General features: G+C 35.4%; 2 protein-coding genes and 2 long non-coding RNA genes across 4 annotated transcripts; 2 read left to right on the plus strand and 2 right to left on the minus strand.

The window, feature by feature from the left end:
* Window positions 1–21,205: 21,205 nt before the first annotated feature.
* Window positions 21,206–94,986, plus strand: LOC146729981 (uncharacterized). Its single transcript, XR_014927813.1, has 2 exons — window positions 21,206–21,294; window positions 94,738–94,986. It is a non-coding gene; the product is annotated as an uncharacterized LOC146729981 (long non-coding RNA).
* LOC146729982 (uncharacterized) lies at window positions 59,455–62,722 on the minus strand. The gene has a single exon (XM_085494679.1). The coding sequence runs from the start codon at window positions 62,720–62,722 to the stop codon at window positions 61,118–61,120; it is 1,605 nt and encodes a 534-aa protein (XP_085350805.1). The 3' UTR covers window positions 59,455–61,117.
* Window positions 82,728–85,216, plus strand: LOC146729983 (uncharacterized). The gene is made up of 4 exons (XM_085494680.1): window positions 82,728–83,001; window positions 83,046–83,090; window positions 83,358–83,453; window positions 84,117–85,216. Exons 1-4 carry the CDS (start codon window positions 82,728–82,730, stop codon window positions 84,314–84,316), a joined length of 615 nt encoding a protein of 204 aa, XP_085350806.1. The 3' UTR covers window positions 84,317–85,216.
* Window positions 94,987–104,072: 9,086 nt separating the features above from the next.
* On the minus strand, window positions 104,073–104,898 carry LOC146729984 (uncharacterized). Its single transcript, XR_014927771.1, has 2 exons — window positions 104,792–104,898; window positions 104,073–104,253 (listed from the first exon to the last, which is right to left on the minus strand). It is a non-coding gene; the product is annotated as an uncharacterized LOC146729984 (long non-coding RNA).
* Between the last annotated feature and the right edge of the window lie 24,805 nt (window positions 104,899–129,703).

The raw sequence follows: 129,703 nt of genomic DNA on the forward strand, positions 1-129,703 counted from the left end.
AATTTTAATATAGTTGCGATATGAACTCGATTAGAACATGTTCCTATATAGGGTTGCGTTTTAATTGGGTTTAATTAAACTCAATTACAATGCAATTCAATGTTTTAATTAAGTTTAATTAATTAAAAGTTGAATATCCCGAGACTGAACATAGAGATGTTTGCGAAGCTTAGGTTTCGTAAAGGGGAAGGTATGGTTCAATTATATTAATATTAATATTAACTGTAACATACATAAAAAACGTATTAATAATCGAATTAACTATTGATATAAATTATGTTTTCCGAGGACTATGAAAAAGGTCATCGGAAGGTGTTTATGTCCTCGGAAGATGGTATATATTAAAAACAAAGTCCAGAGTTGACACATTTCACAGCCAGACACACACGTACAATATAACGCTCATCATTGAAGTCTACAGACAGATGGACTCAGTACTGCATCACATAAACTTGTCCAATACAACAACTCAAAATGACGTGCAATGAGTACGGATCTTACAGCGACTAGGTGCTAAAGTGGCAATCGCAAACAACATGCATCTGCAACCGCACACTTATGATGTGAGCCATGCACTCAAAATGTATATCTATACAGTTGGTATTATCCTTGGAAACAATGTAGCAGATATGATCACTATAGAATCCTCGTAATTGCAGGCAGACGGACGCACATGTATTAGGTCTAACCAGACCATCATTGGAAACCTCAGTGCTTTAGCATTGGTACAGCTAAAAATGAAAATACTGCAGTATGTATAAACATTAAAAGACGTATAGAACTAATTTATACCAGGAATGAACGATGCAGATTCGATTTTATTCGATTCTATTAGAAAATAGAATAAAAGACACTCATTATTCTTCAAAAACGGGCGAGTTGTATCGAGTCAATTATTTAAACGAACAATTCGAGAACGTTTTCGTTAAAGTTACTTGTGAAACGTTCACTAATTGGCTACTTGTGCTAACACTTGGCAGATGTGTAATGAGTTTCATTTACCACCACGTGATCCCGTACTGTCTAACCAACGTGACGATCCCGGGCATAATGTATAATAAGCATATTATATGCATTAGAAACACCACCAACAAAATGAAGAGTTACGACTTTAGAGAAATCTTTTGCAATTAATTAGAGCCATTGGCAAATGGTGAAGAAACAGTAGAAAAGTTATTGCTGTGAAAAAACAATGCAAAAAAAATAAAGTAAAAAAATAAATATCCAAGAGATCACCACAAACTCAACCATACAGTAATCCCGAATAACCAAATTTATATATGTTCCAATTCATAAATAATCTTGTTACACAAAAAAAGTTTCAATAACTAGCCCAAAGTAAGTTTTCAAAGAGATTTCGAACATTATTTCACCGTCATTGTGTCATTCTCCAAGCATAGACTGATTTCTGCCGTTGGTGGCGTAGTTAAGGGTAGAGATTCTGTCGTCGACACAGGCGACATTTTACATTTCAATCTAAGGGATTACGCGAGTTTTTCAAATACGTTATATGACTCATAGTTTTGTTTGTTGTTATAATAAAAGGCGGCGGAACGATTTTTTGCATGGGGGTCGGAGAGAGATGTGCTCACCAACCCTCGCGCCAAATGCGCGATCTTACTTAGGCGTTTGGGGCATGCCCCTTTTAAAGAGATGAAATATAGACCCTCTAAAAATTTCTGCCTTTTTGAGAGGCAATTTTTGCTGATACAAAGCTGCTTGATTTTGGAGGGACGACGCCCACCAACATTTTTGTTGCTCCCTTTCGCTTAAAGCGGGAGGGTCGTCACCTGAATTGAGTTCCAAGCGACGATAATAACACACGCTAAAACGCAAAGGCTCATGGGTAGACTATTGTTTGTAAACAGTGACACGCTACGGCCATCTGACGCATGCACAGGTGACGACTCCACTGCTTTAATATACATTGTTTGTGATGAATGAGATTTCAGCTTTTGAATTTATTTACCATCTAGTCGCTGTAGGGCGATGTTTACTTAACGTAATTGTAATTACGTTGTTTTGGTGTAGTGCGTTTCGTGGTAGTTAGCGCGTCTGCATGCAGTAGTGAGTCGAATGTCGTGATTGTGAGATCGGATCCTATGTTTCATGTAACATTTGTCTGTTTGTTTACATGTACAATATATTGATTCAATTTAGGGGTTGATTCTGCTGGCCTCCGAGATCAAACGTAACTAAGAAATGATATATTGAAGATAATATTTGGTAATCGTAGTCCTAAATAACTATTTTTAATAGTTATTTAGGACTACGATTACCAAATATTATCTTCAATATATCATACTTATCAGTCCGAGCAGCGTTTATTTATTTAGTAACTAAGAAATGTTTATTCGAACCTTGAATACATAGCTATATTCGCTATATTCGCCTGGCATTCGACAGTGTTCACTGCACGTCATTTCGAACTGCATTCGTTTGAAACAGTGAGTGTGGCGTGTCTGTTATCGCGTCTGCCTATTGTGGCGAGCCGAAATTTCGTGATGGTGATTTTGAATCCTATGTTTCATGTTGTATTGTTAAATTGCATGTGCAATTTATTAGTATCAATACTTGTCATATTCCGGCGCAATTTTAAACACCACAATCACTCTTTTTAGTCATTGTTTTCATAAATTAAAACAGGGTATCGACAAATCACAATAATGTATTTATGACACTGATGCACTGATATAATATACTAAAGCATTGGTCATTCGTAGCTTAGAGTAAATCTCTATTGTGAGCATTCGCGTATCTGAAGATCGTTCATGTGAGTTAATCTTGTGGAAAAATATATTACAGTGTATGTAATAACAGCTACAATAAAAGTAATACCGTATAAATCAATGGTATCATAATATTATATAATATTAAATGACGACAGATAATCTTTTAACCATGCTTCGTTATTTAAAGACGGGAGTAATGAACTCTGCTGCAATAATATACGCTTGTTTTACTGTGAATATATATGTGTTAAATCGAGGGGGGGTCGTCACCTGCGCATGCGTCAGATGGCCATAGCGTGTCATTGTTTACAAACAAGCGTCTACCCATGAGCCTTTGCATTTTTAGCGTGTGTTGTTATCGTCGCTTGGGACGCAATTCCCATGCGTGCGCGGATGACGACCCTGCCGCATTAAATATACGGCGATTCACTGTTTCTCTTATACATTGTTCAGTAAGAAACTAAGTTTTCGAAGTGCATATCACGTGGGTTATGTTTTCTTCTACGCATTTGTTTTGAGTATGATTTTGATGTGTCACATATTATGTTGTAAACTAACGGCATGCATATTAGGAGACCCCACGTGAACATCACACGTGGCATGGACCATAGTACATTTTTGATGACTATGGTGTTTTATTTGTTGTTTGTTTACGTCATATGCTATATTTTCAACATCATCAAATTGTGACATTGCTATGGATTTTGTAGAAGGTCAGGGAACGTCGTTATGTATATAAACATTGTCTCGTGCTTACAGACAATTTATCCCGTGTAAAGTTTAGACATAATGATTGAAATGATGAATACACTGATTATTATTATTTTCGTGCTTATTTGCATTCTATCCTAGGAAGTACAGCGGCGTTAAGGACCCAACACAGATCGTATCAAAATAATAATCGTAATCTAGTTTGCGATCAGTAAGTGATTTAACAAATATTTGAATATTGGTAAGGCATATGGGAAGAAGGCAAACGGGTTCAAACAATCAAACAATCATTCACACTGGTGGCGCTCTTCACTCGGTTCCACTTTCACGACTATAATTTGCATTTCAAGGCATTAAATATGATCAAAGAAATTTTGAATTTTCTTTGATTTGTGCACTAATTTTGAAATCATTTGTTTTTGAATATGAACTCTGAATAATAGTTTTCATTCGCATTTCCCTGTTCCCTCGCCCTCACGTATACATTCTATTTTGGTCAAAAGCTTGATTTTTATTGGCTGATAGAGCCATGAGGTATTATTAGATAACGTCATCACAACAAACATGATCCCAGTGAATATTACATTCTTTTCTTCCATCATCGAGTCATTTATAATTGCCGAATAATCTATGTGTTACACAATAATATGATTGCAGTTCTTTATTATTTATTCATAATGTTAAATAATATTTGGCTCTACATCGTTGCTACCCGGGAACACATGAAGTTAGATTGTACTGTGACAAAACGACTGTTACATATAAATTGGTTGTACTTTCCCGTACTTTCAGGATTAGTCTGGAATATAAAGCGTATTAAATTCCCATATTAACATAATAGCACATTACTAGTTATATAAACGCGGAAAATGATGACGTAACATGACAGTAAAATCTGCTGTGTACAGCTCCTGTCCACTAAATTGACGTGGTTAAAAAAACAACTCATTTTAATGGATCTAATTTCAAAGAATTTTATCTAGCAACTAGCACGTTTTAATTAATAGCAGCAACAGCGAATTTTAAAAGACGATGATGGGAGAGAATAATTCCTGTGTTGCTATGTACAGGTAAATAAACGTAAACAAATAGCGCCATCTATGGCACATACCAGTATATAGATGCTAATGGCCCCATACCATGGTATGAGTCGTGGTCCACTGACCTACCTTAAGAACTGTTTTGCGGAGAAAACATATCAGTTGGCACCAGTGCTCATATGAATATACTAAGTTTGTGTCACTCGCTTGCTTGCTCACTAACTCACTCACGGATTTGGAAATGTAAAATCTCTACCACCTGTACAACTACCCATACGGAGCAATACGGTTTTCAATGTCACTTGACACATATACCTAAATAATTTCCGACGAGCTTCCTTCCCCAAGTCGAGGTAAAATTTTCCCTTCTTTGTTTATCCACAATAAGCATCACACACCCCAGTGTAAATACGTCAAGACTTTCCGCGTCAGTGACTTCAAAACAAATGGTTGTGCACATGTGATCTGTTTTTGCTAGAGGCGGCATTCATTAAGGGGTTATTCACACCATGCACAAACTGATTTTAGATGTTAAGCTTGAATGATCTTTCTTAAAGAAGAAACACTTTGTACATTTTTATAAGTAGGTTACTTCACAGGTACTTCATAACAGCTGAAAATAGATTCTGCAGAGAAGCCATACAAATCCACACTAAATCCCTGCTTAAACTTGTATACATGCTTATTTAAACAAAATATTCTTGATGTATTGTACAGAACATCAAACAAATCAGAAAAATATTTTATTATTTTTTACATGTGCGGGGCAAGTCATAAGTTGTTTAAATATATTTCTTCCTTTAAATATCACCAATGGTAAATAACTTATTGTCGTAATAGGACTACACGATATGTCTTAAATCACTTGGAATATTATTCAGAGTCTTTTTTTTTTCATTCCGGGTTGGAACGTTTCTCGGGTCACATTCAATTATGGGTGACAGGTTGTTGTTGTAAACACTGGCGTTGTGCCAGGGGTCAGGGAACTTTGTCTCGCTTGGCTGATTCGACCCAAATGAATACACATAAGTTCGTTACAGATAGTTCAGCTTTATTCTCCCAATCAATCAGTCGAGGTAACCCCTCGCTGCACCGTTCTCTCCAGCTTCTCATCGTCTCTCTTACAAAAGTTTACAAACTCTATATTAAAAGTGAAATCTCTAAGGCGTGACATGCGACCAGCAAATCGTTGCAGTCGTTGGCGCGATCACGTGATTGTCAGGGATGTGTCTCACGGTTAAAGCCTTGCGAAATCTCCCCACTATTTAATATATAATATATATACTGTAATAGTGCCAGTCAAATCAATAAATTTAAACTCGCAAAATATAGGAACTAGTCTAAATACAACACGTTAATCGACAACTCTGAAAATCTTATAGAATCACGTGTGCAACATTCTTCCCATCATTTTCCGTACTCATAAACTTCGTAAACACTCAGTAAAACCTTAAACAATTTCAAAATTGTGTGTTGCAAATACTACTGAGAAACGTTACCATCATAAAGAACCTTAAAATGTTATTAAATATCAGTTCAAAATGTATATTCTGGGCGTTCACATTAAACATAATTCAACATCACAAAAAAACGTTCAAAAATTCGACAATAGGAAGCATGCATTATGTAACACAAACTAAACAATAGTCCTACGATTTTGAAAAAAGTTTATCGTCATTGATTCTGATATGTATTTCCATATCGAGAGCATTCGTTATACGGTGTTACCTATGTGATACACGGTGTTTGTTAGCGAGCGTTTTTCTGCATAATATACTAATAGTTTATAGCTCTCATTATGGTTCCTGTGTAGCGTAGCTTCTTTCATCTGCTTTTGTTCAGTCTCTACAATGCATCAGTTGAAAGCGTTTTTCTTGTGTTTCTGATGGATATACTTGATTTCTCTTTCTTATGCTAGGTTGTCGCAGGTGCTGTTAACTTCAAACTGATCATCCAGTCCTATTCAATATTCATCCTGCTTGAGGTTTTCTAGCGTCATCATCTTGTCATCTTACAAAAGTTTACAAACTCTATATTAAAATTGAAATCTTAAAGGCGAGGCAGAGTAACCATGCGACCAGCCATTCGCCACAGTCGTTGGCAAGATCACGTGATTACCAGGGATGTGTCTCACGGTTAAAGCCTTGTGAAGTCGCCACTACTAAATACAATAAGTAAGCAATCTATTTATAAAATTCCTGTAATATATGTTTTTAATCTTCACCCTAAACAAATTGTTGATTCTAAACAATAGTCTAACAGCGTGCGAACCAAATGTGCGAACGTCGCTATCATAACATTGTCAACTTCAATATGGGTTCACGTATGAGGTAATGCTAAAACCTTAATTAAAGTGCATTTTTCGTGCAAATACCACAGGAGTACGACCATATCGTGTCCTGTGAATGATGGTCATTCAGGCCAAGCTGATATTGATAGTGTAAGTTTGTCTGTTTTTATATGGGCTAGTCTTGAAACAAAGTTAATAATAATAATAAATAATGCAATCGATAAAAAGCAGTATAATACCGAGCAAGCTCATTGTTGATGTCATGACATTCCTCTCAGTACCACACATTTCGGTACACATATTTGGCGAAATCCAACATAACAATGTTTGGTGTATCGCCACTCCTAGCCACGTGCACCATTGTTACAAAACTATCCTTTAATTAACACCAGTTGATGGTGTATCTTTTCCCTATTACATATTTATTCCATTTAGTTAACATTACAATTTTATGAATATTCTTAAATAACATATGAACACTATTGTAAAATTGACTAATTTGAATATAATTTTATTAATTTGCATATAAAAATAGAAAAAAGCATCGTGCAAATGAAAAACATATGTAAGTGGTTTTGCGCAAAATGCATATGTATGTCAATATGTTCAATTCAAATTCGGAAACTCAAAACAACGTATGTCTTCATTTCAAATTTAAATTTCAAATATAAATTACATCTGTCAGTATTTTTCCTATTTGGTTATTCTCCATATCAATTATGTATTTCTTTTATTCCATTTTGAATATTTGAGAACATATACCTATTGTTATGCGTTTCATTCCATGTACAACGTGAACTGAAAAGTTTAGAAAGTAATTATCATCGTTAGATCAAACGTCGATGATTTAACCTTAAGATCAACTAAGATTTCCACACTGGTGACACTATAGCAACAGAAAAATACTTTTTGCAGGAAAGCCACACTTAATTTCTGGTAAAGATAATTGTTACAGTATAACTGTATCTACACAAATACGGCATGCACTACTGTCGTTCTCAAAGTGGAAAGATTTATGTTAACACAGCTAATACAGTTGCATAACTAAAGGTCTGCCCCTCCTTAAAAGTTGTTTTCATCTGGTTGACCTTATGACTCGATTTAAACAATAAGACACCCAGTTTGGCGGTTACGAGCTTAGAACCTTTCAAAGTACGCACGTAGTAACTTCGCATGCGTGTGTGTCGCTGGCTGGCTTATTTACAGGACCATACGTGAAACTATGTACAGCAACTGTAGCCTTTGTGCGGCATTGATACTGACGTTTACTCTTTTCCACGCATTAAAAGCGCACTGTTATAATTATGATTATTACTATTATGGTTATGATTATTCTTGGTATGACGACGAGTATTTAAGCGAAGGACAGGCACTGAATTACAATGACAAAGGTCTGTATAAAAAATACTGGCGTTGTGGTGGTTCGATACCTACAGATGGTGTTATACACTGGTTGAAGAATGGCATAGTAATTTCGGTAAATGAAAATATAAGTACAACAGTTGATGATATAGACATCGATCGGTATACTGTATGTTTCTATAGACATCATTCGTTGGACAGTGTTTTACGCATATCAGATATATCTACACAAACAGCAGCATTTGATAGTGGATATTATCAGTATGTTACATATGATAGCCGCGGAATAGAATACTATTCTTCTGGCATTTTCCCCTTATTAATATATGTAACACCATCTACATATACTCCTGTATGTAAAGTGAATACAGACACTACTGTTGCAGTTGGTCAAGAAGTTGTTGTCATGTGTGAGAGCGAGTCACTTGGATATCCTCCAATATTCCACCAATGGTTTATGAATGGAAGCAATAATGAAATTGAAATGAGCGTAATGAACACAACACCATCAGCACTGGAACCACCCAACTTTCCCGATCTACTTGACATTACAGACAACGGAACAGTGTCAACAAAACTGACATGGGATGTGAGGAAAACTGACGATGGGGTTACGTTCACCTGTGTAGCCTCTAATCCTCGCTGGTCAGACACGTACTCTTGTGACCTCGGTCCATTCACCGTGGTATGGAAACCTACAGTCACGGTTACACCGGTACATTACATCGTGAGTTCATCCAATCAGTCTGCAACATTTACATGTAATGCATTGGGGTATCCTGATACTTATACATGGCGATATGACGGTGACGTAATTGAAAGTGACGACACATTCATCATCACTAATAACAGCAGGAATCTACGCTTCACGAATTTCAATAACACAAGCAATGGCCTGCATGAATTAGTATGTGAAGCGGGAAACATTGCTGGTACTGGAAGCATGACGGCACACCTCGCTGTATTTATTGAGATCCCTACTACCACAAGCATTGAATTACAAAATACTCCAGCATATAAACATCTACCTGTTAGCATAACCATCATTTCGACCATCTTGGCGACCATTGTAGGTTCTATAGCTACAGCAGTGTGCTTGCTACTAATTGTGAAATTCAGAAAACTACGTCGTACTGCACAAGCGGCTCAAACACCGATTACAAGTAACGAAACTTATGAAGTTGTCCAGAAAAACGGTGCATCATGTGAAACTGAAAACACGGCCGAATACATAAACATGGGCGAGGTAGACAACGAGTATCAACATATTGATAGAGTTAAGGACGACGAATATATGACATTAAATGCATAAATCTTTGCATTGTTTTGTCTATGGCAATGTCAATGTTATAATCAGAGATTAAGAATGTGTGTTTTTCATTTTAAAGTGATGGCTATTTAAACTGTCTGTACAATACCAAGGCGGTGTACATAGTGACTTCTTATATATACATAAACAAGATATTCACCGTGACTTTTATGTAAAAATGATGTATTACTAATGATTATTTACAAAGGACTTTTCTATACTCTGTCTTCAAATCAAGGGCATATATGCATGTAATTTGGCATTCTGGTTCCAATCTCCCAAACGCGATTAGTAATTAACTTTGTTTTTATTCCATTAGATAGTTCAAGCAAAAAATTAAATGAGGCATATATAGCTGATATACATGTGATTTATACATTACAAGAACTTTCATATTTGTTGGAGTTTACGGAGTCTACTGAAGTAACTAGCCATGAACAGTTCATTAACTTTAAAATTGTTCTTAGTAAAGCTGCAACAGTAATATATAGAGATATGTACAAATAGACCACATTTCATTGCGTGCTCTGAGTTGAACCTCAGAATATTTGTATATGATATTATTTGTTTTTCGAACTTGTTAAGTCAACGTTACGCTTATTGAGCAACTACAAATACAGTATTTAACCAAGCAAGGTTGATTCTTTCATTTTGTTTGATTTTATTAGTTTTATATATATTTTATAATTACATATTTTTTTACTTATCCTTTTCTATATGCAATTAATGATAAACAATATACTCCAAGTGTACTCAGAGACATTCTCAAATGTATTAAAAGACATATCCGAAAAGTCTTACTCAAGTTTGAATAAACCGTCAGACTGTTTTCAGTACAAATTGAATACTAAGTATTTAAGATGAGACGAATTATTGTAGTCACGCCAAAGCAGATGAGTAGGACAACCGTACATAACCCACAACGTTCAACAAGTAGAAATGTCAAACAAGAAGTCCAATAATTCGCAAGGGATACATACACTCTACATCATTTATGAATCAAATAACAATCGTAAAAGCATTCAACAGTGAACATGTCTGTTTGTGTTGCTTCTTAAAAGCTTATGAACATAATAGGACTGCACGATATGACTTAAAGTCTTGGGTATATTCCTCAGAGTGTATTTTTTCATAATGCAGTCAGCAAAAAGAAGTTCAGTTGTTGATGTCTTGACATTATACCCAGTTTCACACATTTCGGTTTACATATTTTTCCGGAGATCAACAAAACAATGTCTGGTTTATAAGCTGAATGAAACAACAACACGAGTCGAAAAAACGTTCCATAAATGGGCGTGTACTTCAGAAACTGTATATTCACCAGCCTGACATCCAGTCAAAATAGAATGAGTGACAAGCATTTATATTCATATATATATATATATAACATGACACCACTCAGTAACGCACGTCGTGACTTTCTGCTTCAGTGACTCTAAAGAATGTGTTTTGTTTACATGTTTTCTGTTATGGCTTGAGCCAGCGTTTATTGCACAATGCACAATACAGACAAAGCGGCCATCGATGATGTCGTGACGTTAAGCTCCGATGAATTCACTTAAAAAGGGATGTATTGATACACATCACATCGTATTAGGTCACTTCACATGTGACTCCACAGTTAAAAGTAAAAAAAAATATCCCTATATATTGTATTGCTAATAGGATCCTATGTACAATTTACTTCATACTACATGACGCCCACTATATATTAAATACAAATACTATTGATTTGTAGTTTTTATTGATATAAATTCCCCGTGCCCGTGGTTGGCCTAATGCAGGGCTTGGTGGTTGCAGAACATTATATCATACTCACTGTCTGAAAGCATTGGTTCTCATATGTCACTTTCATTGGATCATTGCCAGTATACATACTCAATGGTTGTTCACTGTACTGTACATGCTGTTTATTCAAATGCAAACCAGTGTCTATTGTAATGCTTTCAACACATGCACAACGCGAAGTGAACACTTGGCAAAGTAGTTATTATCGCGAGGTTTTAGTTGGCCCATTGCTCATAGCAATATACTAAGTGTGTGTTGATCGTCCGACCACGAGTTTAGAAATGTGAAATCACTACCACCTGTACAATTACCTAAACTGTTTTCAATGCCATTTGACACATATACCTAAATAATTTCCAACGAGCACCGCCTCCTCATGTCGAGGGATAATTTCCCCTCACTTGTTATTTACAATAAGTATTACACACCCCAGAGATTAAACGTCATGACTTTCTGTTTCAGTGTTTTCGAAAAAAAATAGTTGGTTACGTATGATCTGTTTTTGCTACAGACAGTATGCATGAGAGGTTATTTACGCCATCCCCCAAAAGACTGAAGTATTTAGAAAGTTACATTTGGCGAAGTTAAGCTTGAATGATTTTGCTTAAAAAAGAGACAATCCATACATTTGTATATCTAGGTTACTTCCCGGGTACTTCATAACAGCTGAAAATAGATTCTGCAGAGAAGCCAAAACAATCCACACTAAATATGTGCTTAAATCATTTGTATACATGCTTCTTTAAACACAATTCTTGATGTATTCTATAGAACATCAAACAAATCAGAAAAATATTTTTAAATTTTTTACATGTGCGGGGAAAGTCATAAGTTGCTTAAATATATTTCTTCCTGTAAATATCACCAATGCTAACTAACTTATTGTCGTAATAGGACTACACGACATGTCTTAAATCACTTGGAATATTATTCAGAGTGTTTTTTATTTCATTCCAGGCTGGAACGCTTCTCTTGTCGCATTAAAATTATGGGTGACAGGTTGTTGTTATAAACACTCGTGTTGTGTCAGGAATCAGAGAACTTTGTCTCGCGTGGCTGATGTCACTCACACGTAGAGGTGCCAGATTCGGTCCAAATGAATACACATAAGTCCATTACAGATCGTCCAGCTTTATTCCCCAAATCAATCAGCCGAGGTAACCCCTCGCTGCACCGTTCTCTCCAACTTCTCCTCTCACTTATACAATTGTACATGTATATTAAAAGTGAAATCTCTAAGGCGTGGCTTGCGACCAGACAATTGCTGCAGTCGTTGGCACGGTCACGTGATTACCAGGGATGTGCCGTGCCTTGCGAAGTCGCCACTATATAAAATTCCTGTAATATATTTTTATAATCTCCACCATGGACATGCAAATTGTTGATTATAATCAATAGTCTAACAGCGTGTGAACCGAATGTGAGAACGTGAAGTCGCTATGATAACACATTCCTCCTCAGAAAGTGATCAATCCCGTAGGGTTTCAACATTCTAGGCTCAACAATGGGGTTTAGAATGGCGAAACTACAAGAACCCGTAGAATTATCCACCGTTACGCCACTCATAGCCACGTGTACCATTGTTACAAAACTTTCCTTTATTACTATAACACCTGTTGTTTTTGTGCAAAAGGGTAACTCTCCCTATTACATATTTATTCCATTCAGTTTAGTTTATCCAATACAATTTTATGAATATTCTTAATTCACATATGAATACTATTGTAAAATTTATTAATTTGAATATAATTTTGCTAATTTGCATATGAAAATAGATGAACGCATTGTGCAAATGCAAAACATACGTAAGTGGTTTCGCGCAAAATGCATCTGTATGTTAATATGTTCATTTAAAATTCAGAAATTCAAAACAACTTATGTCTTCATTTCAAATTTCAATTTTGATTGATTTGAAGTACATCTGTCAGAAGTCTTCCTATTTGGTCGTTTTCCATAGCAATTATGTATTTTTTTATTCCAATGTGAATATTTGAGAACCAATATCCTAATTCGTTTATTTAAAGTCAGTTTGAAATACCTAACCAAATGCTAATATCACTGACTACTAAAAATTACATCAAACAAAAGCAAAAATTACAAACATCCAACACAGAGAAAAACAACAGTAAGACTTCACAAATAATTAATTATTTAAGTAATTAAAATATCCTAAAATTATGGTAGCCACAATGAAGCATTTTGTTAAAAGAATACAAATCATTGCACTCCTTCATCCAGTTAGAAAGCGAGTTCCACATTTTAGCACCATAATAAGACAATGACTCCAGTCCATAGCGTTTTGTCCGTGGTCGCTTTAACTGTAATTGATCTAAATTTCTTAAATTGTACGTTAATTTTTCTCCTTGTATAAATCCCACATGAAAGATGGGGAGAGTTTGTTCACACTTTTATAAACTTCAACAAGTATCTCACAATTCCTGGACATCTCTAGTGTTTGTAGTCCAGCACATTCCAACAAAATTTGATAGCTGGACTGAAAATCATTGTACACAAATTTCAGAGCTCTGTATTGAATACGCTCCATGTTAGCAATGTTTACTTTACCACAACAAATTCAAACTGAAAAACAATAAGTAAAATGTGATGAAATAAAACATCTAAATATACGTAGACTTGAGGCTTGATCTAAATAACCAGACATCCTTTGTAAAACTTTCAATTGGGCACCTGCCCTTTTACACAGAACACTAACATGATGATGACAATTTAAAATTCTGATCAATATTAGTCCCAATTGAACACTAGTTTCAGTTTTAATAGCAACAACCCAATACTAAAAGTGGTATTGTCAGATTGGTCATTTAATATAATTGCTTGAAATTTATTTATATTAGCTTCCATCATGTTATCTTTGAACCATTTGACAGCTATTTTTGACTTTTTTGAGTTAAGTTGTTTATCAGCTCATTTTTATTTGCACCAGTAGCTGATATATTATTGTCATCAGCATAAGTGATATATTTCTAGATATTGCAAAAAGGTCATTTACAAAAGTATTAAAAATTACTGGTCCTAAAACAGACCCCTGTGGGACCCACTTACATAAACTTCACTAACATGCCCTGATAATTTGACTCTCTGCTTTCTAGATGTAAGATAAGACCAGATCAAAGCACATCCCTCTACTGACATGTCATAGGCTCTCAGCTTGGCAATTATCAGCTGGAACAGTCAAATGCTTCACTAAGGATGGCTCCTACTTGTTGCTTGTTTTCTAAAGCACGTTTCCAGTCACAAGACGTAAAAGGACATGTTGACAGCTATATCCCTTTCTATAGGCTGCAATTTTAGAATTCTAGATATGATCCAGGGAAACTGTCATCATTTTATGAATAATAGTATTTATTTATTGTAATCTATTCTCATGCGTTTCATCCCATGCACAACGTGAACTGAAAAGTTTGGAAAGTAATTATTATTGTAAGGTCAAACGTCGATGATTTAAGCTTAAGATCAACTAAGATTACTTCACTGGTGACACTATAGCAAGAGAAAACACACATTTTGCAGGAACGCCACACTTAATCTCTGGTAAAGATAATTGTATAATTGTATCTACAAAAATACTCTTGGTTATCTACACGACACGTTGTACCACACAGAAGATAGTCAACAGGTTAAATTGACAAACAAGTCCGACAAATATATGCATCTAGTCCCAACATATATTGGGCATGTCATGTGTAGTTTAATTAGAGCTATATTGCTTGATGTATCTCACTTCCAATATAGAGACGATAAAAAACCGTAACCATGTTTGAAAACATTTTTTAATCGAGTGTACTAATAATTACAAATATATTAAACTTTCAACATATGTAATATAACACAATGTAAACAGAAAAGTAGCAGAGAAACTTAACACAAAAAACCCACAATTTATAAATAGCAAACAGGTGATTTGTCAAGAACTAGACAGCACAATCGCGGATACATATACTATTCTAAATAGAAAACATTTCACTTCCGTCGTTCACAAAGTGGAATGATTTATGTAAACACAGCTTATACATATGCATATTTTCTGCAACAACTCAGTCCTACATTAATAGTTTCATTGTGCCATTTCTGTCATGATCAAGTGATTGACTTTATGACTAAGTTAAATATTGCCACGCCTAGTTTGGCTGAGAGACGAGGCTTAGAACCTTCCAACGTTCGTATGCAGGAAATCGCCAAGCGTATTTATCACTGGCTGGATTACACACACGACAGTACATCAAAATATGAACAGCAACTGCAGCTGTTGTCTGGTGGTGTTACTTGCTTTAGCTCTATTCCACCAGCTGCATGCGCAATGTAGGCATGGAATGTATGATATTTCGTATGATAATTATGAATATTCTTGGGATGAGAACTATTTCCGAGAGGGAGAAGCACTGAATTACGATGATATTGATCGGTATAAAAAATCATGGCCTTGTAGAGGTTCTGGTGTTATACACTGGTTGAAGAATGGCATAGTAATTTCGGTCAATGAAAATGTAAGTACAACAGTTGACAATATAGACATCGATAGTTACACTGCGTGTGTACGTGTACCTCGTCAGTGGTACTGTTCGTTCCTCATATCAAGTATATCACCCAAACAGCAGCATTTGATAGTGGATATTATCAGTATAAGGTATATGATAGCCACGGAGTAGAATACTATTCTTCGCGCATGTTTCCTTTATTAATATATGTAACACCATCTACATATACTCCTGTATGTGAGGTGCATAACAATACAGTTGCAGTTGGTCAACGGGTTGTTGTTACGTGCGTGAGTGAGTCATTGGGATACCCACCTGTATTCCACCAATGGTTTATGAACGGAGGCAATAATGACATGAGCGTAATGAACACATCACCACCATCATTGGAACCACCCAATTTTCCAGATCTACTTGACATTACAAACAATAGAATAGTGTAAACAGAACTGACATGGGATGTAAGAAAAACCGACGACGGAGTCAGGTTCATCTGTGTAGCCTCTAATCCTCGATGGTCATACACATACTCTTGTGATCTCGGTCCATTCACTGTAGTATGGAAACCTGAAGTCACGGTAACACCGGTACATTACATCGTGAGTTCATCTAATCAGTCTGCAACATTTACATGTAATGCACTAGGTTATACTGATTCTTATAAATGGCGTTATGATAGTGATGTAATTGAAACAGAAGACGCGTTCATACTGACAAATAGCAACAAGAATCTTAAAATCACTCAGTTTAGTTATATGACAAACGGACTGCATGAAGTAGTATGCAAAGCTGAGTATATTGCTGGAGTGAGCAGTGCGACGGTACAAGTCGCTGTGTTCATTGACGTACCTAGTACCTAGTACCACTACTGCCTTTCAAGACCAATCCATCACTCCTAGTCAATCCTTCACTCCTAGTTTATCTACTAGTAGGAAAAGTACAACACACATTAGAGAGATTACATTGGTAGCGTTTACTGTAGGTGTAATTATCTCTATAATATGTGTAATAATAGTTCTGAATGCAAGGAAACAATGCCTCAAACAACACCCAAATTTAGTAAACACAGAGGTGACTAAAGATTGCCTTGGTGATTCTAAGAATGAAAACACGTTTGAGAACATACATATGGATGCAGTGAGCACTAACATGAAAGAGATTAAAATATATTAAATGTCCATATAGCATGTTCTGAAAAGATTCCATACCGAGATTACTTTAATCATTTTGCTATCTATAGAATCACATTTCATCATAATTACTTAATTGTAAATCAACATATTTATTGGCTCAGATGGCTATACATAAATGACTGTAATTATTTAATTTAATAATTTATGACTAAATTGGATTGTTAATAGGTTTAAAATTTAGCGTGATTAAGTATTTGTTTTATTTAGCTATGACTGGTACACATAACGTCGTAAAATATATACATTGTTTTAAGTGTCGTCAGTGTATTTGCTCATAAATATTGCAATGACAATAGTTGTTTAAGTGCACATTGTGTAATTTACATCGAATGTCAAGAAATTTTGATTCAGTTTATGACAATATTATTAACATGTATGTAAATGTTTCTAATCTCATTTACCACAGCCACAGTATGCCTTAATAATGGCACCAATGTATAGTTTTAGGTAGTTTGCTACCATGATAAAATTCTCGAATTCCAGAAAAAGGGCTTGGGTTACTGTAATGTTCAAATTTATGAAATAAAAATATATGGTCACCAAAGTAAATTATTTTCAATAAAATGGATCCCATAGCAGAAATATCCCATCAAAATGTTGTAATTTGTTCGGTGACCTATGCTAAAAAATTTTAAACTTCATTAAAACAAATTTTTTTCAATGATTTACTCTGATCATTTTCTTATATTTTAAGGATAGTGACCAAACTTGAGACCAAATTACACACGTTTATAAGTCCAATATGATCGAATACCAGTATTATGTTATTTCGCTGTGACTTGCACATGCAAATAACGTTGTAAAATTCACAGATTAAACACAAACCGATTACATAAATATGGGTGTGGCAGAAAACGAATATTAACATATTGATAAAGTTAAGGGTGTTGTCTATATGATATTGAATACATAGTCCCATATATTGTTTTGTCCATGGTTATGACAATGTTCAAATCAAATATGAATTTGGGATATTTAAATAGACTTCGTGAAGAAGGGTTGAATATTCTGCGGGAGTAATCGACCAAGTATAGTGCATTAACTTTAATTGTGTTTAATGATGTAACCAGTAGTCGTTAATTAATAATTTGGGTCTCATTTAAGCCATTAATGTATAAAAAATACTGATCAGATTTGTTACAACAATAATAATAAATATATGCACAAATAATTCATAATTTGTTTTGAGTTGCAAGTGAAGGTCAAATAGAATATGTGGTTTATATTTATGCTTAGATCATATTTGGCATTCATAGCCATGAATTGTTGGGTTTTGTGTCATATGTGATGTGTTTTCTGGCCTTACAATTAGCATATGATATTGTGTGTTTTCGCTACTTTTTAAGCCAATATGTCACTCTTTGTACGTCAACTACAAATATGGTAATCAGCGTAATATGTTTTGCATTTTGTGTGATGTTATTAGTTTTATGTACATTTTTATTATTTCATGGAATGTATTTATTCTCCTGTATAAATGTTTGTAGATGCTATTAATGACAATCAATATACTCACAAATAAAAAATGCACAACATACTCAGAGACATCCTTAAATGTAATAGCAGATACAGCCGAATATCGTACTCAAATTAGATGAAACATGTTTTCAGTACGCATTGAATATTTAAGGCGAATTATTGTAGTAAGACAACCGTACTGAATCCATAACATTTGTCAAGAGGAAATGTCATACTAGAAGTCAACTGATTCTCAAGGGAAATACTCAATGTAGTTGTATTGAATGAAAGCTTCAAAGTGAAATCAAATAACACCCTTAAAAACAGTGTACACGCTCCTAAAAGTTTATTGACATCACATGACTGCACTATATGTCTTAAAGCATTGAGTTTGCTATCAGAATTTGTTTCTCATATTGCCGTCGATTAAAGCAGTATAATACCAAGCAAGCTTATTGTCGTGGCATTCTGTTCTTTTCGGAGTTCAACTCAAAAAATGAGTCGACAGAATTTGTCTAAAATGAGAATATATTTCAAGAACAGTATATTTGCTTGTCTGACTAAACTAGAATGAGTGACAACATACATTTATATTCCTGTATATATCATCAACCACCATCACAACAATGTCGTACGTACGTCGTGACTATCTGCTTCTGTGACTTCAGAGAATGTCTTTTGTTCACATGTGAGCTATTATGGCTAGGGCCAGCGTTTATTGTAAGGTCTTTTATCTCATGCACAATGCAGACAAAGTGGCTATTGATGAAGTCTAGTTCCAATGAATTTATTTATGGGTTCTATTTATAGGTAGCACATCTAATTAGGTTACTCCAAAGGTGATCCCATGACCCGGACATTAAAGATATTCACTTGTCAATTTAATCTTTTCACACCAGCTACCTCTTTTCATCACATATTCAAAAATAGTCTTGTTTATAGTCTGCACTTTCCTTCAGAAGATTGAGGCAAACATAGCTAAATGTTTTGAGTAAAAACTGAAAGTTGAATTGAAAGCAGAATATGAAATGTAAAAAGGACAATCTGTAAAACAAACAAGTTGTTCTCTGATTGGCCTGAATGTTATATATTAGAATTGGATGGCCAACCATGCATAAGTATGTAAAGGGAAACAAATCATTGCTAAGTTTTGGATGGGGAAATTAAAAACGTGAAGTCCACATAATCCAAAACGCACTCTGAAACCATCGCTATATTGAGATATTATCATATTTAAAACGATTTTATTGTCTGGTCAAAAATCAAGCCAATGTTTTGACATCATAGGTCATGTCAGTCGATGACATAACCGTATCATATTGCGTGCAAGGACCAATTAAATTAAAAAAAGTGAGCGATACAATAAAAATAGTATATGGTTTATTTCATGGAATTTGCTTGACACATTTGATATATATAGATCAAACACATTTCTGGACGTTTTATCGCTTATTACAGAAATGAGGGTCTCACTTTCACAGTTTCGAATGTTTAACTATGCGTCCTGTAAATATAATATCATGGGTCAAATTCCCAAATGAATCTACCAACTTTGCATCGCTTTTCGCAACTTTGTAAGCGGTTTGTCGTCATTTTTTTGGTTCACTGATAAGATAATCTGCTTATATATGGGCAATTTTCTATACATTTAATTAAGGTTTTCGCAATTCAACTGCGGGGTTGGCATGACAATGACTTAGGTCAAATATACAAGCAAATTATTTTCAATCGCAATGTGTTTTATCATTTTACAGGCAGCTCATGTGACAATGTGGTAATATAGGCTTTCATCTGGCTTTTAGTCTTTTTTTCGACTTTACAAGTGGGGTGTTTTATATATCAACAACTCAGGTCAACTATACAAAAAAATATCTACCAACTTTGCAATCACTTTGCACAACTTTGCTCAACTTTGCGCGGTGTGTTAAATAAATAAATAAATAAAATTGAATAACAAAGTAAATAATTTCTGAGTTCCAATAGGTATAGCAGGTGTGCGCTTGAATCTCCTGTTATTCATTTTATTTCTTGTTTTCACCCTCACAGTTATTGTATTAGTCATGTTATTCGTTTGTTGCTCTCCTCAGTTTCATCTGATGGATTGGAATAGCTTATCACTTGCTCACTTATCACTTCTAATTCTTTTTGGAAATAGTCATTATCTCAGGCCTCCTAGACATTATGTGGGATTTGTGCTAAGGCAGTGAGAAATAATCAATTCTGGATACTTACTAGGTTTAAAACACCAGGCTCTAATCTATCAAGACTATGTGCAGCAACTCCAAAGAAGCATAAAATCGGGCAATTAAGAAGTTGAAAACCAACAATACCTAACAGAAAGTTCGGAATTCACCATTGATGTGGGAACAATTTATACAGCTATTAATTAACGTCTACAGCCTAAATGAGTTGGCCTATACCTACTGATCTGAACAAAATGTAGGCAGATCCCCACTTTATTGTATGTTAAACGTAGAATGAAACCTAAAGTTATATATATTGGCCTCCGTAAGCCATATGTGTATTAGCCCCCATGGTTGGAGTCTAAGAAGATGATGCCTGGGCCCAGTATGTTGACAGCCTACGTGATGCACCATGCAGGTGGTGAGACCGTTAGAAAAAAATCATTCTCTCTCAACGATTCCTTCAGAAAACATCACCAATCTGAATAGAAATGATCCAGCAATTAATGAAAAAATCGGCAATTGAAGGAAATGCAGTAGATCCCACCCACTCAGAAGCGAAGTTTTAAACAGCGCCAGCACTGAAAGTGTGAGAGAAAAACAACCACGTGACATTAACAGAGTGTTTTTATAACTGCCAGGTTAGGAGCTATGTGCATCCCTTGCTACATCAGCGCAACAAGCATATCATAACGTCCAGGACAAACGCAAAGTGGATCGACATCGATTCAGGTAAAAACCCAACAAAGGAGGAATTTTGTAATTGTAATTGACACCTATTATGCCTGAATCAACTTTGTCCGAATCGTTGAGAGTTCGATGTTGATTAACAGACATTTCAGTTTTGTTGTATCTACAACGGATACACGTGTTTTCTGGGGTTTTAGTGGGGGGGGGGTCTATGCCAAGACTGGGAATATTTTTTTATTCTGTGGAGTTCATAGGTGTGCATGTGAGTCGGGAATGAGAGTGGGGACGTTTGGCAAATTGTTGAATCAAAATATGTATTAATGAAAATTGCCAGCCCACATTATCATTTGAACAAAAGAAAAACAGCCCACATTATAATAGGGAAAATAAACTGACAACTCTTCAATTAGAAAAATCGCTATGTCTGGCATTTCATTTTAAGCATTTTAAATTACTCCTCTATTTTGTGTAGTCTGAATTAATCTTTCATTACTACAAAATATTCCCCCATTTTGAAGAAATTATTTGCATATTACTGTGTTGCTGCTTCATTCAAATAATTGCATACTGTTCTATGTGAGTGATTTTAATTTCACCTGAAATACAGATAATAAATGTGGTTGGATGTGTGTGTGGCTGTCGGGGATGGAGTGTGTGTAATTGTTAAAACTTTCATAACATCACAGTTCCCTCAAAATGACTAAAAGTTTTCAATTGATGATTCTCATTTCCATGATATTTTAGTTTAATATTGAATTGCATTTTCAAAAATATAAACTTTTAGAAATTAAGTTTCGGGTTTGTTGAATTCAAGAAATTTTAGTTTTTTTTTTACCTTATTTCACTCTCATTAGCTCTAATTAAATTGAACTCTTTTATACTAATGTAAATTGGAGAAACACACATTACGACAGGATGGGCATATATCCCTTGTTTTATCGTGATATTTGGACAAAACAACTGTACAGTCCATACAATACAACTAGTAAAACAGATTCATAACGCCATAGTGTAGATAAGTAATATGACACGATGCTTCGTCGTGCAGGATAGAGACAGCGTGGTGATCGTTTCTTCTATCCTAATATTCTAATAACACGGACACAAAATACAAATCAGTTATACTAAATTAGTAATATTTTGCTTCACATTGGTAATATTGTTTGATGGTTGGACAGATTGGACATTTTTAAGGAACTGTCCAGAAAAAAATATCAATTGAAACATGGATCGGTTGAACATTGATTACAGCTGTTCAAAGTGAACTCTAAAAAAGCAAACATAAGAATTTAAAATAAAATTAATTATATCTGCCAGAACCTTGTGAAACAGATTGGAATTTTGATTTATTTCACACCACCTAGGATTGCTTTGAATCTGTAATACTATAGCTGTTATATGTAATAAAATAAAATAAATAGCACTTTATAAGAAATTCAAATCGAATAACAATCAGCTGCCCTGCTTTATAGAATACATTTATTAATGAGATTAACGATTAACGGTATTAACCGGTAATCAAGATATAGGATTGGAGAGAAATAACTCTTTACATAGGCGTTAGCATAATATGAGAGAACATGGTTGTCAGGTGGTTTGGGTCAGTTGCTCTGGTATTCTAACATATAGTTTGTAAGTAGATTGTAAACCTTTTTATTTTGCACTCACAAGTTTGTTATGCAGGTTACTAGTTATATGCCTCGGTGGTATACATGGATATTAATAATAGCCCCTGGTGACTGGGGTAATAATATGTACCCAGGTAACAACCAGGGTTATACTTATATGCCCTAGTGACTTACAGGGGGATTAATTATATGCCTTGGCTATTTCATGGCATTAGTTGTATGCCATAGTGACTTATATTGGTACTTGTTTTATGGCCTGATGATTTTCAGTGGAACTAATTCCAATTCCATGCCCTGGTGACAGGGGTACTATTTTATGCTCTGGGACATATAGAGGTTTAAAATATACGTCCTGGGTACTTTCAGCGTAATAATTGTTTTTCTGGGTCTTCAAAGTGTACCAATTACATGCCCTGGTGATTTTCAGTGGTACTAAAATATGCTTCGATGACTTCACAGAGTATTAACTATATGTTATGGTGATTTTTAGAATTCTAAATATTTGCCCTGATGGCATACAGGGATATTAATAATAGCCCCTGGTGACTATCAAAAGTAATACTTATATGCCCTAGTGACTGACTTCCTTGTATGGGTAGAAATGTGTATGCCCTTGTGACTTTCAGGGTTCTGACTTTCAGGGTACTGACTTTCAGGGTACTGACTTTCAGGCATACAAACTATATGCCCTGGTGATTATCAGGCTACTAATTATTTGCCATTGTGACTACGAGGAAAACTAATTGTATGCCCCTGTGTCTCACAGGAGTTTTAATTATATGACCTAGTGATATTCAGGGTACTAATTACATACCTTGGTGCTTTTAGGGGTACTAATTATTTATTGTTGTCACTTCCAGGAGTACTAATTACGTGCCCTGGTGTTTTAAGAGGTACCAATCATATGCCCTGGTGACTTTCAGGGGTACTAATTATTAGCCAATCTGACTGTCAGCATAATATTTATTTGTCCCTGTGCTTTTAAGGGGTACCAAATATCTGTAATGGTGACGTCCAGGCGTAATGATTTTTTGCCATAGTGACTTTCATAGTACAAATCATTTTCCCTGGCGGGTAGTCTTGGAACTAATTATATGGCCTGGTGGCACCCATCGTGTACCAACGATATGCTCTTGTGACTTTCATTGTAATATTTATATGACCTGGAGGCTTCTATTTATTTATTATATGCCCTTGTGACTTTAAGAGGTACAAACTATACGCTAATGGTACTAATTATTTGTCCTGGGAATTTTCAGGGTACTAATTGTATGTCCTGGTTACTTTCAATGTTACTTATTATATGTCCTGGTGACTTTCAATGGTACTCATTATATGTCCTGGTGGCTTTCAATGTTACTTATTGTATGTCCTTGTTTCTTTCAAGGTACTAACTATATGTCCTGGTGACTTTCAATATTACTTATTGTATGTCCTGGTTTCTTTCAAGGTACTAATTATATGTCCTGGTGACTTTCAATGGTACTTATTATATGTCCTGGTGACTTTCAATGGTACTCATTATATGTCCTGGTGGATTTCAATGTTACTTATTGTATGTCCTGGTTTCTTTCAAGGTACTCATTATATGTCCTGGTGACTTTCAATGTTACTTATTATATGTCATGGTGACTTTCAATGGTACTCATTATATATCCTGGTGACTTTCAATGTTACTTATTATATGTCCTGGTGACTTTCAATGTTACTTATTATATGTCCTGGTGACTTTCAATGTTACTTATTATATGTCCTGGTGACTTTCAATGTTACTAATTATATGTCCTGGTGACTTTCAATGTTACTTATTGTATGTCCTGGTTTCTTTCAAGCTACTCATTATATGCCCTGGTGGCTTTCTGTGGCACTAGTTATATGTACTGGTGACTTTCAATGTTACTTATTATATGTCCTGGTGATTTTCGAACCTACTAATTATATGCTCTGGTTATTTCAGGGTATCAGTTATACGCCCTTGTGAATTAAAAGGTTACACATTGTATATATCCTTTGTCGCTTCCAGTGATCTTATGCCCCTGTGACTTTCAGAGTACTAATTGTTTGTCCTAGCGAGTAATAGTGAAACTAATTATATGACATGGTGACTTTCGGGTACTAATTATTTGTTCTGGCGGTTCATTCAAATAATTACATACTGTTCCCCTGTAGATGATTCAAATTTCATTTGGAATGCAGAAATAAATTGAGGATGGATGGGTGTGTGTGACGCCAGGCTGGAAGTGGTGCGACTGTATTGGTTAGAATATCCATTACACCACAGTCCTCACAAAATTAGTGACGACCCTCATTTTTCTAATATTTTAGTATAATATCGAATTACATTTTAAAACATCCACAGCCAGAAATTAGGTTTAAGTTTTGTTGGCTCTAATTGTCTTAATATTGAATTGCATTTTCATAAAATACAAATCTAGAAATTAGGTTTAGGGTTTGTTTAACTTATTTTCACTCTAATTGGTTCTAATTAAATTGCATTCTTTTATAATAATGCAATTCAATTTAAAATAATAGGGGAAATGAGTCAGTTGGGATGCAAATTGGAAAACCACAGATTACGACTGAATATGCCCATCTCCATCTCTTGTGTTTTTCTGCTATTTGAACAAAACATATATATACAGCCCATACTATATTTGGTAGAACAGAATAACACTATAGCTGTGTTCAGTAATACAAACTGACTGACTGACTGACTGACTGACTGACTGACTGACTGACTGACTGACTGAATGACTGAATGAATGAATGAAGTTTATTTCACTATAAAACATATATACAGCTAATAATATACAAATGAAGTTGATATATAAACAAATGAGTAAATAAAAGTAAGTAAATAAGTGTATAATTTGAATTTTAAATATATATATTTTTAGATATTTATATAAATTGCTTATAGTGAGGATCACGGAAATAGTTCCCAAGAACTAGTATAGTCCCTGACCCTTTGTAAAGAATGAACAAAATAAATAGTAAATAATAATATTAATAAGTTATATACAAGTACATAGTTTTATAAATAATTGAATAGACTGAAGTCTTAAATCAACAAAAGAGATGAAAGAAAATAAATTGAGTTTGAGAAAAAAACACATAATCTTACAAAGTCAGAACAGTAACAATAAACTTAGAAAATAATATACATAATCTGTGGGGATATAACAACTAACAGCCATTGCTATTGTAATTGTGGGATATTTGGTCTAGATAATGATTTATTGTATGTGCAAAACGACTATTTTTTTGGTCAAAAACAAATGTTTGAAGCTTACATAACTTGTAAACATCTAATATTCCAAGTTTTTCAAACAAGGAGGTAGTGTGAGCATGAATGTCGGAGAATGTGATGAGACGTACGACTTTTTTCTGGAGGCGCAAGAATGGTTCAAGGAAAGACGAGTATGTGTTTCCACAAATCTCTAAACAGTAAGAAATATGGGGAAGTATTAAGGAATTATACAGAAGAAGGAAAATTGAACATAATGTCGAATCTGTGAGATAATACCCACTTTCCTGGAAATTAATTTAGTTAGTAAATCTATATGAGGTTTCCACGTTAAATTACAGTCAATTGTCACGCTTAAACACTGTGTGGAACAAACACCCTCTATTGGTGATCCATTAATGACCAAACTGCCCTCTTTAGTAACTGTTCTTTGTGGTGACTTTATAATCATATAGTTTGTTCTCTGTGTGTTAATAGTAAGTTGTTTGGCATTACACCATTCACAGATTTTCTTGAATTCGTCCTTAATGTCAGAGAAATAAATTTGTGTTATTTTTGACTGATTTTAACAGAGTTGCAACGTCTGCAAAAAGACGGAAATCGAAAACATTGCTGGAATTCATAATATCATTGATATAAACTAGAAATAAAATAGGGCCTAAAATCAATCCTTGTGAAACACCACACTTTATTTCTTTGAAAGAAGATAGTGTGTTATCAATATTGATGATTGGAAAGGTAGTTTTCAAACCATTGTAACGGAAGACCTCTGATACCATAATACCATACAGTTTGTGGAGAAAGATTTTGTGATTAATTGTATCGAATGCTTTTTTCAGATCAATACAAATTCCGAAAGTAATGCAGCCAGTGTCCATGTTATCGGCGATGTTGGTGATCAGGTCAGCTAGGGCGAGTTTAGTGTTATGTTTTTTGCGGAAGCCAAATTGCGTGTTTGAAAGTATGTGAATTTTTTCAAGAAAATTTATAAATTTCTTATTCACAATCGATTCAAATATTCTGCTAAGTTTGGTAGGATTGAAACAGGACGATAGTTACTGGCCTCTGCTGCAGTACTTTTTTTGTAAATGGGTGTAATCTTAGCAATTTTTAAGTCATCAGGAAAAACACCTCGGCTCAACAAACAATTGATAATGTGAGCAATGGGTCGGGCAATAATGTTAGCTGAATGAATTTATGTTTTAGGGTATATTTTGTCATGTCCTGCCGATTTATTGTGATTAAGAGATTTGATTTGATTGAAAACTTCGGACTCACTTACAGGGTAAAAAAATAACGAGTTAATTTGACCCGTATATATATGCTTCCGTGTTCGTTATACTAGCGGCAAGGCTCGGACCAATATTTGTGAAATATTCATTAAATTCCTCGCCTATATCAGAACTCTTTGTTAAGGTTTTGTTGTTGGATGCATTTAAGTTAATTTGTTTTTGCTTGATTTAGGACCTTATTTATAACCTTACACTTACACACTTTGGCCTTTCGCCCCTCCTGGAACATAGGCCATCGATGACAGTTTTCCAGCGTGCGCGATCCTGTGCTGCAGTCTCAAGCTGTGCCCAGGTGGATCTTGGGCGCCTAACATCATCGTTGAGGTCCTTCCGCCAGGTGTTTTTTGGCCTTCCTCGTTTCCGCTTTGCTTGTGGATTCCATGTCAAGGCTTGTCTGGTGATGTTGGATGGTTGCTTACGCAAAGTGTGGCCAATCCAACCCCATCTCCTCTGCAAGATCTCTTCCTCCATGGGAAGCTGCCTGGTTTGCTTCCAGAGCTCAAAGTTGCTGATCTTATCGGGCCAATACATTTTTAGGATTGTCCGCAGGCATCTGTTTACAAAGGTCTGCACTTTGTGGGTTGTTGCCTTTGTGGTACGCCAGGTTTTCTGCTCCATATAACAGAACAGACTTAACATTTGTATTAAAAAAACGAAGCTTGGTGTGTCTTTCTATTGTTCTGGAGTTCCAAATGTTCCTTAGTTGGAAGAATGCAGCTCTTGCTTTGCCATTCCGGGTTTTGACATCAGCATCCGCTCCACCCTGTTTATCCACAACACTTCCAAGGTAAGTGAAGGACTCCACCTCGTCAAGGGTGTACCACTTAGTCTGATCGGGTCCTCTTTCACAGTATTCACTTTCATGCCCTTTGTCTTATCCTGGTGAATGATTAGACCAAATGTGGCAGAAGTTGTTGCTAATTTGGTGGTTTTATCTTGCATCTGCTTGTGGTTATGGGACAGGAGGGGAATGTCATCAGCGAAGTACAGGTCTTCAAGCTGTGTCCATAGTGCCCACTGAATACCATTTTTGTCATTTGTCACTTTTTTCATAATCCAGTCAATGACCAGCAAGAATAAAGATGGTGAGAGTAGGCAGTAGGCAGCCTTGTCTGACACCTGTCTTCACTTCAAAGCTATCTGTCAGCTTTCCTCTATGTACTACCCTGCATGTCATTCCCTCATATGAGTTACGAATCATTCTGACAAACTTCAAGCGACCCCGTAGTGTCTAAGCAGCTTTCAAAGTGGCTCTCTGTCTACACTGTCAAAGGCTTTCAGATAGTCCACAAAATTGATGTTCAGAGAGGAGTTCCACTCTATGGACTGTTCAACTATGATCATCAGTGTAGCAATGTGATCAGTACATGATCTGTCTTTACGGAAGCCTGCCTGGTGGTCACGCAGTTGTTGGTCAACCGGTCCTTTCAATCTCTCAAGTATAACCCTATTGAAGACCTTTCCTGGTACTGGAAGATGTGTGATCCCTCTGTAGTTGGAACACTGACTGCGGTCTCCTTTCTTTGGAATTTTGATCAGGTGGCCCTCTTTCCACTCTGCCGTGATTTCTTCCTGTTCCCAAATCTTCTCAAACAAAGTGTATAGTAACTCTACTGAAAAGTCCAGGTCTGCCTTCAGTGCCTCTGCTGGAATATCTTCAGGGCCTGATGCCTTACCATTTTTCAGTTGATTTATAGCTTTCCCGATCTCTGCTTTGGTAGGTTTGTCACAGTTAATGGGCAGGTCAGTGTCAGCCTCAGGTATGGTAGGTGTATTGACATGTGCAGGTCTGTTGAGCAATTCTTCAAAGTGTTCAGCCCATCTACAGAGCTGTTTGTCCTCTACAAGTATTGTATTGCTATCCTGGTCTTTAATAGATCTGTCTGTTTGCCTGCATTTGCCTGCAAGCTTCCTTGTGATTTCGTACAGCTCCTTTATGTTTCTCTTTGCCAGAGCATCATCTGCTTGTTTGGCTAGACTTTCTACAAAGTTTTGTTTGTCTGCTTTGACACTTCTCTTAACTTCTTTATTTGCAGCCGTATAATTTTCCTGAGCTTTTGATTTTGATGCTCTCGTTTTGCTATTGTTAATTGCTGCTTTCTTTTCCTTCCTTCCTTGGATTTTGCAGCAGATATGCACTCTTTCTTTTGTGTCCTTTTTCTGCCCATTGTCTCATCATATGTTGTGCTTATTGCCCCCTTAATCACATTCCAGTGGGTTTGGATGCTTCGGGTCTCATCATCATCATTTTGCAGATCAAGGAGAGATTATTATCTATTGGCTAAGGTTAGTTTGAATTTCTCTCTAATCTTTGTATCATTTAGGAAATTGACATCATACCTTGGCTTCCTTCTATCCTCACCAGATATGTTATACATCTGTTTTAGCTTAAGTTTCAGCTTTTTATAACCTGCCATGTTTTATTTGTGTTCCCGCCGGTAACAACAAATTTATTTGAGTAGTAAGACTTTTTAGCCGACTTTAGCAACTTAATGAATTTTAATGAATAATTTTTTTCTGTTTAAGATGCTTCATATAAACATTACTGAATTTAACATAGCATTCTGCATACGCAGTATTCGGATTAGAGCATTCATAAACAGATCGCCATGAAGTAGTGCTTAAATCGACCAAGAAGGCCTCTGAATTAAAGTTTTGGAAGTCGTATTTGTAAATATCGTTTTTTTATCTAAAAACATATTTTCAATTTTTAAGGATACCAACAATTGGATAATGATCACTAATGTCCGTTAGGATCGTGCCACTTTCAATAAAGTGACCAGTGATATTTGTCACTAAATGGTCGATTGTTGTGCTGGATTGTTGAAGAACCTGAGTAGCAGTGACGATTATATGGGTGAAATTATAAGCATTGAAAGGGTGAGAAAGTTAGTAACAGGTGTGGTATTATGTGCAGTGTCAATGTTGACGTCACCAAGGATGATACACTCTTTACCACTAGCTGACAACTGGGATAGGCATGCTTCTAAACTGTCAAGGTATTCATGATAAGAGGTGTTAGGTTTTCGGTAGTTGACGCCTATGACGAGTCTATTGTTATTGACCATGGATTCCACAAAGATCGATTCACAATGCTTAATTTGAATATTATTATTGTGATTGAATGATAGAGAGCTGTGAATGTATAAAGCTACAGCCCCACCTTGGGAACTTTCTCTAGGGTGTTATCACTGATGTTACCTTAGTAGGTTAAGATATACGTTGGACATCTTGCAAGGACGAGATTTTCACAGCGAGCGATCCCGACTCGCACTAAGATCTTTATATTATCAGTCCAGAGATACTTAGATACATTTATGTATACTTTGTTGTTTGTGTCCGACGTGTGAAACGGACGATTATGTTTGATGTTGCTTGCTTACGATAACGTGGAAGTCGATGGCTGATGTCGATGTCATGTTCGGAAACATGCACCTCCACGGCTTCGGCTACTTGGACGACTATGTTGTCAGTGATTTTATCTTCATTTTTTGGTATTCCCTGGATTATTAGGTTGTTACGTCTGGTGTACTGTTGCAGGGATTTAATTTCATTCTGAGCATTGTGTAATATGCGCTCTGTTGTGATAAGTTGTTCTCGTAGTGATTTGTTTTCCTTGTGTAATGCATTCATCTCTGTTTTAAATTCTTCGAAGAAAGAGTTCATGAAGTTCACGGACTTTTGCACTTCACACAGTGTAGTTTGCATAGTTGATAATTTGTCTACCTTTTTGCATAATGAATCAAGTCTGTCTTCTATACTGGTATGTGGTAACTCATCACTGTTGTCCGCCACCTTGCCTTTGTCTTCACCTTTGCCTGTCTTCTCGGGACGAGGGAAACGTTTAGATTCGCATGATCGTCACAAATGCAAGTCTCCTTGGCATAAACGAATACTCCTTGTTGCACCACAGTCCGCGCATCATTAAAAAGAACTTTGCGAAAATGTAGAGGAGACGGTGATAGTCTTTCTTCGGTGGTCAGATGACAAACAATAATATGACATGGTGCTACGTCTACCCATTCTTTGTTATATCGTGTAATTATCACACAAGACACATTCTAATCAGTGTTACTAATTTCTGGGCAATATTTTATGATGGTTGGACAAATACGTATTTTTATGGGATTACCCAGAAAAAAATAATTGAAATAATGATGGTGGCATGTGTTAATTAAATATGTTACTTGTGTTCAATTTGATCATGAAGTCGTTAAAGCATTTGTTAGGGCGTTTCAAAATTATAAACAACAAGATTACGTTCTGAAGAAAAAAATAATGAATTACCTGCTAGAAACTTGGGAAGCAGATTGTTTTAATTCATAACACCTACACGTCATTCTGTCCTGGACTTTGAAACTGTTATAATATATCTGTATTATATACAAAATAAAATAAAATAAATGATGCTATATGGAATCCAAAATAAAATAAAAAATAAAAATCAGCTGCCCTGCTTTATAATAAACATGTATAGGTGATTTTCCGTACATTTTCCGAGATGTATGAAAGACGCGCGTCGAACGTCTGCTGCAAAAGTCGAACGATTTGATTTTGAACTAGAATTTCGTTATTTCGTAACTCATATCGACCGGCCAATCTTCGACAGAGGAATATTGCTTCCGAATACTCTTACTTAATCGAAATTGTCTATCATGAAATGTGGGCAGCACATTATTATGCATGGAAATGTCCCCCAAAATACTTCGCGTTTGTCGAATACCACGCGATGTTTGACGCCATTACGACGCTATATACTTTGTTTGTCTTGTTTTTACGTTCGATTTCCCGCATAACGCGTGATTCACGCAGTGAACGGAAAATGGTCTATTCGTGAGCTACTAACGATATTAACCAGTGACGGTATCATGAGAGGCTTTAAAATTAGTAATTATAGTGCGTAGATGCTAGATTGATATTTAACCTGGGCCAGTAATTCCGGCAGAAATTCGTCGAAAAATGTAATATGTAAAATGTTCAAATATCATAAACATAGAATGGGTATTTCTAATTTACACTGTACAAATGCACAGATTGCGGTAATACTATTTTTTTTTCACGTCACTCTACACCCCACACTCATATAATAACTCCAGTGAATTGTAACTAATTTAGTGACACTATTTCCACTCTGTTGGAATATAGTCATAAAGGATGGGGTCATACACATACTATATTTATAATATTAGTTTCCTGTCTTACTATTATTAATTTGTCTTAACATACCTGGATAAAACAAAATAGAGCGCTATACACATGCTGTAGTCTTTTGTTTTCCTATTTGAATAACCATCAATCTTTTTATGATTTTGACTGCGTTACGTTTCCAAAATTCTCATATAATTATTTGAAAACAACTATACCAGAAGGTAGTACAGTTGACGGAATATTTAAGAATATTGGTCTTGTCACTACCTGTACAAATGGATGGGAACCTGAGGAATATTTAACAGCGCTGCCACCGACGAAGACCGATTATCCTCCCTTTTACGATCGCGTGTGCGCTTGTTTTCCGCTACGAAAAAAATCAGCTAAATGACTTAAAAATAAACAGTGTATGACACATCATATTGAATTTTGGATACGCCATGTAAAATGGAATATATTTTTTATGTGGCGTTTTTAAAAAAATCCTTGTTAAAATTTACCACATTTTCAATGTAAAAAAAAAATATTTTTGTTTTGTGGCTTCCATTTAAATAATACATTGCAATTGAAAAAAAACACAGTTTACGACAAGATGTGCATAGCTCCCCTGTTCTGTCGTGCCATATACACACAATCCGTACAATACAATTGGTAAAACAGATTCATAACACTATAGTGTAGATAAGTGATATGACACGATGCTTCGTCGTGCAGGTTAGAGACAACATGTGGAGACATCACAATGTGCCTGGGTGTCGTGATTCTAAACGACAACATAAATTAATAACACATCAATTGAGTAAAGTAATCGGCACGACTGGCAGAACAAATTATTTTAAATAATTCCTGTAATGTGTATAGCCTGATTTAGTCTATCATTTCCACCACAATATCTCCCCGTTTGTGGAAATTATTAGCATATTCTGTGCTGCTGCTTCATTCAAATACTTAAATACTGTTTTATTTTGGACGATTTTAATTTCACCTGAAATGAGTAAAAACATGTGGGTCGATGTATGCATGGCCGGCGTGCATGGGGCGTGTATGTAATTGTTAATACAATACAGTTGCCACAAAATGACTGGAATCTATGTACTGATGACCTTCATTTTCCTTATAATTTAGTGGTATATTGAATTGACTTTTACTTATTAAAGTAACATTCACCATTCCCGAGTATTATAAAAAGGTATTTAGAAATTGTTGTTAACCTTTGACCAAATTAATAGGGAGTAAAACACAGTTCAAGAAGAGCTGTTCATGCATTGACACATCACAGGAAATCCCACCAACGAAATATTTGCTGTTGTACCTAACAAAGGAGCTTAGTACTAAACACAAAGTAGCGATTCTAGGTCTTATAATCCAAATTCAATCTTGGAATAGTTGTAAGCAGAATTTTTCATATGATCGTGGTTAATAATTGATGAGCCCTTTCTCTAAAGAAATTGCAAATGCTGAGATTTCTCCTTGTCATTCTATTAATTTTTAAAATGTTTTTTTTTTTTTCAAAATTTTCCATTTCTCTGAATCACCATTAAGATTCGGTCCCAATAGACTATCATTCCAAGTGTATGGTCTTGTATTTTTCACATACCTAAATCGCGACTTGTTGACATTGATGTCTTGCAGATAAACCTAGAATAGAGATAATACAAGAGTCTGTACTACCCTCCAACATGACAGTTTTGAGGTACAATGTTGCTAGACACTTGTGACCTAAATTTTATTGTCATGTACTAAATTTGTTGTCTGTTTTGGCGATTTTATTTAGAGTTCAAAAGCAACTTCCTTTCACATGTTTCAGTCCTTAAAAATGTATAACGTCTTACAATTTCATTGTCATTACTATGCCGCCGCTTGTTTCTAATTTATTAACTTTGTTCAACATGTTCAATATTAGGTTGAACGTTACTAACCAACAATATTTTGACTATTGTCCAAGATTCATTTTTATATATCATCAAGTAAATGCCAGCATTACCTATATAGTATGTATGCCTACAGAGAAGTGCCACAAATACAAATTATTTTATTTAGCGAACACAGTTTTTTTTACCTCAAGTGTATAATGACATATGTTTTGCCTGTTGTTGAAAGTCACGCAATGAATGATACTGAATTCAAAATACATCACAAGTGTGTGTCATTTATGATGCCTGTATTTGTATTTGGTCTAATGTCTAATGTTTATATCTCGTCAACTGGTTACTCGTCGAATGGTACTGTGCTCCTTCCCATTGCATGGGGTTACTAACCAAATGACACAAAGCAACTTTGAATTGCAGGTGGTTACTCACCAAATATTAACCAGCCAATTCCTATTGCAAGTGATTAGTCAACAAATGGTACTGCGCTCCTTCCCATTGCATGGGGTTACTAACAAAATGGCATGGAGGCGCTTTGCATTGCATGGGGTGACTTACCAAATGGTATTGTGCTCCAACCCATTGCTTAGGGTTACTCCACACAATTATACTGTGCTTTTTTCCATTGCAAAAGGTGACTCAGTAAATGTTACTGTATCCCATTGCCGGTGGTTACACACCAAATTAATGGTAAAGTGCTCTTTCCCATTGCACGGATTACACACCAAATAGTGATATGCTCCTTCCCATTACATTGGGTTACTCACCAAATGGTATTGTGCTCCTTCCCATTGCATTGGGTTACTCACCAAATGGTAGCATGCTCCTTCCCATTGCATTGGGTTACTCACCAAATGGTAATGTACCCCTTCCCATTGCATTGCGTTACTCACCAAATTAATGGTAATGTGCTCTTTCCCACTGCACGGGTTACACACCAAATAGTAATATGCTACTTCCCATTACATTGGGTTACTCACCAAATGGTATTGTGCTCCTTCCCATTGCATTGGGTTACTCCACACAATTATACTGTGCTTTTTTCCATTGCAAAAGCAGACTCAGTAAATGTTACTGTATCCCATTGCCGGTGGTTACTCATCAAATCGTACTCCACCTCTTCCTATTGCACGGGTTACTCACCAAATGGTATTGTGCTTCTTCCAATTGCACTTGGTTACTCACCAAATGGTATTGTGCTCCTTTCCATTGCATTGGGTTACTCACCAAATGGTAGTATGCTCCTTCCCATTGCATTGGGTTACTCACCAAATGATAATGTACCCCATCCCATTGCATTGCGTTACTCACCAAATGGTATTGTGCTCCTTCCCATTGCATTGGGTTACTCACCAAATGGTAATGTACCCCATCCCATTGCATTGCGTTACTCACCAAATGGTATTGTGCTCCTTCCCATTGCATTGGGTTACTCACCAAATGGTATTGTGCTCCTTCCCATTGCATTGGGTTATCACAATGATATGTTAGGAGAATGATCACTGTGGGCTAAATTTGAGTATTAAAATTGGACAATGTTTTGGGAAAAATAAAAATAATAACTTAGATGCACATGTGTTTGTTTGATGAACACATTCAACATAGCCAAAATGCGACAATTTTAATTTTTAACATATTGAAAAATCAAGTATTTTTGCCATTCCGGGACGTTTAATACTGGATATCAATCAATTTTGATATATGTTAAATATAGTGGAACCGTGATGTATTTTGTATTCTAATTTGAATTCAAACTGGCGGCCATTTTGTATAAATTATTGTAGTTACAAAATCATTCACCCATCATGTTTAAACTTAGTATATGCGCCATTCACATGCATTCGTTGGATCGTCGGATTCAAGGTGGCCAAATGGTGGCCATTGTAATTTTAAAAATTCATTAAGAATTAATCATTTCTACATATTTGGAAGCGGATATTGGTGGCATCGCATGGCATAATTATCACATCATTGGCTGATTCGGAAAAATGGGAATTGATATATTTGTGGTCGTTTTAGTGGCTAAATAATATTAATATTGGCGATGTCATGTATCTAATTCAATCTTTAAAAGAAAGATTACTCTACAACAGTACACATCAGTGTTAATGTGGATAGGAATACAGATTACGAGGGCAACCGGGTTGCGTGACAGAAACATATATATGTACAAATAAATACACGACTGAAAGTCCCCCTAATTTTAAAAACCATAGACAGTGTTGTTGAGGGAAGGGTAATATATTAGAGGGAGGATAAGCAAATCAGTTAAATCTTCAAAAAACCTGACAGGGGTCACAGCAGAACAAATTAATTGACTAAGATGTGGATAGTAATTGTTGCTTACACTGTTTTATTTTGTAATGTTTTTAATACTGGTCAAGGAATTGTTATTTATTATTTCAATTCACAATAATCATGAAATCGTTCACCATTTATAACAATATTTTCAATACTATTTTATATTGTTGTTTTTTTAAATATTTTATAATTCTGATCGATATTTCTAGTTTTAGATATGCTGTTCCTAAATTATCGTCTTTTTATATTCAGTTGTTTATCATGCAAAGAAAAGTTAGGAAAGTTAACACTTTGTAGAATAATTATACTAACAAAAAATATATTGGTATAAAAGTGTGGAAAAAAATCACGATTACCAAAAATAACACATTCAATCAAAAAAATACGATATGCGAGTTCGTTGTGAACCAAGTGAATATTATCAACACTGTCACGAGAACATTGGCTGCTTGTTTTGACAACCCGCATATATAAAGCTTACTATTTGAATGACTTTTCAATGCATTTCAGTAACAGAAAAAATAAGTCGATCAGCTTTTCGCAGCAACATTGTTCATAAGTGGTTTTATTAACATAAACACTTCACAAATATTAAGTTACAGCAGCAGCGCACAACATCGTTATTTTTTTCAGGTGAGAACAACCGGTTCTTGTCAACCAATCAGTGCGCACGATTACGCACACAAAACAAGTGTGACGGCCTATAGTCAAAATATAGACAGTAATATTGAATAGTCACCTGATTTGTATATGTTTGGCACTGTTAAAAAGGTAAATTATTGATATTTTTAATGAGAAGCAACGCATTAACAATATACTGAATAATGCATCATACATCATCAATTCGCAAGTAAAACATATATTGTAAATTGTCCAGGTAGATTATTCAATTTAAGCAATGATAATATTGACACGTATTTATATTAACAAAAATGCACATACAAGTATTATATTTTCAGGGTAATTTTAACATTTTTAATACATGAATAAATCTAATGAAATTTTTAAAAAAAAGATCTTACAAGTCGTACAATCAGTATCAATGTTTCTAATATATGAAAAAAAACCTATTCATTTTCTTAAAAGATATCTGAGTATTAAACTGAAGCGAGTGGTCAAAATGTAATATTCGCATAATATAACATGTACAACAAATAATTATAGAATTGCATGTTTAAAACAGTAACACAATGGGTTTTTTCAAATACATATATAGCAGGAGTGTACGTGACAGTTATTTTTATGCAAGGTTATGTTATAATGTGTTCTCCCATGCAGTAACATCTCCATATTATGGATGATATATACATAGATTCTATATACATAGCAGGATAGGTTTATCGATAGTTGCTTTTCATTACTAAATCACAATCAACGGTTGTTTATTGTTTTCACCCACTGAATCTGACATCAAAATATTATTACACTTTTACTTCCGCGTACATTGCTTCTTCACTCTCCCTTTTCAATGTTCCTTTCACCTCCATTGTATCATTGAAGTCGATGTCAGCGTAGGTCAGACCTTCAGCATTATTACGCCTAGATTCATTGTTTACATTGTTTACTGTCTGGCCTAAATCACATAGTGATGTTTTCTGTTCACGATATACGCCATTATTGTAACTCTCGAATCCTGAACATAGATAATTATATTTCGAGGATGCATCAACACGTCTTACGTCAACTTCGGTCTGATCACTAACATCCACCCTGAAGGATTGTTCCGTTGCTATATCTGTCCCATCATGCCCACACATCTCGATTTCGCCATAATCATTTTCCATACTTTGTTGAGGTTCTTTGAGGTTTGAAAGTTTTCTACGAGAGCTTTTCACACAAATTGCAACAAATATTGTCAGGAGTATCAGTATTACTATTCCAACTGCCCCGCCAACTGAAAATACAACTATTTTTATAGCTGTCTCCGGTACAGTCTGGGGTGCAACACTAAATTTCATGGTGGGTGTTTGCGAACTATCAGAATCAATAAATGATGTACACATTGAGTTTACATGACTACTCCTATCTGAGGCCGGTATAACTGATGTAGCCACTTGCACTGTTTGTGCAGGAACAAGAGTTGTTCGATCATTGTCGGTGGTAGGATTAGAAAATGCTACGTGTAAATAAGCAGTAGCAGTACCTAGTATGCCATGGGAATTTGTTACCTCACATGTTATCACATGGTAGCCATTCTCACCTCTGCCTAATCCGTTGATCTCCAGGACAGTTCTATCTGCACTTAGTAAAAATGGCCAACCCGTCCCCACAACGACGTCATAATATTTCCACGTATAACTGTACTGATCAGGTTCAGTAGATGCATTACACGTGAAAATTATGTTATTTTGTGAAGTTAGTACGACGGATTCAGGCATAACTACTACGTCCGGCTTTGATAAAATCACAAATTGGCCAACTTGACAAGTGTAAGTAGAGTTCCAGCGGATGTTCGATGCTCGACAGTAAAACAGTACATCTTTATAATTCTTTACTGCTATCCATGTGTACATTGTTGTAAGCATATCATCAACTACCGATGGTGCGGATGTATATAGATGGCTATCGTCTGTTGTATTTTTAAACCACGTGTGAACAACTTGTGGTGACCCTGTAGACTTACTAGTACATGTGAATATTACAGTATCACCTTCTGTTACCTCTTCACCCGGCTCCATACTGGTGTGACAAGTAGGAGTACGTGTTTGTGGTTCAACATATACGTGGAGGTAAGCCAGGTCAGATCCGATGACCTCATTGTTATTGAAAGTCACCACACATTGGTATTGTCCACTGTCGAATACAGCTGTAGACTCAGTAATGCCTGTTATTGACAATGAAAACTGTGTAGACACATCGTTGGTTATTGAATATCGTGATCTGTCAATGTTATAAACAGTACCACTTGCATGATTATTGTAACTGATGATGACAATTCCGTCTTTCTTCCACGACACCAACTCGTCTATCTCTAAGTTAGTGATATAACAATTCATCCATCTTGTCCTGTATTCGCTATTTCCCTCAGTTAAATTAACGTAACGGTCCACGGGTTGAATAGTGATAACAGGCGATGCACCACCAGGAACACATAGGATTAACACACCACCAACAATAAGTGATAAACTACATTTAAACGCCATTTCAATGCAATATTTTCACTGGAAATAAACACTGGTAATAACGAGGAGTGTTTTTTTGTTATTCCCTCAATCCGGTTAACATTGTATGGTTGTGTATTTGTTATTTAAATGATAGGCCACATTGAAAAATCACACACGCTATGGGCTTTATAGCTTTTATAGTCTGTCTCATAGAATACATTTTGCCATGATGTCCTACCATACCCTATTTACCCACTTCTCGTATATGAGACATTGTGATATAATTGTAATCCATGCATGTATCCTGACAAATTCTATTGAGGGCAGTATACAGTGCAACACGACATAGTGGCATCACGAATACATGGCTGAGAATATATACTCTGACTATGGGAGTCTCAAAGTGCGTGAATTGTGAACAGTAAATTAAATAAAAGTACAATGTTGAATTTAACACCATCACCGGTTTTGAATGGCCAGGCCACGTGTGACACAGTGTCGGATGATTTAGTCAAAATTCTCAAAATACTTTACTCTCACCACAATTAGCCACCATAGCTATAGTCATTATCTTAATCTCTAAAAAAATACTAACCATATATTTTCATATACTGTTAACACATAGCCTCACTCACATTACAATCTAAAACACCAATTGTTAAAGCACATTTGTCTACAGAAAATAGTCTCACTTTAATACGAATACAAATTTATTTGGTAAAATATTTTTTTCAATGTTCACAGAAGATGTTTTGTGAGGCTTTTTAAAATAGCTGTGAAACCAAAATTTTTTTTTTACTTCACTATTCACACAAGTAAGAAAATGTCCACATTTAATTTATATTTGCCATAAATTCGCGTCAATAAATTTATTAACTATTATTAAAAAATCATCCAATGGAAATTCCTAATTCACACGAGACTTTCACTGCATACAGATGGATTAACTTTATAATTGACTCATTTATTACGTCTTTAATCACAGACTGCTGTGTCACCAGAGTGTAGCTTATATTAATTATCTTATCGTCGTCACTACTGGTTGAATACTTCTAAATCACCAACTCATTCGTATGAACGTTAATACTGTATATCATTTTGTCGATACGTTCCCACACATGTAACCCGTATTAGTAGTAAAAGGGTGAACAATGTTTTAGATTTATACAAAAATCCATTCACTGCAATAAAAATAATGTCTTTCATGTCATGTAAAACGTGTGAATGGCCTCAAATATTGCTCCAACTAAACAGGTTTCTGTGAGTGATCATAAAGTTCAGACTTCCATAGTCAAATCGATGTCCTTCAATCACAAAAATGTTTAATATTAAACGACTCGATATGTATTCATAATTAGTAGTTTGAACCCTTTTTGGACACGTTTATCAATTTAATGTTTCCAAGAATATTTAGCAGTGAATACGTCTTGAAATACTTTTTGCTACAGTTGGAACCACGGCATACAGTTTAATGTAATATATCGATAGTGAATATATGAACTTGGTTGAAGCCACCTCGGCTTGATTCATCTGATTCGTTTTTTTTTTCTTTTCCGTAGACATTCAGTTCCGGAATTGACTCACATTTCTCAATTAAGTAATGTTAGAATTGAAATCGTACAATTAATGTGAATATTTTGGGCCAATAAAACAAATGAAGAATCCCCTACCATAGAGGTAAACCCGGGTATAAATCAATTCGTTCAGCGCAACTCTTTATTATTAGATATTGTTGACACCTTGGCTGTTCTAATTCCTCTTCTGTCGTCCATCACGGATTGAGTTTGAGTTGAAACACTTTTTCTTCGCGACGTACGCTTCTTCATATAATGTCACCATGATTAGATTTTTGGACAGTACTATAAACCACATTCAACAACTCTCAAGAATTGGTTTAGGCAGATTTTGATCATTCTCATCTCTTTGGTCTCATTATAATATTCATTAACATTGGTGTGTTCGTCTTAAATCAAAACAATCTTATATTTACAATGAAGGTTGACGCAGTAGTTTTGTGCTTGATCACCACCTCTCAGAAAAGTCTATGGCGTATTCATGTGCATAATACTTTCATTCTGTAATATTTCAATGTATTGGCTGAATTCCGGTATGTGTGAGAACTTTGGAAAATATGGCATATAACCTGTATAATTGTAATACTATTGCTAGAATACTATGTACAAAAGAAATTTGGTGATTGGCGTATGGGTGATTACGTTGGTGTATTCTCGTGATATCATTGTTATTATATTTTTCATGCTTTATAATTTGTAATGAAATGATAATTTCAGGAGAGATAACAATCAGGACTGACAATAAATGACAAGAAATGACAAGAAATGTTTCAATCTGTGCAAAGTGCAAACAAATTTTCCATAGTATATTTTTCCTGTGAATGTTCCCAATTTGGTCAAGTATAGTTGGATTAGAGTGCTTCCTTGAAGGGAAGCAAAACCAATAACTATTGGGTCAGCGATGAGCAGTATGTGCCATTGCTTCTACCCACGGCGGTCATCGCTTGTACATAGTCCTGTTCGGTAGCTTTGACTTTTTCGATATCCAAACTAACTTCATCAACGAATCGTCGTCTCTGTTTCTTAAAGTATATTTGTCTGCCGTTAGTCATCACGACACATGGTTATGAACAGTAGTAAATAATACAGATTAGTTGAATCAGTTGCACTATGTAACGCATTAATTATATTGTGCAGGAAAGTTCAATATTTGGTGATTCTGAACAATTATATATGGTTTTTACTAGAGTTCCCTGTATAATGCAGCACAATGCCAACTGTCAATTGACCCATTAAATTACTGCGGTTAATCTCCACTAGCCACAGGCTTTATTGATCATAAAGCAATGAAAAGACGATTTGAACTGTGGTTAAGTAGGTCATGGTGCTGAGGGATATGCATTGAATAGGTGAATGACTTTTCTTGGTGTCACTGGTGTCACATGACACGTTTATTTGTGTGTCTCATTGTAAACATATATTCAAGTGTATCAAATAATAGTGCTGCTAACACGACCCCTCTAACCTCCTGTCTCTATTGAACTGTTGACTACAATCACACCAGGCAAGCTAGAACAAGTTTCATTGCAAAAACGGTCAACACGTCTATGCTTCAATTCTATACACAGTAACAACAATTATATAGAATATTATGCCTTTATTAAGACTATGATGTTTGTTTTCACATTGTGTGTACAGTGATTGTGTTTTCAATATTATCACATTCATTTGTGTGTCAAACAATAACACGGCCTGGCTCTACTAGGCTGTCGACTATAATCACACCAGCCAAGCTCGAACAAGTTTATGCTACGAATTCTATCAAATGCAAACACTAACAGCAAATATATAGTAAATTATACTTTTAATTTTACTATGATGTTCGTATTTACATTGTATAAACAATGATTACGTTTTGACACAATGCTTTTGATCACTAGTATTACCTTATATTTGGTTGAATTAGGCGTGAAAATCGTGGAAAGCAAACAAATTAGTATTTATAACAATGGAATTTATTTACTTCACTAGATACTATCAACGATATGCATGAAATACTTTGCAATTCAAAACTAATATTTTGAATTTCAAAAAACTGTCCACGCATTTATGCTTCGAATTTTATAAAATACAAAAACTACCAGCAAATATATCGAAAGTTATACTTTTATTTTGACCATGATATTCGTGTTTACATTGTATGTACAATTATTGTATTTTGACAGCATGTTTTTTATCACCAGTATTACATTATTGTAATCGTTGAAAGCAAACTAATTATTATTCATAACAATGAATTTTATTTACTTCACTAGATACTGTGAAATATTTATACATATACATGTTTATCAACGATATGCATGAATTAATTTGCAATTCAAAACTATTATTTTATCGCTATTATTCATTTGTTATTTTAGGAAATATTCAAGCGAAAATTAAAAATATCCCTTAAAATTAATGAAAATATGTGTCGTTGCAACTAGCACATGATACAAATATTGCCTTACTAACATATGTACTTATAATATAAAAGTAATATATCAATATTAATATAATTTGAAAACATGAAAAAATATTATATTCTTAGAAAAAATAATATAAAACAAAATACGATACAAGCAGGTAAAATGAAATGTAATCAATGACCTGCTTATATTGACTTTCAAATTTCAAGATATTCTCAACATGTTTTAATTATTTAACCCGAAAAGTGAAAATTAATTATTTATCTTTCAAAAACAATCCTATGTCATTGTGAGTAAATATATAATATATATTATGCAGCATTAGACTCACACAATTTTAACATTCTTATTTCATTTTACTCTTTACTTTTTTTAAGATTATTAACGCCTAATTATATTTGTCTACATTCTGAACAATGCTACTGGTAAATGGATGGCTGTTAAGTGTGCATTCACTATAACACAGACATACCATTGTTTAATGGTTTCAATTTGAATACGATATAATCCGTGTTTTATTACAGTTTTACTTCCGCGTACAATGTTTCTTCACTCTCTCTATTCAATGTTCCTTTCACCTCCATTGTGTCATTGAAGTCGAGGTCAGCGTAGGTCAGACCTTCCACATTACTATGCCTAGAGTCATTATCTTTGTTGTTTACTGTCTGGTCTAAATCACTTGGCGATGGGTGCACATCTGCATATAAGACCGAGTTGTCGTCTGCTGTAGAGTTGACATTAGCCGCGTGTTGTTGGTCACGGGACAATCCATTCACTGGAATATTCACAATATCATAACCATGAGAATCATCAGTAACTTTCTCTGCAGTCAAGTGTGTGACGTCACATTCAGTTGTTTCAATGTCAGTATTTCGATCTGTGTCAACACATCGAGTTGTAGGTCTACTCGGTTTTGGTTTAATTGTTGGCTTGATATTTTCTTTGATTTGATTAATATCATCCAGATATTGTACTTTGTTTCCATCAACTCGGCAAGTGCTCGGCAAAGTCGGAGGGATCTTCTTTTTCTTATTTACCTGTGCATATACATGTTCTTGTCCGGCTTCCTGGTTGTCATCCTTCTCTGTATCCATGTTCTGGTATTCACGTACATTCTCAATTGATGCTGGCATCTTGGGTTGCTTCTTAACCACTTCATACGATACATCATCTCTACATCCAGACGTGGTGTAATCTTCATTTTGGACGCCTTTATTGTAACTCTCAAATCCTGAACCACGATAAGTATATTTTGGAGTTGTATCAGTACGTCTTAGATTGATTTCAAAGTGAACATTAATTTCATCTCGGACGTCATCATAGTCACGTTCTATGTCATTACCTCTATTCACCTGTCCTGCATCTGTGTTTATTTCATCACGTCTACACATCTCAGTTTCTCTATAGTCATTTTCTAAACGTTGCTGTGGTTCTTGTATGCTTGAATATTTTTGACGAGATTTCATTACAAGCACGACAACAATTACTACGAGAAGTATCAATATTATGATCCCAACTGCCCCACCAACAGCAGAGGAAACTAATATCGTATCAGCTCCTAGTATGGATTGTGGTGTTGGGCTAAACGCCTTGTTGCTCGGAGAAATAACAGGTGTCACAGATGATGTACGTATTGTGCGCCCATGCTTTGTTATAGTGTCCGTGGTTAGTAAACCTTTGCTCACAATTTCCAGAGATCTGGAGACAGACGTGGTCGTGTGAGATGTATAAGTTAAGGTATTGGTGGTGGCGGTGTCTATGGTAGTAGGAAATGCCACATATAAATCAGCAGTACCATTTGAATGTTGTACACTACACGTTATTGTGTGGTGACCATTATCGTGAATGGATACGTCGGTAATATTTAGAACGTTTTTATCTGCATTAAATGTAAACTGTCCTCCTGTTTCAACAATGACGTCATCATATTTCCACACATAACTGTAAGGTTCAGGTTCACTAGATGCTTCACAAGTGAACGTTGCGTAATTCTGAGAAGTAAGTGTTAGCTGTGCAGGCATAACTACTACATTCGGTTTTGATAGAATCACAAATGGACCAACATGACATGTATAACGTGACTGCCACGATTCGTATGTTGCTATACAGTAGAACGTAACATCTTCATCTGCCTTCACTGCCGTCCACGTGTACGGCGTTATCAGCATGCTATCAACAATGGATGGTGTTGACGTTGTGAGTGGATCACTATTTATATCATTTCTGAACCATTGGAGTACGACTTGTGGTGACAATATAAACTTACTTTTACAAGTGAATATTCTCGTATCGCCTTCTTGTACCTCTTTATCTGACGGTATACTGGTTTGACAAGTTGGATTGTATGTTTTTTCAACGTATATGTAGAGGTGAACCAGGTCAGATCCAATGACCTCAATGTTATTGAAAGTCACCACACATTGGTATTGCCCACTGTCGAATACAGCCGAGGACTCAGTAATGTCTGTTATTTGTAATGAAAACTGTTGTAGCGTTGTGTTCAGAACCGAATATCGCAATGTGTCAATGTTATTAACACTGCTCATCAGAGTATTATAACTTAAAATTATACCGTCTTTCTTCCATGACACGACCTGTCCAGCCTGTAGATTACTTACATGGCAATTCAACACGCGTATTAAATGTTCGTTGTGTCCCGTTGTTAAATACACATAAGTGTCTTCAGGTTGAATTGAAAACCACGGCAATGTGTTCCCAGGGACAGCGAGTGATACTAAACTTATGGCAACGATCAGTATATTCCCAGGAGAAGTCATGTTGAAGCACTGTTGTTTGTGCAGGCCTTGTTGGGTTGAGATGTTTACGTGACGTCATAGATTTACTTCCTCAATCCGGGAACATTATGTACGCCATTACAGCATTGTTATGCTTATGAGTCAACTATTGTGTTCAAAAACAAATAAGTGTTGCTCATTGGTGGGGTTAATAAATATACTTTACGCAAATATCGACGTGAACCACACTAATTAATAATTTCAGTGCAGTTACCCGATGGTGATAACTTGACATTTCTGCACACTTCTTAAAATAGAAGGTCGGTGTCTCAGTCAGTGCATATCGCGTTTGATTGGAAATTTCAAAAATAAATTATGTACTAGTATGTCGTTGTCTGTGCTGTAGAATACCTTGATTACCTGACGTCATAATGGAATGACCATTTATTATTCATGAAGGGATCAGGCAAAACAGAAGGGGGTCAACATATTTTCCAAAGCCACAAAGGGGGGGGATAGAAGGGGCGATAGTGACTATTTATCTAGGCTGAAGGGGGCAGAATATTTTTTTCTTGAAGATTGAGAGACATTTTTTTTACTTTAAAACATTTTTATTGAACATAAAATAAATAAACTGAATATATTTAAATATGCTACTCAAAACATTTTAAAGAACACTTGAATATTCTCAGTAACAGTAAGATCTTTTATTTCAGATAAACCCATTTGGTCACATAATTGACGTGAAACATCAGCACAATGAAACACATGATAAGGACTGCATGTAATCATTACATATTTCGTTACATGAGTTCTGAAAAAGAGAAGGGTTGAAAACGGAAATTCCAGTTCATGGAACATTTCAATAATGGGTGTCACCACCTATTGCAGTAACACATGCAACACAACGTCGCCTCATGGATGTCACTAATCTTTGCAGTGAACATTGCAGTATGGCTTGCCACTCTTAGATCAGCCATTGAGCTAACTGAGACGATCCACTGGTGGGAGACGATTGCCCATAACACGTAGACCAAGTTGGTCCCACAAATGTTCAATTGGTGCCATGTCATGTGAACAAGCAGGCCAATAATCCATTCTGTTGATGTTGTGTTGGTGTAGAAAATCGGTGACACCACGTGCACGGTGTGGTCTGGCATTATCATCCTATAGGACTGCCGCAGTTCCTATCATATGTAGACAAGGTAACGCAATAGGTCGCATGATCTCGTCTTTATAACGCAATCCAGTTATGTTGCCATCAATAACATGGAGAGGGATTCTTTGGTGGTAGCTTAAGCCATTCCATACCATAATGCTGCCACCACCAGACTGGTTGTGCTGTGTGATGCTGGTACCAGTGAAGCGTTCAACGTCTATAGACAAGAATACGATCATAATTGTTCTGTAAAGTGAATCTTGACTCGTATGTGAAGACGACAGAATACCACTGCCGACGTGTCCAACGAATGTGCTGTTGAGCCAAGTCTAAACAAGCAGTTCTGTTGCGTGGGAGAAGGACTGACCTAACAGCCTGGCGTCTAGGCCTGGCATGTCTGGTCCTCAAACAGTTTCGCACAGTCTGGTCACTCACGTTGGTCTGAGTTGGTGCTCTGAGGGTCCTATGTAGGGAATTGGTCATTACGGTTCGGTTACGAAGGACTGAGATACTGAGATAGCGGTCCTCAGCAGGAGTTGTGACACGTGGATGACCTGACCCGGGTGTGCCATGTACTGTATGAGTTACTCTGAAGCGCTGGTATAGTCTGTGAATAACAGATGGGCTCACATTTAGCCATTTTGCAGCTTATCGGAAGGAAACACCCTCATTCAACCAACCTATGGCCCTGGCTCTTTCTTCAATTGTTAAATGTCGACGTGGAGGCATGCTTGCAAAAGCTGCGACAATGCCATTAGTGAGTGTATTCTGATTACCATAATTGGCAGATGTGATCAGAAGGATGCATTATGTACATGGAAAAAACTCAACATAGTTCGAAGCATAAGAATTAGAGCAGGTGTGTGATGAGCAATGTTTTCACCTGATTCTCCCCTAAAAAAATACGTAACTGTGAAATTGCGGGCGTACCTATTGTAAAAACTCAAGTGTTCCTTAAATTGTTTTGAGTAGTATATAATAAAATAAAAAAAATATATATAAAAAATATGTTGTTAACAGATAATATATATCACAATAATACACATGAAATGTCAGTACATGCAAATCTCTTGTGTTTAACATATGTGTAAATATAATTAAAAGAATTATCTATTATTGCAAAACAGGTCTTATTAAAGCTGACAATCCATCTAAACTACCACCTAAACCACTGGCAATAGACCATCACCAGGAGCAACATTCTCATTGCCACTAACACAAGTGGTATTAGACCCACTACAATCACTAGTGACAATATCACCACTACCACCTACACAACTGCCCCACTGCTATCACCAGTAACAACATCCTTATAACACCCAAGTAAAGTGACATTGCACCCACTACCATTGTCACCTACACAAGACCTGCTGCCACTACATGTAGGCCTTCCAACATCATCACTACCACCCGCACCACAGGCATCATACTCCAGTAACAAAATCTCCATTGCCACCAACAAAAGTGGTACCAGTCATACTACTGTATTTAGTACCAATATCATCACTGCCACCTATACTACATATATTGTCTGTATTGTCAAATCAGTCAGATTACACAAAATGTATTAAAATGGCTCACCCTGAAAAAATATGTAGCAAAGATCAATAAAATACATGAAGATAGATTTGTTTGGCCATGGGTGCATAACCTTATTCAGTGAAGAGACTGTTCTAATTTATAACATGGACTTTCTTCAGGCAAGTGAGTAGAACTATTCATATCAATTTCAAAATATTGTATGTCAATTTGTGTATTTTTACTTCACAGAAATGAAATCTGCCGAAAATGTAGTGCATAGTGGATTGCTTGTAGTAGTGTTTATTTATTAAACTGCTTTTTCGGGGCGACAGTTTTATCTCTACTGTTTATAGTAAAATATTTTATCTGATAAATATATATCCACAAATGGTACTTCTGAAGTTCTCCTTTCACTAACTAATTTTCACAAGTATTTTTATTTCTTCATATATACATGTAAAAGATCAATAAAAATACATGAAAATGTATATATTTATGTAGGGTAACCTTTTTTCAGACTGAATAAAGGGGGTCCATTGATCGTTTTTAATAAACATTGAGAGTTGCCCGACCCCCTTAGGAATAATAATTGGTCATTCCCTAATGTTTCAACATATAACTGCTTGGATCTGGTTTACCGGATTCAACACACTTAAAGACTGTCCTCAGGTTCAGTTTTAAGGTTTCAGCTAGAAATAATATATTATTGCATCATTTGCTGTTAGTACTAACAATGGACATTATAACATGTGAACACTAGTCCATTAAAGGTTGATTAATTGCCAGTTAAATGTACCACGTTCATCTTGACGTACAAATATCCTGCTATATTCAGTTGAGTGTCGATCATTGTTTTATTCAATTAATATCAGTTCAGGACAATTTTACATGTTCATGTTATGAACCAATTATGCGTTTCTTGGGGAGATCACATTGGCTGATTTGCACACACCTATACAGAATATTGAACACTAGTAAAACAGTTAGTGTATATATATATTGTGTAGTGTATACACGACATGGGACATGAAAGTAGAACGGTTAGATAATTATAATTCTATTTATAATCACCTTATATTGTTATTGTGATCACATATTGACATAAACTCTGTATGTCTTCTATCAACAGTGCAGTATTCTATTATTAGCATCCGAGTATTATACCTTATGACAATATCGACTTTTTCTGTGACACAACTTGCCCACTCAAAGCTTGGTAATAAAAATCAGGAATAGTTGTATGTTTTTAACAATTTGCGATGTTTTGGCGCAACCTTTATGCAATGACTTTTGTTCGCCGTCTGAGTACGTTCGATTTAACGCATAACGCGAGATGTTGCAGTGAACGGGAAATGGTTTATTACAATGTATTTGCGAGACAGAGCTATGGTGCTTTGTGCTACACACCGGGTGTAATTTGTACATCAAACAACCTTGGTTTAAACACTTGATTCATCATAATTATATAGAACGAACCACAGTGGCACATAAGATTTGGTTTTAATTCTACGATGCGTCTCCCACTCTTTATCACATATAAATAAATCCCCATACAAATACTCATACAATATGAAGGTAGGTTGTTCATTTCATGTAATATATTTTATCTTCAGCCAATTGTTTAAACAAGGTATTTATTAAGTGTATGAATTTGGCTTGATACAGTTTGAGAAAACACGTTATGCAGGACACGATTCGGTTTAGTATATAAGGTATACTATATTCTATACTGAGAAAGTTGTCCTCACAACAAATCTATTTAAATCACAACAAATTTCATCAAGGGCAGTTCAGATTCTTTGTAGGAATTGTCTGAAAGCAAATCGTTGCTGTATCTCATATTAACATACTTTTTTTAATAAAATGTATGTTCTAATAATAATTACAATAATTCACATAACAATAAAAACGTCAAAGACACGACATACAAAACATTATGAAACTAGTTTAGTACAGGGGATAATCATTCCAACAAGGGTGCAAATGCACCCAATTTAAAATGTACTTAGTTTCGTTAAAGACATTTTCACTACATTTCTTTTCTTTGACAATCTTTATAAAATAATCAAGAAAAGGCGTTACATTCGTAAAGCGGCATATACATATTTACCTATTAAAATAAGATGGTTCAATAGTGTACATTTTCGGTAAATCCAATAAGAATACGTTCACAGCTTAGAACAATAGTATCACTTCCTGCTATATCCCCTAATAGTTTTGAAATAATTTCCAAAACGAAATTGTGGTTGTACATTCCCAGAAGAGATGTTCAATTGTTTCTTTTTGTTTACAATATTTACAACAATTGTCCAATCGGATTTCATTTTGGAAAAGATAATTGTTGGTTGCCAAAATTTGATGCAATAATTTGGACTGAAAAATGCGCAGTTTTTCTTCCACTGTTGTAACGTACGCCAATTTCCTCTAATCATTTGTATCACTCACATACACAGTTGCCTTATATTTAGACATGGATATTTGTGTTTCAATACGTTTTTCAACTAATACCTTATAAAAAATGTCTTGTTTTACCAACAACAACTGTATCATTTATTTTTTTAGTTAAATCCGCATTGGTATTTCCAGCAACTAATTTCGAGTTCTAATAAACTGGAATTGCGTGCAGAATATCATTAATAGTTACAAAATTGTTTATTTCTCTATAAATTGATCATATGACATAAAATTACCATCTGTATGTAATAAATGTTGTATGCACTTTATTTAACCAGTGTAAATAACACACTGGTTCTCCACTAATTAAAATGTATCTATTATCACACAGTATTGCTGTTTTGACCTCATTTGAATTACTGGGTTGGCCATGACAGAATAGTTCATAGCAAAAATTTTCAGAAAATAAAGCTGGTAAAGAAAAAAAGCATTTTGTCAGGATCATAATAACAGTTTAATAAAAGTTTCAAAACAGAGATAAAACGTTTATGCAGGACACCATTCGGTTCAGTATATATGAGATATATTGTATTCTGTACTGAGTAAGTTGACTTCACAACAAATCTATTTAAATTACAACAAAGTTCAGTTCATCCAGAGCAGTTCAGATTCTTTATAAGAATTGTCTGTATCTCATATCAACGTACAGCATACTTTATCGCTTTGGTTACACTGCAAACACATGCAGTTGATTTAAAATCTATTGTGAAAACAAATACATAATAATATGCATTATTAACACGGTTCAACTGAACCATTCATCGTAAACACACCACATGCATAATCTCATAGCATTTATGTTAACAATAACAACAATATAGTGCTACGTGTCTCATTCAAAGGGTTATTCACTCAATGCATTTGTATTTAATGTCATGTAAGTGTCAGTACTTCACTCACCCAAACTTTGATAATATTCGCTGTTGTTGTTGCCATGGATTACATTAATATATTCATGTACGTTGGTTTCGTCATCACCCCTGATATGTGTGTTTCTGTAATCAGCAGTTCTACTTCTCTGTGTATTGTCATTGTCATCCAAGACTTGGTTGCCAGCATTATCTTCTCTGTACTCGTCTGTAGTCACGTATTGCGTATGTTGCATTGTTGAGGGATTATTCACAATCAGGTCACGTAATGTGTTGGAATCTGCATTATAGGTGTAACATGCATTGGTTTTACTGCATTCAATTTCTTCATAAACACTCAACGATTGTGGATCTTTATTTTTGTTTACGTCAGTATGTTTTTGTTTCCGACATCTTATTGCAAAAAATATTCCAATTGCCATGGTGATCACTACCAACACACCCACCATTAGTCCAGCAATCAGGGGGGCACTTGATCGATATTTTGTTGAGCGTGAAGAAGAGATGCTTGGTATATGGGTTAGAATGTGTTAACGATAAGACAATTCAGATGACATGGTAACTGTTGTATCACTATTAGTTTCTTTATGTTTTTTTGTCGTACCCAAATCTTGCTTTGTTGACATTGATATCACGTGAATATGAGTAGTGTCAGAAGTAATGTGGACTGTGGTAGTAGGAAATGCCACATATAAATCAGCAGTATCAGTTCCTATGCCATTTGAATTTTGTACACTACAAGTTAGTGTATGGTTACCATTATCGTGGATAGATATGTCAATAATATTTAGAACAGTTCTATTTGTATTAAAAGTAAATTTTCCTCCTGATACAACAATGACGTCATCATATTTCCACACAAAACTGTAAAGTTCAGGTTCACCAGATGCTGTACAGTTGAACGTTGCGTAATTCTGAGAAGTAAGTGTTAGCTGTGCAGGCATAACTACTACACCCGGTTTTGAATTACAAATGGACCAACTTGACATGTGTGAGCGGTGATCCAACGAGTGTTTTTAGCTTGACAGAAAAACTTAATATTTTCATCTGATTTTACTGCCGTCCACGTGTACGTCGTTGATAACATGTCATTGACTACTGATGATGACAAAGGAACTAAAATAGTCTCAAAAATGTTATTTCGAAACCATGTGTGCACGACTTGTGGTGACCCTGTAGACTTACTGGTACATGTGAATATTACAGTATCACCTTCTCGTACCTCTACACCAGACTCAATACTGGTTTGACAAGTAGGAATATGTGTTTGTGGTTTAACGTATACGTGGAGATGAGCCAGGTCAGATCTGATGACCTCAAAGTTATTGAAAGTCACCACACATTGGTATTGTCCACTGTCGAATACAGACGTAGACTCAGTAATGCCTGTTATTTTTAATGAAAACTGTACAACAGCGTTGTGGATTACCGAGTATCGTGATATGTCAATGTTGTCAGCACTGGTACTCATGTCAGTGTCATAACTTATGACAATTCCATCTTTCTTCCAAGACACGACTTGCCCAGCCTCCATGTTACTGATATAACAGTTCATCCACTCTATCCATATCCCACTATGTCCTTCAGTCAGGTTAACGTAAGCATTCTGGGGCGTTGCAATACTTGGTAAAACGAGTAATCTCATACTCACCCCGATATTGAGCAACATAACGTTGAGTATTATCATGAAACAATATCGTCCGTACAGGTGGCACAGCGCAACTTACGACTTTACTTCCTTCATACGGGAACTCAGTGTACGTCTTGTGTTATTGTTATTCAAATTAGACAGTGTACTCGATTTCAAACACAATTTAACGTGTCGTGTATCATCTACTATTAATACAATACATTGGTATGAAAAGTAATAAGTATTGTAATCATGTCACTACTGTAATTTTTATTTGTCAAACTGAATATTTTATTCTTACCTTTATTCCACTTCATGGATGGCCACTAAAGCTGATGTATTAGAAATATTTTTTGTAATATCGCTCAAAAGCAACTAACTATACGGTTGTAAGAAAGTACTATTTATCTTATTCATCTGTGAGTAATCTTCAATGATTAGTGACACGTGAAACAATCAGATCCACTCTGTACTATGTGTTATCGATAATAGCAATACTAACGTATAAGTGTGTTCCACACAAAATATGTTCGTTCATGCAATTTATGAATTGTATTTGTTTGTGTGTATAACACAACAATATTCCATGACAATAACATCGCAATCTTGATTGTTTGATACACATGGAACGCTCTACGTTAAATTACCCAATATACTGATTACAGATTGTAATATAGCTCCTTCTGTACACACCACTAAACACATTATAGTAGGTTGCTGGGAGAGGTGGGTATCGTTGAGCGATTGCTCGTCAACAACACTTATTGTGTAACGTTATTAAGAGCACATTGATGGTTCCTGGTAAATGTCTTTAAACATAGAGCCCCTTCTGTTATTGAATTCGGATGGTGATAAGGCTTATTTTTCACAGGTGTTTTATTTTATTTCATGTAATTATTCTTTTTATGTTTTCGGTAATCGCGAAAGCCTCCAATAAAATAAAATGAAACAAAACTAAATTTATGAAAAAAAAATAATTAAAAAATATATATAAAACAAAGGTTATGATGGTCGATAGAGCTCTGCTGTCATGTAAAATATGTGGTCTCCAACTCAAAAAGTACACACCCACAATACAAAATGCGGCCCACCTACAAGAAAGCAGCTGGGTTCTCGCTCAAACGCACATCCCCACCTAATTTCTACAAAGTGATACCACATTGATGAGGTCAAATATGGTCACATTTAATCAAATATTAAATCGTCTCGAATCGTCACAAATCTAACAGAACTAAATCCGAAGTACCTGCATATCACGTAGCAAAGCAAATCAATGGTTTATAAAAAAAAAAGTTTCAAATATAATTTTTACAAAGGTTCTTTAAAAATACTGCTCAAAGTGTTCAAAACGTCATAAAAGTCCGCCGCCGACAGTGCACGTGGTCCAATCGTTTTGTTGTCTGCCAAACAACGTGTCAAGTCAAAACATCTATCTTCAAAAGATAAATGTTAAAACACGAAAAATAAAAATAACTTGCCAAACGTGTTTTCTCTAAACCTTCTTTGCTAAAGTACTCTGCGGCTTCTCATCATATCCGATCATGTAAATACCAGAAAAACGGCAATTACCGTAACTGTTACGGCAAAATATGGAAGAGAGGTTTAAAAACATCAGCAAAACTTTCGATAAAATGCAGTTTCGAATCAAAATATTCAACTTGCCTGGAGAGAACAAAGTACAAACTTCACACATACATCATATCAGACATATGCACATGTATTTGTTTCATGGTCCGATTCAAGATGGCAGCCATTTTAAGGTCAAATGTAGGCTGATCAATGCTGAAGTCGCTTTTATAAATTATGCCGAGCGTATGTACATGGCTCACGTTATTGTTGTCATTTAAATATGACGTATGTTCTGTTGCTTGACCTCAGAAAAGGTAATGTGAAATATGCAATTTTACCATCTCGTCTGCCTATACTGCCTAAACATGTTAATTTCTTAGTTTAACTATCTGTCAACTGCAGTGGATGCATATAATACTCTAGTAGTTGGTATGTATGATTGACATCTCTTTCACGTTTCATTAATATCCATAATATCAGTCTATGTCGTTAGTAGATATTATAATTATTGCCTTTAATACAAACAGGAACTATGTTATTGAAAATAGCTTGTTTTGATCCATTTGCAGTTACTTAGTTACAATTATTTCACTGATATTTATATACACATGTGTTTATCATTCAACTTTCGAAATTTAATTGCTTTTTCATCATCACAGGAGAGTAAAATGACTTATTACAAAGACTACAATTCATAGGTTGATGCAATAGTTGTTGTGGGGTGTACTTGTGTACTTGTGGGAATACCATATATCATGCAGTGTTTAATGATTATCACTGCTCCTGGACATGTACTTGTTCCCGAGAATATTCTCAACTGAATATGTTATAACCTTTATTTCCACTGTGGGTGCTTTGTATAGAATGTAGTTACACTGATTTTTAACGAGTTGAATGTAAACTATAGAAAGAAACATATTCGCTGAAATTTAGTTGCACTGAATCATATTCCTTTATCAAACATGATGGAAATAAAATAACTATGTATTTTTAGTTAATGAATTCATGTTCCCTATTTGGTACAATATTTTTGGTGGAATTCAACTATGGCATACTAAAGTGCGTATCTGATTACAGTGGCTAGCCCCTTTGTCGTGGTCATGAGATTCAATCGCGATCGCGTGCCATGCCTGTTTATATGTCTGTTTCCTTTTTCTGCCCATATAAGTCATCCATCGGCCAAATTTCGAATTAACGATCAGAACTCTATATCCTCTACCTGAAAAAAATATGGTTTCGTTAGTATTTCCACTGAGGTGGGATCCTATAACCACATTTTCATAACTGATGCGGAGGTTAATACTACATGAATACACCACAATTTGCCAAGAGTTATACATAATTATAAAAACTTGTTTTTTTAATATATCTAGCGTACATCTTGTTACACGAAACAAAAGTTATACATTCCTCCAGATTCATTGAAACCAAACTCCTCCATTTTCAGCAGAAATAATATTTCCCGCTAAAAAACCATAACTGTAAATTCTACGCCAAATTAAGAGGCATAGCATTAAGCAAAGGTACACCTAGGAAAGAAAAGTCAACCGAAAGTAATATTAAATTATTAATGAAACACACAATCAAGTTTTTATTTCAGACAATATATCTGAATTATTAAGTAATATTTAACAATAAAGTATCAACTAGAAAAAGAATTGATATATAAATAAATATGTTCACTACTATGTCTGTGGACGAAAACAATCGTTTGCTAATTGATGTTGTTGGTACAATATTGATATAAAAACCAAAATGTCGATGATCATTAAAAGGGTTTGTGCCATGGGTTCAGCTGATCATGGTTTAAATGCTAACTAAATAACACGTACAATTTGGTAAGAATTTAAACCAAACTGTTCACCAGAATATTAATGAATTGTAATGACTGAGTAATAATGATCATAATCAAACTATGCCGATTTGATGTCAAATTAATATTACAATTTGCTTATTACAATATTTACATAATAGTTATAAATCTTGAAAATATAACACTTGTTGCGTTTGATATATAATGACATTAGCGTAGCATATCAGACAACAAATTCAATATGTACTGTAAATAAAATTTCGCTAAGATTTTGTAAAAATAATAGTGATGATATTGAATGAATTTGCATTTTCTGTTTCTTTCGTCGATGATTTTTTGGGGAATTTCGAAATTAAATTTTGACACTTTAACGTACGACACTACCTAGTGACAGATTGTTTCTATAATGTTTTCTGTCTGACTTGTCCTGTATGATATGTACAAATGACAAATGTCGATTGTCCCCATTTGGTTAGTGTGGTTTACCGTCACCTGCTGCTCGCAAGTATTTCGTTAATGTCTTGTAGATCAGTAATCGTTGTACTAATATATTGAATGGGTGAATGACTTGTAATGGTGTCACATGGCACGTTCACCTATGTGTCTACTGTATATAACTACTCAAGTGTGCCACACAATGGCGCACCAAACATGACCTATTCACCTACCAACTATATTGGGATGTTGACAACAATGACATCACACACAGAGGGCTTAGATTTCAAAGTAAATCCAGTAAACACTTCATAAAACTGCACAGCACATTCATGGTCATATTATTTTCATTCTATAATATTTCAATGTATTGACAAAAACTGAATTCCTGTCTGTGTCTGAACATTATATATATTGTATGGCGTGTAACCAGTGCACTTGTAAATGCACTTATTACAAGAATACTGTGAAGTGATACACAAAGGCGGTACGGTGATCGGTGATACGACTTGAGTTAATAACTATTTAACTTTATTATTTATAAATCTTTTTGTTGCTTGTAGTAATAGTGGCAACAAGAAACGTTTCACGTTGTGAAATTGTTGCTTATAGTTAAAGGATTCTATGTCAATCACCCGCTTCAGCGTTCGCAGTGAACAAAATATAAGGTGACGTAACACTCAACAACTACTTACACACACTGACCCGCTTCTATCGAAGGCGTTTAGTCTCATGTACATAAGGCCATTTTTTGGCTTTGACTACTTCGATATCTAAACTGACGTCATCACCGAATCGTCGTTCATGTTTTTTTTTTAAATTAAACTGATCTCTGTTAGTCTTCATGGCATTTCGTTATTGCTGGAATAGTAACAAAAAATTAAATTAGTTAAATCGGCAAAACTATGTAACGTATCAATTTAATTTTGCAGAAATTAAAACAAGATGAGGTGGTTTTAAACAATTATAAGTGAACAAGATTTATACAGATTTGTTTAACTAGTTTTACTGGTTTCTCTGTATGATACAGCAAAATTTCAACTGCCTATATTTGATTACCATACTTAACCTCCACTGGCTACATGCTTTAATCATAGTCATGAAAAGACGGAGGGATATGCATTGAATAGATTAATGACTTGTCATGGTGTCACATGACAAGTTCTTTTGAGTGTGTGACAAAAACGCCCAACAATATAGCCACAAACACACCAGTTAATTTACTGGCTCTATTGGGCTGTTGATCACAATCAAATACGAACAAGCTGTATACTGAAATAGGTCAAGAACAAACAGCAAATATACAGAAAATCTATTTTAGACATAATGTTCGTGTTTACTTTGTATGTACAATAATTGTGCTTTGACACCATGCTTTTGATCACTAGTTTAACCTTATATTTGGTAACAGTGTGTGTGGCAATCATAGAACACAAACTCAATAATATTTATAAGAATTCAATATAATTACTTCTATATATCAACTTGACATTGTCATTTAGTGAATACATTACATATACATGTTCGTGCTATATTATTAACGATATGGTAGTTAAGGCTAAATCAACTAATTTGCAATTTATAACAATTATTCATATATTGGAATACTGCCATTTTATGGAATCACGTTATTCATATTCATAACATACTTGCAGTTAAATTATGCAGTTAATTTAGTTGCATATTTGAAGGCAATTTTCATAGGTTAAATTAAATATTTGCCTGGTTAATAAAATTAATTAAATATTTGTCCAGACACTATACAATGGTACAACTACAGATTAATGGATTCTCGGACACAAAAAAGTCATTGTGAAAAAATTGCACCAAACAAACAAAGTTTTCTCTGTGTACGTCGCTGTAAGTTGTACTCTCTTTTTCAATGTTCCTTTCACCTCCATTGTGTCATTAAAGTCGAGGTCAGCGTAGGTCCACATTACTACGCCTAGAGCCTTAGTCTGCATTGTTTACTGTCTGGTCCAAATCATTGGCGATGTTTTAACATCTGCATGTAAAACCGAGTTTTTAGCTGCTGTAGAGCTGACATTTACAGCGAGTTGGTGGACTTGTGAATCATTCTTGATATATTCCCAATATTATCATAACATAAAACCTTTATAATTATAAGTGATTTTCTCTGGGGCCAAGTGTGTGACATCAAATTCAGTTGTTTTAATGTACCTCGCTGTATCTCAGATATTTCTGCACGGCGCGTTGTAGGTCTACTCTATGTAAGTTGTTTTTGAGTTGTTTTTGTTTTTAATTTACTTATGAATATACGTGTTTATCCAGGTTCCTAGTTTTCATCCTTCCTTGTATCCATGACTACAGTGTTCTGATGTTCGCGTACATTCTCAATTGATGCTGGCATCTTGGGTTGCTTCTTAACATGTTCATACGATACATCATCTCCAGACGTGGTGTAATATTCATTTTGGACGCCATTATTGTAACTCTCAAATCCTGAACCACGATAAGTATATTTTGGGGTTGTATCAGTACGTCTTAGTTTGATTGCCAACTGAATATTAACATTAATTTCATCACTTACGTCATCATAGTCGTGTTTAATGACATCACATCAGTTGACCTGTCCTAAATTTGTGTATATTCCACTATGCCCACACATCTAGATTTCCCTATAATCTTTTTCTAAACGTTCTTGAAGTTTATGCATGTTTTTTTTTGTGACAAGATTTTATTATATATATAACGACATAAAGTATCAGCATTATGATTCCAATATTATGATTCCGGACTGTTGTGTTGAACTAAGTGTCTTGCTGATTTTTGGTGAAATAACCGGTGCAATAGATGATGCTTTTATTGTGTGTTCATGCTTTGTTATTGTGCCCATGTTTAGTTAACCTGTAATCACTGTCTCAGGCAAAAAACCTAGTAATACCAAAACAGCATGCTGAAACTCAAATTATTCGATTTAGTAATGTCGATACAGAAACAAAACTAGATGTCAAATCACAGTGGTCTTGATTGAAATAACCACAGACTCGAATGAAATATGACTAAGAACACTCATTAAAAAAAGTTACACAAGTTACTATCGCTAATAACAACAAAAATAGTAAATATTTTATATCATTACCAAAAGGTTACTCACTCAATTCATCTATATTTAATGTCATATAAGTGTCATTACTTCGTACACCCAAACTTTGATAATGTTCGCTGTCTTCATTGTTTTCATGGATTACATCAATATAGTCGTGTTCTGGTTCAACTTCGCCAGTTAAACTTGAACTGCATATTCCGCGATATTCCAAATCCTCATCATTTTCGTCAAGGGTATGGTTGTCTGCACCATCTTTGATGTTATTGTGCGTGTTCTCATAATCCGCAGGTTTATTATGTGCAAAACATACTGTGCGTGGAGTTGTAGTATTGGTATCACCTATGTCTATTGAATGGTTACCAATGTCCTCGTAAACACTTAATGGATGTGGTTCATTATTAGTGTTATTGTTTACATGTCTGTGTTTACGACATTTAATTATAAAGTATACTCCATTTAATGTAATTATAATTAGCAATAAGCATGCCATTACTCCATTACCCATTAAAGAGGCTGTATGATTTACATTGGATGTAACACGTGATTTGATACTGCCTTGGATTGGTGAAGAATCTATCAGTAAGCTGGACATATAGTTAGTAGTGGGCGTTGTCTCAGTAATGCCATAAAATATTACTACATGTAAGTCAGCGGTATCAATCCCTACACCATAAGCATTCTGTACCTCACATGTTATTGTATGGTCGCCATTATCATGGATATCTATGTCATTAATACGTAGTGTAGTATAGTCTAGGCTAAGTACATAACCTTCCCCAGATTTTACAATGACGTCATCATACTTCCACACATAGGTGTGAGGTTCAGGCTCACCAGATGCTGTACATGTAAACGTTGCGTAATTCTGAGCAGTAAGTGTTAACTGTGCAGGCATAACTACTACATCCGGTTGTGATAGAATTACAAATGGGCCAACATGACAAGTATAACCAGTGATCCACCTAGAGTTCATTGCTTCACAGTAAAACAATATACCTTCGTCTGCTTTCACTGCCTCCCACCAGTAATTTGTTGTCACTGTGTAATCACTGTAGGATGCCGATGAAACGAGGGTGATATTTGTTTCATCTCTTCGCCATAAGTGTACTACTTGTGGTGACCCTGTAGACTTACTAGTACATGTGAATACTACAGTATCACCTTCTGGTACCTCTACGCCAGATTCAATACTGGTTTGACAAGTAGGAATACGTGTTTGTGGTTCAACATATACATGTAGGTGAGCCAGGTCAGATCCGATGACCTCAGTGTTATTGAATGTCACCACACATTGGTATTGTCCACTGTCGAATACAGCCGTAGACTCAGTAATACCTATTATTGCCAATGAAAACTGGTTCACAACATCCTGGATAATAGAGTATCGCGATGTGTTATTGTTATAAACAGTATTATTTGTCTTGTCATTGTAACTGATGATGATATTTCCGTTTTTCTTCCAGGAAAATAAGTCCCCTACCTGTAAGTCCTCCATGTAACAATGTAGCCACCCAATCTTTTCTTCGTCATATCCTTCAGTTAGATTAACATAAAAATCTTTAGGCTGCAGTGAAATGGTAGGTATGGCACTACCGGGTAAGACTAGTGTTACCAAGGTAACCAATAAGCATTCAATCAATGCCATCTCTTTGCGAATGTCTTTGCGAAAAATAGTGCCCCGGAATGAACTACTTCCGCCACCCATTCACTCGATGCAGTGCAGTGTATGCGACAGTGTATTGTTAATTTAATGAATATGCAATGCTGTGACAAAGAATGCATATAACATTATCTTGTCTGCACTATAGGATGTGTTTCGCCATAATGATGTCTACATATATAGTCTGGCTTTGTTTCATATTGCAGTCATACGTTCTGGTAAATATATATGACAGTAAAAGGATCAATACGAAATGAAATGTTGATAAATATTTTAATGCAGTCATAATTACAACGATAAATATAGCATTTTTGCCATTCCAGAAGGTTTAATGATGGATATCATTCAATTTGTATATACGTTAAACATTGTGGGACAGTAGTGTCCGTGATGTATTTTGTATATTTGTTTAAATAATTGTAGTTCCAAAATCTTTCATCGATCATGTTTGAACTTGGTGAAAACGGTATGCGCATGCATTCGTTGGATGATCTGGTCCAAGATTGTCGAATGATGGCCATTGTAATTTTGAAAAAATCATCAAGAAATAATCTTTTCTACATTTCTACAGACATTTGATCAGATCTTTGTCGAGTAGAGATGGATTTCGTTTAAACTTGGATCATTGTTATTCATGCACATCTTTTATCTACTTTGGCAAGTACAATGTATATAGCAGGACCATAATGTTTAGTGATTGAAATTTAAAATGGCGAAAATTCAAATATCTCTGATTTACACTGTTTGCTGTCAAACTTTAGAACTACAATAATCATCATGTTTTTTTGTTTGAAGATGGCTGACTCATTTTCAGTTTTATTTCCTATTGAGCTAACGGGAACTAATATCATGAATTTTTATAATGACGTATTAGCTTACTGTACAGTTCATACAGAGAACAACAGTGGCTTAACGTGTGAGAGGCAGTATACTGGGTCTTCTCAAGTTTCCCCATGAATTGATTAAACATTGGACACTCTAAATGTTGCTAGACAATGACATTAGATGATTATGCACTATCAACGGAATATAAATGGTACGGTTGTCTTGCAGGTATTGTATAGATAAATATGTGGTGAGTGGACCTATGTCGATCTGACTTATTTTTCTGTTTAGCATTGTTTATATATGTACCTGTCATGGTGAACCTGAATCATATCCGTAGGACAAACTTTTCAAATAAGTGGTGTTTGTAATTCAATAAATTGTGAGATACAAAATGTGTATGATGCTGGAACTAACACTGTTAATCTATATATCTTGTTTGACATCGCCTGCACAGAGACTGTACTGTCATCGCATGAAACACAGCTCTACAACATATATATATATATATATATATATATATATATACATGAAAGAATGTCTTCTTAATTTTAAAAACCATGAACAGTTTTGTTAAGGGAAAGGTAATATTTTAGAGGGAGGATAACGAAATCAGACAGAGTTAAATCTCGAAAAATCCGTTGGCACTGTGAGTAAATATGTAACATAGTAATCAGCCTCATTAGTTCATAATTAGAATATTTACGTGTTTTGTTTCAGATTAATTAACGTTTACTTATATTTGTTCAGACTCTGTACAATAGTGCACTTACTAGTGAATGATTTGTTGTTGAGTGTGCATTCACTCGGACACAGACACAACATTGTTCAATGATTTCACCAAACAAACCTATATCATCCCTGTACTATTCCGCGTACACTGTATATTCACTCTCTCTATTCAAGGTTCCTTCGAGGCCATCGTAGGTGAGACCTTTATCATTACTACGCCTATAGTAATTGTCTCCGTTGTTTACTGTCTGGTCACTTTGCAGTGGTTTAACAACTGCATATAAAACCGCATTGTCGTCTGCTGTAGAAATGATATTCGACTCCTGCTAGTGATCACATGACATTTCCTTCCCTGGAAAATTCTCAGTTTATTAACTACTAAAATTGTCAATTACATTCTCTGTGGGCACGTGTGTGTTGGAACATTTAGCTTTTTTAATGTCACTTGTAGTACTTCGATCTTTGTCTGCACAGCGAGTTGTAGGACTACTCAGTTCAGTTTGAACTTTTGGTTTGACTCTCTCTTTGATGAGATTATTATTATCAACAAAGTCAGGGCTCGTAGAAGTCGGAAAGTTCTTCTTGTTATTAATCACCAATCGATGCTGCATCTCGGCTGCCTTTTAACCTGTTTATACAATACATCATCTCTACATCCAGATTTAATGTAGTCTTCATTTTTGTAACTCTCAAATCCTGAACCACAATTAGTATATTTTGGAGTTGCATCAGTACGACTTAGATGTATCGCCAACTGAACATTCATATTAATTTCATTTGTTTCGTCAACACTGTCATGTTTAATGACCTGTCCTGCATCTGTGTTCGTTCCAGCATGCCCACACATCTTGATTACTTCATAATCATTTTCTAAACCTGACTGAAGTTGTTGTCTATTTCTAAGACGTGATTATATTACATACATGACGACAAAAAGTATCAGTGGCAGTATTTTATAATAAAACTAAAGCGGCATGTTAATGTGATAATTCTTCAATTGAGTGATGTTAATACAAAAATTTAACTGCCCACATTAGCATCGATTGAGGTGATCTCTGACTCAAATGAGATATTATTAAGAACTGCATAATAACTGAACCAATCATTGAAAATACGTTACACGAGTTATTCTCGCTAACAATAACAAAAATAGTAACTACTTTATACCATAACTATAGAGTTACTCTTTCAATGCATCTATATTTAATGTCATGTAAGTGCCATTACTTAGTACACCTAAACTTTGATAATGTTCGCTGTCTTCATTGTTTTCATGAATTACATCAATATAGTCAGGTTCTGTTTTGTCTTTGTAAGTTAACCTTGAACTGTGTATTCCGTCATTTTCCACATCCTCACTATTTTCATCGCAGGCATGGATGAAAGAACCATCTTGGATGTTATTGTGTGTATCCTGATAATGTGTAGGTTTATTATGTGTTATATATACTGTGTGTGGAGTTGTAGTATCGATATCACCTATGTCTATTGAACTGTTACCGATGTCCTCATAAGCACTCAATGACAGTGGTTCATTCCTCAGCTCCTGAGAGCGAGGTTATTTGTAGATATGCTGGCGATCGCCTCTGTGTTTCCGGAAGTACTATGGGGATTGCATGATGGGAGTGGAAAGTCTTTTGTTCAGTAAAATAATTTTAAAAAAGTAAAAACTAGAGTGACTGTGAATTGAAGGTTGGTTTCAAATATTAAATATCGTGGAATCTGGATGAAATAATGAAAGGAAACTGAAGTGATATGAAAGGGCAGTAAATGTAGCCAGAATGCAAGGTCAGAATCCGGGGTCAAAATACGTCACAATACATCCATCAAGGCGGTTGCAAAGTGTCAACAACTATGGATGAGCTAAAAGACTTCGTTTGCAGTTTGCGTGAATGGCCAGAGAGAAAAAAATCATGCAAATTCTGTGCTTCAGTAACAGTATTTGCTACTTGTTTGTGCAATAGAAATTAATGCAAGAAATGCTGCCAAAAGACATGTCCTTCTAGTAAACAAAACAACCTTGGGACGTTTATCTTGAGAAATTGAGAAGACGAAAATCCCTGGGACAGTGTTGTGAAACAATAGACATGCTTCGCCAGGGTATCAAGGTTATTTTGATTATTTGAAGATGAAAACTGCTGCTTTATGGAAGAGCAAAGTTCAATGTCATTGGCACAGTAATGACGTTTTTAGAGGGGTGACTCACTAGAAGTATTCGCCGTGACTCCGGACTTTTCATTCGGGTTTATACAACATTTACTTGTTACTATCAAGAAGGTTTAATGTCTTGTCTGTATTTGCACAATGTGAATGAGGGGTTTATTGTCAAAATATATACAGGTGCTTGTATGCCTATTGAAACTATACAAAATTTGACCAATGCACATCCGTTTCATGTGTTAAAAGAACATTGCGATGTTCTCGTGGAATCTTGGTATCATTCCCAACTGTCGCCAAACTGTACGTTTTGACGACTCGTATGCACTTCTGGAACTTGTAATAATTTTCTGGAAACTGTACAGCAAATCACATATTTTCCTTATTAATTGTTCATAGTTCCTTATTAATTGTTCATATTTCTGTTTTTATTGTTCATAATTATTTACAGTAATAACAAATTTTTCCGATTGTGTCAATGACAGCTTTGCCCACACACAATAAAACAGGATATGTACGGATATGTGTGAGTATGTTTCATTGATTAATAGGCCACTCCTTTGCTTCAATTCCAACTACATCTCTGGAAATGTCACTTGCTGTTTATCATCCATATTTTGATATCCCACAACGTGTCGATTGCGTAATTGGAAATTCTAACTACTTTTTCGCAATATTTGACCCGCCTTGCTTCTACCAGTCATTTAAGTCAACTCCAATATTGTCCTTCACAATGAAGGTTAATGCGGATATATTGTAAATTACACAGAGGTAACACTACAATACATTTCCCTTCACATTCCCATGTATTACATAACAATCTTTGAGCTGGGGCAGTTATGGTTCTACAACCATCACCAGTTCTCTTGTTGTTAGTGTAATTGTTCACATGTCTGTTTTTCCGACATTTAATTATAAAATATATTACAATTAGTGTAATTATAATTAGCAATAAGCATGCCATTACTCCATTAACAATTAAAGAGGCTGTGTGATTTACATGCGATGGTCGGCTTAATGATAATTACTGGTGCAATACTGCCATGGAATGGTGAAGAATCTATTAGTAAGCTGGGCATACAATTAGTAGTGGGCGCTGTCTCAGTAGTGGCGACAAGTATTACTACATGTACCTGAGCAGTATCAGTACCTACACCATAAGAATTCTGTACCTCACATGTTATTGTATGGTGGCCATTATTATGGATATATGTTTCACATGTGAAAAAGTTGTCACATGTGATGTTCTAAGGAAACTGAAAGGTAGTGGAGCACTTTCAGAAATCACATGAGATATACTTGAGATTCTACAGAGGATGATTCAGAGATTGAATCATTGTTGTTGTTCAGAAAATTGGGATTGATTTTCAGATGCTGTGAAAAGAAGTCTCCATGTTGTGTTCTGTTTGTCTCGAGAAAGTGAAACTTTTCCTTTATTGCATGCTCGGCCATTAATAAGTTCAATATAATATTTTGTTCAGTCTCATCTTTTATAAATCAGTCAATAATAAATAGCTTATTAAAATCTTGTCATGTATGTATCATGTCATGGCAATATATACAATATAACTTTGCAAGAAGAATGTCATCTAGCAACAGCAATTATATAGTCTAAATAGTTCAACAGTCACTATGCAATATCTTCTTCAAATCAAAGCTCCTGTACGATTAGATAATAGCTATTTGCCTTGGGTATTGCTACTACAATGCTCTTGACTTTTTAGAACCATGGTAGATATATATCAAATATCAAAATATTGGACTGAGCGTTTTCATTAAGAAGGCGTATATAGAATCTGTTCACACACCAACAAAAGAATGCACACGCGAAATATTTTTACTATATTCTAAACAGCTCTAAAGATGACAGAAGAGCTGATACAGAATATGAAACAAATGGACATGATGCTCTGCTGACATTGCAGTAACTCAAGTAAAACACAACCACAAGACAAAATGCAGTTCACGTACAAGAAAGAATTTTGTCAATGTCACCTTCATCAGACAAATTGTTCAATTGATCCAAATGATATCACATCTATAGAGTGACATATGATCATATGGTCACATTTTTATCAACCATTATTTTGTCACGAAATAAACAAATCTGACAGAACGGCGTATGACGCAGCAAAGCAAATGAATGATTCATGGAGAAGTTGCAAATATATGTTTACCACAATTTCCGCTAAAAATAGATACTGCTTAAATTGGAAAAGTGTTCAAAGTGTCATGAAATCTTTTGCAATCTGTCCAACAAAAACAGTTAGGTTGAAAAATTAACCCGCCTGACGCGTTTTCTCCAAACCACGTCGATTGAACAATTATGTTGTCTGCATTGCTTCTCACCATATTCGACCGTAAAATACCAGAAATATGGCTGCCATAGTTACTGTTCCGGCAAAACATGGAAGAGAAGGTCAACATTTAATTTCAAAGGGCCTATCAGACTTCAAAACTTTTGTTAGTTTTGCATTGAGACTGAAATTCAGGTCATTGTAATTGACCCTGGGTGGATATGGCAGTGGCTGTTGGGTGCACTAAACATAATGAATAGACAATTACGCCTAAAATCAAATCCAAAATTATTTAATGAATCAGATGTTTTACTATAAAGTCACATATGTAACAACTCTTACCGAAATATCTTGTGAATCTTGTCAGACATTTTAACCATTTGGACCACACAATAAACAATTAACAGAGATCAGAAATGAATTCGCAAATTCAAACCCAGGAACAATGAATCCATAATTGCTTGCACAATATAGTACAGATCAGTATCCAATCATATGGTCTTCTTGTCAAGAATATCAAAGTGTGGGACACACAGTAAGAGACTCTTAGAAACTAGTCATGTGACTATATTGAGACTGCACATCATACAGCTATTTTGTACCAATAACATAAATGAGGAATCCCCTACCATAGAGGTAAACCCGGGAATAAGTAAATTGGCTCAGCAAGGCTCTTAATTGGGTATTTTTAACACTAACGCTTGGCTGTTTGGTTCAATTAGTGGTACAAATTCGCACGGTTCTGTCGTCGTCCATCACGGTTAGACTTTGGGTTGAAATGCTTCTTTCTTCACGACCTTCGCTTTTTCATGTAATGTCACCATTAGCAATAAACTCTAAAGACATGGTTTTGGCAAACTGTAATCATTCTCATTTTCTTGATCTTACAATATTCAGTAACATTGAATTGTTCGCTGATTAGTCACAATCTTAAATTTACAATGAAGGTTGACTTTTCAGATTAAAAAACGCAATCATTCAATGCTTCATTACGACTTCTCAGAAAATTCCACAGCGTAATCATGAACATATTATTTTTCTTCTGTAACATTTAAATGTATTGACTGAATTCCTATATGTGTGCGAATTTACAAAATGTGATATTCTAATACAAAAGTAAGTACGAAGAAAATTCGGTGATCAGCATTACTGTCTGGGTGATTACGTTGCTGTATTCTCGTGATACCCTTGCTATTAATTTGTTTCCTGCTTGATAATATGTAACGTAAAAATAATATAAGTAGAGATAACAACCGTAATGACAATTAAGGAATGTTTAACGTGCAAACGTTTGCGTTTACTGGTGGGATTTTGTTCCCATCATGTGCTTTTAGACATTCTGCGTGTGTAGTAAACAAAGAAAAAAAGTTCAAAACGTCATGTTCACGTGACGCACAATATTCAAATAAGAAAGGCATTCGAACGTTTCCTTTGGCGTTTTATGGACAAATAATTTCTATTTTTCAATGTAAAGTGTATATGAATTAATTATATGTAAGAAACAGAAAATCCAGAAAAATATTCTATTTATTTTAGTGACCAACCACGAGTGTTTGTTTGTATAACGTACTGAATCGCTTTAATTCAGCATCGATTTGTACAAAACAACGCGCCATTACGGTAGCAGTTTACATTATTGAGTGTTATTGGTTTTCCCCTTCAAGTCCGCAATTTCCCAAAGAATGATTTTTCTGTGCATGTTTCCACTTTAGTCGAGTATAGTTGGAATGAGATGCTCCCATGTTTCGAAGCAAAATCAATAGCTACTGGGCCAGCGATGAGCAGTATGCGCCATTGCTCCTACCCACGGCGTTCATCGCTTGTACTATTCGGTAGCTTTGACTTCTTGGATATCCAAACTGACTTCAATCTCAAATAATCGTATATGTTCTTAAAATATATTGGTCTGCCGCTCGTCATCACAGCATTTGGTTATCAACAATAGCAAAGACTAAAGATTAGTTGAATCTGCTGCACTATGTAACGCATTAATTTTATTGTGCAGGGAATTTCAAGATGTAGTGATTCTCGGTACATGGATTTTACTGGCGTTCCTTGTATGATGCAGCACAATGCCGACTGCTCCATTGTCATTGTCCCATTAAATTACTGCAGGTAAACACCACAGGCTACATGCTTTATTGACCACAAAGCAATGAAAAGCCGATTTGATCTGTAGTGCTGAGGGATATGCATTGAATAGGTGAATGAATGACTTGCCATAGTATCACATGACACGTTCGTTTGTGTGTCACTATAAATAGCTATTTAAATGTGTCAAACAATAACACGACCTGGCTTCACTGGACTATTGACTACACTCACATCAAACAAGCTTGAACAAGTTTTAGAATAAAAACCGTCAACACATTTGTGCTTCGAAATATATCGACAGTTATACTTTTATTTTGATCATGATGTTCGTGTTTACATTGTATGTACAATAATTGTGTTTTGACACCGTATTTTTGATCACTTGTTTTACCTAATATTTGGTTGAAGTGGGCGTGACAATCGTGTAAAGTGAACTCATTAATATTCATAACAATGTAATACTTCATTAAATACTGTCAAATATGCATGCATATATACAAGTTTATCAACATATGCAAGAATTAGTTTGCAATTCAAAACTATTATTTGATCACTCTTATTCATGTGTCATTTTATGGAATATTCAAGAGAAAGTTAAAAATATATTTCATAAAATTAATAAAATAAATGTGTCGTTGCAAATGGCACATGATACAAATATAGCCTTGTAAATATATGTACTTTTAAATATAAAAGTAATATATCAATAATAATATAATTAATTAAAATTAATTAATTAAAAAAATATTATATTATTAGAAAAAAATTATATAAATTAAAATACGGTACAAGCAGGTAAAATAAAATGTATTCTACGACCTGCTTAAACTGACAACAAATTTTAATATATTCTCAACTTTTTAATTATTTAATCAAAAAAAGCGAAAAATAATTCTTTGTCTTTCAATAGCCCAAATCATTTGCCACTGTGAGTGAATATATAACATATAGTATGCAGCCTTAGACTTTTACAATGTTAACTTTCTTTTTTATTCAGATTACTAACGCTGAATATATTTGTCTAGACTGTGAACAATGCTACAGCTACTAGTAAATTGATTGTTGTTGAGTGTGCATTCACTGGGACAGAGACAAATCATTGTTAAATGATTTCAATTTTTAGTTACGATGTTATTCGTGTATTATTACAGTTTTACTTCCGCGTACATTGTTTCTTCATTCTCTCCCTTCAATTTCCTTTTCACTTCTATTGTGTCATTGTAGTCGATGTCAGCGTAGGTGAGACCTTCCACGTTACTATGCCTGGCGTCATTGTCTGCGTTGTTTACTGTCTGGTCTAAATCACTTGGCGATGGTTTCACATCTGCATATAAGACCGAGATGTCGTCTGCTGTAGAGTTAACATTAGCCGCGTGTTGTTGGTCACGTGACAATCCATTCACTGGAATATTCACAATATCATAACCATGAGAATCATCAGTAACTTTCTCTGCAGTCAAGTGTGTGACGTCACATTCAGTTGTTTCAATGTCAGTATTTCGATCTGTGTCAACACATCGAGTTGTAGGTCTACTCGGTTTTGGTTTAATTGTTGGCTTGATATTTTCTTTGATTTGATTAATATCATCCAGATATTGTACTTTGTTTCCATCAACACGACCAGTGCTCGGCAAAGTCGGAGGGATCTTCTTTTTCTTATTTATCTGTGCATATACATGTTCTTATTCGGCTTCCTGGTTGTTATCCTCCTCTGTATCCATGGCTACTGATTTCTCATACTCACGTACATTCTCAATTGATGCTGGCATCTTAGGTTGCTTCTTAACCACTTCATACGATACATCATCTCTACATCCAGACGTGGCGTAATATTTATTTTGGACGCCTTCATTGTAACTCTCAAATCCTGAACCACGATAAGTATATTTTGAAGTTGTATCAGTACGTCTTAGATTGATTACCAACTGAGCATTTACATTAATTTCATCTGTTACGTCATCATAGTCATGGTCTATGTCATTACCTCTATTGACCTGTCCTGCATCTGTGTTTATTTCATCACGTCTACACATCTCAGTTTCTCCATAGTCATTTTCTAAACGTTGTTGTTGTTCTTGTATGCTTGAATATTTTTGACGAGATTTCTTTACACGGACGACAAAAATTACTACAAGAAGTATCAGTATTATGATCCCAACTGCCCCGCCAACAGCAGAGGCAACTTATATCATATCAGCTCCTAGTATGGATTGTGGTGTTGGGCTAAACGTTTTGTTGCTCGTTGGAGAAATAACAGGTGTCACAGATGATGTCCGTATTGTGCGCCCATGCTTTGTTAAAGTGTCCGTGGTCAGTAAACCTTTGCCTACAATTTCCGGAGATCTGAAGACAGACATGGTCGTGTGAGATGTATAAGTTAAGGTATTGGTGGTGGCGGTGTCTGTGGTAGTAGTTAATCTCACATATAAATCAGCAGCAACCAGTTCCGATGCCATTTGAATTTTGTACACTGTGTTGTATTGTGTGGTGGCCATTAACGTTGATGGACACGTCATTAATATTTAGAACGTTTTTATCTGTATTAATAGTAAACTCTTCTCCTGTTTCAACAGTGACGTCATCATATTTCCACACATAACTGTATGGTTCGGGTGCACCAGATGCTGTACAAGTTTTGACAGAATTAAAAATGGGCCAACTTGACAGACCATCGAGTGTTTTTAGCTTGACAGTAATAACGAACATCCTCATCTGCGTTTACTGCCATCCACGTGTACGTCGTTGTCACTGTGTCACCACTCGTGTAGGATGTCGATGAAACAAGGGAAGCATCACTTATTCCACCTCTGAACCACCTGTGTACAACTTGTGGTGACCCAGTAGACGTACTAGTACATGTGAATATTACAGTGTCACCTTCTGGTACCTCTACACCAGACTCAATACTGGTAGGGGTATATGTTTGTAGTTCAACGTATACGGAGAGGTGAACCAAGTCAGATCTAATGACCCCATTGTTATTGAAAGTCACCACACATTGGTATTGTCCACTGTCGAATGCAGCCATATACTCAGTAATGCCTGTTATTGTCAATGCAAACTGTGTAGGCACATCATGTATTACTGAGTATCGTGATGAATCAATAAACAGTACTACTTGCATGATTATTATAACTTATGATGATAATACCGTCTTTTTTCCACAATACCAAATCGCCAATCTCTAAGTTAGTGATATAACAATTCATCCATCGTGTCATGCATTAGTTAAATTAACGTAACGGTCCAAGGGTTGAATTGTAATAATAGGTGATGCACCACTAGGAACACATATGATTAACACACCACCAACAATAAGTGATAAACTACATTTAAACGCCATTTCAATGCAATTATTTCCCTAGAACACTAGTAATAACGTAGAGTAATTTTATTACTACTTCCTCAATCCGGATAACACCGTATGGTTTAGGTATTGTTATTTAAATGACAATGTCACATTGACAAAATACGCTTTAACGAACACATGTTTATTAATCCATCTCTCTCGGGCCGAAGCATAAAAACAACAACTACTTAGGGCTACATGGAAAGTCTATCTTTCATTCAGCGACAGACCATCCCCAGAAAATATGTTTTACCAATATATCTAATTTCAAAACTAACAAAATAGGCATGAACACTTTATTCTTATTTTGTGCACGGCATGTTATGCCAGGAATGACGTTACGGAATGTAGCAATACCTGCAAATAATAATATAAGTAATTAGTTTTGGTTTCAAAGTTGCATTAACAGACTCTACACACTAACTCAAGCCGTTGTTCCCTAATTATTTCATACATGGCATTTTTAACATATCTATCATAGTATTTTCTTCAAAAAAATCAGATTTTGCACGGTCATTATGCCAACAGTGAGCAGTATGTGCCACCCTTTCGCTTGTACATAGTACTATTCGGTAGCTTTGACTTTTTCAATATCCAAACTAACTTCAACCCGAAAATCGTCGTCTACGTTCCTAAAATTACGTTGATCTGCTGTTAGTTAACACTATATTTATTTTACAAAAACAGTAGCAATTACACAAGATTAGTTGAATAGGCCGAACTATGTATTGCTTTAATTTTGGAGCATATTATAAGTACACAATTGTCTCTAACTGGATATTACTAGTTTTCCCCGTACGATACAGCATATGGCCAACTGTTATATTGGTTACCGTGTTTAACCACCACTAGATACATGCTTTTTCCCATCATAAGACAATGAATAGATGAATGGCTTGTCATAGTGTCACATGACACGTTTATTAGGGGCCCAAGCCTGAAGGGCGAGGCCCCTATTCTTATTGTCCGTTTTTTTAGGGGCCCAAGCCCGAAGGGCGAGACCCCTATTCTTATTGTCCGGTTTTTTCTTCTTTCTTCTTTCTTCTTCTTTCTTCCGTAACTTTTTTCGTCAAGCCGTTTGAGAAAACTGCTGAACTGAATAGTCTGAAAATGCTCTATACTGATAGTCCCTAATGTGAACTAGTGCAACATGCTTTCAGAATTTTGATTTATCGATTAGTTTGGCAGCCATATTGGATTGAAATAAAACCGGAAGTGGCTGTTTGGCCACTTTCTGAGGGTCTAGGCGTCAAGATTTTTTTATGGTAAAAAAGATTTCAAACCTAAAAAAGATTTCAGATCAGTCACATGGTTTGGCCGCCATCTTGGATTTTAAGCAAAATTGACCAAAGGTTTGGGCATTTGTTTCTCAGAGGTGATTCAACCAATCTACTAGATGTTTTTATATTTACCATGCCTGGCCTTAGCTCCATATGAGAAAAATAATATTATTTTGATCAGTCACGCGGTTTGGCCGCCATCTTGGATTGTGTGAAAATAGAAATTATGCAACTACATGTTTTGTATTAGTCTGATTTCTTTCAAATTTTGTATGTGCATTTGTGTCATCAGATGCATCATTTTGCCCAAATAACACACTGCTAGGCCACGTGGCTGGGCACCCATGGGGTGTGGGCTTCTAACCTCATTAATATGCATAACTGTTATAACTCAAGCACTGTTGTAGTTAGGATGATGAATCCTGTGTTATTATGACAACGTTGAACAAGAAATTTGATTAAAATAACAAATGACCATATATGGTCATGTGAACTCATTAATATGCATAACCATTATATCTTAAACACTGTTGCAGTTAGGAAGATGAATCCTGTGTTATTATGACAACAGTTAACAAGAGATTTGATTAAAATAAGAGATGTAACTGACATTAGAAATGGCTATATATGATTATGTAATCTCATTATTGTGCATAAGAACATGGCTCATTATATATTCTGAAAACCATATTTCGATAACCAAACCAGGTAAATACATGGTACCAACTTCATTTTGACCTCATGTTACGAATAATTCAAGCTACCTAATTGTCTAACATGTGGCCTCATTAATTATGAAACAGAATCTTGTCAGCTTGGGCCCCGGTGACGCCGCTTGCGGCTTTAATTTGTGTGTCTTATTGTAAATATCATGGAAGGTAAAAAGAGAGGAGAGGTTCTCCCTTGTTCGATGATCGTTTCGATATATTTACTTGGTAAACAATTCCGTAATTCGATTACGTGAATAATTAATATTCGGGTCGACTCAAACATGACAACAAATCTTGCTGCACCAGTAAAACTATCAAGCAAGACAGCAACTTAACCATAACCCAACCTCTTCCCTATTTGACTATTTCAATCGCGGACAATAACTGTAAAAATCGTTAAAATGAAATTAAAAATATGTATTTATATGCTCATATCAGAAAACTGACACAACAATAACTGTTCGTGATCACACCAGGGTTCTAACATCGCACCGCCTTCCATATGATCACACACACAACGTATTTATAAGTATATTTGTTGTGTTATTATTATTTTTATTCTTATTTTACTAATATCTGATTTGTAACCCTTTTCATCCCTTCCGGGGGATGTTGTGTGTTAATAAATAAATGTCTTTGTGTCGAGGCGGTAACAAAATGGCGAAACTATTGCGAAAAAATCTCGTTTTTTTCACAATCGCATATCACCGCATACAAACAAGACAAAGCTTATTCGAAAGTGCCTGACATAAAGTCCCACTTGAGCTTTTTAAATACTTCGGGAGACAACCGGGCGTGTAGTTTTTTCGTCTTTAAAAATGGAACAAGTTTACGTGCAGAGACCTAGCAGCATATCATCCATTCACGCTGGAAAACAACAGACGAGTGTTTCGTTTCCGGTGTCATAGCCCTGCGTACAGTGCTGTGTGTACGGGGACGCGTTCGGTTGATAGATGTCCCCACCACAGCCCTGCGTACCTCCATAGACAAAGTCCGGGAGCGCACCGTAATTGGTGCGCAAGTAAAAAATAAGTAGTTTCCCAGCCAAAATCGGTTGATATGACGATAGTTATCCGTAACAACCATTACAAAGTTATCTGAAACTGAAATGTCTTTAAAAAGCGACTAGTAAAGACGGACAAAATGTAAATGCGTTGGTACCGGAGGAATTATCCACCAAACGCCGTCATTTTTAATTTCATTCACGCAAGAGAATGTGTTTGTTTTGGGGGCAAAGTCGCCGATTCCATCCACAATCGGACTCCGAACTGGGAGTTCTGTATATATATGGTGATCGATCATCATTTTTGGTACCTGGGTATGTTATTTCATTAAAAAATTATATTTTTCAAAGTCCCGGACTTTGTCTATGGAGGTACGCAGGGCTGTGGTGGGGACATCTATTAACCGAACGCGTCCCCGCACACACAGCACTGTACGCAGGGCTACCGGTGTCAGGCCTTGTCAATGACCTATGACGTCACGTGAACCTTTCTGCGCATACACTCTCTTCGCTGATGCACAGTGCCACTCGTGACGGTGATTTTTTTTTCAGTCACGAAAAATGTGAGTTCATCCCATTTCGCTGAGTAAATAAGCGGTACTAGGACGGGGTAATACGAAATATAAACAATAGCAATAATGCGATATTGTCAGCTTGAAACCAAAAGAAATATATCGGATTAAAAGTCGTCCTATCTCCTCTCTTTTTACCTTCAATGGTAAATATATATTCAAGTGTGTCAAACAATAGTGTCCTTGACACGACCCCGTTAACCTAATGTCTCCATTGAACTGTTGACTACAATTACACCAGGCAAACACGAACAAGCTTTATAGATAAAACAATCAACACATGTGTGCTTTGAATTTTATAAAATACAGTCACAAACAGCAAATATATAGACAAATTTTGACCATGATGTTCGTGTGAACATTTTGTATACAGTGATTATCACTGGTATTGTTTCATATTTGGCCACAGTGTGTGTAGCAATAATGCAAAGCAAACACATAAATATTCATAAAAAAAATAATTTATTCACTATATATACAGGATATTATTATCGATGTGCTGAATAAGGCTACATGAAATAATTTGCAATTAAAACAATTATTCGTATATCATTATACTGCTATTTTATGAAATCACAATATTCATGTTCGTTACAGACTTATGAAGTGAATTTAGCCTGATATTTAAAGGCAATTTTCACAGGTGAAATAAAAGAAAAGTAAAAATATATTCTTTAAAATTAATGAAAACATTTATCGTTATAAATAGCATATGTATTCCTGAATATAATAATAATATATAGAATCTAATTGTAAAACATATTAGTCAGTAAATTGTATAACAAGTGCGACCTTGACAAGAGTCGTTCGAATGACAAAAAGTTGAAGGACGACGTGCGACGGACGGACGATGAAATGTTTGGTCAACCCATGAGCTCCGTTCAGATTTTTTTTGATGACATGGGAGCTAAAAATAATGCGATAAATGTAGTCAACGACCCCCCCCCCCGACACTAATTACAAAATTCAACTTTTTAACTACCAAAACACGATTTTCATGCTACTGTTCATACACTCGGACACAAACAACCCATTGTGTGATGATATCACCATACAGTACGATATTTTCTCTGTAATATTACAGTTTTACTTCCGCGTACATTGTTTCTTCACTCTCTCTATTCAATGTTCCTTTCACCTCCATTGTGTCATTGAAGTCGAGGTCAGCGTAGGTCAGACCTTAAACATTGCTACGCCTAGAGACATTTCTGCATTGTTTACTGACTGGTCTAAATCATTTTGAAAGGGTTTAATATCTACATATAACATATGTACTTTAAATATAAAAGTAATATATCAATAATAATATAATTTGAAAAAAATAAGAAGGTAATGTATAACGAATAATATCACTGTCAAAACGTAAAAAATACGATACAAGCAGGTAAAATAAAATGTAATGTACGACCTGCTTATACTGACAACACATTTCAAGATTTTCTAAACATGTTTTAATTATTCAACCCAAAAAGTAAAAAATATTTGTTTTTCTTCCAACAACACGAGTCCTATGCCACTGTGAGCAAACATGTAAAATATAATACTAGTATGCAGCCGTAGATTTTCACAATTTAAACATTTTTCAGATTACTAACGCTGATTATATTTGTCTGGACTCCAAACAATGCGGCACTTACTGGTAAATGAATCGCTGTTGGGTGTGTATTCACTAGAACACTGACAAACCATTGTATAATGATTTCAAATTGGAATACGATATCATTCATGTATTATTAAGTTTTACTTCCGCATACATTGTTTCTTCACTCTCTCTATTCAATGTACCTTTCACCTCCATTGTGTCATTGAAGTCGATGTCAGCGTATGTCAGACCTTCCACATTACTATGCCTAGAGTCATTGTCTGCATTGTTTACTGTCTGGTGTAAATCACTTGGCAATGATTTCACATCTACATACAAGACCGAGTTGTCGTCTGCTGTAGAGTTAACATTAGCCGCGTGTTGTTGGTCACGTGATATTTCCTTCACTGGAATATTCACAATATCATAACCATGAAACTCATCAGTAACTTTCTCTGTAGTCAAGTGTGTGACGTCACATTCAGTTGTTTTAATGTCAGTATCTCGAACTGTGTCAACACATCGAGTTGTAGGTCTACTCGGTTTCGGTTTAATTGTTGGCTTGATATTTTCTTTGATGTGATTAATATCATCCAGATATGGTACTTTGTTTCCATCAACTCGGCCAGTGCTCGGCAAAGTCGGAGGGATCTTTTTTTTCTTATTTACCTGTGCATATACATGTTCTTGTTCGGCTTCCTGGTTGTCATCCTTCACTGTATCCATGTTCTGGTGTTCACGTACATTCTCAATTGATGCTGGCATCTTGGGTTGCTTCTTAACCACTTCATACGATACATCATCTCTACATCCAGACGTGGTGTAATCTTCATTTTGGACGCCTTTATTGTAACTCTCAAATCCTGAACCACGATAAGTATATTTTGGAGTTGCATCAGTACGTCTTAGATTGATTGCCAACTGAAGGTTTACATTAATTTCATCTGTTACATCATCATAGCCATGTTCAATCACATCCACTCCGTTGACCTGTCCTGCATCTGTGTTTATTTCATCACGTCCATACATCTCGGTTCCTTCATAGTCATTTTCTAAACGTTGTTGTGGTTCTTGTACTCTAGAATCTTTTTGACGAAATTTCATTACACACACAATTACAAATACTACTAGAAGTATCAGTATTATGATTCCAACGACCCCGCCAACAGACGAAGCAATGATCATCATATCAGTTTTGAGTACAGACTGTGACGTCACACTGAATGTCATTTCAGGTGTTGGTGATTGAACTGTGCTTATTTTTGTTGTTGACGTAGAGACAAATGGGGTTGTGTGAATTGCTTCGGTGACGGGAATGGGGAATGATATATATAATTTAGCAGTATTGGATCCCACGCCATTGGAATTATATACCTCGCATGTTATTATATGGTTACCATTATCGTTGATATTTAGATATTTAATAACTAACGTAGTATTGTCTAGATTGAGCACAAAATCTTCCCCGGTTTCAACAATGACGTCATCATATTTCCAGACATAATTGTATGGTTCAGGGTCACCAGATGCTATACATGTAAACGTAGCGTAATTCTGAGATGTAAGTGTTAGCTGTGTAGGCATAACTACTACATCCGGTTTTAATAGAATTACAAATGGACATGTATATCCAGAGTTCCAATGAGTGTTTGTCGCAAGACATATAAATACAGCACCTTTTTCGGCTTGTACTGCTGTCCATGAATACGTCGTTGTCAGATTATCAATGATTACGGATGTTGTTGAAGTCATAAGGGGAAAGATACCAAATTCCGTACCCCTAAACCACGTGTGCACAACTTGTGGTGACCCTGTAGACTTACTAGTACATGTGAATATCACACTATCACCTTCTGGTACCTCTACACCAGACTCAATACTGGTGTGACAAGTAGGAATACGTATTTGTGGTTCAACATATACGTGGAGGTGAGCCAGGTCAGATCTGATGACCTCATTGTTATTGAAAGTCACAACACATTGGTATTGTCCACTGTCGAATACAGCCGTAGACTCAGTAATGTATGTTATTTGTAATGAAAACTGTGCAGAAACGTCGTGGATTATCGAGTATCGTGATATGTCAATGTTGTCAGCACTGGTACTCATGTCAGTATCATAACTTATGACAATTCCGTCTTTCTTCCAAGACACTACTTGCCCAGATTTCATGTCTCCGATATAACAGTTCATCCATTGTACCCGTGCCCCACTGTGTCCTTCAGTCAGGTTAATATAAGTATTCTGAGGCTGAACTAGAATAGAAGGCGTTGCAATACTTGGTAAAACGAGTAATTCCACACTCACCCCGATACAGAGTAACATAACGTTCAGTATCATCCTGAAACAATATCGTCCGTACAGGTGACACAACGCAACTCATGACTTTACTTCCTTCATACGGGAACTCAGTGTACGTCTCGTGTCTTTGTTATTTAAATTAGACAGGGGACTCGAATTCAAACGCAATTTAACGTGGCGTATATCACCTCATATTCATCGTCCACCTGCAAGGTGTTTCGTTCGGACATTTCTCCCTCTACAATACCGTCGGTAATTCTATTCATAACCGTGTATGTCACATGGTGGCGCGATACAAAGTTTTACGACCAAATAAAAATCTTTGTTACAATGACTGCCAGAAAGCTTGAATTTGGAGCTTTGCATTTCTATAAGGTCTTGGCTTCATTTCTGCCGATATATGTTCCAGTGACATCAGGAGCTTTGAGGTATAATACCTACTTTTCTATAATACTCAACAGTGTTGACAACACTATTACCATGCTCGATCATGGTTGTTGACACCTTCCTGAACAGTGTAACAAAATTACCCCTACAGATGCAACATTAGAATTTCTGCAAAGTTAAGTTTATGCTGTTTTTCTCAATTTCAGCTATTTTCACCGGCTTTTTGATCGGTGCTTCACAGTAGCTCGCACAGAGCCTGTAGAAATACACGGTAGAGTGGTGCGCGTCTTAAATAGCAACGTGGAGCGTCTTGTGACTTAGCTCCGCCTCGAGGATTTTGATAGCTTGGTCAAGCGCGTTGAAGAAAGAAGCAATATGATTGGCAGTTGGTAAACTGATTTAAAACTGTGAGGGCATTGTCACATCAAAGACTATAGAGAAGAGGGACAGACAACTCGGTCTTTTCTTTGATGTAATGTCTCTTGGAAAAAAGTTAATCCAATTGATTTTGACATAACTGTCCAACTTCCTGTCCGAAATAAACTAAAATAAACTAACGATAAATTGACGTTAGCTACCAAGTATCGGGCCAAAGCCACGCGATTCTCGGTATGTGAGTATGTAAATCACGCGAACCTCTCGTAAACTGCGTGCTTTTGTTGCGTACTGTCGCGTGATTATGCTAATTGTTCACTTTCACAATGGCGACCATGGAGTCTACAGTACGTGTTCTCGATAACAGTGACGAATTTGTGGAAGTTTTTGAATATTTTGAATCTTTTTCCGACTGTGATTGGACCACCTCGGAAGTATCGGACATCGATAGCTGCAGCGAACATGCAGCAGATGAAGACGCAGTAGTGAATGACGAGAAGCCGTTGAAGTTGGCAAGACGCGATCTGAAATTTCTGGACAAATACATAGACGTCACCGATATGGCTCACGACCACGCGAGTACAAGCTGTTCAAGTGCTGGTAACTTGTCAAATGCAACATATGTTGTAAACCCTTTAAAACAGAGCCAGGTTGTAAGACGCATCTTCTCAGTGGGCATAAAATAACAGGTAAATATTTGTATTTCATCTTCTCTTCGATCAAATGAAAATGTTTATCGTTGCCATAGCGAGTGCCAATGGCGACAGTTCAGGTCCCCTCGCCGCAAATTGTAATTGTAAAAAATAACATTTTACTGGACATGTATGTGCTCGAGACAAGTTTCATAAGGTTCACCAAATACAACTAATTTTTGGGCGACTGATTTTTCTATGCATATTTATGTGTTTTTTTTCAGTATTACGAGTTTTCACATTAAGGTCCTTTTTTATTTATAGATGATCATTTGGACACTGGAGACAAAAATACTTGTGAAGGTACGAGTCATGGTTCAAATGTAAATAAGACGAGCTCAACAAAACGAAAACTGGCTGGTAAGTTATAATTTTCTATAAAGGTATTTCCATTGGTAATATTGCGATTTGTTAACATATTAACATTGCTACACGTTTTCAATATTATTTGCATTATGCAAAAAAGGGTTATTTAAAGTATGAAATTACAAAAAACAAATTTAATGCTATCTATATATCAGTATCTACTTAGGACTATGCTTATGTATTCAATATTTTGCAGTACATTGGCAATATATTTTGATCTTGTCTTAGCATAGGGGTAAATATTGTGATTTTTTTTTTAAATAAATATTTTGCACCAGGCATCATTTGAAGTCACTGCTGACTCTTCTGTCATTTTTTGTTTTTGGTGCATTGCAAGTGTTTGTGTCATACAGTCTTTTGAACTTATAATTCCGCATGTTTGGAAGTCGGGCAGACTGTACTGATTTATACTGCTGTGTGGATAGTCGGCTGTGGGATTTGAACCCACAACCTCTCTGATGTGAGAGACGAACACACTAACCACGCTCAGGTCTACTTCTTGTATCTTTATTTTTCTTGTATTTATCTTGTATCTTTGTTTTTCAGCTATAATGTGTACCATGTATGTTTACCAATAATGTTTGTGCTATATGTTTTTCAGCATTGATAGTGTAACTGTATTCCTTGCATATTGTAAAATCTTTATTCAATTTACAGATCCAAAACCTGTTCCCAAATATAACCTTCACGATGCACTGATAGATGGGCAAAAGATATTTCTTCATGCAATGTCAAACGTCATTATGCAGAGTACAATATTGTCAGGTGTTGGGAAAACCATGAATGCTGTCACAAACAAAAGTCATCAACACATTATGGCCAGCAGTATCAGCAGGGGATGGGAAGCGTTTACATAACAGTCGCAGAGAGGCAGTTTTCAGCATTTTTCATCAAGTCAAGTTATCACCAGATTTAAAATCTTCAGTGAAAACATTACTTCAAAAAGCAACTGCCCCAGTCTCACCAGTTATTATTATGTCTGTCGCCAGGGTATTTTTTGAAGAGCTCGTTATTAGCCGTGAACAATTTGAGCTGCAATCTGAAGATGACCAAACTGAGAAGATGACAAAAATTTAAGAAAATGTTTTGAGATACGCCTGTGGGTATATTCCTATGGCTTTGTCGAGAAAACTTGAGCGTCGTGGCCCAACATTTCGGCCAATGGTACAAACTTTATCAAATATGAAGACGACTGGAACACTATCACCAACATTTCTGTCCTATACAACTGAATGGGTGGAAAAAGAAAATCGAGGTGGACTGTTTCCTATTAATAACAAGACGTACCTTTTTTCGCCGTGTTGAACATTTTATACGACAACATACGTGTACTATGCAAGGACAGAACAAAAGTATTCACGATTCTGTGGTAGAATCTATGTTGGCTGATCGTATTGCTCTGACTTACTGGTCAGAATTGTCTCCGAAACTGAATGATAGTGCAGCATTGCAACTAATGTGCATGTGTATCAAGTTATTGATAAATATTAGAGGCCACTCCACAGCCCGCAAAATGATAGAAGAATACAAAATGAGAGAAGCAAAGTCAAGTAGAGACAGTAAGGGCATCCGCAATGAGCTAAAAGAACGCAAACAACAAAAAGAACAGATTTCATAGACTGTCAGCTGATTGAAAATCTGTCACCTGTTTCTCAGACCTAACCCTAATTTGACCTCAGATGGCAGGAAAGGGTTGGAGTTTCTTACAAGACTGTCGAGTTGTGAATAAGTTTGTTTAAATAAAATGTTAAATAGCATGTCATGTGTAATTTGTATGGTCGGATAAAGTTTAACCCCCCCCACTTTGAACATTGTACACTTTAGTACTGATTTTATGCTAACCAGGCAAAATAGAGCAAATGTGGTAGTCTTACGGAGCAAATCTAAACACTCCTGACCAGCCAATCATTCAGTGAATTTGCTGGCTGATTAAGACTATTCACAAATCGCCATTCATCACCTTTCATTCAGAAACTGGATTCATGATGCATCATTTACTGTTCACACTGTCTTTACAATTATTTACAATTACGAAGTATAATTACTTGCATGTGTTGAGCAATAAAAAACTTATTAAACTATGGTTTCACTGACACTGCAACATCAAGTGGTTTTGTGATGGCGACGAGGTAAAGGTGTGTTGTCAATCTGTACTTTTGCTTGGATTTTTACATTTGATCCACTGATCCTCAGCAAATTTAATGACTTCAGTTGCAGCGCATTTGCATTGCAACAAAATTGCGGAACATTCGGTGCTTCGTTGCCTCCCTTCATCTGGCGATGATTACCAAAGTATGCTTCAAAAGGATCTTGGTTAAACTTTTCTGAGAGGATGCGCTCAATCCCAGGCTGGCCCAGCAGATACTTTGTCACTGCCACAAATGATGCAACTATTCAAAAAAATGTATTGTGTTTATTAAAGTCAGATTTCATAGCCACCACCTCCTTTCCATTTTTCTCATTTATTAATCATTATGTTTTGATCTACCTAATAATATAAGAATCAAATGCACTTTGTATGATTTAGGCCAGACTTATTTTATTCCTTGTTTCTCGGGTTTTTATAAGGCAATTTTTTTTGAGGAGGGCAGGAAAAAAATAAAATTCTTTTTTTTTTCCATTAGATTTGTGTGATTCTCAAAGAATTGTAAGTGAGATCATTGATCGGGAGAAGAAATGAAATAAAATTGTATTCTATGTATAACCTTGTTTCTCAAATTTGACCCATATTTGCACAAAATGGCTGCCATTTTACATAACACTATTGGACAAGTTTTAAAAAACCCAATTTTCTCATCAAAAATGAATATAGTTTGTAAATGAACAATACATGTTAATCTGATACCCTTCAGTGTCTCTCGGCTTAGTTTCATGCGATTACGATCCCGCTTTGACAATTCATGTCTGCCATCAACTGCCCGATCCCAATCATCAAGATACTGAAGAAAATCATTGTTCAGCCACTGAACAATTTAAAAATACAATATTTTGTCTATTCGAAGCACATACACTTTCATTTCTACCATGTTAAATAATGTAGAATACATAGTTATATAGTACATGTATCACTGTTTGTTGCAATTATGACTAAATTTGATCCGAATAGCTTTTTGAAATTTGATGTTCTCAGTAAAACAGTTGCTTTACTATTTAAGGAATAACATTTTATGATCACCACTAAAAAGGTATTAATTTTCAGATGAACTGCAAATAAGACAAACCTTTAATCTTTCATCTTCAGTAGATCTGTATGGCAACAAATTTGTCTTCTTCTTGCGTTTCCCTTCCTCCATACTTCTTACATTAAGGCAGTCAAAGAATTTATCAAAATTTCTAATGAATGTAACTGTAGCCTGATGACCATTTCCATAGAATGCTTCAACTGCATTCGCAACACGTGTGCTCAGGACCTGTGTGATGTATAAATAACAGTTAACAGTTTAACAGTTTTAGTTACGTACAAATAAGTAGCAAAGTCTATAATTTCAGGTGGAATTCTGGCGACTTCTCATTGCCACCCAGTAATTCCACTTTTAGCTGAAGATGATTAATTTTAAATTAACTTACCTGAACAGCATACTTTACTTTCATTCTTGAGAACGATGACAGGTATACATGCTCGTACTTCAGTTTGTTGCAAAGAATAAGACCATTTATTTTTTAAGTCAGCTCTATGTAAATTGACTATAGTAGACCAGAAATATAACATTCTATCTTCTTCAGCATATTGATTTGACGTACAGTGTACAAGCTGACCAGTTTGATCCTGATGCATGCGTATGAAGCGGCGATTGGGTGAAGCACCATCGGATGTAGAGGCAATCACCTTGAAACCAATCATCTCAAGCCATTCTACTCTTTCCCACGCCAATGGATACAGGAATTCTGATGTAATACCATTTGTTGGGAAATGAACAAGAGGGTATTCTAACCTTATTGTTATCCCACGAACCATGAAAGCCAATATGTATTGGGCGATATGCTTACTTGGTACATTGTTCATTACTTGGTTTTCATACTCCATGAGGCAGTTTCCAAAATCCCCGATGTTGACAAAACCAACATGACGACCTGTGTGTTTGTCAAAAACTAAGTCTGACTTAATTCTGAGTTCATCATGTAGGAGAACTAAATACTTCTGATAATCTTCCAGTTGGTTATAGTTACTCTCTCTGTACAACTGCTCAAAGGTAGCAGCAGTAAAACCAGTGGTTGGTTTTGTCCATTGAGTATAGTCTCTTAATGTTCTTTCATTTGGCAACTCAATTACTCCAGATTCACGAGGAGTTTTGTAGGCAGAAGCTGACCTCAGCTTTAAATTAAGGCACCACTTAATAAACATCGGATGCCATCTATGTTCTCTTTTGTCACTGCACTGTATATTTGCCTTCTGTTGCTGTCAAAATAGATAGCAAAATGATCCGTGGTCACACTCTTTTCCAATGATGTCGTCAAACTCACTTATAGTGGACTGAATGCTGTCTGAAGTCTCTTCGTCTACTGATATTCCATCTTTCTTTATACTCTCTCTCAGCTTGTGTCTGAGTCTACCTTCTTACTTTGGCCTTAATGATGTTCTGTGTTCTTAAATACAGTTCGTTATTACTTAATGACGACAGAGGAATAGTGCTACTGTAATCAAGCCTTTCAGTCGTAGACCTCTTCTTTTTAACATTTGCAATCGTAGCAAACATTTTATTTCTGAACAAAATACAGGAATTACATCTTTCCTTTCCTTCAATTGCAACTACCTGACAGTAGTGCTTTCCCTTACTGTCTATCACATTGACGTTGTGGCATTTTGCAACAGGAGGGGCTTCTTTTCCATGCCCTGGAAATACTCCGTCTCTGGATGATGTTATATCTTGAAATTTTTCATCGGGAATGCCAATACATATTTCAGAGTAGTCGAGAACATTGACAATATCAAGAAGTGTTGATAGGCGCTCAATAACTGCAGGAAACTTTTCCAAAATACTAAAATTTCTAACACTAGACAGCATATTTCTGGCATTCCAAGTACAGTCATCACGTTTAACACTAACATACTTGGTGATCCATGGTCCCATGCCACTGCATGACTGTAGGTGTAGCAAGTGCAGATCACATGCTGTTGATTGGTATACCCATTCTTCTGGTAATGAACAGGACTGCAGAAGAGCTATAATGTGATCTAAAGGCATAGACACAGGCAGCAACGGGGTTGGCATTTGCAATCTTTGAATTGATGGCATATATGAATCAGGCTGAACATTTACTACACACTCAAAATCTTGTTCTTCATCACAACATGCTGATGGCATGTCATAATCTGATGTTATATTGTGTTCTACCAGAGGGTAATCCACGACATCATCATCTGAGATCTGCTCTATTATTGAATGCGACAATGCACACAGTGAATCTGCTGCCAGCATATCTTCAGCAAAATGGGATAAATTATTGGGAAGAACTTGCCCAATAGTTTCATGTTGTTGTTGACTAACACACACATCTTCTACAGGAGAATCAATGATTTTGTCTGAACTTGCAGCACTTGTTCCTTTACGTGTGGTAATTTTCTTTTTTGTGAAATAGCCTTTCTTTCGTCGGTCAATTCCATGTTTTCGGGGCATAGCTGTAAGGGAAAAAAAGACAATTTAGCAAATTATTAGTTAAATGTCATTGACTGGCATTAATTTCTTATTCAATAGAGTAGGAAGTAAATAACAGGGTCAACAAAAATAGAGGGTCCATAATTAATAAGGAACCCCCAAGACCAAAGAGTTAGACAAGATTTTGGCAAGACTACCAGTACCTTTTGGGCCCTTGCTTTGCCAAATAAATCCTTCACATGCAAGATTTAGGTTGAGTACCGGTATAGCAATAATGTTATTAATATTTCAGGCATTTTTTTGTCAATTTTAAAACAAAATAGGCAACTTCTAACCGCCATCTTTTTTGATCAAGTAATTTTCACTGTCCAGAAAATACCTCAAATTACCATTGAATCTTGTTTTTAAAACAGGCCAAAGCCAAAGTTTATGATTAGAATTATCTTAGGGTGTATACATTATGCATATACAATAAATCACGTTTTCGAAAGAGGGAGATTAAAAACACTGAAATTTTGAGACAAGGCTGCAATCTTGTTTATACCAATGTCTTTGTGTACAAAACATTCGGTCGAGAAAATGCTCAAAACGACCAAAATTCCTCGAATTTATAGCTCTCAAAACGGGCCAAAGCCAAAGTAAAGATCGACAGTAAAACAACATTTCCTGACAAAAATAGGCCGTGGTTATTTCCACTACTGTAGGATCTTATAGTCACATTATCACAACTAATACAAATACTACACAGGGACCATAGTACCAAGAGGCAAATGATTTCCAAGAGTTTTCCACTTCTTTTCTCAAACTTTCTTGCATTTTCCAAGACATTTCGAACCTTAAATTCAGGCCAACATCATAACCAAAGCTCATCAAAGTTCTGAGGATATGGTAGTTACCTGGAGATAACGGGCGTTTTTAAATTTTTCCTTTTTTATTTTTCCTGTAATTTAAAGATAATCAAAGACTTTCCAGATCTCAAAAAATCCAGACTTTCAAAGGATTTTCTCCATGCTATAGACCCTGCTACATAACCTCACTAGAATTTGAAAGGAATTAACAAACTTCAAATTTATGGAAACTTGTTTTTTAATATATCTAGTGTACATTTCGTTACAAGAAACAAAAGTTATACATTCCTCCAGATTCATTGAACAAAACACCTCTCCATTTTTTCCAGCAGAAATAATATTTCCCTATAAAACACATGACTGTAAATTTTACCTCCAAATTATGACACAGACACCTGAGCAAAGAGACAACAAAGAAAGCAAAGTCACCTTAAAATATTATTGGGATGTGCATTTTGTTTCATTGTATCTAGAAACGCACTTAAGTTTGTTTTTATTTGTGAAACAATGTATTTAAATGGGATCTCGTGTTTCATGAAAACAATAGGCCTTTTGTGAAGCGATATATCATGTAGACCAAGACCTCTTGATGGTTGAGATATTATGTTGGGTGAGATAATGTGTACAGTTTCACTTCATGTAAAAGAAGATTGCATGTTGTGCGAGATTTCCATTTGAATGACTTCTCTTGTTATGCGAGATATCGTGTCCAGTGAAACTTCATGTAAAATGAAATATCCTGATGCCAGATATCTATGAATGACATCTCATGTTGAAAGGAATTTCATTGCAGTGTAGGATCTCATGGGCAGTGAAATTTTGTGTTGGAATGTGTGTATTGAGACGTAATATGGAAGCAGTGCGAGATTCCCACTGTTCCATAATTAACAAACTATTCTGAGGGGCAAATACATGTCCACCAGCAGTGATGATCATTAGTCAGTGCATGATATATGGTATTTCTACAAGTGTGAGTACATCCTAACACAACTATTGCATCAGTTTGTTTCAAACTGACGATTCATGTTTTTATGATCAAATGTTTTTACAGGCTTCATTTTGTATAATGATTTATATATTAGATTTACATACCAGAATTTATGAATTCTTCTCCTGGACATTTTACAAATACAGGGAAATACAAAGAATAAGTTGATACACATTTTTAATTTTTTAAGAAAAGCAAAACCATCAACGCAATGAATATTTCATCACTCAAGTGTGAATAAACAAATCATGGTGAAAAAAAAGACAATAGACAATTTTCTGTCGCTAAGATTCTGCGTTTTGTGTGAAATTTGGAAAAATAACAGGACTAACAAAGGTCATAGCGTCCTAGTTGCATCAAAAATTGGTGAACGCTAAACTATTTCCAAGACATTTTTCCGCTATACACATTTGATGATGGTAAATTTTTATGAAGTGAACGATATTTCACTGCCACATTACTTGTTGATGGTAAGTATATTGATATTGAACTAATGAAAAAAACAGTCAAATTCAAGTTCAAATTTAAATCATTTAATTTCTTGCAACAGGAGTTCGATCTGTATCTTTTACACATTACACAAAGTCAACTAATTTTAGCACACACAAAATTCAGGACACGTCAGGCAAGATATCAATGCCGTTTTGCGTGTATAGTGGCAATAATGAACCAGATAGTCAATGAAGACAATTGCGAAAAAAATGAAACAGACTTGTGAAAAGTTAATACATAATAAAAAAGCAATTTGCTACTGATTTTGCCATGACCTCTAAAGGTCACACATCCTAGTACTTTCAGAGGGGTAGTTTTTTTATAACAGCCATAATTTAAAATACTATATTTCAATTTATAACATGATAAACTGAACCCCACTGACAGTGAATCTGAACTCCAGAAAGTACCAGGATGTGTGACCTCTAGAGGTCAGGCATGATCTTATTCATGTGAAAAGGTAATGATTTATTTTGAATGATTTTGTGGTTTTACAAAAAACAGTGATTGGTGAAACCCCTCAACCATTGTTCATTTTGCTAAAACTAACCAGTGCAAAGAAAGTACAATGACACATTCCCACAAATATATGCAAATAAAGTCAGTTCATTAAATAAATTAGAAATCAAAACAGACCTATTTTAACTGGAATACATGGTACCACAGAAATTATGAATCCCGGTAAAAGGAATGAACATTTGCTGGGATAAAAAACTCTGGTTGCCCTGGACAACCACTTTTGAGATGTAACAACCAAATATGAAAACGGCTTGCTCATTGGGCCAAGAAAATAAAACAAGAAATATGATGTAATAGTACTCAGTTCAGTGTAAAATTGTCAAACAAATAAAACATATTTTTACTGAAAAGTTTTCAACATTTTTTGTTATCTTTACATGTACATACGGTGCCAACAAATGTTCAGATTTGTTTTGCAAAAGATGATAACACATTTCGCTCTGGGACAACTAGTTTTTTAAAGTAGAAACCAAGTACCGTAAAATCTGTATCTGTGGCTACTATTATGGTTGAGGCTTTTAGCCTCATCCCGAATAGCAGCTGCACATACAGTCTTTTTGAACAATTGAGAACCAACAATTTACCATTTCTCAGATGTTTGAGTGCTCCATTATAAGCCACATCCCATCTGTTGCATTGTAACATTTTAATAGAAGCCATGGCTTCTACTGTAAAATCTGTATTAGAAGCTGCAGCTTCTATTAAAATAGTACAATGCAATAGAGGGGAGGCAGCTTATATTAGAGCATCCACACTTATGAGAAATGATAGAGATTTATATTAGAGATTTTACGGTAATACTGATTATACAGTACTTTTTTTTGTTTTTGACCCCTACATTTGATGAATTTGTTGAAAAAGCTTTTCTTTATAGTTTTAATGTGACAAAAGAGAAATAACATCATTAGTTCTGTAAACAAGTACATTTTAATAGCTTGAGATCCAGTGTGTTGTATGATACCAGAAAAGTAGGAAACTCAATTTGTGTGGTCTTCGATATTAAAATGCTACAATCATCGCACAGCGTGTACTCAAATTTCATGTGAACAAAACAATATATTTTATGCACATTGCAAATGTTGCTATGAGTCCGATATCGAATATGACACGGCACGATGACTGTAGCGATTTGACCTCAGGGGATGTGTTGAATCACACAATGTTTGAACGCAAAAAAGAAAAATGTTTTACTTCCAAACCCTGTGTGTAGCTTCGACAAATATGATAATTTTGGTAGATCAGCCTGATTATTATACAGCAGGGAATTTCTATCTTTCTATCAAAATACCATAACTATGAATACAAATGAGGTGATTAACATAGAAAAATACCAAACATGAGTTCCTCTCATTGCACAATATTACCCGAAAGAATGGAAATCTATAACAAAATGACAATTGTTAACAACATAGGGGGTCCTCAAAGGTTTACAATGGATAAGGACTACTTATCCACACTGTTTTACACCAATCTACTCAATTACTTCTTAGATTTATTTTTAAACTTCCTTTTTCCTTTCTTGATTACTGTTTTATTTTTAACGTAGCCACTCTTCTTCTTGTTTGTCTGAAAAGTTTGAGGAGAAAGAGCAAAAGATTAAAATTTTGAAAATATCAAAATATGCTGAAATTACATCATTTACTGATTTCCACTGACAACAAATGTTGTAAATTTTCCCAACTCACAAAATTTACAATTTTACAATTTTATGACAGTCGCTCAAATAAACCTGGTGATGATGTAATACAATTCTGTCACCGCCATACTATTCCGAACACTAAAACAGAAACATTTCTAACTAAGTTGCTGACTGGTTTGTTATGCGCATGACAAGCCCATTGCATGATTAGACCTCAGGGTTTTTTTTAGAAAAAAAATGCAATAAAGAGCACCGCAATTCAGTTGCGCCACCAAGTGGGGGAGATGGGATTCTCCCTACTAGGGTGTGGAGTTTTTGCTTATTCTAAGTTGAAATGGAGTATTCTATGGCTTCCTTGGGGCCAAAATTACTACCAGACAAGTAACAGTTGAAGACTGTGGCCACATGTGACCCCTGGTCAATCAGAATTGTATGGTTACCAGAGGATCTGCTTCCCAGGGTGAGGGGCGCATATCCATGGAATGAGGGCGTTGCGCCTCTCTTCCCTTGTTTAAAAAAATCCCTGGAACTAGTTAGGTCAAAACCACTTTTATGAGGGGTGTGTTGTTGCACGCGTGGACCAGCATTATGCAATGTAATAGACACACTAGTGAATGTGCCCGACCTTCAGAGTCAATAAATACACTTTGGACAACCGTGTTATTTGTTGCATAGCAATTTATACTAAATAAATAAACCATGTCTGAGTCCCTCACTATTATGTTGATGTCTCCTGTTGATTATGGTTTGACCCAACTTTTTATATTACAAATATATTAAGTGCATTAATTTTGTACTGGTTTTTAAATTCGTTAAAAAGTGATTTTTTAAAAATTAAATTTCTTTGTGGAATAGAATAACAATGTAACTCTGCCAGGTTCGTGAAATTGCTTGAAACATCACAAAATAGTGAAATTAAATACCAGCAAACATTAAGCTTTTCACCACCAGCATCCTCTTTACATCACAAATTCAAAAAATAGTCCTGTATATAGTCTGCACTTTTCTGCAGAAGATTGAGACAAAAATAGGGTTCATTTCTAGAAATATTGAAAAATAGAAGAAAAAATGCAGAAAAATTTGGGCGAAAAATCTGGTGGTGAAAAGGTTAAAAATAAGCAGTTTACAGTATTTTTATATGTAAATGATTAAATGTTTCACCTTTTTAATGTAAATCTTGTTCTTGTTTTGATTCTAGAATTCCTGACTGGTTTCCTAAGTGGAATTCTGTAGATGCGAACAGGCCAGTGTTCAGAAGTGTACGCTTCCTCTAAGTGCTTAGAGTCGGTGTCTTTGTTGCCGATTTCTACAATACACGTTTTGTCAAATCCCGCCGGGAATCGGAAATTAATTTCATTGTGCATGAGTAACCCCATGTAATTGGCGACAGCAGTTTACAGTATTTTTTATATGTAAATGATTAAATGTTTCACCTTTTTAATGTAAATCTTGTTCTTGTTTTGATTCTAGAATTCATGACTGGTTTCCTAAGTAGAATTATGTAGATGCGAACCAGCCAGTGTTCAGAAGTGTACGCTTCCTCTAAGTGCTTGGAGTCGGTGTCTTTGTTGCCGATTTCTACAATACACGTTTTGTCAAATCCCGCCGGGAATCGGAAATTAATTTCATTGTGTATGCATAACCCCATGTAATTGGCGACAGTAGAACAAAAATACAAATGAACAAAACAAGATTAAACAGGCAACAACGAGAACAGAGTGAATGTTGGCAAGTATAAAATGAGAAAACAACAGGTACCATAAAGGGCAGTTAGATAAGCAATATGAATCATTAGTTGACAGTGAAAATGAACTGAAAAGAAGATGGTGAGCTTGCTCAGTAAATATGTTCATGACAAACTATTTAAAACATAAAATAGAGAAATTTTGCTTGATGACATTGTTGACAGGCTAACATTTTCAGAGCATGACAGTTATTAACAAACAAATACAAAATACACCATACAACACCAAAAACCCACGTATGTCTGTAAAGTAAAGTAAAGTATGTAAACCTGTGCCCCGTACATTTTATTCTTTCTCAATTTTGCGTACTGGTGGAGTGCGCCACATACTAAAGAATGGGGAAAAGTTTCAATCAACCTTCAATGCTTGTATGGGAAAGCATTATGTACTAAATGTGGAACATGCATATCGAATTGAATAATCCTAATAGAAGTAAAATAACAAAAACAATAATTACAAGTGTACAAGTGCGTTTATTTTTGCTTCACTGTTCGGTTGACCAACAACAATGACGTAATCATATTTCCATGTCAAACTGTATGGTTCAGGTTCACTAGATGCTGTACAGGTTGAGTGATTAAGTAAGTTTAATTTTGGTAAAAAGTTCACGCAGGATGTGGTTCTTCTGAACAATTTCAAGTAAATAATTGTCTCTATATGAATTTTACTGGCTTTCCCTGTATTATATAGCACAATGCTAAGAGTCAGTTTTCCCCTTCATTGATCATAATGCAATGGAAAGACGATGTGAACAATGGGTAAGGAGGTCATGGTGTTGAGGTATATGCATTGAATAGGTGAATGACTTGTCATGGTGTCACATGACACGTGTATTTGTGTGTCTTATTGTAAATGTCTATTCAAGTGTGTCAAACAATAGTGTCACAGACACGACCTTGTTAACCCCCTGTCTCTGTTGGGCTGTTAACCACAATCACACCAGGCAAGCAAGAACAAGTTTTATTGTAATAACGGTCAACACATCTATGCTTCAAATTCTATAAAATACATACACTAACAACAAATATGTAAAAAAAATTATACTTTTATTTTGTCCACGATGTTCGTGTTTACATTGTATGTACAGTGGATTTTTTCAAGCGCATTATTACTCATAACAATTTAAATGTGTTTACTTCAATATATCATTGATACTTTCAGAATGATATGCTGGAAATTAAAGGGAAAGTAAAAATATATATCGAATTTAATTTGAAAACATTACAAGAGTAAATTGTATAGAAATTGCCAATAAAAATAATGCAGTACAAGCAGACAAATAAGTATAATTTACAACTCCCTTACACTGATAACAAATTACAATACAATCCAAACAATTCAAAATGATTCAACCAAACAGTGAAAAATAACTCTTACCAATTTCAAACTCTTATTCACTCTTATTCAAAACACGAATGCAACGTAACTTTTAGTAAATATATAATATGCAGTCGCAGACGTTCACGATTTTTTTCAGATTAATTAATGTCTACCATGTATGTCCAGGATTTACACAACAGTCACATTCAGTTGTTTTAATGTCACTTGCAGTATATTGGTCTGCATCAGCACATTGAGTGGTCGCACTACTCGGTTTAGGATTATTTGTTGGCTTGACTTTCTCTTTGATTTGATTGTTATCACCCTCACATGGTACTGTAGTGTTATCAACAGTGATCATCTTTTTCTTATTGAACTGTGCATATACGTATATATGCTACCTGGTTGTCACTTTGTAACCATGACTACAGTGTTCTAAATTGATGCGGGAATCTTGGGTTGCTTCTTAAAAGCAAATGTCTGTAAGGATCAAACAATGGTGGCAGGGGTCAAAAAATAGATTTGGCTCATATTTTGCACAATGGTAGTACTGGGTCCACAACCCCTCAAAATAGTTTTGTTTTATATTAAAACTCTCTGTTGCCATGGTAACGGGAAACAAAGTTTTCTGACCATTATTCCCAATTTTCGCATCTCAAAAACACGGAAATCAGCATAGTTTACGGCACTGTCTCGGCAACACCTTTGAACCTATCATAAAAACAAAACAAGATCTGAATAGACCAATATTTTGGCTTTTACAAAATTGTTGTGAAATTGTCAAAAACGTACATTTTAGTTCTTGGGCAGAAACAACTAGATATTTCAAGCTTCAAAAAACAAATTTTGGCCCAAATTTGTAAGTGCCGCTCTGGTATTTTTTTGGCTTGAAACTTGTACCATATATAGATCATTAGAATATCTATCAAATGCATTTTTGCAAAATTTTGTACCTTATTTGGTTGTCACGTGACTGTCCCTTAAATTAGGCCACTTTTTGTGTTTGGTGAAAATTGTGAACTTTAGCCAAGTACGCTACATGAAGAAGTAAAATATATTTCTAATTCAACTTATTATCAAAGGTGAATCTATGTATTGCATATCAAAAGAATGTTTGCAGAGTTTCGAGTCATGACGTTCGGTCACGTGGTTGTCCCTGAAAATATGAATTTTTTGCATTTGACGAAGTGAACAATAATTCTAATTCAACTTCCGGTCAAATGTACATCTATGTATTGTCTATCAAAAGAATGTTTGCAGAGTTTCGAGTCATGACGTTCGGTCACGTGGTTGTCCCCTGAAAATATTGTTTGTTTGCATTTGACGAAAATTTTGAACTTTAGCTTTAACGTACACTACGTGACAAAGTGAACAATAATTCTAATTCAACTTCCGGTCAAAAGTATATCTATGTGTTGTCTATCAAATAAATGCTTGTAGAGTTTCGGGTCATAATAAAAATTATCACAAATTATCTATGGTATGATACGGTTAATCTTCCCACTTTAGTCGAGTATAGTTGGAATGGGATGCTCCCTTCCAGGGAAGCAAAATCAACAGCTATTTGGTCAGCAATGAGCAGTATGTGCCATTGCTTCTACCCACGGCGTTTCATCGCTTGTACATTGTACTGTTCGGTGGCTTTCACTTCTTCGATAACCAAAGTGACTTCATCAACGAATCTTCGTCCATGTTTCCTAACGTATATTGGTCTCCCGTTAGTTATCACGCCATTGGTTATCATCATTGGCAAAGAATCAAGATTAGTTGGTGATTCTTAGGGGCGTTTCCTGTACGATACAGCACAATGCCAACTGTCAATTGCCCCATTAATTTACTGTGGTTAACGTCCACTGGGTACATACTCTATTGATCATAAAGCAATGAAAGGACGAATTGAACCGTGGCTAAGTAGGTCATGGTACTGATGGATATGCATTGAATAGATGAATGACTTGTCATAGTGTCACGTGACACATTCATTTGTGTAAACAATAACACGACCTGGCTCTACTATGCTGTTGACTATAATCACATTAGACAAGCTCGAACAAGTTTTAGAGTCAAAACCGTCAACACATTTATGCTTCTAATTTTATAAAACACAGAAACTAACAGCAAATATATCGAAAGTTATACTATTATTTTGTACGTACAATAATTGTGTTTTGACACTATGCTTTTGATCACTAGTATTACCTTATAATTGGTTGCAGTTGGCGTGACAATCATGAAAATCAAACTCGTTAATATTCATAATATATATTGTATACTGTCAAATATATATACATATGCATGTTTATCAACGATATGCATGAATTAATTTGCAATTCAAAACTATTATTTTATTACTATTATTCATATGTCATTTTATAGAGTATTCAAGAGAAAGTTAAAAATATATTCCTTAAAATTAATGAAAATATGTGTCGTTGCAAATAGCAAGTGATACAAATATTGCCTTATTAACATATGTACTTTTAAATATAAAATTAACATATGGATAATAATATAATTTGAAACATGAGAAAATATTATAAACAATTATATTTTTACAAAAGTGATATATAACAAATTACGGTAAAATAAAATGTATTCTACGACCTGCTTACACTGACAACGACAAATTTCATGATATTATAAACATTTTTATCCAACCCAAAAAGTGAAAAGACCTTCCACATTACTATGCGTAGCGTCATTGTCTGCGTTGTTTACTGTCTGGTCTAAATCACTTGGCGATGGTTTCACATCTGCATATAAGACCGGGCTGTCATCTGCTGTAGAGTTGACATTAGCCACGTATTGTTGGTCACGTGACATTCCCTTTCTGGAATATTCACAATATTGTAATCATTAGAATTATCAGTAACTTTCTCTGTTATCATATGTGTGCTCGGCTTTAATTTTATCTCCAATCTATTGTAGCAAGGAATAATAGTTTAAGTGTCTGAATGTGGCTTTATAAGTGGCCGTGCAACCCAGTACGCGTATAAGGTGGGATATGATATTAATATATTACCTCAAAATTGACAAGTCTCAAAGAATTGTCTATAAACCAATCGTGCTGCCTGTGTGTGTGTTTTGCGTGAATCATTTGTATAGAAGGACAATCGGTTAATTAATTCAGTAAGAGAAATAGAAGTAAGCTATAAACACGGATTGGATCGAATCCAGGTTGATGTTGCTTGAAAAGCGATAAGAAATATATAAATGTATGCATATTGCCCATATAGATTTATGAAAAAATATGTCTTATGCAATTGATTAATATGAATGGAATTTTTGCATATAAATAATTTAATGAATATTGCAACACTCGACATTTCATAAATGGCATCTTTATGTGCGGAATCATCAAGTGTCAAAATCATCATAACATTTTGTATGGACTATAAATCTATGTTCAGCTCAAAAATGACAATTTAATTTATATAGTAATAGTAAGTAATGAACTTATATAGTGCAAGATCTGTTATAGTGCGTTTGGTATCTTATGTTCCATGCAAGCCGACACACCATCATGTATATGTTGGACATAAAACGAGTCAAAATATTGGCTAAAACCTAAACACTTAGACATACAGACATCATAATAAAAATTGAACTAACTACAGAGCCATGTTAGATAGATATCGTGTCAAATCAATACTGTTTCTCTTACACTATTTAGTAAACAAACAAATACACGAACAATATGGCGACGTGGGTTGCTCATTTCTTGTAATATTCTATATCCTCAGCCAAAAGTCTGAAGAAATTATTTATGAAATGTATAAATTCGGTTTGATACAAATTGGGAAACATGGTCATCTAGGATACGATTAGGCCCAGTATATGAGGTAAAATATCATAACAACAAAACTATTTAAAGCACAATAAAGTTCATCCAGGGTAGTTCAGCTCTTGCCTAGACAAAATTTACAACTAACATACTTTATTGAAATAGTTGCCTTACAATGCCATGCAATTAAAATCTACCGTTGACGCCAACCTAAATGGGTGTGCAGATTGAGTGTATTCATGAATCAATCTTTCATCGTATAGCATTTTCACTAACATTAGCAACAATACAGTGTATTTGTCGAATTCCAAATGGTTATTTACTTAATGTCTTTGCATTTAAAGTCATATAAGTGTCAGTACTTCGTTCACCCAAACTTTGATAATGTTCGCTATTGTTATTGCCATTGGATACATTAATATATTCATGTACGTTGGTTTCATCATCACCCCTGATTATATGTGTGTTTCTGTAAGCAGCAGTTCTACTTCTCTGTGTATTGTCATTGTCATCTAAGACTTGGTTGCCAGCATTATCTTCTCTGTACTCATCTGTATTAACGTATTGTGTGCGTTGTATTGTTGAGAGATCATTTACATTCAGGTCACGTACTGTGTTGGGATCTCCATTGTTTGTGTAACATGCATTGGTTTTACTACATTCAATTTCTTCATAAACACTCAACGAGTGTTGATCTTTATTTTTGTTTACGTCAGCATGTCTCTGTTTCCGACATCTTATTGAAATGAATGTTCCAATTACCATGGTGATCACTACCAATACCCCCGCCATTGCACCACCAATCAAACGAGCACGTGAATGAGCTTTTGTTGAGCGTGAAGACGAAACATTCGATATTTCGGTTGCGACGTGAAAAAAATTAAAATTAGGCAAGTCACTTGACGTTAAGGTTAATTGGGTCTCAGTTGTGTCAATAGCAAATGATACAAGTAAATAAGCATTATCAGTTCCTATGCCATAAGAATTATATACATCACAGGTTATTGTATGGTGCCCATTATCATGGGCAACTAGGCCATTGATATTTAGAACAGTTCCATCTGTATTAATCGTAAATCGTAGTCCTGATTCAACAATGTCATCATCATATTTCCATGCATAACTGTAAGGTTCCGGTTCACCAGACGCTGAGCAGGTGAACGTTGCGTAATTCTGGGAAGTAACTGTTAGCTGTTCAGGCATAACTACTACATCCGGTTTTGATAGAATCACAAATGGACCAACTTGACATGTATAAACAGTGTTCCACCAAGAGTTCATTGCTTCACAGTAAAATATTACACCTTCGTCTGCTTTCACTGCCTCCCACCAGTAATTTGTTGTCACTGTGTAATCACTGTAGGATGCCGATGAAACGAGGGTGATATTTGTTTCATCTCTTCGCCAAGAGTGCACTACTTGTGGTGACCCTGTAGACTTACTAGTACATGTGAATATTACAGTATCACCTTCTGTTACCTCTACGCCAGATTCAATACTGCTTTGACAAGTAGGAATACGTGTTTGTGGTTCAGCGTATACGTGGAGGTAAGCCAGGTCAGATCCGATGACCTCAGTGTTATTGAAAGTCACCACACATTGGTATTGTCCACTGTCGAATACAGCCGTAGACTCAGTAATACATATTATTGCCAATGAAAACTGGCTCACAACATCCTGGATAATAGAGTATCGCGATGTGTTATTGTTATAAACAGTATTATTTGTCTTGTCATTGTAACTGATGATGATATTTCCGTTTTTCTTCCAAGAAAATAAGTCCCCTACCTGTAAGTCCTCTACGTAACAATGTAGCCACCCAATCTTTTCTTCGTCATATCCTTCAGTTAGATTAACATAAAAATCTTGAGGCTGCACTGAAATGGTAGGTATGGCACTACTGGGTAAGACTAGTGTTACCAAGGTAACCAGTAAGCATTCAATCAATGCCATCTTTTTGCGAATTTCTTTGTAAAAAATAGTGCCCGGAATGAACTACTTCCGCCACTCGTTCACTCGATGCAGTGTATGCGACAGTGTATTGTTAATTTAATGAATATACAATGCTGTGACAAAGCGTATATATTACATTACCTTGTCTGCACTATAGGGTGCGTTTGACACAATGATGTCTACCTATATAGTCCGGTTTTCTTTCATAATGCAGTCATACGTTGTGGTAAATAAATATAATAATGACAGTAAAAGGAATAATACGGCATGTCGATCAGTATTTGAATGCTGTTATTATTACAACGTTATACGATACACGGAAGGAATCACTGTGGCCTGAATTTTAGAATTAAAAATTAAACAATGTTTTGGATGAAAATAGAAATAGCAACTTCGATGCACATGTGTTCGATGATTATATTCAACATGGCCAAATGGCGGCAATTTTAATTTTGAACATTTGAAAAATTAAGTATTGTTGTCATTCCGGGACGTTTGATGATGGATATCGTTCACATTTGTATATGTGTTAAACATTGTGGGACGTGGTGTACGTGATGTATTTTGTATTCTAGTTTGGATTCAAACTGGCAGCCATTTTTAATAAGTTATTGCAGTTACAGAATTATTCACCGATCATATTTTAGCTTGGTATATACGCCTTGCACATGAATTCGTTGGATGGTCGGATTCAAGATGGCAGAGATGTGGCCATTGTAATTTTAAAAAATCATCAAGAATTAATAATTTCTACATTTATGAAGTGGACTTTGTCGTGTAGAGATGATATCGTTTAAACTTGGATCTTTGTTATTTGTGGACAGCTTTGTCCATACATTGTAATACATTGATATGTACAATGTATACAACAAATTCAAAAAGGCCGAACTATGTTATGTTATGTTTGATGATGGCTGACTCATTTTCAGTTTTATTTCTTACTGAATAACGGGAACTCGGTAATATCATAAATTTGTACACTAATGTTTTAGCTTACTGTACAGTTCGTAAACCGGATAACAATGGCTTAACACGTGAAAAGCAGTATATCGGTTCTTCTCAAGTTTCCCATGAATGGATTAGACATTGGGCACTCTAAATGCTGCTAGACAATGACATTAGATGATTATGCACTATCAACGGAATATAAATGGTACGGTTGTCTTGCAGGTATTATATAGATAAATATTTGGTGATTGGACCTATGTCGATCTGACTTATTTTTCTGTTTAGCATTGTTTATATGTACTTGTCATTGTGAACCTGAATCATATCCATAGGACAAACTTTTCAAATAAGTGGTGTTTGTAATTCAATAAATTGTGAGATACAAAATGTGTGTGATGCTAAAACTGACAATGTTGATCAATATATCTTGTTTGAAATCGCCTATGCAGAGACTGAATTGTCATCGCATGAAACACAGCTCTACAATCTCGTGGCATAATTATCACACCAATGTTGACTCGGGAAATCTGGAATTGATATATTAGTGGCCATTTTAGTTGCTATATGATATTAATATTAGTGATGTTATGTAACTAATTCAATCTCAAAAAAGAAGGTTACTCTACAGCAATACATACAAGTATTAATGTTGACGGGAGTACAGATTACGAGTTCAACCAGGGTGTGTAACAGAAACATATATATATATTATATCTGTAGACCACACTTCTTTATATTTTTAGTGGGCAAGCCATGTTTCCACATACAAAAATACACATAATATTTCTATTTAATTTATTTTATTTAAAAAAAAAATATTTTAGAAGCATAAAAATACAACGACTAGATTTGGTGTCACAGTTTGCTCCCAATTCATACTGGAATATTGCCAGCAATAATTTATAAATCTTGTTCAGAAAACCATTTATTCCCGACATCATATTCAATGGCTAGTTCTCAGGATCTACAACAGTAAATAAATAAATAAACAGAAATCATTTTGATGCGTGGTTTTTAGATGACACTGCCATATCGCACAGATATTCAATACCATCATATCGAATTTGGATTTGGACCATACCATTTCAAGCTGCAGGATGTCTAAACAATGACTCAACAAACAATAAACACATCTCCCACCCACCACACAAATTTTAGTCACAATGGAACAACCAAGAAAGCAACAAATATCAGGCTGCATCTTGAAAACAACGAGATACCACATTACAACCAGTCATTACAAACATGAAATCCTCCACCCCTCCCAGTACACCCTACAGCATTAATGGTTCCTATACTCATTTGCATCTATGTACAACAAGCTTAGCCAATAGATGCACCTGACTCATCAAACTTTTGATCAACCACTCTTTCTAAATATTGTGGAGTGAGGGCGCTATTTACTAATGAGAGGAATCTTTTAACGAATTAAACAAATCTAATATTACAAGCAGTGAGTATCTAGTTATGCTATAATTAGAGAAGGTATACAATTCTCTCACCTGTAAACATACTATGGCATGACTTGTAACTTGTTCCCATAGATTTGATAGCCTAGGCGCAGTGAATACATCTACGATATACGTCTCAGATATTGAATTTGCTTTACCCCGGTAGTTCTGAAATTAAAATAAAATATTAAAATTAATTAATTAATATTACAAGCAGTGAGTATCTAGTTATGCTATAATTAGAGAAGGTATACAATTCTCTCACCTGTAAACATACTATGGCATGACTTATAACTTGTTCCTATAGATTTCATAGCCTAGGCGCAGTGAATACATCTACGATATACGTCTCAGATATTGAATTTGCTTTAGTTCTGAAATTAAAATAAAATATTAAAATTAATTCATTAATATTACAAGCAGTGAGTATCTAGTTATGCTATAATTAGAGAAGGTATACAATTCTCTCACCTGTAAACATACTATGGCATGACTTATAACTTGTTCCTATAGATTTGATAGCCTAGGCGCGATATACGTCTCAGATATTGAATTTGCTTTAGTTCTGAAATTAAAATAAAATATTAAAATTAATTCATTACATCTGTTCTATTTTTATAGAAGAACCTAAGTTACCAAATAAAAAAAAATTCTAAAATTTAAAAATATAAGAGGTAGTCACTAAACCATGTACTTTCACACTCAAGCAAGAGAATAGACATGTTGGTGAACTAGCCTTGCACTGTGGGTGTTTTATTGTTTACACTCCAGTTTTTTCACAAATAAAAAAAATTAAAAAAAAGAACTGCAGACAACACTTCTTTATATTTTTAGTGGGCAAGCCATGTTTCCACATACAAAAATACACATAATATTTCTATTTAATTTATTTTATTTAAAAAAAAAATATTTTAGAAGCTTAACAATACAGCGACTAGATTTGGTGTCACAGTTTGCTCCGAATTCATACTGGAATATTGCCAGCAATAATTAATAAAGCTTGTTCAGAAAACCATTTATTCCCGACATCATATTCAAGGGCTAGTTCTCAGGATCTACAACAGTAAATAAATAAACAGAAAACCATTTGATGCGTGGTTTTTAGATGACACTGCCATATCGCACAGATATTCAACACCACCATATCGAATTTGGATTTGGACCATACCATTTCAAGCTGCAGGATGTCTAAACAATGACTCAACAAACAATAACACATCTCCCACCCACCACACAAATTTTAGCCACAATTGAACAACCAAGAAAGCAACAAATATCAGGCTGCATCTTGAAAACAACGAGATACCACATTACAACCAGTCATTACAAACATGAAATCCTCCACCCCTCCCAGTACACCCTACAGCATTAATGGTTCCTATACTCATTTGCATCTATGTACAACAAGCTTAGCCACTAGATGCACCTGACTCATCAAACTTTTGACCAACCACTCATTCTAAATATTGTTGAGTGAGGGCGCTATTTACTAATGAGAGGAATCTTTTAAACGAATTAAACAGATATATATAGATACAAATAAATACATGAAAGAATGTCTCCCTAATTTTAAAAACCAGTGCTGTTAAGGGAAAGGTCATTGTTTACTGTCTGATTCCTTTGTGGTGGTTTAACATCTGCATACCAAACCGCGTTGTCGCCTGCTGTAAAATTGATAATTGCTTCGTGTTGTTAGTCACGTGACATTTCCTTCAATGAAATATACTCAGTTCTATTACAATCAGTGTTTTTTGTGGTTAAATGCTGAATTTCACATTCAGTTGTTTCAATGTCACTTGCAGTATCTCGGGTTCTCTGTCTACTCGGTTTTGGTTCAACTTGTGGTTTGACTTTCTCTTCAATTTTAATATTTTCACCACAATGTGCACTTTATTGTCACAGTCGCTACTCGTCTATTTTGTTTCTTTTTTCTTATTTATCTATACAATTTTGCTTCCTGTCAGTACGTCTTAGATTGACTGTCAATGTAACATTCATATTAATGTAGAAGCCTAATTATGAAAGCAAATACCAAGAATGTATTCATTTTCCAATAAATTGAACTTTCAGGCATTATAAGGATATTGACTGGGTCACTAGCTTAATGTTCGAAAATATTATGGTTGTATTTTAGTGGATAGTGGCCATTTTAAAAATATTATAACGCTTTTCCCATAGAAGATATTATGTCATATCTCAAATTGTAGCCTGTTGGAAAAATACTATATATTTGTGATATAATGATGATTTAAGGCGAGATAACAACCCGCTATGACAATTGAGGAATGTTTTATTCTGTACAAACGTTTGAGTGATGGGATTCTGTTCCCAACATGCGTTCATAGCGCTTATGCATCTGTAGTAAACAAAGGAAAAAGTTCACGTTCATGGACGAACAATTTTTAAATATGAAAAGCATTTAACGTGTAGTTACGGCGTTTTATGGACGGGTAATTTTTATTATTTCAATGTATACGAATTAAATATATTCACGAATCGATTTTCCAAGAAACAGAAAATCCATAAAATGTCCCATTTATTCTTAGTGACCAACCACGAGTGATTGTTTGTATAACGAACTGAAAACAATTTAGTAATTTAGTATCGATTTGACCAGTGCAAGTGTAGCACACCGTGCACAAAGCCTCGTGAATCATTGATACAGTAGGACAAATGTGTACGGGGAAGATAAAATTGGGGCTCGGCACAGGAAAGATACATTTGATTCATTGATATATTCATCAAGACAGGAAGCAGGGTCGACAAAACCATGCGCCACACCCAGACACTTCAACTCTACAATCTTTAATGCAATCTACTTCAGTAAAATAAACAAAGATAAAATAATTAGCATATGCATATAAATATGTTGATATAGGATATCAAAGAAAGAACAAAAACCTGGCCTTAGCTAATTTAAGTTTGAATTTAAATCCCTCAATGAATAATAATATCAGGTATTTGTCCCTAACAAAGACGATGTTATCAACAATAAATGAACAATAACCATCAATCAATCAAAAAACACAGGTGTGAATAAGCAACGAACACATGAATACATTAACAGTTCAGTATCAATGTTCACTTCAGGTCACAGTTCATTCACAGTCAGCTTCTTTGCGGATCCTGAGATTTTACACAAACCAGTGTTGAGGGCACTGCTCTGAAAAATTGGACGATTAACCCGTCTGACCGTTGAGTGCGTTGTTAAACAAGAATCTGCGTGGTCTTGGTGTCTTCGCGGATTACCCAGGTGAAGCGCTGATGGAGCTGTGCAATACAGTGTTACCAAAAATTCATTCGTAGAAATTCTGAACATTAGTCATAATCAATCGTCATAATTCAGAAATAGTTCTCTGTACAGTTGGACACAACTTGACTACATATCTCAACTCACAGTACAAGCGTTATTCAGCAGACAGTTTGAATGTAGAAAAGTTGAGACGTAGATATACCATCTGATGTCACAAGAGAGTCACGGAAAGTTCGGGTTGGGATTCACCCACTCTTGCAGCTTAGGAAATTTTAAAATACAGCTGGAAACGTTGATTCTGGTTGGTCTCCATAGTTATTCTTATAGCCTCCGAGAAAGCTATGGAAACTTACTTCAAACACAGAAATTCTGAAAGGGATTAAGCAATGCTCAATGGCTTCTAATGAAAATCACAAATTATCTATGATATTTTAAAGTTAATCTTCAAACATTAAATCTATATATATCTAATTGTACTCAATACCACACAATTCACGCGCAGATTTAGGGGGAGGCGGCCAGGCGCCCCCTCCTTCAGCCCGCAAAAAATTGACAAATCAATTGACACGCCTAGCCCACAAAAGGTCTACCTCGGCCAAGTCGATAGGAGATCCCCTCCCCACCGAATATCTGGATCCGCCAGTGCAATTGCCCTTCAGTTTTAGCTGAAGTTCACACACACTAGCCAGTACATTAATTACTTGTCACTCTCAGTATCAATAAACAAAAGTACCAGCTGGTACACGTACACTGACATACACATGTACTAGCTATTGTACACTGGATATATTGATTTACATTGCATACTCAATCAGAACTTACTTTTAATCGTAAGAAATCATTAACTGCTAATTATTTGAATCGATTACACAAGACAACGCGCCATTACGGTTTGCATCATTGATTTCTATTCGTTCTTCTCTTCACGTCAGCAATTTCCCATTGTATAATTTTCCTGTGCATGTTCCTACTTTAGTTGAGTATGTTGGATTAGGGTGCTCCCTTGTAAGGAAGCAAAATCATTAACTATTGGGTCAGCAATGGGCAGTATGGACCATTGCTTCTACCCACGGCGTTTCATCGCTTGTACATAGTACTGTTCGGTGGCTTTGACTTCTTCGATACATGCTCTATTGATCATAAAACAATTAAAGGACGAATTGAACTGTGGCTGAGTAGGTCATGGTACTGAGGTATACGCATTGAATAAGTGAATGACTTGCCATGGTGTCACATGACACATTCATTTGCGTGTTACTGTAAATAGCTATTTAAATGTGTCAAACAATAACACGACCTGGCTTCACTGGGCTATTGACTACACTCACATCAGACAAGCTCGAACAAGTTTTAGAGTAAAAACCGTCAACACGTTTGTGCTTCGAAATATATCGAAAGTTATACTTTTATTTTGACCATGATGTTCGTGTTTACATTGTATGTACAATAATTGTGTTTTGACACCATATTTTTGATCACTTGTATTACATCATATTTGGTTGAAGTGGGCGCGACAATCGAGTAAAGTGAACTCATTAATATTCATAACAATGTAATACTTCACTAAATACTGTCAAATATGCATGCATATACATGTTTATCAACATATGCAAGAATTAGTTTGCAATTCAAAACTATTATTTTATCACTATTATTCATGTGTCATTTTATGAAATATTCAAGAGAAAGTTAAAAATATATTCCTTAAAATAAATAAAAATATGTGTCGTTGCAAATAGCACATGATACAAATATAGCCTAACTAACATATGTACTTTTAAATTTAGAAGAAATATATCAATAATAATATAATTTGAAAACATGAATAAATGTTGTAGAAAAAAATATAAAAAATAATATATTATTAGAATAAAGTACATAAAACAATATACGGTACAACGGGTAAAATAAAATGTAATGTATGACCTGCTTATACTTACACAAGACATTCTAAACATGTTTTAATTATTCAACCCAAAACAGTGAAACAAATTCTTTATCTTCCAATAACACGAAACCTCACTGTGAGTAAATATATAATATTCAGCCTTAGACTTTCACAACGTTAACATTAATATTCTTATTACATTTCACTTTTTACTTTTTTAAGATTACTAGCGCTGATTATATTTGTCTAGAATCTGAACAAAGCTACAACTAATGGTGAATGGATTGTTGTTGAGTGTGCATTCACTAGAATACAGACAATGATTTAATGATTTCAAATTGGAATACGATATCACCAGAGTATTATCACAGTTTTACTTCCGCGTACATTGTCTCTTCACTCTCTCTTTTCAATGTCCCTTTCACCTCCATTGTGTCATTGAAGTCGATGTCAGCGTAGGTCAGACCTTCCACGTTACTATGCCTAATGTCATTGTCTGCGTTGTTCACTGTCTGGTCTAAATCACTTGGCGATGGTTTCACTGTTGCATACAAGACCGAGCTGTTGTCTGCTGTAGAGTTGACATTAGCCGTGTGTTGTTGGTCACGTGACATTTCCTTCACTGGAATATTCACAATATCATAACTATTAGAATTATCAGTGACTTTCTTTGTGCTCAAGCGTGTGACGTCACATTCAGTTGTTTTAATGTCAGTATCTCGATCTGTGTCAGCACTGCGAGTGGTCTTACTGCACGGTTTAGGTTTAACTTGTGGTTTGACTTTCTCTTTGATTTGATTATTATCACCCCGATATGGTACTTTATTTCCATCAACACGGTCAGTGCTCGGCAACGATGAAGGGATTTTCTTTTTCTTATTAATCTGCGCATATACGTGTTCTTGTTCAGTTCCCTGGTTGTCATCCTTCTCTGTATCCATGACTACAGATTTCTCATTCTCACGTACATTCTCAATTGATGCTGGCATCTTGGGTTGCTTCTTAACCACTTCATACGATACATCATCTCTACATCCAGACGTTGTGTAATCTACATTTTGGACGCCTTCATTGTAACTCTCAAATCCTGAACCACGATATGTATATTTTGGAGTTCTATCAGTACGTCTTAGATTGATTGCCAACTGAACATTTACATTAATTTCATCTGTTACGTCATCATAGTCATGTTCTATGTCATTACCTCTATTGACCTGTCCTGCATCTGTGTTTATTTCATCACGGCTACACATCTCAGTTTCTCCATAGTCATTTTCTAAACGTTGTTGAAGTTCTTGCCTTGAAGTATTTTTATGACGAGATTTCATTACACACACGACGACAAATACTACTAGAATTGTCAGTACTATGATTCCAACTGCCCCGCCAACAGAAGAGGCAGCGATGATCATATCAGTTTTGCGTACACACTGTGATGAGGCACTTAATGTCATATTAGGTGCTGGTGACCGAACTGTGCTTATTCCTTCTGTTGACTTATAGACAGACGGGGTTGTGTAAATGGCGGGGAATGATACATGTAAATTAGCAGTATCTGTTCCTACACCGTAGGGATTCTGTACATCACATGTTATTGTATGGTTGCCATTATCGTGAATATCTATATCATTAATACCTAATGTAGTATTGTCTAGGCTAAGTACAAAACTTTCTCCAGTTTCAACAATGACGTCATCATATTTCCACACATAATTGTATGGTTCGGGTTCACTAAATGCTGTACAGTTGAACGTTGCGTAATTCAGAGAAGTACTAGTAAGTGTTAGCTGTGTGGGCATAACTACTACATCCGGTTTTGACAGAATTACAAATGGACCAACTTGACATGTATAACCACCACTATTCCATCGAGTGTTTTTCGCCACACATATAAAGAGAACACCTTCATCTGCTTTTACTGCCGTCCACGTGTATGTCGTTGATAACATGTAATTGTCTACTGATGAGGACGAAGAAAATAAAATGGTGTTGAAATCACTTTTAAACCATTCGTGAATAACTTGTGGTGATCCTGTAGACTTACTAGTACATGTGAATAATAAAGTATCACCTTCAGGTAATTCTTTACCAGACCCAATACTGGTGTGACAAGTAGGATTATACGTCTGTGGTTCAACGTAAACGTGGAGATGAGCCAGATCAGATCTGATGACCTCATTGTTATTGAAAGTTACAACACATTGGTATTGTCCACTGTCGAATACAGCCGTAGACTCAGTAATGCCTGTTATTTGTAATGAAAACTGTGCAGTAATAGGGTGGTGTATCGAGTATCGTGATGTGTCAATGTTATCAGCACTGGTACTCATGTCAGTATCATAACTTATGACAATTCCGTCTTTCTTCCAAGACACCGTGACGACTTGACTAGACCCCACGTTACTGATATAACAGTTCATCCATTGTACCCGTGCCCCACTGTGTCCTTCAGTCAGGTTAATATAAGTATTCTGAGGCTGAACTTGAATAGTAGGCGTTGCAATACTTGGTAAAACAAGTAATCCCACACTCACCCCGATACAGAGTAACATAACGTTGAGTATCATTCTGAAACAATATCGTCCGTTACAGATGACACAACGCAACTCACGATTTTACTTCCTTCATACGGGAACTCAGTGTACGCCTCGTGTCTTTGTTATTTAAATCAGACAGTGTACTCGATTTCAAAAGCAATTTAACGTGGCGTATATCACCTCCTATTCATCTTCCGCATGCACGGTGTTGTTCAGACATTCCTCCCTCTACAACACAGTGCGGTAATTCTATTCATGGTCTTGTATGTCACGTGGTTGCGCGATAAAAAGTTTATCGACCAATAGTAAGCTTTGTTACAATGACTGCCAGAGGGCTTGGAGCTTGGCATTTCTAAGGTCTTCGGCTTCATTTCTGCGAGTTATAACACCAACTCTTCTATAATACTCAACAATGGTGACGACACTATTACTACGCTCGATGGTCGCAATGCCGGTAAAGCATAATAACATAAGGATTTACTATTTCCAGTGGGACTAAACACGAACTCACCAGACTCGGCATTAAGTATAGTTTGAATAGCTTTGGTCTAAATATCTGTGAGTTCCATGATGTATGGATATCGTCGCTGTATTGCCTTGACATCCAAGCCAACACAGCTTCCATTTATTCTCGGGTTAGGCATTTTCACCGCCTGGCAACCAGCATCGTGAAAACAAAGGCAAATACATTTTCCGAAAACGGTATTTTGGGATCATGGTTCATTGACACCTTTCTGAACTGTGTAACAAGATTACCCCCCACATATGCATATTTAAATTTGATTGTTTAGGATTTCTTCACAGTTAAGTTTGTGCTGTTTTTCTCAATTTTAGCTATTTCCACCGATCGGTGTTTCACGGCAGCTCGCGCAGAGCCCATGGAAATACATGGTAGAATGGTGCGCGTCTTAAATAGCAATGTGGAGCGTCATGTGACTTAGCGCCACCTCAAAGATTTCGATAGCTTGGCCAAGCGCGTTGAAGAAAGAAGCAATATGATTGACTGTTGATGATAGTGGATTGTCTATTATAAAACTACAATACAGATCGTTGTTGAAAATGAAAATTCAGTATCTGTAAATTACATTTGACAAACTGTGCATCCATTCTTACTTTAGTTCTTACCTAGGGGTGACCTAATGTTGATGTAATGGCGCCTAGTTGTGACGTATTGGATAATAGTCATGATGGTAATAGAAAAAAAAGAATTCTAATATAGTTCAAAAAGCAACTTTGTTACTTTATATTCCTAACTATTTATATGATTGTAAAATAGATCTATTTTATCTTATTTATCTATAAAAAATGATTAGTGATACCACAAGAAATGAGATCCACTCTGTACATAATGGCAATACAGCAGTTCGTAGTTTTATGTGACTACAATCTCATAGGCGTGTTCCGTTCATCCATGAATAACTTGTAGTTCGTTTTTATACCATATCATTATACATTAGAAGTAACATTGCAATCTCGTTTGTTTGTTTGTGTGTTAAGTGATATGTACGTTTAAATGCCCAATATACTGACCACATAGTAGTTTGAATTATTAATATTCTGGTTGGTGGGAAAAATCTTGACTGTCTTATTCACTAAACCTCTTATTTTAGGTTTATTTAAACATATTCACAGTAAAACAACATTTCTTCTACCTGACAAAATAGGCCGTGGTTATTTCCACTACTATAGGATCTTATAGTCACATAATCACAACTGATACAAATACTACAAAGGGTCCATAGCACCAAGAGCCAAATAATTTCCAAGATTTTTTCAGACCTTTTCCCAAACTTTCTTGCATTTTTCTTAAGACATGTTGACCCTTAATTCAGGCCAACATCATGACCAAAGCTCATCAAAGTTCTGAGGATATGGTAGTTACCTGGAGAAAACGGTCCTTTTTAATTTTTTCCTTTTTTATTTTTCCTGTAATTTAAAGATAATCAGACTTTCCAGATCTCAAAAAATCCAAAGACTTTCAAAGGATTTTCCCAATGCTATAGACCCTGCTACATAACCACACTAGAATTTGAAAGGAATTAACATACTTCATATTTATGGAAACTTGTTTTTTTAATATATCTAGTGTACATTTCGTTACACGAAACAAAATTATACATTCCTTTAGATTCATTGAACCAAAAACCTCTCCATTTTTTCCAGCAGAAATAATATTTCCCTATAAAAAAACATAACTGTAGATTTTACCCCCAAATTATAACACATACACCTAAGCAAAGAGACAACAAAGTAAACAAAGTCATCAACAAATATTATTGGGTAGTGCATTTTGTTTCATTCTATTCAGAAACACATTGTTTTTATTTTTGAAACAATGGGATCTCATGTTTCATGAAAACAATAGGTCTTTAGTGGAGCGAGATATTATGTAGACCAAGACCTTTTGATGGCTGAAATATCATGTAGAGTGAGATATTATGTGCAGTTTCACTTCATGTAAAAGAAGATTGCATGTTGTGCGACATTTCTTGATGAATGACTTCTCTTGTTGAGCGAGATCTCGTGTCCAGTGAAACTTCTGTAAAATGAAATATTCTGATGCCAGAGATCCATGAATGACATCTCATGTTGAAAGGAATTTCATTGCAGTGTTGGAATGTGTGTAGTGAGACGTAATATCGAAGTAGTGCGTGGTTTCCACTGTCCCATTAATAACAATCCTGTTTCAGACTGACAATTTATGTTTTTATGATCAAATGTTTTCACAGGCTTCATTTTGTATGATTTATATATCATATTTACATACCAGAATATATGAATTCTTCTCTTGGACATTTTACAAATACAGGGAAATACAAATAATAAGTTGATATTATTGCTGACAGCCGAACTGTACACTGTATCACTACCACAGATTGTCTTCTTGTCATGATTCACTCTAACATACCGGTAAAATCTACGCCATCACTATTTCATCACTCAAGTGTGAATAAACAATTCACGGTGAAAAAAACACAAGAATAGACAATTTTCTGTCACTAAGGTTATGCGTTATGTGTGAAATCAGACATAAAACAAGACTAACAAAGGTAATAGCATACTAGTGGCATCAAAACATTGGATTTGGTGAACGCTAAACTATTTTTGAGGCATTTTTCTGCTATACACATTTGATGATGGTAAATTTTTATGAAGAAAACAATATTTCAATGCCACACTGCTTTTTGACGGCGAGTATATTGACATAGAACTATTTAAAAAAAAGTCAAATTCAAGTTCAAAATTAAGTCATTTAATTTCTTGTGACAGGTGTTCGATCTGTATCTTTTATACATTATGCAAAGTAAACTAATTTTAGCACACACAAAATACAGGACACGTCAGCCGAGATATCAATGGCGTTTTGTGCGTATAGTGACAATAATGAACCAGAAAGTGAATGAAGACAACTGCGAAAAAACTGAAACAGTATTGTGAAAACGTAATCCATAATAAAGAAGCACTATGTCACCGATTTTGCCTGACCTCTAAAGGTCACACATCCTGGTACTTTCAGGGGAGTAGTTTAAAATACTTTATTTCAATTTCTAGCATGATAAACTGAACCCTAATGACAGTGTATCTGAACCCTATGAAGAACGCGGATGTGTGACCTCTAGAAGTCAGGCATGAAACTAAGAAAATGATTTATTTTCAACGATTTTGTGGTTTTACAAAAAACAGTGATTGGTGAAACTCCTCAACCATTTTTCATTTCGCTAAAACTAAAAGTGACCAGTGCAAGGAAAGTACAATGATGCATTGTCACAAATATATGCAAATAAAGTCAGTTCGTCAAACAAATCAGAAATCAAAACAGACCTATTTTAAATGGAATACATAGTACCACAGAAATTACGAATCCCGAAAAAATGAATGAACATTTGCTGGGATAAAAAAATCTGGTCGCCCTGGACAACTACTTGTGTCATGTAACAACCAAATATGAAAATGGCTTGCTCATTGGGCCACGAAAATATATCCAAAAATCTGACGTCCCCCTGTAATAGTACTTAGTTCAGTGTAAAAGTAAAACATATTTTTACTGAAAACTTTTAAACATTTTTTTGATCTATACATGTACATGAAGTGCCAACAATTTGTTCAGATTTGTTTTGTAAAAGATAAAAACACATTTCGTTCTGGGACAACTAGTTTTTTAGAGTGGAAACCAATTCATGAAAAGAAAATGATGTATTTTGAATGATTTTGTGGTTTTACAAAAAACACTGATTGGTGAAACTCCTCAACCATTTTTTTTCATTTTGCTAAAACTAAAAGTGACCAGTGCAAAGACAGTACAATGGCATATTCTCACAAATATATGCAAATAAAGTCAGTTCGTTAAACAAATTAAAAATCAAAACAGACCTATTTTAACTGGAATACATGGTAACACAGAAATTATGAATCCCGGTAAAAGGAATGAACATTTGCTGGGATAAAAAATCTGGTTGCCCAACCACTTTTGTCATGTAACAACCAAATATGAAAATGGCTTGCTCATTGGGCCACGAAAATATATCCAGAAATTTGACGTACCCCTGTAATAGTACTTAGTTCAGTGTGAAAGTAAAACATATTTTTACTGAAAACTTTTAAACATTTTTTTTATCTATACATGTACATGAGGTGCCAACAATTTGTTCAGATTTGTTTTGTAAAAGATGAAAACTCATTTCGCTCTGGGACAACTAGTTTATTAAAGTGGAAACCAAATACCGTAAAATCTGTATCTGTGGCTACTATTAGGGTTGAGGCTTCTATCCTCATTCCAAATAGTAGCTGCACACACAGTCTTTTTGAACAATTGAGAACCAACAATTTACCATTACTCATATGTTTAAGTGCTCCATTATAAGACACATCCCCTCTGTTGCATTGTAACATTTTAATAGAAGCCATGACTGTAAAATCTGTATTAGAAGCTGCAGCTTCTATTAAAATAGTACAATGCAACAGAGGGGATGCAGCTTCTATTAGAGCATCGACACTTATGAGAAATGATAAATTTTCGATTATCAATTATTCAACTATAATGGGTGCGACTTCTATTAGAGATGCGGCTTCTAATACAGATTTTACGGTAATACAGATTTTACGGTAATATAGATTATTGTTTTTGACCCTTACATTTGATGACTTTGTTGAAAAAGCTTTTCTTTATAGTTTTAATGCGACGAAGGAGAAATAGCCTCATGATTTTTGTAAACAAGTACATTTTAATAGCTTGAGATCCAGTGTGGTGTATGATACCAGAAAAGTAGGAAACTCAATTTGTGTGGTCTCCGTTATTCAAATGCTACAGTCATCGCACAGCGTGTATTCAAATTTCATGTGAACAAAACAATGCATTTTATGCACATTGCAAAGGTTGCTATGAGTCCCATATCGAATATGACACGGCACAATGACTGTAGCGATTTGACCTCAGGGGATGTGTTGAATCACACATGTTTGAACGCAAAAAAGAAAAATGTTTTACTTCCAAACCCTGTGTGTAACAAAATATGATAATTTTGGTAGATCAGCTTGATTATTATACAGCAGAGAATGTATATCTTTCTAACATAGAAACTACATAGGGGGTTCTCAAAAGTTTACAATGGATAAGGACTACTTATCCACACTGTATTACACAAATCTACACAATTACTTCTTGGATTTACTTTTAAGCTTCCTTTTTCCTTTCTTGATTACAGGTTTATTTTTAACGTAGAATAGACCTCATGTTTTTTTCTAAAAACTAATGCAATAGAGAGCACCCCAATTCAACGGCGCCACCAAGTGGAGGAGATAGGATTCTCCCTACTATGGTGTGGAGTTTTTGTTTATTCTAAGTTGAAATGAAGCATTTTATGGCTTCCTTGGGGACAAAATTACTATCAGACAGGTCACAGTTGAAGACTGTGGCCACATGTGATCCCTTGTCAATCAGAATTTTATGGTTACCAGAGGATCTGCTCCCTAGGGTAAGGGATACATAATCATGGAATGAGGGCGCTGCGCTGCGCTGCGGTGTGTTGCTGCACGCGTGGACCAGCATTATGCAATGTAATAGACACACTAGTGAATGTGTCCCGAACTTCAGAGTCAATAAATACACTTTATTTGAGTAATTTTGTTATTTGTTACATTGACATTTATACTATTGGATGAAATAAATCATGTCTGAGTCCCTCACTATTAGATTGATGTCTCCTGTTTTGACCCATTTTTTTATATTACAAATATATTAAATGCATTAATTTTGTCCTGGTTTTTAAATTCGTTAAAAAGTGATTTTTTAAAGTTAAATTTCTTTGTGGAATAGAATAACAATATAACTCTGCCAGGTTCGTGAAATTGCTTGAAACATCACAAAATTGTGAAATTAAATACCAGCAAACATCCTCTTTACATCACAAATTCAAAAATAGTCATATATATATTCTGCACTTTTCTGCAGAAGATTGGGGCAGAATTAGGGTTCATTTCTAGAAATATTGAAAAATAGAAGAAAAAAATGCAGACAAATTTGGGCGAGAAATCTGGTGGTGAAAAGGTTAACCATAAGCAGTTTACAGTATTTTTATATGTAAATGTTTAAATGTTTCACCTTTTTAATGTAAATCTTGTTCTTGTTTTGATTCTAGAATTCCTGACTGGTTTCCTAAGTGGAATTCTGTAGATGCGAACAGGCCAGTGTTCAGAAGTGTACGCTTCCTCTAAGTGCTTGGAGTCGGTGTCTTTGTTGCCGATTTCTACATTACACGTTTTGTCGAATCCCGCCTGGAATCGGAAATCAAGCTCATTGAGTATGCGTAACCCCATGTAATGGGCGACAGTAGAACAAAAATACAAATGAACAAAACAAGATTAAACAGGCAACAATGGACGAGTACAGAGTGAATGTTGGCAAGTATAAAATGAGAAAACAACAGGTACCATAAAGGGCAGTTAGATAAGCAATATGAATCATTAGTTTACAGAGAAAATGAACTGAAAAGAGGATGGTGAGCTTGCTCAGTAAATATGTTCATGACAAACTATTTAAAACAAACAATGGAGAAACTGTGCTTGTTGACATTGTTGACAAGCAGACATTTTCTGAGCATGAAAGTTATTAACAAACAAATACAAAATGCACCATACAACACCAAAAAACCCACGTATGTCTGTAAAGTATGGTTTACTTATAACTAGACTGAGGCAAAAGAAAGATTTCACTTAATATTATTGTATGTGTCAGTTTTAAACCTGTGCCCCGTACATTTTTTTCTTTCTCAATTTTGCGTACTGGTGGAGTGCGCCACATACTAAAGAATGGGGAAAAGTGTTTGTTTTTTCAGAGAATATTTTTTAGATCCATATCAACTTTCAATGCATGTATTGGGAAGCATTATGTACTAAATGCGCAATATGCATCTTGAATTGAATAATCATAATAGAAGTAAAATAACAAAAACAATAATTTGAACCAGATTTGTAGCTCTGGGACGAGTACAAGTGCGTTATTTTAGCTTCACTGTTCGGTTGACCAACAACAATGACGTCATCATATTTCCATGTCAAACTGTATGGTTCAGGTTCACTAGATGCTGTACAGGCGAACGTTGAGTAATTAAGTAAGTTTAATTTTGGTAAAAAGTTCATGCAGGATGTTGTAATTCTGAACAATTTCAAGTAAATAATTGTCTCTATATGAATTGTAATTGGTTTTCCCTGTAGCACAATATATAGCACAATGCTAAGAGTCAGTTGTCATCTTCATTGATCATAATGCAATGGAAAGACGATTTGAACTGTGATGAAGGAGATAATGATGCTGAGGGATATGCATTGAATATGTGAACGACTTGTCAACATGTCACATGACACGTTTATTTGTGTGTCTCATTGTAAATGTCTATTCAAGTGTGTCAAACAATAGTGCCACAGACACGACCTTGTTAACCCCCTGTCTCTATTGGCCTGTTGACTACAATCACACCAGGCAAGCAAGAACAAGTTTTATTGTAATAACGGTCAACACATCTATGCTTCAAATTCTATAAAATACATACACTAACAACAAATATGTAAAAAAATTATACTTTTATTTTGTCATTGGCATACATTGGCATACATATTTTCCCTGTAGTTTTAGCTGAAGTTCACACACACACTAGCCAGTACACTAATTACCTGTCACTCTCAGGTATCAATAAAGAAAAGTACCAGCTGGTACACGTACACTGACATGCACATGTACTAGCTATCGTACACTGGATATATTGATTTACATTGCATACTCAATCAGAACTTACTTTTAATCGTAAGAAATCATTAACTGCTAATTATTTGAGTCGGTTACACAAGACACCAAGCCATTTCGGTTTGCATTATTTATTTCTATTGTTTTTTTGTTTTGTTTTCCACGTCAGCAAATTCCCATAGTATACTTTTCCCGTGCATGAGTATAGTTGGAGTGAGGTGCTCCCTTGTAAGGAAGAAAAATCAATAACTATTGGGTCAACAATGAGCAGTATGTGCCATTGCTTGTACCCACGGCGTTTCATCGCTTGTACGTAGTACTGTTCGGTGGCTTTGACTTCTTCGATATCCAAACTAACTTTATCAACGAATCATCGTCCATGTTTCCTAAACTGTTTAGTCTGGCGTTAGTCAGCACGACATCTGGTTATTAACAGCAGCAAAGAATAAAGATTAATTGGTTATTTTTAACAATTATACACGGGTTTTACTGGCGTTCCCTGTACGATACAGCACAAGGCCAACTGCCAATTGCCCCATTAATTTGATGTGGTTAACCTCCAATGGCCACAGGCTCTATCGATTATAAAGCAATGAAAAAACGATTTGAACTGTGGTTAAGTAGGTCATGGTGCGGAGGGATATTCATTGAATAGGTGAATGACTTGAGATAGTGTCACGTGACACATTCATATGTGTATTAAACAATAACACGACCTGGCTCTACTAGGCTGTTTACTATGATCACATCAGCCAAGCTCAAATAAGTTTCATAGTAAAAACCGTCAACACATTTATGCTTCGAATTTTATAAAACACAGAAACTAACACAGCAAATATATCGAAAGTTATACTTTTATTTTTTGTCACTAGGCTTTTGGTCACTAGTATTACCTTATATTTGGTTGCAGTGGGCGTGGCAATCATGAAAATCAAATTCTTTAATATTCATAATATATATTGAATACTGTCAAATATATATACATATGCATGTTTATCAACGATATGCATGAATTAATTTGCAATTCAAAACTATTATTTTATCACTATTATTCATATGCTATTTTATAGAGTATTCAAGAGAAAGTTAAAAATATATTCCTTAAAATTAATGAAAATATGTGTCGTTGCAAATAGCACGTGATACAAATATTGCCTCATTAACATATGTACTTTTAAATATAAAAGTAACATATGGATAATAATATAATTTGAAACATGAGAAAATATTATAAACAATTATATTTTTAAAAAAAGTAATATATAACAAAATACGGTACAAGCAGGTAAAATAAAATGTAAAGTTCATGATATTCTAAACATTTTTTTACTATTCAACCCAAAAAGTGAAAAAAAAATGTTTGTCTTCCAAAAACACGATGCCACTTTGAATAAGTATATAAAATAAAACAGCTTTAGACGTTCACAATGTTAACAATCATTTTCATCAGATTACTAACGCCTGATTTTATTTCTCTAGACTATGAACAATGGTGCAGCTACTGGTAAATGGATTGTTGTTGAGTGTGCATTCAGTAGAAAATAGACAACCATTGTTTAATGATTTAAAATTGGAATACGATGTCATCCGTGTATTGTCATCACAGTTTTACTTCTGCGTACATTGTTTCTTCGTTCTATCTATTCAATGTTCCTTTCACCTCCATTGTGTCATTGAAATCGATGTCAGCGTAGGTCAGACCTTCCACGTTACTCTGCCTAGAGGTAATTGTCTGCGTTGTTTACTGTCTGGTCTAAATCACTTGGTGATGGTTTCACATCTGCATATAAGACCGAGCTGTCATCTGCTGTAGAATTGACATTAGCCGCGTGTTGTTGGTCACGTGACATTCCCTTTTTGGAATATTCACAATATCGTAATCATTAGAATTATCAGTAACTTTCTCTGTTATCATGTGTGTGACGTCACATTCAATTGTTTTAATGTCAGTACTTCGATCTGTGTCAGCATAGCGAGTTGCGGGTCTGCTCGGTTTCAATTTTATCTCCAATCTATTGTAGCAAAAATAATAGTTTCAGTGTCTGACTGCGGCTTTAGAAGTGGCCGTGCAACCCAGTACGCGTATAAGGTGGGATATGATATTAATATATTACCTCAAAATTGACAAGTCTCAGAGAATTGTCTATAAACCAATCGCGCTGTATGTGTGTGTGTTTTGCGTGAATCACTTGTATAGAAGCACAATAAGATAATTAATTCAGTAAGAGAAATAGAAATAAGCTATGAAATATATAACATAGCTATGAATACGGATTGGTTCGAATCCAGGTTGATGTTGCTTAAAAAGCGAAAATTATGCATATGACCCATAAAGGGTTATGAACAAAATTATGTCTTATTCTATTTATGAATATGAATGGAATGTTTGCATATAAATATTTTAATGAATATTGCAGCAGTCGACATTCCATCAATTGCATCTTGTCGTGCAGATTCATCAAGTGTCAAATTGACCATAACATTTTGTATAGACTATACATCTAGGTTCAGCTCAAAATGACAAATTATGGAACAGAACTTATATAGTGCAAGATCTGTTCAACAGCAGTGCGTTTGGTATCTTATGTTCCATACAAGCCGACATACCATCATGTATATGTTGGACATAAAACGAGTCAAAATATTGGCTAAAACTTAAACACTTAGACATACAGACATCATAATGAAAATTGAATTAACTACAGAGCCATGTTAGATAGATATCCTGTCAAATCCACACTGTGTCTCTCACACAATTTAGTAACCAAACACATCTACAAACAACATGGCGACGTGGGTTGCTCATTTCTTGTAATGTCTGAACAAATTATTTATGAAATGTATAAATTCGGTTTGATACAGATTGGGAAACATGGTCATCTAGGCCCAGTATATGAGTTAAAATATCACAACAACAAAACTATTTAAAGCACAATAAAGTTCATCCAGGGTAGTTCAGCTCTTGCCTAGTCAAAAATTACAACTAACGTACTTTATTGAAATAGTTGCCCAACAATGCCATGCAATTGATTTAAAATCTATTGTTGATGCCAACTTAAAAGGGTGCGCAATACTGAGTGAAATCATGAATCAACCTTTCGCATAGCATTTTCACTAACATTAGCAAAAATACAGTGTGTTTGTCGAATTCCGAATGGTTATTTACTTAATGTCTTTGCATTTAATGTCATATATGTGTCAGTACTTCGTTCACCCAAACTTTGATAATGTTCGCTGTTGTTGTTACCATGGGTTACATTAACATATTCATGTACGTAGGTGTCGTCACCACTCCTGGTCATATGTGTGTTGCTGTTATCAAGAATTCTACTTCTCTGTGTATTGTCATCAAACATTTGCTTCTCTACATCATCTTGTCTGTACACGTCTGCATTCACGTAATGTGTGTGTTGTATTGTTGAGGGATCATTCACATTCAGGTCACGTACTGTGTTGGAATCTGCATTGTTGGTGTAACAAGCATTGGTTTTATTGCATTCAATTTCTTCATGAACACTCAGCGATTGTTGATCTTTATTTTTGTCTACGTCAGCATGTCTCTGTTTCCGACATCTTTTTGAAATGAATGTTTCAATTACCATGGTAATCACTACCAATACACCCGCCATAACACCACCAATCAAAGGAGCACCTGATACAGTTTTTGTTAAGCGTGAAAGTGAAACATTTGCTATTTCGGTTGCGACGTGAGAACAATTAAAATTAGACAGGTCACTTGACGTTAAGGTTAATTGTGTCTCATTTATGTTAATAGCAAATAATACAAGTAAATAAGCAGCATCAGATCCTACGCCATAGGAATTCTGTACATCACAGGTTATTGTATGGTTGCCATTATCATGGAAAACTAAGTCATTAATATTTAGAACAGTTCCATCTGTATTAATCGTAAATCGTAGTCCTGATTCAACAATGTCATCATCATATTTCCATGTATAACTGTAAGGTTCAGGTTCACCAGATGCTGTACAGGTGAACGTTGCGTAATTATGAGAAGTAAGTGTTAGCTGTTCAGGCATAACTACTACATCCGGTTTTGATAGAATCACAAATGGACCAACTTGGCATGTATAACCAGTGATCCACCTAGAGTTCATTGCTTCGCAGTAAAAAAATATACCTTCGTCTACTTTCACTGCCTCCCATCGGTAATTCGTTGTCACTGTGTAATCACTCATGTGAGATGCTGACGAAGCAAGGGTGTCATTTATTTCATCTCTTCGCCAAGAGTGTACTACTTGTGGTGATCCTGTAGATCTACTAGTACATGCGAATATTACAGTATCACCTTCTGGGACCTCTACACCAGACTCAATACTGGTTTGACAAGTAGGAATACGTGTTTGTGGTTCAACATATACGTGGATGTGAGCAAGGTCAGATACGATGACTTCATTGTTATTGAAAGTCACCACACATTGGTATTGCCCACTGTCGAATACAGCCGTAGACTCAGTAATACCTAATATTGCCAATGAAAACTGGCTCACAACATTCTGGATAATAGAATATCGTGATGTGTTATTGTTATACACATAATTATTTGCCTGGGCATTGTAACTGATGATGGTATTTCCGTTTTTCTCCCATGAAACTAAGTCCCCTACCTGTAAGTCCTCTACGTAACAATGTAGCCACCCAGTCTTTTCTTCGTTATATCCTTCGGTTAGATTAACATAAAAATCATTAGGCTGCACTGAAATGGTAGGTATGGCACTACCGGGTAAGACTAGTGTTACCAAGGTAACCAATAAGCATTCAATCAATGCCATCACTTTGCGAATGTCTTTGCGAAAAATAGTGCCCCGGAATGAACTACTTCCGCCACCCATTCACTCGATACAGTGCAGTGTATGCGACAGTGTATTGTTAATTTAATGAATATGCAATGCTGTGACAAAGCATGCATATTAAATTATCTTGTCTGCACTATAGGTTGTGTTTTGCCATAATGGTGTCTACCTATATAGTCCGGCTTTGTTTCATATTGCAGTCATACGTTGTGGTAAATATATATGACAGTAAAAGGATCAATACGGAATGAAATTTTGATAAATATTTTAATGCAATCATAATTACAACGATAAATATAGCATTTTTGCCATTCCAGAAGGTTTAATGATGGATATCATTCAATTTGTATATACGTTAAACATTGTGGGACAGTAGTGTTCGTGATGTATTTTGTATATTTGTTTAAATAATTGTAGTTCCAAAATCTTTCATCGATCATGTTTGAACTTGGTGAAAACGGTATGCACATGCATTCGTTGGATGATCTGGTTCAAGATTGTCGAATGATGGCCATTGTAATTTTGAAAAATCATCAAGAAATATTCTTTTCTACATTTCTACATACATTTGATCGGATCTTTGTCGTGTAGAGATGGATTTCGTTTAAACTTGGATCATTGTTATTCATGCATATCTTTTATCTACCTTGGCATTTACAATGTATATAGCAGGACCATAATGTTTAGTTTCCTGATTGAAATTTAAAATGGCCAAATTCAAATGTCTCTGACTTACACTGTTTGCTGTCAAACTTTAGAACTACAATATTCATCATGTTTATTTGTTTGTTATTTGTTTGATGATGGCTGACTCACTCATTTCATTTCCTACTGAGCTAACGGGAACTAATATCATGCATTATACTGACGCATTAGCTTACTGTACAGTTCATACAGAGAACAACAGTGGCTTAACATGTGAGAGGCAGTATACTGGGTCTTCTCAAGTTTCCCATCAATGGCTCAGACATTGGGCACTCTAAATGTTGCTTGGCAATGACATAGGATGAGTATGCACTATCAACGAAATATAAATGATAAGGTTGTCTTGCAGGTAATGCATGGATAAATGTGTGGTGATTGGACCTGAGTCGATCTTACTTATTTCTCTGTATAGCATTGTTTATATGTACTTGTCATGGTGAACCTGAGTTATATCCGTCTGACACACTTGTCGAATAAGTGATGTTTGTAATTGAATATAATTGTGAGATACAAAAAAGGGCATGATGCTGGACCTGACACTGCTGATCTATATATCGTGTTTGACATCGCCTGCACAGAGACTGTGTTGTTTATTCTGACGTTAACATTTCATGGAACACATCTCTACAATAATTAGGCAGAATCGCGTGGCATAATTCTCACACTATTGGCTGATTCGGGAAATTGGGAATTGATACATTAGTGGACATTTTAGTGGCTAAGTAATATTAATATTGGTGGTGTCATGTATCAAATTCAATCTTTACTCTACAACAGTACACACCAGTATGTAGACAGGAATGCAGATTACAAGGACAACTGGACAGGGTGCGTGACAGAAATATATATATATATATATATACAAATAAATACAGGAAAGAAAGTCTCCCTAGTTTTAAATATCATTGACAATGTTGTTGAGGGAAAGGTAATATATTAGAGGGAGGATAACGAAATCAGTGAAAATTAAATCTCCAACACCCCTTGATACTTCCAGTTTTTAGATATGTCGTTTCTATAGTTAAATTATTGTCTTTTTATTTACATTGTGTAAGCAAGTGGCAACATCTCATAAGGAGATTACTTTAGTGCGTGATAATATTACACATTGCGCATTTACATATTATGTATCGACATATTTATACATTATGTATTTACGCATTACTCATTTACAAATCACGCATTTACAGCTTAAGCATTTGCACATTTACAAAATACGCTTTTACAAATTACGCATATCAACTTTACGCATATGCAAGTTAGTTTTTTTTCAAGACATACAGTACCGATAAACATTACTTACTGAATATGAAATTTCAGGTAATTGTGAGATCTGATTAGCGTGTCTAAGATACGACCCGAACATATGCCACAGAATCCAATGATTATAATTGTTATAGTTGAATATCGAGATATCTATTTTATTTTTCAGAGACAAATATAACGTTGAGATATAATTACTTTATCGTAAATTTACTATCATCAAATCTGTATAGACAAATTGAGCGTGGAAATACCCATATACGAGAGGCGTTCAATAAGTAATGCCCCTGACCCACTTCCAGTTGTCTGAACTAGATGAAATTTTGCATGTATAATGATTTACGTCTCTATGGGTTATGTTTCAAAAAACAACCCTGAACTAATTGTGGTTTCTGTATTTGAAAGGACCCACACCAAAGGTAAATTGTGATGAAATGAAAGAAACTTATGGTGATGATGCCCCATCATCGTGAATTTAAACATGGCCGGAAGTCTGTGGGAACAGATCCCAGACCTGGTTGCCCCTCTTCTGCCATTGATGAGGCATCTGTCCGTCAAGTTGAGGCAGCCATTTTGAAAGATCAACGCATTACTGTTCGCCAAATAGCCCAAGGGGTCAAGATTAGTACAGGGTCTGTGGAGACCATTTATGACATTTGCATATGCATAAGGTGTCTGCCAGATGGATTCCCAGGTTGTTCATACTTTTGTAGAATCATGAGCGCGACGAGTGCTCGAGAACGAATTTGCGGATGTGCCAAGAAGATGAGTCAAAGTTTTTCAAAGGACTGATTACACAGGATGAAACTTGAGACCATCACTGTGATCCAGAGACCAAAGCCCAGTCAATTCAGTGGAAGCACTTGGACTCACCACCTCCAAAGAAGGGACCAGGACGGAATAGTGATGACAGATTTTCTGGCAAAGGCTACCACAATTATAGAACCCCATTTTGCTTCACTGATGAAATTAAGGATGTAGTAAACTTAACAGTCACTATTTTATACATTTTGTTTGTTTATTGTTTAGTTTGGTAGCATTTAACTATCTGCATGCAATGGATGTGTTTCCCACTCAAAATAGTAACCGGTACACCCATAAAAAAGTTAGGATATGTGTTTATAACAGCAGACCGCTCACTTTGATTTCAGGATAATCGACTTTGCTCGCAAACAATAAATAATGACCTAATTTGCATAAGAAGCCTACTTAACAACGGAAACAACGCACGCACGCCCTGTCTCTGTGATCATTCTATATTAGTACACCGTGTGTGTCACATCCAAAAATTAACGCTCCTTAAAAATTGTTTAGAATTAATATCAGAAATGAAGAGAAGGAAGGGACCAAAAATGAAGAATATGACTCCAATGTTCGAAGAAGAAAAACTTCGTCTCAAAAAAACATCGATCAATACTGCTGTGACAACATTTATCTACATATACTAGGACTAGAAGAAGCGCATCAGAAAGGAAATTGTCGTCACATGGTGACGATGATAAAATGGCTGACGCAGATGGACCGCTGAGACCATGGAGCTTTTTTTCTACCTCCATGCTGAGACTGATCGATGTCTACATTTTAAATAGCGAACTTTTTTGGCGATCGCGGAAATTAATTCCGACCTAGCCGATTGTTCCAATCGCTGCTGGTTGTCGTTGTGGTTAACTTCTGAAAGCGGTTTTCTTCGGCCAGGCATGTTGTTATTATTTGAACACGATCGATGCTTCTCGAGAAAATGATCTCGGCAAATGATGACCCAAATAAAGAAACGTGTCAATCACCTCACTCATTATACGGAGTGTCTCCGCCCAATTATGACGTCAAATCTTCAGAACTGAACTGTAATGCATGTTTATTTCCTGTATACCAGACAGGGTTAATTTTTCACAGGCCGGCTTTGGGTATGACAAGTACTTTTTTCACACGTTGTCCCAAACGAAAAAATATTTATCACAGTTGAATTTTAATATCCAGTAAGAAACTGAGATATAAATACAATTGAATAATCGTTTCGCCAGTCCCGGATGCCGCTCGACCGAACAGCGAAGCACATGCACTGTCGGACCGAGCTGTTTCTATCTCCCGTCTCCAGCTAGCACGCCTGCATCTTCAACGCACATTTTATTTTATTCTATTTTATTATATATATATATAATTTATAATGCAAGTGACCGATATGATTGTTGTCGGCAACTTAGACATTGTGTAGAAAACACGCGGCGATTCAAACTGATCACAGTTGGCCTACATTAAAAATTACAGTA

The sequence above is a fragment of the Saccoglossus kowalevskii genome, chromosome 20, assembly GCF_978046115.1.
Source record: "Saccoglossus kowalevskii chromosome 20, keSacKowa6.1, whole genome shotgun sequence".
NCBI lineage: Eukaryota > Metazoa > Hemichordata > Enteropneusta > Harrimaniidae > Saccoglossus > Saccoglossus kowalevskii.

Bases quoted from the DNA above. Each gene is read 5' to 3' on its own strand.
- LOC146729982 (XM_085494679.1), bottom strand. From the start codon at position 62,722: ATGGCATTGATTGAATGCTTATTGGTTACCTTGGTAACACTAGTCTTA.
- LOC146729983 (XM_085494680.1), top strand. From the start codon at position 82,728: ATGGCGACCATGGAGTCTACAGTACGTGTTCTCGATAACAGTGACGAA. The intron at 83,002-83,045 runs GTAACTTGTCAA...CCTTTAAAACAG, and splicing joins TACAAGCTGTTCAAGTGCTG to AGCCAGGTTGTAAGACGCAT. The intron at 83,454-84,116 runs GTAAGTTATAAT...TTCAATTTACAG, and splicing joins AACAAAACGAAAACTGGCTG to ATCCAAAACCTGTTCCCAAA.